The 116,572-nt window shown below is 41.4% G+C and overlaps 3 protein-coding genes across 3 annotated transcripts; 2 read left to right on the top strand and 1 right to left on the bottom strand.

Annotated features, from left to right (window-relative positions):
• Positions 1-17,838: 17,838 nt before the first annotated feature.
• rab4b (RAB4B, member RAS oncogene family) lies at positions 17,839-28,768 on the top strand. The gene is made up of 8 exons (XM_029516950.1): positions 17,839-17,994; positions 21,092-21,172; positions 21,909-22,023; positions 22,398-22,460; positions 23,711-23,865; positions 23,974-24,069; positions 24,169-24,345; positions 24,434-28,768. Exons 1-7 carry the CDS (start codon positions 17,979-17,981, stop codon positions 24,282-24,284), a joined length of 642 nt encoding a protein of 213 aa, XP_029372810.1. The 5' UTR covers positions 17,839-17,978; the 3' UTR covers positions 24,285-24,345; positions 24,434-28,768.
• On the bottom strand, positions 27,514-33,543 carry ap2s1 (adaptor related protein complex 2 subunit sigma 1). The gene is made up of 5 exons (XM_029516951.1): positions 33,402-33,543; positions 32,373-32,522; positions 31,777-31,890; positions 29,582-29,641; positions 27,514-29,016 (listed from the first exon to the last, which is right to left on the bottom strand). Exons 1-5 carry the CDS (start codon positions 33,402-33,404, stop codon positions 28,915-28,917), a joined length of 429 nt encoding a protein of 142 aa, XP_029372811.1. The 5' UTR covers positions 33,405-33,543; the 3' UTR covers positions 27,514-28,914.
• Positions 33,544-36,598: 3,055 nt separating this feature from the next.
• arhgap35a (Rho GTPase activating protein 35a) lies at positions 36,599-94,968 on the top strand. Its single transcript, XM_029516898.1, has 7 exons — positions 36,599-37,325; positions 72,536-76,382; positions 83,105-83,246; positions 88,889-88,966; positions 90,043-90,174; positions 91,625-91,730; positions 92,717-94,968. The coding sequence occupies exons 2-7, from the start codon at positions 72,648-72,650 to the stop codon at positions 93,210-93,212; spliced, it is 4,689 nt and encodes a 1,562-aa protein (XP_029372758.1). The 5' UTR covers positions 36,599-37,325; positions 72,536-72,647; the 3' UTR covers positions 93,213-94,968.
• The last annotated feature ends 21,604 nt before the right edge of the window (positions 94,969-116,572 follow it).

Consider the following 116,572-nt stretch of genomic DNA (forward strand, 5'->3'; position numbering starts at 1 on the left):
CAACCTTGTCAGCAGCTCTGACGTCAGACTGTGTCAGTGAGAGAGAGAACAGTAAATATCAGGGCGCTTTTGAAAGAGGTTTGTGAGGATTTCTCCTAACAAAGGACACCTGCTTGGATAGCTGCTGCTGTGAAAATTTGTATAAGACCATTTTACTGGAAGTCAGGCTCTCTCTAAGTGAAGGGTTATTATAATGATCCCAGTGGACTTTGGAACAGAGGAAGCCCCCCACCAGCAGTAAAAGATAAGACCAGAGGAGTCTGTCTCAGTGTGATCATGGGGCCGTGTAACAGGAACAGCCTGTAGATGCTGATGTGTTTATTTAAACCAAAACACTCTCACACACACAAACATATGCATAAACATACAGCACACCTGGGCAACCACAGAGGTGTGGTGACACATTTCAACTTGACCTGACCTGTGTCTAACTAACCTGCACCATAAATAGGTGCCTGACACTGTGTGTTGCAATGTGTGCGACTGAGGGGTGGGGGGGGGCATGCCAAACTAAAAAAGTGTGTTGAGACACTGTTAAGTATAACTGGAGTGACACCAGGGTGACTCAAGAAAGTGTAAAGTGACCAGTGTCTGCATTCACACTGAAGGCCTCAGCATGTTTCGAACAATGTTTGTCAGAAAGGGGGTTCGGCTGCGTTTCATGTTTGGTAACTCTGTATGTTCATATTTAGCCATCTGACTGTGGACATAGATTTACACTTTCACTCACTCTTTCAGATTTGCCTCATGACTCCCTTGAGCGGATGACTGAATGGGCACGGACGGCTGAAGAGAAGAGAGATTACATATCCCTGCTGGGGCAATGAGGACAAATAATGGGCATGTCACCCTCCTGAGAGCAGAGCCCCTTTAAGCCTAATTTCAAGGCTTTATCCCACAGCTCAGGGCTTTAAACCACATATCAGGGTTCATGCCAAATATCAGTTTTAAGGCTAAATAGGGCATCCTTTACATATTATTGAGCATAATTTATTTCTGTCTTTGGGTATGTGTTCTTATTTAATTGATGTCTAAATGTCACAGACGGAACAGGGAGAAGTCAAATCAGCACTGACTGCTCCTGTACATATTGCCTTTATACAAAGTGTTAAAAGCTCCGAGTGCTGTTCTGTTTGGTGTTTACTAAAAAAAAATATCAGTGTAATATCCCCAATGCTCTGCAAAGCGTTTAGTCATATGTTTGGCATAAACACTGACACATGCCTGGTATCAGCCGAAAATGGTATTGCTGACCAGAAAACGGTTTAATTCCTGGAAAAAATATTCAGCCCATAAGGTTTTTAGGGTGCTGGTTATGAAAAGCTCTCGTGCTTTTTGCCTCTCTGACTCTCCCCACAACAAATAAGATGACCTCAAACTGCAAACAATTTGTTAATCTAGTGCACTGTTTGGAAAAAAAAGTCTTCAACCTTCCTGTTTGCAACATGACCTGCTACAGGACACAAAAACTTTGCATTCGGGGAAACACACCAATGCAGGCACGTGATGACGGCTGCGTACACAAACAGATGTGGTGGTGTTGCTCCATGTTTACAGTCGAGCAGAGTGTCAGTCTGATTCAGCCCTGTTGTGACAGTGCTTACAGACCACCTACTATCAGCGTTTTTCAAGTTGTTGAAGTTTTTTGCCCTATGCTATCTTGATCCTCTGCATCTTTGATTTCCCCAGTTAATATCGTTAGCAGACACCATTCACCACAATTTGTATCACATTGTCTCATGAATAGATAAGTGCATTGATTGTCGATTTGGAAACTGAGATTTCTTCAGTGATGTGGACCTGATTCAAGGGAAGTGAGGGCTCAAACCAAATGCCAGTCGATCATTTATCCTGCTCAGTTTTAGCGTGGGAATCCTCTGACAACTGTTTATCTCTGTTTCAGGCATCTGCCCAGTACACTATCATGTGTCACACATGTATGCAACACATAGCATACACATATGTGAAAAACACACACATACCATGTCCCCCCAGCTGCTGTGGGTCACTTGTTTTTGTCGCTGTGACCCATGTCTTCTGTCGCTGGGGAGAGAACCGGTGCTTGTTTCAGGTTACACTTTAACATCTGCTGCATTTGATACCAATCTTTGCTTTTCTGTCCCCCAACAAAACATGGTAAACTCCCTTCTGTGATCGCTGAACATAACCCCACACAAGAAAATCTAAATCACATCTGCTATAAAAATTGCAAGTGAAAAAGATTAGAAACATTATATCATCGGCTGTCAGACAGTTCCCAAAATTCCCCCTTGTTTCTGGAAATGAAAAAAAAAAAACCCTGAAACAATCCCTGCTTTTCCATTTAGTTAGGTCTAACCAAACCAAATGCCCACAAGGACAAACATCATTACCTGTCAGCACCTGTGTGTAATGAAGGCATCCACAGCACATCCATACAGAAACGTCTCTCTGTAACTGTGCCAGAAGACGTGTTAATCCACTCTGAGATTTGCTGTCATTTAAGGAGTTCACATGAAAGCGTTGCTGCCCTGAGATAATGACATTTTCAGCTTATGTTTGTGGAAACACATGTAATTTAAACATCAGTGTTTTGTTTTGGCTTTTTTTTTTTTTCAGAATGGGACTAACGGCCTGAGCGATCTTCCCGCCTTATCTTTGAATCAATTAATCAGCAGCTAATGTGTGTTTCTCACACACACACACACACACACTGAGACGCACATGTACACTCACAGACGTGCATTCCTGTACTGATATGAATAGCAGCCATTGATGTGACTCCCTTTGAGGCCTGCTCCCAGAGTGAGTGTTGTGCTGAGCAGGTAAGTGGTGGCGGGTAAACTGATCTACCCCTGGGCTCTGCTACACCCACCTCCTAACCCAAACACACTCACACAAACACACACACACACGGCTTCTATTGTTCGTCTCTCCAAATTTTCCCGTTTCTCCTGGCTTCCTGGGCCCCTGCACTACCTGCCGGCACATTCCTGCTGTGGCCCTGTCAAATCTCTTTGTGTTCACACTCTTTGTTGCTCTGTTTCCACTGTCACTCCTTCTTTATTACCTTGTTTGTCTGTTCACCTCTCCATCCTGTGCTTGTGTTATCTCTTCTATCCACTGGTGAACTGCCACACTCCCCCAAACAGAACAGGACACACAACAATTGAGACAGCACAACAGTAGCTGTGTGATAAAATAGTAATGAACAAGCAATAATATCTGTTATTTCAGAGATCTCTGATATTTGCATGCAGTTGCTGATATTTCTGATATGTGAATACCGTTTGAGGTCTGAGATGGTATTTTTTTCTGTCATAGAGCTCCTCTCATGATATTTATATAGTCCATTGCACTGGCTGCCATGTTACCTCATTGTTATAAACATGGTCACCTGTTTATTTTTACCCACAGCTCTAACCCCCCCCCCCCCCCCCCCCCCGCCCCCAAAAAAAGCAACATGTGTATTAATCTAAAAAGTGAACAACCCAACAAATTAGCTTTTTATTCCTTTTTTAGAAACATTTGCAGAAAACTACAGCTCAAAGCTGTTTTAAGAAATTCTAGGCCTTGAAATAGTGAAACTTTATGGGCCATCGTCACCCATTTAAAATATTTACATAGGCAAGGAGAATCAATAAGCTTGGTCTCCCAGACAGTGTAGGGAAGTGGTGAAACCAATTGGATGGATTATGAGACAAATGTACAAAACATTTTTGTTTGTTTGTTTGAAAATAAGTTACATTGTTGTCACTTATGTTCTCACAAAGGGAAAATAAAAATCTAATGTGAACTATAGGATGTGAAAACATTAAACAAGGTGAATGTTTTGGTCAGATGGTGACAAAAAAAACAAAAACAAACAAACAAACAAACAAAAAAAAAAACGTATCATACAAGCGAAGCTTTACAACCTGATGATGTGTTGGTACAATCTGGCAGCTTTATTGGTCGCTTTCCTGCCTCTGTGAATAACCCGGGACCGTTATTTGGTAGGTGATAAAGAGAGATTTACAACCCATAGACAGAATCAGTCTGACTTCACCCCATCAGTCCTTCTCACCCCTGCACTAATGTTGTCACTTCACCCTCTGGCACCACCTCCAACTGACTTCAGTCAGTGAGATTCATTCAGACACAAACTAGCAAAGTCACATCAATTGTTGTGTTAGGGAGAAAAGCAAGGCAACGCAAGTTTATTTATATCATGCATTTCATACACAAAGTCAATTCAATGTGTTGACATACATACAGAGAGAAGTAAGAACAGTGACGTGCATAAAACAAAAGTCTTAAAATCATAAAATAATAACATTAAAATGATTAAAAGAATATGCAGCAGTTTGGATAAGTTAATATGAGTACAGTTCAGGTTTATGTGTAAGGGCATGAGAAAAGAAATGTTTTTAACCTGGATTTAAAAGTATCGGCATTTGGTGCTGATTTCATCTCCACAGGCAGTTTATCCCACTTGTTTGAAACAAAAAACATAAATGCTGCTTCTCCATGTTTAGTCAAGACTCTGGTGTGGACTAGCTGACCTCAGTCCATGGATCTAAGAGTCCTGCTAGGTTTAAATTCTCTATACTGCAGATATATTATGGTCCCAAACCGTTGTGTGATTATTAAACTAGCAGCAGGGTTTCATAATCTATTCTGTGACTAACTAGGAGCCAGAGCAAAGATTTTAAAACTGCTGTTATGTGTTCTGTCCCTTTGTTCAGGTTAAAACTACAGCAGCAGCATTCAAGATGAGCTGCAGCTGTTCAATGCTCCTTTTGGAGAGTCCAGTCAGAAGACCGTTACAGTAAATGAGTCAGCTGGAGATGAACGCGTGGGTGAGCTTCTCCCAGTCTTTTTGGGTGACAAAACCTTTAATTCAGTTGATGTTTTTGAGTTGATAAAAGTCTGTCTTGGCGATAGCTTCGATGTGGCTATTGAAAGTCAGAACTGACTCAATTAACACACCAAGCTTATGAACTTGGTCTGTGACTTTTAGAGATCGAGACTGGAGATATTTACTAATGCTGACACTCTTCTCTTTGTTGCCAAACAGAATAATCTCAGTTTTATCCAAATTTAAATGAAGAAAATTCTGTTGCATCCAGTTGTTTATTAGCTCGGCAGTGAGTATAGTGGGCTGCAGTCATCTGGTGACAGAGACACACAAAGTTGTGAGTCATCTGCATAACTCTGATAATTGATATTAAAGTTATGTAACGTATCAGCCAGAAGGAGCATATACAGATTGAACACAAGGGGTCCAAGAACTGAACCCTGGGGTATTCCACAAGTCATAGCCGTTACCAAATAACTCCAGCATTCTAAATAAGATCTGGCCTGTTACATGAGCAGAATCAGTACTCAGCCTTATATCACTCAACACTGACAGTGATGTTTCAGTGCTGTGGTGAGATCGGAAGCCTGATTGAAATTTATCAAGATTTGTGCTTTTGTTCAAAAAGTTGTTGTGCTGATCCAACTTTTTCAATAATCTTGGATATAAAAGAGAGGTTTGAGAGAGGTCTATATTTCATTACAGAGGCATCTAGAGTCCTGGCTTAATGGCAGTTAACTTTAGTGACGGGGAAACTGCTGTATACTATTTTTTGGAGATCAGTTTCTACTGAACAAAAAATTGTTTATAAAAATTGAGATGGAATTATGTCCAGAGTGCATGCTGTTGATTTCATATGCTGTACTGTTTCTCTTTGGGTCACTCCCAGGTTTTAGACAGATTAGTTTCTTTGTTTGACTGTGTGGCAATAATGTTTAGTCTAATGGCTTGCATTCTTTCATTGAAAAAGTTGGAAAATTCATTGCATTTCCCCGTGGAGAGAAGTTCTGTCCTTATCTGTTTTTGAGGGTTGTAAGTTTATCAGTCATCGCAAGCAGAGTGCAAGAATTGTTGACGTTCTTGTTCATCGTGTCAGATAAATGTAGCTGTCTGGCCTTGCAGAGTTCAGAGAGCTTCAGGATCAGCGTTATTCCAGATGTGAGTGCTAAGTGTTTGTATGGTTCCTGGTCATTTAGTAAAACACTTGGTGACCCCAACACCCATTCACAAACTTTAAAGGCCCTTTTCACCCCATCCTCACTGTGTTTTCCCCTTCTTCAGCTCAACTCAACCCCTCCACCAGCATCAAAAACATGTCTCTGATATTCCTCCCCTTCCTTAACCCACGGAAATGCTCTCCCCAGAACTCTTAGCGTCACAACCCTTAGTTGTCCCATCCCCAGGGGAGGCCCTTAAGAGCCTGAGCCTGGGTGGTCCCCCCAGTCACCTCAATCCACCCCCCTGCCCCCCAGTCGGGTCAGAAGTCAGAGGTGATCCCCGACAGTGTGTGGGAAATGTGTTACGCCGTGCGCTGTGCTGGGCGAGGCATGGAGGAAAGGAAGGTGTTCAGCCTCCCCCGTTTACTCCTTGGATCCTACTGGAGCTGGTTAATGGGGCTTGTGGGGTCGACAGGACAGAGAAACAAGCAGGCGTGGTGCTGCTGTGGCCAAACGTTTGATTTATTGAACCAATTTCTTCTCCAAACGTGAGCTTGTTTGGATTGAGAGGGAGGCTGAGCAGACTGGCTTAGGCTGAGGGGATCAAGAGAGACGCCATACAGGATGATGAGGGAAGATTGTGTGTGTACTTGTCTCTGGGCATGCGCTTATGTGTATAAATGTGTCTGATGTCTGTATATGTGTGTGGCAACCTAAATCCCTTGCTGAGTGTGCATTGACTTGAAGCGTTTATTAGGGACTGTCTAGTCAGTACTGTGTCAAAGGAGTTTAAAGTGATTTATTTGAATGGCCAGCAGGAGGCTGGTTATTTTACAGATAAATTGCTGTGTATTTTACAAATGGTGGCCTTGATTCTGTCCAGCAAAAAATAACAAGAGCAGCTGGCAGGCAACACCTGAGCAACACCAGATAATCTGTGATAATAAGAGTTTCAAAAAGATGACTAAGATGATATGATGCCAACTTTGAAATCATTCTTATCTCTTATTTAGTCTGGAGACACAAATGTTACATTTATATATCCCACCCACATTCACTAAGTCATGCCAGAACACAAATCTTGGCAAAGAGTGAGTGTCAGATGTGTCAAGCTTTGTCACATTTTTTTTTTTTTTTTTGTTTGTTTTGTTTTGTTTTGTTTTTTTTTTTTGTAATTGACAATATTGTAACATAAGATATGCAAAACTGCATAAATTGCACATGCATATCCTAACTGATTAAAGAAGGCTACAAGAAATCAATAAAAGTAGTTTACATAAATCCTCATTTAAAAAAAATGTATAAAAAACTTCACAGTCTTTTCCAAAATTTTTCTACATTGTAGGGATGAGTGGGGGTGGAGCTTCAGCCGCTGTTGGCTGTGCAATACAGGCAATCGCAATACAGCCTTTGAGCAGCACTAGAAGCTGCATGGAGTCATTATTGGAACATTACAGGATGTCCAGAGCTGGTTAGCATGCTAACTTATGAAGGGGAGCAAGAGTTGACACTGGTTTTACCTTCCACTGCTAGTTAGTTACTTAGTAGTCAGTTGCATCACACGCACAATTAATTAAGTGCAAATTAATAACTTAAAGGCATTATAGAAATGCTCACTGTGGTGTAATCAGTGTAACGTACAAGTAATGTCCCGATAAAATAGTGGAAATAGAAATGTACCGGCAGTAAACAAGACAGTGAGCCAGACAGTTTTGTCACCCTCCTTTGAGTCATACTATTAGATAATGATAGACTACAGTGTACATTTATGCTGAGACTTCTCTGTGTGCTTGCATCACAGAGCACAAACAGAGCAGATATCAAACTTGTTTGGTGAAATGAGGGCACCAATGGTATGTTGAAGATGAGCTGAGGAACAAGCAGCAGATTTTTTCCCCAACATATTGCCTATAAAAACTGGATAAGTAGCTGTTGTACAGCTCTCTTCAGTAATTGCAATGGAGTCTCCATTTTGCCCCAGAGCAGTTAATAAGCCTTCACAATGCTGTCTCTCAACACAGGTGTGTGCATATACACACTCTGTCAACCACACCCACATACTAAAAATACAAGTACCTATAAACATATTTACTATTGCAAAAGGCTGAATAACTCCAAGTTCATAACTGTTGATAGATATGCTTCTCTTTTTACACACAACGTCACTCCTCTACTTCCGTGGGTCTGTTTACAGGAGCACAGCCCTCCAGTCTAAACATTCATGTCTAGCGTTTCATCACTTCTTCCTGACATTTAAAGAATCTACATTGTGCTTCTATGTTGTGCCTATATGCCTCTATGATGATTTGATGTTTCCTTGATGTAGCCAAGTTGTTGATAGTGGAAAAAGGTTGTGACGAAGAAAAAGCATGTGTCCAGTGGGAGAGATGAACTAAAAGAGAAGAGGTTGGAAATTGAAAAATCTTCTTCAATGATGTGATTATAAGGAGAACTCATTTTAATTTGGAGTTTCCCAAAGGGAAAAATATCGTATCAATAACAAAATAGATGAAAGAATGTATCCAGGGTTTTAGATGTGGAACAACATAATTTGCTTTTGGATTTTCTGCCTGTGGAACATCTCATATTTAATGGGATATGTTCTGTATCTCCAGATGTCTTTGGAGAGAAGCACAGTCTAGGGGAGACCAAGGTAAACTTCCTGAGATTTTACTCCCATTCTCTGTTGAAGCCCAAAACAACAAACACTCAAAAATAACCGCATGTAATGTGAGACTTCATGCTGTCTTGGGCTGCTTTGTGTGACTGTAGTCACTTGGGCCAATTAAAATGATACATATTTTAATTCTCATTTTTCTACTTAAGTCAGACAACTTGTGACTTTTTCTATGTATCTGTGTGTGTGAGTGTGTGTGTGTGTGTGTGTGTGTGTGTGTGTGTGTGTTGGGGGGATTTAGAGAGGGGAAGTGACATCATGGAAAGTGATTGCTGTGCAAATAGAGGCTGTGGCCCCCAGGTGGGCTCTATGTTTAAGAGATTACAGAGGAAATGAAAAGGCCTCAAACACACGTACACACAAACACACACACGTACACAAATGCATACCTATGTGCACGTGCAATAATAAAACCAAGCCTATTGTGTATATGGATGTCTCCAAAGTAGGGAAAATCTTGCTGTATGTGTGTGTGTGTGTGTGTCTAGAAGGTAAAGGCAGTCAGGTCACTGGGGTTGCCGGCATTCACTCATAGCTCTGATCTGATTCTGCACAGCTGAGAGAACAAAACAAGTTAAAAATAAGTGTCCTCCTATTTACATTCATCCTCTGACTTGAATTTATCTTCCTCAATATTTGAATTTCGCCTGAGAGTTCCAGCCAGCCCTGACATTGTACAACTTTGTTTTGCTGTTTTCCTGAGCCGTGCACTCTGTTGCTATGGTTACAGCTCTGGTAATCAAAGAAAAGATCATACACGGTCTTGCATGGCAATTACAGCATTAGGGTAATGTTTGGCTTGGACTGCAATTAATACCAGATTTACTCAAGAGAAGAGTTCTTTCCTTGAAAACTTGCACACACAGGGCGAAGAAGAATCAAACATCTTGCCAGGTACACTCCACATGTCGCCCATGTGCGGTTATATTGTTTAGTGTGCAGTAAAGTCACACTTGTTGGACAAGAATACATGATCAGCAGGTCTGTACCACTGAAGCCTCCTGCTGAGAGATCACAGGGCAGGTTATTTGTTTCTGCCTGGAGGGGAAGAGTGATGGGATTGGGCATTGTGGTGGGGGTGGAGGTCCCATCAGACAATCTTAGCCTAAAGGTCTGCTTTTGTCTTAAATGATGAAGAGGTAAATCAGAAATCAAACATGTGAAGTAAAGCGGCTGAAGGCAATAACAGGGCTGAGTGGATTATAGAGTGATGTATGTTTACACTTTACCCGATTTACCACTTTCCCAGGTGAGCTCAGAAGGACTCCTGACGCCTCTGCTCAGCCTTAGAACTGTGCTTCATTGTTCCCTGCACCATTCAGGCCCCGGGGTGAACCACTCGAGCAGTGTGGCCAGCTAATCTAATCCAGGGCACACTGATGGGCCAGGGTATAACTTTATTACCCAAAAGTCTTTTGAGGTAATCAGATCAGCTCTGATTCTTCGAGGAACCTTTATGAAATCATTCAGGAAAATGGTGACAGAGAGGCAAAAGAGTGTGCAAGGTAGGGGTGGACACTTTTAACGATCTTTACCCCGTTAATTAAGACAAGATGACAAGTCTGTGGCTAATATTTGCAGAAGAGACACAAGGCAGAGGGAACAGCACCATGAAAAGGTGGTTAAAGAGAGGAGGTTCGGCAAACACACAGAGGCATACTCCTACTGGAAATGAGAGAGTGCTTTGTTTGTGCAGAGCCCATCATTTGAGGTGAAGAGCAATGACAAGTGAGAGGAAAAGGACAGAGCTGCAGCTGGTCTCTTTTAAACACAGAGAGCAAACTTATCATCATCACCTCACCGCAATCCTCAGCTGACCACAGAAAAGTGATCCATGTTATTGTAGACTTCAGGCCAAGTCAGAAATCTTATCAACAGACGTTAAGAAAAAGTACACCAAACTCTAATTAAACTCAAATCTTTGGAGGTCACATTTTAGCTTTTTCGCTCATCCTTTTAATGAGCTGATTTACATTTTATTTATTGATTCACAATTGAAACACATAATTCAAGTCTCTTGTTTACTAAACTGACCCTAAAGCAACAGACTTGCACTGTCATGCGCGATCACAGATTATTGAATTGCCTCAGGCCCAACGGGACAACATGTCTTCTTGGGAAGTCGATTACATGACCTGAAAGAGACACAAAACAACTGCAAAGAAACACAAAATGACCCTGAAAAGATAAAATCCAGCTTTATAGCTGTATAGCACAGTCAATCATTTAAATATTCCCAGTGATGAACCTACAGGGAATAATCACCCAACTCTGCAGCGCCACTGAAGCTGTGATTTGACATCTCATTGCTTTAATGTTAAAGTCTATTAATTGGACTGTTACACTTGCTGCTCTCTTAATGTAATTGTTGGCCACCAGCCCACTGATTTAGGATAGCCAGGGGGCTTCAGGCAATCCCAGCTGACACTAAGCAATGACTGAGTAAAATCTGGGCAGTCTATCAATCACAGAAAATAAATGACGAATAGCTCACAAAGTCCAGAAGACACTATTAGGTAGACACAGCCAAACAGACAAACCATTTAAGAGTCAAGCCATCCTCTCGTGGGTTGGTGGGGACCAAAAATGAAGCTAAAGGAAGAATAGATATTGGACTATTAGACATAAATATACTAAATATTTTTGGCTCTATATAACCTTTAAGCAGAGTAATTCATTTTGAAATCACAGGTTACCTCCAATTGGTGAGGAAATCTGCGTTGTGCAAGTAGTGAGTCTGTTCGTGTGAAGAAGCTGATGTCAGTTGGAACAGAAAATGTGTGATGTCAGGAGCCATACTTTGTACATTCAAAGCTTGTCATCTTGATTTATTTGATTAAGTAACTTAAGAAAATGAAAATGAACACCAGATACCGGCTACACACTGACACAGTATCCTCTCCTCCGCCTGAGGAGAAAGGAACAAAAGGGAACAGAGCTTAGTTTGTTGAGAGCTTTCTGAGGGGATAAGATGAGAACACAATTAGAGGAGTTTAAGGGAGTGCAGCCGTGGGGGGAGCAGAGTGGTTAGGGGGTGATGAAGGTGAGTCACACCCACCTGCAGGAGCGGTTTGACCAAAGCACAGGTGTTGCACACCTGGGCCTTTGGGTGTCCCCATTAGCTACAGATTAACCCGCCTTAGTGAAGTCAATGACCCTCTCTTGTGTTACAAATAGGGAGGAGATTTTGTAAGGCGCAATTAGGCCACATTAGCAGGTTTAGGTTTTTGACAGCACTTCTTGCCGATACATTTATTGCATATAGGGCTACAAATAGATATTATTTTTGCTATGATATGATATGGTTTTGTAATTAATTTATCTGTTGTATATTGTGTAAATTGTATATAAAGTTGTGAAAATATATTATGAAAATAACAATAAACCAAAAGTATTGTTTTCAAATTGTGTCTGTAAGTATTGAATGCACAATAATACAAACAGATGAACCAAAGCATCCGATCTTTTCTTTTAAAAAGCTGGAACCAGCATTCTATGTGTAATAACCTATATCTCACTTTGTATGCGTAGTTATATTTGTTATAAAAATGTATTTCAAAAACCAAATAGCTGATTTGAAAAAAAAAAAAAAAAAAAGTCAAAAGCATTTCTGTGGTAAGAAATACTTCCATTCCAATGTTTTGAGACATGGAGAGGATGTTCACAGACATTTCTTTGATTTGTGGACATACGGGTGCTGCGGTCAGTGATGTCATCCATCATGGCCACTGACATCATCCTCAGGGGGCAGCTGTTTTCTCTCACTGACACATTGCTGAAGGGCCAGCCAAGGGCATGCATAAACCTGCAAGAGCACAGAAATGAACTCCTTGTCTCAGACAGGGGCTCCTGTTCATTCACATATTTGCGATTTTCTTTTTGTACAAATTCTGCATCCACAGATTGAGCGTCAGATTGTCTTGATCTTTTTTTATGTGTCTTCATTATAACTTAAGTTTGAGTTACCTTTCCAGTATTCAGAACATAACTATTCCCCTAGACAGCTGTAATTACTACATATGTGATAGCAAACTATTGACTAAAATGATCCAAGGTTTAATATTACAAAGTGTGAGTGGTTATGGGAAAGTATCTTTACGGAGGAATACATTCCCAGGCTCTTTGACAGGTGTGTGAGGAAGGCACAAGATAGAGAAGGGTTTGGCATTTGTTTGAGCCAGGGGGAGTCATATGGGCCTCCCGTGACTCTGAGAAAGTCAGAGATAACCTCTCAGACAGAGGAGTTATTGGCAGAAACAGCACTTCAGAAAGAGAGAAGATAACATCAAAAGCACATACTGAGTAACTATTGATTAGGTTATGTTGTTGTTTTTGTTCTATATAAACATTACAAATGTATGCTAAAGTGACAGATAACAGGTCAAGTAGGTTTTTGGGGTAGCGGGGATTTCCTTCCTCCTTTGCACACACAAACACAGATACAATGTGAAGGACAAAGCCTTTCCTTCCAGGCAAGCCTCAGCCTTCGTATACGTGCAGCCTGGCACATTTCTGAGAGGCCTCAATGTTTTCTGGAGGGGTCTTCACAGTTAAGTATGTGATGAAATGAGAAACTCACATTCACATATTCTGAATACTTCTAAATAATAAAAAATAAAAAAAGGACTTTGTTTTATTTGCAGTGCAATCTTCATGGCAGATCTGTATAAATTCCACACATTGTGAATAACATCATGCAAAGATTCCTTAACAAGTCACATCCAGCACTCATGCAATGAGAAAAGACCTTCTTTAATAGGTCAATATATGTAATAATATCAGGCAAAGGACTGTCATTGATTAATTTAATTGAGACAAGTGGACCACATCACGACATGCTACTTATTAAAATCTTATGTGCTAATGTTTTCCCACCACATCTTAAGTTTTCTACAATATTCTTTCAAATTCTCATAACATTTTTTACCTGAAAAAAAAAAAGCAGGTGTAACATTTATTTTTCAAAAAACTGATCTCTTTAACATCAGATTGTTTTGGCTTGTCACAGTAGAAAAAACACAGGCATTGCTGCGCTACACTCAGCTGTCCCTGTAAGCCATGATCATAATTGATGGCATGGTTTATCTCAGCTTTTACACATTAGACGTCTGCAAGCTTAACAAATATGTCACTTCTGAAAAGTAGAAAATGGTGAAAAAAATGGAAACTTTCTTGCTGACCACAACCACCCTTAGGCTCCTCTCCTGTTCCCCCCAAAGCTGTGGTCTGACATAGTAAAAAGTGGAAGTTGAGCAGAATTGGTGGTGCGAAGGTGAAGAGAGGTGAGCTTCTGAATGGACAGAAGTAGATGTATGGAGGAAACTGTTTTAGATCCTAACCTGCTACTGAAGAGGTCAGATGGATTCTTTCCATTAACATAGCCTATCCTGTTCATGCTCTTAACCTTTTACCCCTCCTGACTACATTTATACTTTAACTAAGCTCACTAAAGCATTGGTGGCTGGAGAAGCTCTATGTTGAATCTGAATTAGGGTGGAGAAATATCTCTAATGGATATAAATCACTATTGACCAATTGTATTCCATAATTCCATAAAAAAAAACAGGATTTTTTTTTTTTTTTAATTTAATCAACACATGAACAGAAGGATGAGTCCTGGACGTATTTTAAAAATGTAATTATGATAAGGTTTCCAATGAATGATCTTTTAATATTTTTGCTTTGAGGGTCATGCTAAATGAAGCAGTGAATCAGACCCATTGCTGGAGAGAACTGGATTTGCAGGACTGCCCTTTGTCACCGATTCTGGTCACATTTTTTAAGCACAGAGACCTTGGTCCTCAGCTGGAAAAGGATGAAGTGCTCACTCTGGGTCAGGTAGGGGTTTCTGCTTCAAGGGGAGAAGTTGAAGTATTTAAGTTTTTTGTTCATGAGTGAATGGAAAATGGAGTGAGATGGCTAGGTTCAGCCTTGGAGAAAATGAGACAACCAGGTGAGGCTCAAATTAGAGCCGCTGCTTCTCCACATTGAGAGGTGGTTTGGACAATTGGTCACAGGTGCCTCCCAGGGACGGTGTCCGGGCATGCCCATCTGGGTGGAGACCTGGGGAAGACCAGCACCAGCTGGAGGGATTACATCTTTTGGTTGGCCCTGCAACCCAGAACCAGATAAAAGGCTGAAGACAGAACAGGACAGAAGGGGTGAACTCAAGACAAGATGAATGGTAGATGATCTTCACACTTCCTCAGATAGTTAGTTGCATCTGTGTCTGAAATATTTGTATTTTCTTGAATGCAGATCATTTTTATGAGTCAGCCTGCAAAGATACTCGAGTTAGTAAAGGGAGAATTATTGTCCCCTTTTGACGCTTAAGAGGAAGACCATCAGGTGTGTGGGTCCCTGGGTAGAGTCAAATATATCTCCATAGTATTTAGATCCTCTTTCCAGCACTCCCTTCTGCTGAGACCATAAATTAAGTGCCCTGGAAGTATGTAACCTTCACATGAAGATGACTTATCATGAAGGAAGTGAACAATTCAGAGGGGAACTTTGCTTACATTTAATCATTAAACAAAGTGCCCATACTCTTTATTAGTGCTGACAACTGTTTTTATCAACCTGTTCCTTGAGTTACAAGCTTTATACCACAGAGATGTTTGGGCTGTCAAAACAGGAGGATACAAAAAAATATTAAATTGAATTCTGAAATTATTATTGAAAAAATATCATAACATTTGGCTTTAAGAACATTATGGACATGATAAGATAAGACTCCAATCTTTAGATTTTCATAAATAGAAAAATGTTGCAGCAGGTTGTTGTTTATTTATAGCTGATTGTAGAGGACGCACTGTATCATGTCTCTCTTGATAATGGAAAGATGAAAGTGATGTGCTAAAAGGAACATGCCAGACCTTTCTCTTTTATTCATAACCTTCAGTATGACTTCAAGAGATGCTCTCGTATTCTTTTCAATTATTTCATTGACTGCTGTACCACTTTATTAACATGTTAGCATATTCTTTTTACTTTCAGATTTCCTTGGGTTTGCACTCTGCTCCTCAAGGGGTTTACTGACATGAGCAGTACAAAGTGAGAGTACAAGGAGTTGAGATAAAAAAAAAAAAAAAGTAGATCCCCTAATGTACAAACAAACAGATGATGTAGCACTACTGTGTAGAGTTTGTATGTGCTTAAATACACCACCTCAGACTGACTCAGAGCTGTCTGCCCATTAATTGTATTAAAGCATTCATAAAATTCTTGTACTTTTTAAACCCCTTTAATGCATTCACACCTTATGGATTTGTTTACAGCATCGTGTGTCTGAATAGTTGTTACTTCATAGTTACTTCATAACACCTTTGTGTTTGTATATAAAACAGCATGCTGTCAAGAATCCCTCTTTTGCTCTAATGGCAATGACTCACGCTTATATTTACAGTCATGCCAGCTAACCACAGAGCTCATCTGGTTCACGATGTAATTTACTCAAATGTTTCTCTGGAAAATTACTCTTTGTAATAAACATTGTGAATGGTGTTGGGTGTCTGTGGGGCTTCCCCAATGAACATATTTCACGAACATGTTTGTTTTGATATTTGGCTGAAATTGTATCAACAAGTCATAAAAGGGTATTTCTTTTTCTATAGCCCCCTTTCTTCATAGTTATTTTATATTTTATATGGATTTAAAAAAGTACATGTGGATCCAGCAGGTCTGTCTACTTCTGATCTATTAGAGAGGGGATAGTCCAAGGTCAAACTCTGCAAACAAACCACACACAGTCACACACAAGCATCTTGTTTGCCCTGCAGTCCAAACAAATGTCTGCTCTGATGATGACACCTGCAACGAACAAGAAGACAAGGTATAGAACAAAGCAACAATAAGACAGACACAAAGGTAAGTACCTAGCGGAAGAGCTTTTCTTTATGCCCACTGCACACCTTTGAGGCCAGCATTTCTTGTAGCCCACCTTAGGAAAACATCCGTGCCCCCACACGACGCTGAGCCTTGTGTTTCCTTCTGTCTTTAATCTTAGTGAAAAGAGCTTTTAACAAGGCAGGGGAGGATGAGTGGATCTGCCAAAGCAGAACAAAGGCAGGGAGGAACTCCAGGAGATAGTAACAGAGTGGAAAGCTCTGTAATTTATCACCTGTTGCCCTTGGGCGGTCCTGCACCCCACACCCTGGGCTCTATGGAAGTTTGTGTGTCAGTATGTGTATGCAAGTATAGAAAGGTGATGAATGAATAAGCAAAGAACTCGAATACAGACATTCCTTATTCCTCTAAAACCTCAAAGGATATTGCTTTGAGCAAATTTACCCAGGGGACGGTTTGTCTTTTGTTTGCCAGAGATTCCACATTTATGTACTCCCATTACCACAGATTTTGACATAACATGTTTATGTATAATTGAGGTTTTCACACACAGAATGCGAAGGGATACAGATTTCCATAGCATATATTTGAAATACAACACTGCAACATGACACAAAATAAGTACAATTTTGAGGTCATGTTATGTCACATTATGTTGAGGCATCAGTATTTAACTAGATTAAACCCGGCTCATGCTGGCTCTGGAGAATTCCGTCCTAAAGTTTCTTTGCCTTTGCCTGCCATCTATTGGTTTGATGTTGCAGTTACATAAATTAGAAAAACAAATAATATGTGTGTGATGTTTGATTTCAAAGAGTTTCATCAGACTAAACTGATTAAACAATCACATTTTCTGAATATAAACTGCTTTCTTTGCGATTGAGAAATATCTAATAACTGCAAATCGTTGAGGGCGTGGGCCGGTCAAACAATGCCCCCATTCTGTTTTTTAAAGGAGAATATTCTTTTCTTTAAGTATAAATTAACTGTTCACTAAATAAAGTTAAAACCACTGTATATCAATCTCTGACGTGTTTTATTTTATTTTGAAACCAACCAGAATACATTTCAACAAACTGAAGAAAAAGGTAAAAATTGATTAATAACTCGGCCAATTCGATTAGTATTTTCAGGGGTATAATTGATTTATCCGACATATACTCCAAATATAAGGTTTATAGAAACCACAACTCATCAAATTACCAAGAAAGACTTTATTTTCGTCTAATTGTCTTATTTGCTCCTGTGTAATTCCGACACGCCCCGCAGCACCTGAACGCCACGCTGGACCGCGGATGACGTAGTACGCAATCGCTTTATTTGGTAGTGATCAGAGGAAAAGGAAGCTAGGAAGGGATCAAGGAAACCATTAGCATCGTAGATAAACACCCAGCAGAGGTGTGAGCCCAGCGAGCCCACAGCTGTCGTCGACAGAGCGCCAAAAAGGCCCGAGTGAGTCCTCCATTAGCCGAGGGGCAACATGTCTGAGACATACGGTATGTGGTTTCATGCCTGCTCTGCTCCAGCCAACTGACACTTAGCAACGCTGCTAGTTAGCTGGCTAACACGGTTAGCCCCTGGCTAACCTGCCATCTCATCGTGTCTGTGGCTCTCTGGCTTTTATAACTTGGGTTTTTGATGGCATTTCATTCGGAGAAACATGAATGGGTCGAGCGCTTTTGTGCGTGTTGACTGACACCTCTGTCCCATGATGGCGGAGCGCATCGCTTCCTTGAACAGACGGTGATGCACTCCCAGGTAAAAGTTAGCCAAACTTCTGTCACAGATCTCCAGTAACACGTCGATGCATGAAGGGTGTGTTTGCAGACGCTGGGGGAACCTGAGCAGGTTGAAACCGACGCAGAGTTGGTGCTGTGTGTTTGTGGTTGGGAGGTAGCTGTAGGCACAGGGCCTGTTTGAGGAAGTCAGATAGTTGTGACTGATCATGCCTGACTTACCTACAGATCAGCAGGTGCTACGTGCATCCTGGCCACGTTTGCTCACATCCTGAATCGCAGGGCTTCACTTCTTTGTTTACTTCAACAGTGCAATGTCAGATTCAGGTGTATGATTACAGAAGACACGGTCACACCTACCTGTGCGCGCTGACAATGACGCTGGCCACCTGTAAAATGGTCCAAAATTACTATTCTGCAGAAAAACATTCGGCCTGACTCTGTTTTGCTGTATTTATATCACGTTTGACACCGCCAAACCAGTCATTTAGAAATGGCACACCCCCCTCCTTTGCTGTGGTGCCCTTACTAGCATTCTTGTTTCTTTTCTCTGTCATTCTTTGAATAAAACTTCATCCCAATGGGCAGTATTTATATTGAAGTGCCTGTGCTAATGGTAGTCATAATAGTCCTTTATTGATCTCTGTCTCAGTTGCCTGTGCTTTCACTTCACTGTTGACACAATAGTGGAAGTAGTGGAAAAAGATATGAATTTCAGAGCTGTAAAAATCAGATATGTATAGCTGCCAAAATGGCAGGGGGATTTCTTTCCTTTGTTTATATATGAAACTAAATTGTTCATTTCATCTACTGTCACATTTGACAGTGGAAAAATATATTGGTTATTTTTCCTGATTTGCTGAAGAAATTTCTGGAATACATTTGTCATTTATGTGATCTGTATTCCGAATGAGAATCCCATAAATTTTAACTTGCATAGTTTCACAGTGTTAGAACATTGCAAGCAAAATGACAATCATTTTCTGTCTGAAGTATTTCCAATGAGAATATGTTCTCAGAGACTTAAGTAAATTTCATCAGATTACTTGATCATTACATAGACAGTCCAAAACTCCAAAGGATTTACCCCACATACACAAAATATGTCAATTAACAATTTACTATTATATCAAACAGATAAAAACAATACATTTTCATCTTTTTTTAATCTTTGATCAAATTATATGTTTAAAAACAGGCAGTTGTGTTCATTTGCATTGATTTCTGGCCTTTGTTACATATGACGTGTTGTGCTGTATTCTATCAGATGAAATTCAATCTGGCATTCTCCCTCTGTCTCACGCTGTGTTCTCTCAGTAAACAGTTATACAATTAGTAACAAAACTGTAGTTTAAAGTGTAAGTGCCCTTTGCTGTTTTTAGTCGGTAGATTCCTGCCTGAAAGTGTTAAATGTTGAGACAGAGTAAGTGAATGCAGATAACAGTGTTAGTCGGTTCCCTCAGGGGTCATTCAATATTGATGTGAAAGAGTACAAAAGCCTTAAAGGTTGCTATTGAGAGGGCAGCACTGTATTCCTTGCTTCTCATTGCGCTGACATATTGACAGCTTGATTGCTGTATGCAGATCTCACATGGGAAAATGTGATGTCTGGGAAGACACTGAAAAGCTGAGGGAAGCTTTTAAAACAGAGCTGTTCGCCTATGCATCTGTCAGTTCTGCTGTCATGGCTATTGACAATGAGTGGAGACGTAACACTGACTTCCACTGCTGCTAAGGAAAGCTGAAATTGTTTGTTGGCACCTTTTGTTTTCCATAGTCCGTTGCCATGAATTTGACCTCTTGCTCGTGTTACTTGAGAAAAATGCCTGCCTCAACAAACAAAAGTGTACCATAAAGTGGTCTGTTGTGTGTGTGTGTGTGTGTGTGTGTGTTTGTTGCCTGATAAAGGTGGCTCCAGAAACACATGCATAATTAGGGTAAATGTCACAGGAACTAAAGAGCTATCTTACCCAGCCTGTTGACCTTGTGTGGAGCTGAATATTCACCTCGGTGGTAATCTCAACAGCAGTCACTAATCATTTGCCAGGTCAACACTTCTCTCTGCAGAGCCGGCGTTTAAACTTAAACCGAAAATTGCCCACTGCCTTCAAATTCCAACTGAAGCAGACCTCTTGGGAGGAGAGGTGTATTTTGCAATTATTACTTTCTCTCACGGTCTTAGTAACACAACATCACTTTAGGATTTCCTGTTATTCCTTTACTACCACTTTGTGCATCAGTCACTAACACTGACACACATACACACACTTAATGTCCTCAGACATCACTTTATTTCTGGTAGGAACTGTAGTCCAGCTGACATATTTGAATACCCACTGAATTATCTTTGGTCACAGCACACAGATGCTGACTGTACTGACTTTGCATGTCACTTCGTGTGTGTGTGTGTGTGTGGGTTGGTTGAACTCTACAGAATCAGGGCCCCCTCTCAACAATAACAACAACATCTGTGCGACCAGCTGGCCGTGATCATTCAATCCTTGCACAAGTCAGTTGCCTTAAGCCATGTTTAATAACTGTGATTCTCTGGCTGTGGTTTAATGACATGCGTTATTTGGTACTGTCAGTTCCTCGAGGATCCAAACTGTCTTTTTCTTTCTTTCTCTTTTTTTTTTTTCTCCCTTCAGACAAACAAATGTTGGCATGATCACATGCAAGGCTTTGTGATTAGTAGGCTAATTTAAGGTTGTTGAATACTGTGAAAGTGGTGGCTCAATGGGATTAAGAGGAAATCTCAGGATTGTCTCTGAGGATGGAAGTGCAAAGAGCAGCAGGTTTATATTCTCCCCTGACGTGGGTGTTGCATTGATCTCTACCTCCTCTCCTCTGCTTTCAGACTTCCTGTTTAAGTTCCTGGTGATTGGCAGCGCAGGGACGGGAAAATCCTGCCTCCTTCACCAGTTCATTGAGAACAAGTGTGAGTTTTCTGTCTTCTAAACCTCATTAGTCACATCAGAGAAATGTAAATTCAAAAGTGAATTCATTATTATACTGTTACATGCCAATGAGGAGATGGACACTGTCATGTTTGCATTATGGTTGATTTCCTGAGCTCTTCCATGTCGCACATGTTACATAAACACTCCTCCTGAGAAAGTTATTTACAAGGAAGTCTCATTGACTTTCTCGTGAAACAAACTAGATCTAGGTCTACATTTCTAACACACTCAGTAGACAACTATCAAGTTAAACTGGCTTTGTTGGTCCTCCTTTCACAGTATCTATGGAGAAAACACAAGCTAAATATTAGTGTTTTATTTTTGTGTATTTGAAGCCATGAAGAAACTGCCTTTTTACATCTTGTACTTGACAAACTTATACTTTTCTCCTTGGTGTAGGCCAGTCGAACACACCAAATGAACACTGACTTTACCAATCAGAAAGATTTATTGCAGTTTATGGTGGTGTTCTAATATTGGATTGCGTTAAATAGGAGAAATGTACCCAATAAATCTAAAAGTCAGTGTATCAGTTGTTCTCAACTGTGGGAGCAGAGTTTTTATGTTCTATCAGCACCTGTTGTGTAAATAGAACATCAACTGTTTGAGGAGCACATCTTAATTACTGCAAGAGGTGTTAATATGTTCTTGAGTCTGCTGTACTATTATCTCACCTTCTCTCTAGTGTTTTAACTCTCTGTGTTTCTGATGCAGTTAAACAGGACTCCAACCACACCATCGGTGTAGAGTTTGGTTCCAGAGTGGTCAACGTTGGCGGAAAGACGGTCAAACTGCAGATCTGGGACACTGCTGGGCAGGAGCGATTCCGGTAATGGCCTACATCATTTCCTGCTAAGGGGTTGGCGAAGTTTTATTTATTTATTTATTTATTTATTTTTTAAATACAAGGCTAACACGACTTACTGAGCATACACAGTTACCTGGCTGATAATGATAATAGAGTCTGGCTGATTATTACAGTTAAAAGCACTGGACAGGTTGAGAACCCCAAAGAGCTGCCCTGCTAGAGTCAACCCATGGCCACTGATTGTTATCTCCCCCTGCTCTCTGTCTCTCCAACTGTCACAGTAATAAAGACAAAAAAGGATACAAAGTAACTTAAAACATTGGATAGGTTTTTTTTTGTTCACCTTTCTAAGCCAAATGTATAATTCTGACCAGAATTCCTGCATTTTCTCACAGTTCAGTTACACGCAGCTACTACAGAGGAGCAGCTGGAGCACTCCTTGTCTATGATATCACCAGGTAACAGAATCTCTTGTCTGTGGATATACACACACGCACAAGCCCTTCACCTACATTTGATTGCAAGTGGCTAGTATCTCCTAAGCTTGAATTTTCTTTTCAAGAAATGTCAAAATAATCATTAAACAACTAGAAAAAAACATTGTAGTTAGAGGAGCATACCATTTGAGATTCACAGCAGTGATATTTTTAAGTGCTGAAATTGCATCTGGCTGAACTTGAAATCGAAATTTACTGACCCATGAAGCTTAACTGTAAATAGTATTTCACTGCTCCCTTAACTCACTCTATATCGTATACTGTATTGTTCTTAGTCTGTGTGGTTTGAAAAACTATAGAGTTTCTAAACGGTCTCTAGAAATTGTGCAGTTAAATGACTATGTGCTGGGACCAGTAGAGTGAGAATGAAACACCAGAACCCAGCCACAGGCCTGTATTTTACAAGCTTTTGGCTCCAATGGACGGATTGTGAAATAAAGACTGACTCAGTACACTAATGCAGAGAGACAGGAATGTAATAGAGTTTGTGTTTGCAGGGATGCATGCACTTTTGTGGACAGGGAGGTAGTGGGGTGTGGAATGGCAGGAGCTGTGATATAGAAGCATTCTCTGGCAGGCAACAGCAACTGAGAAAGCAAAAGTCCATCATCAAAAGTGTCACCTGAGGGGGAAAAACAGGGAGAGTGGAGGAGATGGGGAAAACAAGAGAGTGAGTGGGAGATGGAGACATTTATCACTTCTCACAGGTCAAAAGGTTAGCAGGGAGATGGACAGGAGCGTAGCTGAAAGGACAGAGTACCTGAGGCAGACTGCAGCTGAGCAGCAGCGTCTCATTAGCATGTGGACAAGGAGTTGTCATTCTTCGGCAGTTTGTTAGAGCAGCTGTTAAACATCTCAGTGTTCACCCTGCTGACTCACATCCTTCTGCCCACCTCACTGTCCTCGTATCACCACGGACCAGGGTCATGTCTCCATGGTGACTAGTGGCATCACAAACAAGTTTCCTAGATAGTTTGACTTTAACTTTATTGTCCAATGGGGCCTTGCAGAAACATTAACTGGAGAAGCAGTGAATTTGAAAAAAGGTTAATGTGTTTACTAAATGATTATTTATATGGTATATAAAACTGTTAAGATGAGAGAACATCAAAATAATTTCTTTTCATTCCATGAAACAGAATTAAGTGATCACTGGTAAGCTGTAATCATTTGTCCCACTATGTTTCCATCTATCGTGTCCTATCTTAAAGCCGGGAGACGTATAATGCCCTGACCAACTGGCTGACAGACGCACGGACACTAGCAAGCCCCAACATTGTTATTATCCTGTGTGGGAACAAGAAAGACTTGGATGCAGATAGAGAGGTGACCTTCCTAGAGGCATCACGCTTTGCTCAGGAGAACGGTAACTGATGTTAAATCTTTTTTTAAGACATGTTTGTCTCCATTATTTTGCCCCCTTACTTTTCTGTTCTCCTCAATCCTGTCATTTTCTCCGTCATTGTCTACTAAGAGCTGATGTTTCTAGAGACCAGCGCTCTGACAGGAGAGAATGTTGAGGAGGGTTTTCTGAAATGTGCTCGCACCATCCTCAACAAAATAGATTCAGGTACACATTTCTTCTGATCTTTTTGCTTCAGTGCATGAAGCTCTGTGTTTGTCCACATATGTCCACATGGCTGACTCTTGATTGTGTTTCATGTCAAAGGTGAGTTGGACCCAGAGAGGATGGGCTCAGGAATACAGTACGGAGATGCATCACTGAGGCAGCTGCGGCAGCCGAGAGGCACCGCCACACAGAATAAACAGCAGTGTAACTGCTAGGGATCAGGTCCCCACCCTCACATCAGCCCACAGGTCCACACAGTCAGGACGTCCCCTCCAGGTCAGTGCTGAACATTACCTGAACTCTTTCTGTTTTCATGACGGCATGTCACTGATGGCCGCCTTGTCTCATTTCTCCCATATCTCAGCTCCAGGTGCTTCTTGGTGTGTGGGACCGTACTTTCTGCAGTCTCACACACCTTGGATCACCTGGATGAGTGATCAGGGAGCTCACTGCAACCCCTGACCACTCATTACTTACCTGAGGGGATCAGCTTTACACCTACGTCTGGACAGGGAAGCCCCTCAGTGTGACCATACAGGGATCATAAAGAAGAGGAGCCTTCTTCTTAGTTTCTTACCAGACAAGCAAAGTGTTGTATGTATGGGCTGCCCTACTGTTGTTTTATATTTGTGCTTTTTCATTCTGGTTTTAGTAGTCTATATGCTTTCTGCATCTGCACGTCACTGTTTATAAATTATTATTGTCAAGCTATTTTTCTCATATTCCTTGTTCAGGCTCATGATTATTCTGGCTTTTGAGTTTTAACATCCATGAAGGCACCCTTCAGTATTTAGCTTTTTACTATTCTTCATTTGAGTTAACTGTACTTCCCATAAAATCAGCTGATCGACAATAGTGACTGAGTGACACTCTAAATGTGACCTCTTATGAGTTCTGTGAAGTCAACTTGCACAGATTTTGGTTTAGAATCATTATATAGGAATGCGCAGATTGAAGTAGCTGCTCAGCAGATTTACCTGTATTTATTTTTCAAATCGGCCGAGCCCAAACTGTAGAACCTAAGACTTAATGAAGTGTGTTTTACTCTGCGGGTCTTTTTGGTTTGCCTTAAAGTGCACTGGTATGATGTTGGGTATTGGCCTTAGTAATATACTTGATATTGTCAATCTACAGTATATAATTCCCAGTCATTATATCTCTGGGTATGATCCACTCACTCCTCTACATCCACATAGACCTGTTGGTCAGGTTAAAAGCACAAAAAAGAGAAACATTGCTCTTTATTTTGCTCCAGAAGCCTCAAAGTCTGTAGATTTGTATTATCATGTTCAAATCCTCACATCTCTGTCCCATCACAATGAGATATGAAAAAAGGTAAACAATCTTTGCAAAACTAATAATGTTTTTGACTCCTCCTGCTGGGCCTTTTCTCCATAACTTCCCTTTGATTCATGCTGCTCTACATGCACATACTGCATAAGGGACGTCACAGGAAACCACAGTTGGTTTTGCCTCAGTGCCATGTTTGGAAACTTTCATGCCGCCCACCCAGTTCCCTCATAGAGGCTTGACATTGTTTAATCAAGTAAGGCTGTGTCTTGATAAAAGTCAGGATTCTGTGTTTAACCTTCCAAGTAGTTTTAATTTTTGTTTCTTAAGAGCAGAAGTAGCTCTTCTCCGCCGCACAATGTTACTGAGTGCCGAGCTGATCCAGATGTTTTGTCCTTAGAGTTGGCCCTGTGTTGACCTAGAGAGAAGCAGGGAATTTCCACTCAAACATGGTTTCCTCTCTAACACTGACAGTATGGCCTGTGGTGCTGCTGGAGGAGAATGAGGTTGTAAGTTAATAACTTTATTCTTCACCCTATTGATGAGTCAAAGGTACTGCCTCTATCTGAACCACTGAGAGAACAGGTCAGAGTGACCCAGCTAAGAGGACATGAAAACAAGCCTGCAATTTATGTCTCCTCAAATGTTAGCATATGGCCTCCCAGAAAAACCATACGCGTTTAAGCTCAAGTGAGCCAGCACACCAAAGGGAGGGAGACATGGCAGGCAGTGCAAACAAAGGATGGTAAAGAATATCATGAGACAGATGGCCAAAAAAATGTTTTCATGATTTATTAGCATTGTGTGATAGTTTGTCTCCCTCTGCAAGTGCACTTTTACTTTTGAATTTTCTGTTTTGTTCTGTTTATATGCTGTAACTATAGAATTGTACATTTTATTTTACTTGAACTATACTGTAATAAAGATTTTAATTGTAGATGTTTTAATTTTTTACTGAATAACAACTGAGACCTTTAATTAGATTTCCGCGTGTCTGCTGTCACAAAGGAAGACTGTCTGAAATTTGGTGTGCGTGTTTGTTGCTCACTGCTGATGCAGAGGTAACGATGAAAGGATGCTGACTTCCTCCCATCTGCAGAGACTCTGATTACTCATAGTAACAAGTTCTGTTGTCATCTGTATTCAGTAATTGGCTGATCTCAGTGGCTGAATCCTGTTGAACCAGTGGCTTGCATTCATTTGTATTTATTGTACAGTTCATATGAGGCATTCTTTAAAATAGCCATGTGGCCAGCATTGTTTTCACACTTCTCGTACGTTCAATCTTATGAATGCAGTCCAACTCAGTTGTTGTTTAGTAACTGTTATGTAATCAACCTTAATACTACTGTACATCACAAGTAACCAATGCTGTAAATAAGATTTGTCTATTGAGGGTGAGTCATTGATTGTAATGATTATGCAATTCCCAGTAAACTGCTTCTTTTTTCAGTTAATCCCTTGGATGTTAATGTTTATACCTGTGTCATTTCTAAACTGTTGTGGGTCACTGTGTAAGGTACTACAAGAGCCTACATCCTGAATATTGGTAAATCTCATGTGTTTCCACGTTTCTTATGTGCATCATTTAATTACATGTCCAGTTTATAGCCTTGTTGAGTTAATTGAATAATTGAAGCTGCCTGTAGTTCATTTGTCACATCTTCTCTTTTTTTTTTAAAGTAAGATCCTTTCTCTCAGGCAGTTAGGGTGAGGTTAGGATATCAGGACTCCCATGATGAAGAGTAAATGCCCTCCTTGTCCAGTTGTCTGGATTTATGTTCCCTGGTTGATGGAGTAACATCTAAAGTGGTTTAATGTAGTTGAAGTGGATATATCGACAGATTTATTGATTGGAGACAGGCTGTCAGAATGACCTCATAACCAAATTGCCTAGTAAATTGTGGAAGAGCTGATGCTTTGCCACTAGATGGTGCTAAGATAGCGGACAGAAAAACCTACAGTAGTTTAAGGCTCTGGCACTTTGAGGTGGTGTTTAGTCTTTTTCTTTTGTCTTGTTAAAACTCAATCAGAATAGTTAACATAAAATATGCTTCAAAAAGCAAAAATGACCAATTTGGGGAAAAAGTAGTTTCAGAGCTTCTTTTTAAGAAAATTCCCTTTTTGTATAAGATTAATCAATAACAGTCGATGTTAACGTAACATTTCAAATGTTTATTTACATATAAGGGGACATTGATATAGTTAGTTGAACTGGAACAGTAACACATACACACATCTTCCACCTACAAACTCACTCAAGTGGACAAGAAGGGAACAGTAAATATTTCACTATTGCCTAATCGTAAAAAAACAAAAACAAAAACAAAAAACAGCGACATTTGAAACACCCTTCATGACTGTATATGGTTAGATTATGTCAAGTATTCTCAAAAATATTGAAGTCCAGTAGAGGGAAATTAAGTGTTTTGTTTTTCATGTTTATAGGATGAATTTAAAAATATTTGCTCAAGGGAATTTATGGATATTAAACATGTAAATGCTGCTCAGACCGTTATAGTGAGAAAACCATTTTTTCTGGAATGATTGTGTTAAATTCACAATATTCAACACACACAAGATGCGCTGGTCTTTGGTCTGAGTGCATTTGTGTCTTAAGTGTTTTGAGTGTGACCAACAAGCACCATATGAGCTGTTTGTAATAAAATTATCAGAGAAGCCATCTGAGCTGATATACCCTGTTTATCATCAATCAGCCATGAGGATGTCTGGCACAGCACAGGTTACCATAACACACATCAAAGTGGCTCTCATCCTAAGTACACTCCATTCAATTATGAACTTGCCGTGCTGGGTCAGTTGCTCTGAAGTGCTTCCTAGTTTTAGTTCTCTTTCTCCATGATTCAGATTGAGCAGTTGAGCCTTGGTGACTAATACCACAACACTGGTAAGGTCCTTCCTTACAGTGCATGGGTTTAAAGAAATGGTTGCAGGACTGTTTTAAGTTCCCAGCACACTTTGAATCATTATGGGAGGACTCTCTCTCTCTATATATATATATATATGGGTCTTGTTAGTCACAGTAGTGCCATTACATCAATGTTGAGGTTTAATTAATGAGAGGGAAGGAGAGAGGATTGAGACACTGATCGCACTACATCGGTGTTTCCATGCTCCATGGAAATAAATGCAATGACTACCTAGAAGAAATAACTCATTTCTGCAGCCTCTGGCTTTGGGGAAAGGGAACAGGATATAAATCCCACTGTAACTCATCTGGTATATGAAATGTTGACATGTTGAAGTGTTGGACTGGGTTGAATTAATTAGCAGTACAACAGGTACAGAATATGGCAACATGTCGACTGTTTTAACAAAGGGATTAATTGAGATTCTACATTTTTATATATATATGTAAACAATATTCTATCTAACACCCCATCCTGAAGTTCTGTGAGTGTTGGCTCTGTAGAGGCAACATAAAAAAACTAGGGGGAGGGGGGGGGGGAGTCTTTTCCAGAGTGACAGGATTGAGGAGCAGGTTGATTTAGGTGCCAGGGCAGCAGATTCTTGGGAATGCAGGACAGATGGTTTCTACTCAAGCGACTGGAGCATGAGGAGCTGCTTGAGGACCTTGGTCTGACTGGTCTCCCTGATCTCCCCTGCAAGGAACATCTCATCCACCACCGTGTACACCTTAAAGTGCAGAGAGAGGATGTGTATTAGACAGCAGACATGGTTCAACAATGTCATCAAAAGACAAACAGATTATGGGAATTAGGGACTGAAACAGTGGACACACACCACAAACCACATGTTGAAACTGAAACCAAAATGACATTATTGTCTTTCCCCGACATCAGAGGTTTGGGATTTTTGGAAAATTGTCTCATACAATGTCGAGTCATCTTTCAGCCTGTGGTCATTATTACTCAGTGCCATGTCTGTGTCATCAAAACACAGAAATAACTGCTGGATGACTGGAACGCTCAGGCACCTTAGCTAATTAGCAAGAACACTGGCAGCAGTTGGGTGGGGGTGCAGAGGTGTTTCTTACCTGGCATTTCTCTTCATGAAACATATATAACATCATTTCGATGAATGTCACTGAATGACACTTCCAGTTGTAAATATTACAGCAGTTGCCATGGCAGCATAATAAAAGAAACATATTCTCTTCTGCATTTTGTCCTCCTGTGCTCTTTCTGTTTGATCCAGGTGTTTATAAAGTAATCTTCAAGGCAAAAGTAATCTTGCCTACCTTGTAGAAATTGAACACAAGATCCAATTCACACACATTGTGAAAATACTCGTTCAGCACCTTGAATAAAGAGAGGAACAATTTAAAAACATTAACACACACATATATGCATATACACGTATATCCATATGTGTAGTTAGAGTCCATCTATGTGGCAATTCCTGACCCTTTGTGAAAAATTTGCATCAGTGAATGTTCAAATAAGCACCATGAATGTCTTGTTGAGAGCTGATTTGCAGCTCAGCTGGGTTTATCTCCACGAGTACAAGGACTCGAGTAAGAGAGGATAATATTTCTATTTCTGCTTACACATGTGAGGCAAGTTGGGGGGGCGAAGAATGCTGTGTATTTCAATATACATGTACATGCATTCCTTCACAGTCAAACATTACATGAAGTGACCTTCAAACCTGAGCGCTGTGGAGAGAGAATGATTTACTGTTTGTCTGAGCCCTACACAAACAGTAGGCCTTGTTTTAAGATCACAGTTAACGCTGGTACTGGTTGATTTTGAAATGTCAGAGTTAATAGAACAAGTTCTTCCACAGTAATTTACAAATTGAGTGTTGGGATAAGTACCATTGAGTTGTCTAATGCCTCAACATCATCATCAAGATACAGAATAAACAAATAATTATGCTGATTAATTAAACCAAAAAATAATTAATTTGTAAATAAAATAGGTAAGATTTAAAATATATATCCATCATTTTAAAAGATTACACCAAAGACAACATAATTTGTTCAATTATTACCAGTCAAAGTTAATATTTTCAAATTACTTATTTATTGTTTATTATTTATATTATTTATCCTGATGTTAATAACTCATCTGACCATATCACCAAACACATATGGCCCGCAGCTATTATCAGAATTTTTCCTGATAACTTGTATTTATTTGATTGACACGAAAAAAAGTAGCTTGACTGATTCATGCCATCTACAGCATTTTAAAGGTTACATTTAATTTTTCACATTTTTGTCAAGACATCTCATGAAAAGGGCAAATCCAACAATGTATTAGCCCATCTCGCAATACTGGCTGTCAGCCCTAAGCCCCTTTGGTCCCTACTGAAGACAGAAGTCTTTACAAACAAATTTCAAACACATAGTTTGATTTTTAAAGACTTGGTAATTTCCTTACCTGGGACTCTAATGTTAAATGTCAATCAATCATGATTGAATGTGTAAACTATTGTCTATAGTAAATTAAGGCATGTTTAGTATTCACACAAGGAAAACAGTGTGTGTAGAACTGCCATAAAATAAAAATGTTCACTGACATTTTACTAAAAACAGTCAAGCCAGTCCAAATAATTTAACTGGCTTTAATTATTTCAGGACAGCAAAAAAGTCAACGATGCAGAGAAATTATATATCAAACTGTGGCTACACAGAAAATTTGTTAAATGGCATCAATTCATTGGTAGAGCTGGGATGAGATTCATGGAATTTGATGACAACGAGAAAAAAGACTATCACCAGTTTTATCCTTCAAGTCACCTTCTAAAACTTTTTAGCCTAGGAACTGGAATGATTATGCTTCAGCTACTTAATACAAAGGGACAGTTGAACCAATTTTTGGAAAGTGGTATTTGTGCCAATGTCACAATAATATAAAAAATAAATTATGAGTATATCTGCAATTCAGAAAACACAGACGTGTTTTGTTCAGAAGTACATGAACAAGAACATGACACCATCGATTTTATGTACTGAAGCTGGTCATACAGTAACTCAAACATATAGCACAAGGAAACTGAAAAAGTTTTTATCTGACCAAAATCCTTGCACATAAAAAAAAACAGTAGCTCCCAATTACTCAATCACAGTAAATTTTATTTTATGGCATTTTAATGACATGCTTTAGCATTCTGACTTAAACGGACAGTTTAGTTACACTAAATGCTTAAACTGTGTCTCATCTCACTGTCAAATCATTCAGGTACTATAAAGCTCTGGTAATTTATGGTGCATCAATAGTAAACGTGAGCAATAAATAAAGCACAATTAACTGTAATCTATGCCTCTCATAAGGGCGCAGGTTTAACAATAAGAAGCTGTGAGAAATGAAAGGACTGAAAACTATGTATTCATCAACATACATTCCTGAAAACCATAAGACCAGGAGAATCTAATCATCATAGTTGACTTATTAAATCTACATGTCATGTGGTTTGTGTGTCAGTTACCTCTACAAAGTTGTGGATTCCTTCAAGGTATGCCAAGTTGTTATCAGTCACATCCACACAAATACAGAAGTATAGTCCAGCATAACGCCGGTAAATGATCTTGAAGTTTCTGAACTGTAAGAATAACAGAGATAAAGCATCTCAACATATTTGTTGCTCTCATGTTATGATGAAAACAGCAGATTTACTTGGGCTAAAGCTTCCCAGCCTTAAGACCACACACACACACACACACACACACACACACACACACACACACACACACACACAGTGGATTTAGAATAACTTTGGAACAATATACAAAAAACTAAAACAAACTAATCAACCAAGATTATGGTTGCCTTAAATTGTGATTTATTGTTTAAGAATGCCACCCAATTGTTAAATTGTAAAATTGTTCAAGTTCCTTACAAATACCTAGTTGAAAAGCTTATAATGTAAGACACTCGATTAATTTGCTGTAAAGTCACCATAACAGAGATCAGTTTGGTCTCAGCCATTATACTGTGCTCCTCGACAGAAATTATAAAAAATCTCCTTACTTAGAAAAAAACAGCAGACCAAACTCATGTGCAAGATACTAACTAATACCATACCTCCACAAAGTTGGTGTGCTTGGCATCCCTCACAGTAACCACAGCATGCACTTCCTCAATTAACTTCTGTTTTTCGTCATCATCAAACTGCATGTACCACTTGGCAAGCCGTGTCTTCCCTGCTCGGTTCTGAATGAGGATGAAGCGGATCTGCACAATAAGAATAAGGAAATGCCATTACAATATGAAACTCTGCCTTTACTTAAGTCTTCACAGATAATGATGAAGACAGACAACTATGGGGAAAGAAAAATTGAACACAAAACAAAGGTTTCAGGCAAAATCAATCATGGATGGTGGTTATGTAGCATGCACTGTAACATTACTTTTTTACCATTTATACTCAGGTACTTAAAACGACATTTCTACGATAACTCAGTATCAGTCCTTATGAATATTTTGAAGAAGTACAGTTAATCATCATTTACGTTAATAGCATGTCAGTCTGAAGGTATGATCTTATTTACAGTTTTACCTGGAATCTTGAAGACAGTATTTATAAGGGAAATAGAGCATGAAGCTGAAGGATTGGTAATTTTGTTTGACTTTGTTCACCATCGTAGCTAACTCCTGCACTAGGTTGCCGAGAATTAAATGATCGGACTTAAACTATCCAACTTTAATAGTTACTACTGATCATCGGCTTACAATATCACTTACGTTAAAAGTGCCAATCGCAAGCCTATTCACTCATATTTGCGGAGCCTCTTATTAAGCAGTACAGCTATTGATTGAAGTCAGCATTAGCTTTAGCTAAATTGGAAGCTAGCATTAGATTCACCACGCCCGTTTCTGATGACAGCATGACTAAGCAAGACAATTGACAAGGTAAAATGACTGACACGTGATATATTTCAGCAAAACCACACTTAGTAAAACATCGTGACTTCAGTCTGGGGCCTTAGCCTGTTAAGCTAAATTAGCTAACTAACTACCTTTAGCCCGTCGTTTACCGACTAACAGAATGAATCTAGAGCTAACGCACTGTTGTTGTGAAAACAGCACAGTGTCCGTCTGTAACATATTTACCATGTTCGTCTCCTGAATATGGACCTTAGACAATCCACAATAGCAAGTTACAGAGAAATTATGCTACAATTTTATATAAACACATCGGTAATTTTTCGACCGCTCGTCCGCTATCTTGTGAGAGCTAACAGGAAGAGCATAACGTCACTAAATTGCGCTGCATGGTGGGTCTTGAAGTTTTTGTTGGGACATTCAGAACAGATTGACTGTGATGGGGCACTACAAGAACCAGGATCCCTCTGACGTGTGTCTTACGCGAGATCACATGAGAAGCAAAGAGGACGTTACTATTTTTTTGCAAAACCAGTTTCATATGAGATTAGTACACACACATTTAATTGTGTGGATAGATAACGTCAACAAACCATTTTTCCCCATTGAATCTTATTTATCACATAAATTTTAAATGAACGACATTCAACGAATTTTCACTAAATCGAGTCCAGCTAAAGGAATAACAATATCAAATATAACACACTGAAGTCTGTAGTCTAAGTAAAATAACATTTTGTAATAAATAGTTATTTGTTGATGGAACACTTTAAAATTGTGTGTCAGTGTGTTGGGTTACATGTAACCTACCACGATTGTGACACACCTCAGGATTATTTTAATCCAGTCTACAGAATGTAAAAATAACAATGTATATTTTCAGCCTGTTGAGGTCAAATTATTTGCGGTTGTTTTCTGCAGAGCAAGGGATCAGAGTTTGTTTACGGGTCTGCTTGGACAGCCTAGTCACCGCAGAACATTGCCCAGACAGCTTGCCTCTCCGAGCGGTCAGGGCGTTTTGGGAGTCAGAGGGGGATGGGGGAACTGTGATTGTCAGGGATTGCACAACTGTGAGTGGAGGAATGTGCTTTCCCTTGGGACCCAAAAATACTTCAGCTGCAAAACAGAAAGGGTTGAGTTAAAATGGGAAAGGAAATAAAAATGAAAGGCAAAACCAACTTGTGAGTAAATGAAAGTGTGGCGAGCTACTCTTCTGTATGATGTTTGCAGCTGTGTTTTTGAACTGATGTATCCAACCTTAGTCTTAGCGGTCGTTATATGAGAAGCAAATTGCACACATAAGCAGTGAGTGTCATAAATGAACAGGTTTTGTGCTTGAACCTCAGTGATATGAGAACAGAATGTAAAACAGTGGCAAATTATTCAGCAGAAACTTTGACCCCTGCTAATCGAGCTCTGTGTGATTGGGGTCATACAAATATTGCTGAGAACACAGTGACTAAAGCGACTGGATAGAAGCTTGTGGACTTAATCAAATGGAGGACAGTAGACCTTGAACCCTACTTGTCTTTGTCTGTCTAACCCTCTGTGTATTTAATAGTTAGTCACATTTCAAACTCTCAGAGCACACGTAATACACTTTAATAAATTACAATTGTAGCTCATGCAGAAATAACAGAACTTAACAGTATTTTTTATGTTGATATGAAAGCTTTAATTTTGACGAGAATTTCACAGGCAAGCTTCTTAAATGATCCCTGCACTGTTAAGGGTGTTTCAGTTTTGAATTTGAATTTGCCCCGATATCAATTTCAATTTCCTAATCAACACATTTTAGTTGGGTTTCGACGATAAGATTAGAATTACATATACAAGGAAGTACCTGGATGGACAAACAACTAGAGGGAGGAGGATTCCAGGAGAAAGCCCCAGTGCAAGGCCCCAAATGTCTGTTAGAGCTGTTAGTCCTGGCAGTTGTCTTATAAAACATTGCAGTCATTTATCCAAGTATGTGGAAGTAAGTACACTGTCTTTCTGAAAAAACAAAAAGCATGACATTTTCTTTTACAGAATTCATTTGTCATCACAGCATGGCTGAAATCATCAGAGGACACTGGGACTCTTTCACCAGGTGGATGACTCAGCACACCATGAATACAGTATAGTTAGGACAAACCTTTGAGATGATTGATTTCCTCAGTAAATAAATATTTTCTGTGCTGCTCAATAAGGTTAAAGGCAGGCGTCTTCAGGCGAACACAAAACAAATTTATTACATGCATCGCAGCCATCAAACATTAGAATCTGTTAGTCATTGACTCATGTTTGAATTTGTCCAGGGAGCTGGAGATTACTCGTGAAAGGAAGTAATTTTTAAGACATGAGGCCATGAGGGTAAAAGGACCAAAGCAAAGTTAATCACAATCATGATGATATGAACAGCTCCCCTCCTCCCTTTTTTCTGCTGCTCTGAAACAGTATTGCAACAGACCAGACGAGAATAGTTAGACATTATGTTGTAAAGTATGCTGGCAGTAGTTTAGCTTTTTATTGGGTTGAGGTGATTTTTAGCTTTTTCTTTCTTTCTTTTTTTTTTTACTCTCGGATACTTTAATCTACAATAATGCATCATATTCTGAAATCATTTAGATGTAGACTGGCTGGACCTTTAAGACTGAAAATTATGATAAGAAGGAAAATACTGTAAAAATGTGAAGATTAAATTGGTTTGCCTCCTCCTTACTTAATCCCCTTTCCTTTCAGCTGTTGCTCCACTATACACAGACGCATCCTTAATTCATCATGATGGTAATGTGCTGTTATGTCCAGTAGTTATGTTTCTTGCTTTAACATATCAAACTTTTAAAGTCACACTTTCTATCATGAAAATTACAACATTAAACAAAACAAAACAAACAAACAAAAAAAACTAAATCAAATGTAGTGGAAACACAACTAGGGCATATGGTGTCAGAGAAGATGGAAACTGCTACAAGTAAGGCTCCCTTAAAACTGTCGCTGAAATACGATTTATTCAAGAACAGCTTTGAGCACAATCGAGCACGGTCATATTTTACTGTATAGTTAAAATGTATTAAAACAAATAAATCCTAGCACGACGATATACAAAATAGAAATCTCGATTTGCTTAAAAAAAAAAAAAAAAAAAAAAAAAAAATATATATATATATATATATATATATATATATATATATATATATAGTATGAAGGAGTATTTCCACTCACAATAAGCAAAAATAAATAAATAAATAAAGAAGATGAATTATGAATTTAAATGACTTGTATGGTCTTGGGCCTGAAATCCATAAGCTTTTTGTGATTTAATAGTAACAGAAGGGTGTCACAAACAGAGAGCATGTGTTGTAATTGTGTCGACGAACCGCTGGGCGAGACTCTCTCTCTCTCTCTCTCCCTCTGTGTGTGTGTGTGTGTGTGTGTTTAACAGAAGGGGAGATGCTGGATTCGGGAGAAGGTCCGCCATTATTGGGAAGCTGAAAAAAAAATAGACTTATACACACCGTCACACATTTAGGCTGGAAGCGGGCTCAACATTAGAAAAGGAAAGGACAACGCTGTCCGACGAGCTGCCGCGGGCCGAGAAACCAGCAGGTCGGTGCCTGAAGGCGGGACGCTGCGATGGCGTTTCTCTGCGGACTCTTTTATTTTTGACACAACAAAGGAAATAATAATTGGTCAAAACAACGTGGTGGTGAAGCAAGAAGGAGAAAAAAAAACACACCGAAACAGCGCTTTTCCGTCGCCCCCACCCCCCCTCCTCCTTTCCCCGTGTTTCCAGTTGAGGGGGGCGAAAAGACGAGTTTGAGGAGCATTTCTTTTTCTTTTCCTGACGAGAATGAGTTGTTTTTTTTTTTCCTCCTCTCTCCAGACGCGCGCACACACAGAGGAGAGATGTACATCTGAAAACTTCAGGCTGATCACAACGAGCACTTAGCGTGGACACCAATGGACGGACAGCTCGTTTGCTAAAAAAAAAAAAAAGAAAAAGAAAAGAAAGAAGCAGGAAAACAGTCGATGTGAGTGTTTGGAGGGAGTGTTTTTGTCTGCTTTTTGTTTTTATTAAAAGAAAAAGTCTGACCGGCTGCTGGTCGCAGAGAGACAGAGAGCGAAAGAAAAGGAGTGGACCAGAGGTGGACAGGGAGGAATGCTATGGTATGTAGGAAATACTCTGCCTTTACACCAAATAACGACAAAAGGCGTTTACTTGGCTTGAAAGCTGCGAATAACGACAAATCTGGGAGTCAACCCCAGTGATTCCTTCAGGGCTTGTGTGATTTGACGCCCTTCGTAATAACAATAACGAGTAGTTTGATGGTGACCCATCGGCGGATACAAATAGATAAATGAAGCGGTTCTGATGCGTGTTTTAGTCAGTGGTCGCAATTGTTGGGAAGTTTAAAGATGGTAAAATGGGCCGTATGAGTGGGCCTCGTCCAAATGTTAAAATGGTCTCTAAAACAACACCTAGGAAGCCTCTGGTCGTTTCAGGTCGAGAGAGGCTCCCTGGTATACCTTGAATATCAGGACTATGCAGTTAGACAGGGGAAGTAGGATGTTTGTGTTGGACTACAGGACTGTCAAGCAACTGTTTGATCCTGTGACTGCATGTTTTGCCTGTTCGTTAATGTACTGATCGTCTCCTGGTGGAAAATAACAATGAAATAGGTTCTAAACGAGTTTTTTGGTTGTTTGTTAGTTTTAAACTCCTGGCTCTGACAGCCTGGGCTTTTATTTTCATTTTAATAGCCACAAACCATGGCCCTCATTAGATTTAGGTCAGACCATAAATCGGATATTTTTATCTTTTAAATGTAATGATTTTCTACATTTAGGGTTATTCTCTTTCATGATAAACTTTGCAAACATCAAAGCTGCCTGGACAGGGCTTCTTGGTGGCACAGTACCTAATGTGTATACACCCTGTAACTATTCTGCTCCCTTTTCATTTAATGATAGCTGTCACACAAATAATGCAAATCGTCTGAGCTTAAATGCCTCTAGCAGTTTTTCCTCCAATTCAATATCTCAGGTATGGATCTTTGCCTTGAATCTCAAGATGCTTCCTGTCTCCTCCTCTGTGGTGCAAGTTATGCCACAGATAAGCTGATTAGGGTGACATGATTGTAACATGATTGTCACAACCAGTGATCTGTTTTCGTGCTAGAACTAGTCACCGCTGTGTCACAGCCCTATCTCACTGCCACTGCAAAGTGGTCATTGCCCTGTCAGCCACTCCCTTTCTGTAAGGGTCCTTCTACATTATACTACAGTACTTTTCTTCCAAAAACGATCTTCCCACCTGTCTATGAAATAGTGATTGAAGTTTGACTGTAGAAGATTTCAGAGGGGAAATTTAAGTGGGTGAATTACTGTGAAGGTTTGCGATACGGCCTTAACATAAAGTTGCGTAGCAAGAGGATACTGCTGTGTCACTGCCAAAAGGAAGGGAGAGCAACTTGTCTTTTCAAGCAAACTTTTATTTTGTCCAAACAAATAAAGCCAGTTCAAACCTGGCACAAGCGATTATCTTCACTGATCTGATCACAAGTGAACAACTCTAAGTATTGTCAGTTCACAGAATGCATTGTTGCACGTGCTTCCTTTGACCCATTGTGATCTGATCCCAATTCCCTGCTCTGCACACATCAATTTCATTTAGAAATATTACTGACAGGCTGCGCACTCCTCTGGGAATTAGAAGGGAACAAAAAAAAAAAAAAAAAAAAAAATATATATATATATATATATCACATTGCACATTTCTCAGGTATTTCTATGAATTTTTCCATTTTGTTTCACTTTAATATAACAACATTGGTATTCCATGTGTACTGAGGATTTCAGACCACATCCAATTATGATCTGAGTAGCTGTATCTCAATCGGTCCTAAATGGACCATTCATTGCATTCACATCTTTACTTAAAGTTGGGTTGCCGAGGTACATGTTAAATGTTGGATGCAAACAAGGCCTGAGTTGACTCATAGCCTTGCATTTGCTGGCAATGCTCTGGCTGAGTACTTTTTGATGGGTTTCTCTCCCAACTGTTTCCCTTTGATCTTAATCAGCCTTATTGGGAGGGCCATGCCAAGGAGGAAATAAACACACATATGCATTGACACACACTTTCCTGGTAAGATAGTCCCTTTGCTCTCAGGTAAATGCATTAGCAGCTGTCAGCACTTCTGTTCGCTGCTTGATTGGGCCCTTTGCAGTGCAGTCACAACTCTCCAGGAAGCCTCTTTTCCCCCTAATAGTCGTGCCATTTGCCCAGGCAGCCGCCAAGCTAGCAGGATACCCACTCACGCCAGTCTCTCTGCCTAGGCTGTGGATCGTGTAGTGAGTCCCTGGGCTAGAACATGTTCCTGGGGTCAAGGGAAGGCAGGCTTTGCTCATCAGGATGTGAATACATGCTTTGATGAGGACAGTGGAAGTGTGAATCTATCTCCCTTTATGTGGACAGAACTCTGGATTTGACTTGTTGTTGACCTCTTTAGTCTCAGATACACCATATATCAGTAAACTGTGAGCAATTTATTTTAATAAATCCATTGTGTCTTTCTGGATAGTGTAACACTCAATTTGAGAACTTGTCCCATACCATATTATTTCTTTGTCAACCCATAAACCACTGTGCCATTGAATCAAACAGTAGACTCTCACCTGCTCATTTGCAGATTTCACGGCCAGCATACCTGTCATGCATGCTGAATCCATATGCCAAGGATGGAAAATTTTGCTGCTCATCTGAAAATTGCAAAATCGCTTCTCTCTCTTGTATTACAGGAGAGGTTTACTTATGAGTCAGTGTAAGCCTGTGTTTGATGGAGAAAGGAGCTAATTATAGCGGGCAGCTTTGGAGTTTGGTGGACCAGATTACAGTCACTCTTCTCTCAATGGCTGCCTTGTTCTAGTGGCTGATTATTAGGCAGAAAGAAGTGCATTCTGGGATGATTGTATCTGAATTTCCATTAGAAAGTGTGCCTGCCTCAGTTGAACTGAGGTTCTCTTCTCTCCCAACTGTTTCAGCTCTCTTGCTCATTACAGATTTGCAGATGGAGACAGCTTGATATAAAGGCCTCTGTAGTGTGTCCCTATTCTGTTCTAGAGGCAGTTTTACTCTTTATCCTGAATGGCCGAATTATGTATGAGGGAGCTGACCCCACATCAGCAATACTAGATGTACATAATGTATGTTTTAGGTCATAAGCTCTTTATAACAAATGTGTCACCTCTGAAATCAATCGATAACAAAGGCTGTATTTGCTCTATATTCCAATCCAGCCTTATTATGGTATTGCTTTTCCAATGCAATGCATTATTAATGGATAGGGCTAGTGGAAAGTAATGGCTCTTGATATGAGTAATGTTTTGAATGGGTACTATAGGGGTCTGTTGAGATAGTTTTAAATTAGCTTTCACATTCATTTCTTTGTAAAAGGAAAAAAAGACACTGACACTGTTTGGAAGCATGGTGACCATGGAGATAAAGGACCAGGATGTAAGCCACAGAGGAATGGTGACCTCTGGATGTGAGCTGCCCTGCTTTGCTATTCCAGATACAATTACACAACAGAAGGACAAGGGTAATGGGCTATGGTAATTTTGGAAAGGCTGTCGAAAGGGAAACACAGGGGGAGAACCAGGAGTAGTCAGAACTAGGAACTGTGAGAGTGACACAACAAAGCAGGTAGTCAGCTGGAAAGAAAAAAAATTGTAAAACCAAGAGAGTAAACTATAAGTAAAACAGGAGCACACTGTTGCCAGTTTCTGCTTCAGGCTGTGTTCCTGGTATGTGCCCTTTCAGCTTTGTGCTCAGGGATCAACCAATCAATGACAGCCATAAGTAACCCTGCTGCTTGGCTATTGGCCACAGCTGAATTCCATGACTCAGCACGTCTGTAGATAAGATGTTATGATTGAGTCGCTGCCAGTGAAATGAGGCCACTGCCCAGAGTTCAATAGGTTGGACCTCTGCTTCTGTAATTGCACACACAAAGTTTGTACCACCTACACAGTGTGCCAACACAGTTTTTAACCTCAAAGTTCTCAAAGTTTTATGGGTTTTGTAGAGGACCAGTCTGAAATGAGAGGCTTGTTATGCATTGATACAAACATGGCTCCATTACATTATCAAGTAAAGGGTATAATGGCTTCTGAATGCTTTTGAGTGACTCAGTGTTTATGCAGACTGTACTTGGGATTTTGAAAGGCAGTAGACACTGGAAACCTCTCAACCTCAGAGACAAAGAGACTGCCCTGAAATCCACCTACGCAAGTATTAAAGGATAACTTTAAGCATATTTGTCCTCTGTGGACACATACACACTCTCACATATTTCCCACACTAACTTGCACTTAGTTTTTATTTTTGTCCCAACCTGTTGTTCTGACCTACCCTCATCTCATTTGCAAGTCTTCAGGCTTCAATGCTTGACTTAGGTTGGAGTCAAGAGGAGAAGTCCCAGTTTGTCATTGTTTGACTTTTTCTCTGGAGATTCTCCCTTGTGGCGCCCCAGAGTTTCCTGTAGGAAGTCCACCTACGATGCCTGGTTGTGTGGGGGGAAAATGGGAGGCCAAGAGAAGTGAATAGGGCGAGGAGAAGAGGAGAGTTGAGGGTCAAAGGTGAGGGGAAGAGTCAGAGTAAGGCAACAATGGAGTTGGTTTCATTCTACTTGTAGTATGAATAATAGCTCAAGCTGAACAAAAGCTCTATGCAACCACCTTGAAGAGAATAAACTAGGAAATGCCATGAGAAACATTTTAATAAATGATTTGTAGAGATTAGTTTCAGTGCACACTGAGCTCCGTTGCTGCTGTAGTCCAATGCCGGAGCAAATCTTGGCACTGTTGACTGCAGGGCATCTCAGCCTGCCCAAGCATACAAATAAAGGCATACTAAACCAGTTAAGGCCCCTTTCAGTGATGACCTCTTCTATCCGGCTGCTATTACACAATGTGCCTTTGATTTTGTGTTTCCTTGGTTCTTGGACTCCAGCGTACCCCAGCATTCTAATAATCAGTATTATAGCCAGTGTAACCAAACAGTCAGACTGTGTCATATTAGTATTCCACCTAGTGTCAGCCAGGAAAATTCACAAGCCATCCACATTAAAATGTTTTTCTGTTTCTGTTGTCTGACAACAGAAAGTTCATGAAATAGTGGCTGAAATGCAGCCAATTAAAACTATGTGTTAACGAACAGTCACTTCACAAGTTAATGAATCCCTTTATAATGTGATTTCAGCTACAGTATATTAACAAGGAACATTATCAGTCAGAGACAAAGTTAGAAGCTCATTCACATCAGCTGCTGACTGGTTAGCATAAAGATGGACAAGTCTGACCACCTGCTTGCAGGGAAATATTGTTGACCCTCTTCGACAGAGTGTTGCTAAGATTTACCCAAAAAGTTTTTAATCTGGATAAACAACCAATGGGGAAACTTCAACCCTAACACAGGCTTTGGCTTATGCTTCTAAATTTGTTCGCTGAGACAGTCAGTAACATTTACATCCACAGAGGGGACTGTTGTGGGGCAGCCAACACTTCAACCTCACTTCAACTTTTCTTCTCTGCTCAAACTGCTTTGTAAACGTTGTAATTGAAAAGCAATAGACTGTGTGACTAATTATAACTATTTGTCTTTTTGTTTCATTTTTAAACATTAGCTATAATAACATTTGTTGTGTAGTGAATCATAATTTTAGTATTTGGCAGCTTACAAACAGCAAACAGTGTGCAGAGGTTGGTAGTGATGCTTAAAATTCGTCTCTGGCACTCCACTGTAAGTTATCACTATCTCTCTTGGTTTTAATTTGTGCCTTGTCAAACTGTAACTGCTTTAGGTGCGTGTATGGGAATGCTCATGGTTAATACAACTTGACACAAATTAGAACATGATGTTAGTTTGTGTGTTACCCTGTTGTGTTGTCTAGTTATCTTCTCTTGTCTGAAGCATGCTGCTTCTGCTCGATGCTCTGACAACTTTATTGGAAGTGTCTTCATACACCTGCTGCACTCAGACAGAGAAAAGAAAGGTGGAGAGTGGGAGGCAGCGAGCTCTTCCACTTGCAATGTATTCTAATTAAAGTTGGCAGGTTTAATCACAGATTGATAAGCATCAGAGCAGAGGGAGAGGGACAGAAGTAGAGAACACAAGGCGAGGGCCTGTAGACCCAGACAACTGAAGACCTTGCACAGAACCCCACTTGACCTCTGTTTTTTCTCACTTTCCTCAAACTCCTCTTAAACGCTATTGATTGCACAAGCTTTCCCTCGGCCTCTTTTTCTGTCTTCTCTTTTTCACCAAAATATTCCTGTTTCTGTTTATTTCTCTTCCCAGAGCTCTTTCCATTTCTCAGATTTTCTCCTTGGAGCACAGTGCAGTGTTACTGTCAGCTGTGGTTCAGGACACAGGAAGGGCACCACCTTGTCACTAGTTGTTTGTCTCAGATGCCACTTCAGGGAGATCTGGCCACCACTGTGGTGGCCTCTGGCATCTCCCCAGTGAACATGTGCTGACACTGTCTCTCTTTCACACAAACAGGAACAAATAAAAGCCTTGTATTGAACAAGGGACTTTTTTTTTTTTTTTTAACAATGTTGTTATTAGCTATTCTTGACTTGCAGCTTGCCCCTGGCATTTTAACATTTGCAAATCATTTACCTGTTTTCTATTGTTTAGTATTCATGGCGTGTGTGACTGAATTTTGAATTATTGGAAATCCGTAGTGGAAATGGCATACCATTGCCATGAGGGCACTAAAGCCGCCTGAATTATGTACAATACTTTACACACAATGTGACCAACAGTAGCTGACCCTTCCTCACCCTCATAACATAACTGTCACAGTTCTGGCTGTTAGGCAGCTGTGTGACAGTGGACATCATATCCTCTTTAAGGTGAGAAGATAAGGTGGCTGTTCATGGCCATTTGTTATCATAGGCAGCGAGCCCTTGACACCTCCACATTGCTTATCTGCCCCAGTCCTACTTTCTGCCCCATGTGAAGGCTCATGCAAGCCCAGGGCTGATGACTAAGCATAGCTCAGCCTGCAGATGGCTGGGCCTGCCGTTATCGATTGCAGCGCCACTGCCTGTCATCCAGCCACCACTTAGCTAATGATGTCCATACTATTGTCTCATGGCTGGGAAAATGGCCATAAAACAGAGAGTGACGACTAACGGCGCCATTCGAGGGAAAGATGGATTTCACCAATAGAGGCGGCACACCCAAAGCAGCCTGAGCCAAGTGGTACTGTGTTATCTCAGGATGGTAACACTGTCATTCTTATTACTGCTCACACTCTTTGTCTCTGCCCCCTCCCTTTTCTTTTTCTTTTTGGCTGCCTTTGTTGTGGTGCTTGTGGTCTTTCTTTAATGCCATCTGCATGAAGCAGAGGCCACAATTTTGGACATTCTGCCAGTCCCTGTGTCAACCTGGTTTTGACCTTGTTACTCTGATTGTTACTATTGGGCCAGCAGCACATTTGTTTGTACTAAATAAAAACTTAGTGATGAATTAACTTAAATGTTTGAATCTAGTTTCAGTTCGAAAACTGCTGTGAATGCTATTAAGATACATGTCCGCTGTGCCATTTTTGAGGATTGTAAACAGATTGGCTTTTCATGGGGGTGATATGGGTCATTTCTCTTCTCAGTGCCATAATTTCCCAGGATGCAGTATGGGCCCCAAGGTCCATAGCTCTCATGTCAGAGTTCATTTCCTGTTGCAATGCTGCAGCAGCTCCTCCTCCAAGATCCACCATTTTGTAGCATTCCTGATGAGGGCTGGTGCAATGTGGCTCAATTCACTTGAAACTTCTAAAATATTCTTCATAGCTTGTGGTAATATAGGATCAGCAGTGCTGGACAGTGTAAACACAGTCAAAGAAAAATTTTCACAGTCGAACTGATGTCAATAGGTGCAAACAATATGAGATCAAGCAATTGAAGTTACTGTTCATTAGTCACAAAAGTGAAATGTTTTAGAAGGGCAGTCTCACAATAGGTTTTGCTCATATTTCTATTTCTAATAATACTTCAACAGTAGCACAACATCCTTGGTTGTGAATGGCCACAAACTGCAAACTTGAGTTTGCTTAAGTCCTGCTTTGCTGCTATGCCGACTTCCATGTATGCCATAAGTTAAGGAGATAAAAATAAGGGAAATATGGGTGAAGAATGTAAACATTGCCAAGAATTGTTTTTGGTTTGAGGGTTTTTCAGAGACAAGACAGCCTTCGCCACACCACAGCTTGTGTTAGTCACAGTTGTTGGAGAGAACAAACTGCAGACCTTTTCGCCCAATGAGGGAAAAGGTCGTTAGGAATGCAGTTTGTCAGGTCAGGACGAGCCGGGCCTGTTGTGGCTTACATTCATGTGACTGCCAGAAAGAGTATAAGCTGGTGAAAGGAAAACTTTTAACTGGGCAAATTTACTTTGGCAGACCATTTGTGTGTGCAGTCTATGTATTTATCTCTTGTCATCGCTGTAGATTACTTATTGGATATTGATTTGTTATTTCAGCTCTAGTGTCAATGTATTCTTAGATTTCCACAGACACCTTATTCTCAGTGCAATGCCAGAGTAGGGAGTTTATTGCAAAGATGAGACAGCAATTCCCTCTTTACAGTAGGATTTTGTTATTTGTACAGCTGGAAGTGAGCTCTTCAAATGAAATATCTAATGCACCATTTCAAGTAATGAGAAAATGATTTACTTCATTTAAAAGGCTACTCCCAATATTAGTTCATTTCCATCATGTTTTAGGAGTTGTTTTTAAGGGAATGGTCAGAAGTAGAAGTGATCTATAGGTCAAACTCCAAATTCTTAAGAAATGCATCCTATGATACTCATAATGTAAGTCAATACCGTCCAAACATGAGTACTTTTATCAGGCAAAGCTCCAACAGAACCCCAAAAAAGCCTTATAAAGCTATTATGCTATTATTTACGGGCTCTGTATTTCTCCGTGTGACTTTACATTGACTTTAACATGCCAATTTAATATTGTCCCTTCAAGAACAAAGCAGGGCCAAAAACTTTTCAAAATATATTTCAAGGACAATAAAATGAATGAGGGGTGGTGGTTTCCTCCCACCGTCCAAAGACATCAATGTTTGGGTTAATTGGTGACTTTAAATTGTCTGTAGGTCTGAGTGTGAGTGGTTGTTTGTCTTTGTCTGTCTGTGTGTGTTGGCTGTGTGATGGACAGGTGACCTGTCCAGGGTTTACCCCACCCTTGGTCAATGTGAGCTGTGATTGGCTCTAGCACCCCCTGTGACCTAGAAATGAATAAGTGGTAGAAGATGAATGAATGAATTAAATGGAACTTGAGAATTGGGTAATTATAGACTAACATTGTATTTTATGTTGTCCAAAAGCATAGATTGAATTTGGTTTCTTGTTTTTTCATAATTGAATTAATAATTGTGTTTTAGTGCTGTGTTATTCCAAAGGGCTAAGCATTTTGGTGAATGTTGATCATATCTGTTCAATTAGAATTTATCACGTATCCTTTTTGATAATAGTCAAAGCAGTCTTGTTAACCATAATGACAGATTCTCTCAGCTGGACACAAATGGAACATGAATCATTTCAGAGCACATAACCTCTGCTAGATAGCTTGTCTGCAGTTAAGGCAACATATTCACTCCAGAGCTTCTTTTGTATACTTTTGAAACACCCCTACTGCTTCTAATAAGCACAACTGAAATTTAGTAATGAAAGTTTCTTGAGAAGAGTGAGCTGTTTGAGCTGATAAGTGGAAATCCATCCCAATTCTCTACTGGAGAATTGTGAGCACTAATGTTTTTTGTTTTTTGTTTTTTTTACAGTTACAATAGATTGAAAACCGCCTTTAACATTAGGTTTACATCAATTGTGAGACATTTTAAAGCAAACAAGACCATCACAGAAAACAAAAACAGTCTGCAACAGACATATTGTTTACTTTGTTTATCATTTTTACATGTCAGGCATGAATGTTGACATGAAGTTATTGTCTAATAGCATAAAATGTGAACCCTTTTTGTTTTTAACCACCAATACACTATAAATATACTTGGCAATTGTGAACCGTGATCATGTCAAGCCAAACGGCAGAATGATCCTGATTTTTGTGAAATGCACAACGTAACAAATGGTACCTTTTTTAAAATACTGATTTTAAACAAAGCCATGCAGGATTCTAATCTTGTGTGGTGCCCATGATTAGAATTGGGCTTTCCACTGTTAATGCAATCTTGGAAATGAACATCCAGTATCCCTCTGATAGCAGTAATTGTCAATTACCTTGCTGTGATTAGTTTCCTCGAATGTCTGCCAGAAATGACAAAAATATATATATATCATTATATGAATGTTGATGCTTCCATTTTTTCTGCCACCTGCTGGGTGTATATTGTAATATTGTGTGTGTGGGTGTCAGAGGGATTAACAGTCTGAAGGAAATGGGGACGAATAGCAAGAGATAATAAATATGACTTAATGAGTGAGTGAGTGGGAAGAAAAAAAGATCTGAGAGTATATCAGAGCCACTAGCTTAGGTGTTGACCTAAACTTGTCAGATCTTTTGAGTCATGATCTTTTGATTGCAGGGTATTTTTTGTTTGTGTACTCTTCAGTAGAAGGAACCAAACAAGTGCCTGAGACTAGTTCAACCTGTCCGTGAACCACAATTCAAGGTATTATGGATGAACACGCTGTCAGAACTTAAGCAAGGTCTGTTTCAACATACTTTGCAGTCTATACTGCATATATAGTCTTCTTTATACTACTTAATTTTGTACAGATTTTATCAACTTTTTTACTCGATTACGCACTGTACTGTGGAAGCTGCTGCAATTTCTTCATGCACCATGCATGATGACAATACAGCAAATTCTATTGTATTCTTCTATTCATAATATTTAAATTTTTGTCTCACAGCCTTGTAAATATGTAAATTTACCTTCTGTGTGCCCCTTGTCTGTCAGTGTTTGGCCACAGTGGATCAGGTTCTAGGAAACTGTGACGTTGGAGATTAAGACATAGCTTTTGGACCACAGAGCACAGTTTACATCTCGGGTCTTGTCTTTTCCTTTTCTTCTTTTCCCTCCTCCTGCTCCTCCAGGAGTCAGAGCTGACAGGAGACATGGCTGGGTGATGTCAGCCACCCTTAGGGGACCCAGTGGTCTGTAGGGATCCTGTGAGGTTGGGCAGTAACTCCAGGGATGGGAAGTGGCTATGGCAGAGAGAGGGAAGAAAAAGCTAGCCGTTGTTCTAGTTTGTTTGTTTTTCACATGTCAGTGCTAAAGAAAGAACCACAGGATGTCAATGGTTATGGCTTCATTGCCAAGAAGTGTTAATTCATGACTCTGTGTGAGTTTCTGTCTATAAGTAGCAGGAATCACATGATATGCCACAAGGTCACAGATACTTTTTTGTATTTCCCTTCAGCAGAATTTGCTTGTTTTTACTGCATAATGTAGCCATCAAAAATGGATAAATTGCGATTTGTGCTTCATGCTGTCAGGGTTTGTGACTATTCAAACATCGGTTGTTCTAGCACACGCTGGGTCGTCGACTCATTTAGAGGGTCTATAATGTTCAGCATCATGTGCTAAACACTTGTGCAACATTTTGAGAGCCCTGTGAGAATGTGGGACGGTGCTCCTGGGGCTCCCTGATGATGTACCATGGTAAACAGTTCCCACTGCTTGCGCAGCTGGGGTGCACTTGATGGGCCTCTGCAATGCATGAAGAGAGGGAGCTGGAGAGGGGCTTGGTGAGGAGGCAGGCTCAGACGGACAGAGAGGGAGACGAAGGAGAGAGTGAGTGGACTGACACAACAGAGGAATTTTGTGAGGGCCTTTGGGGCAGGATAGAAACTGCAGAATGGACAAGTGAATGCGATGAAAACGAGCAGAAAACTGATTATAAATGACAAATCCCCAACTCTTGGAACCAAACAGAGTTAGCTGCTGTGTCCTTAGGGTGGGAAAATGCACCAGTAATAGCTCTGACTCCAATCCAATGTCCTGTATGTTTTCTGTGTGCATGTGTGTGACTATGGTTGTGTATGTGGCCTCCCTATATTCGACAGACAGGACAGGAAATTTTGCCCCTCCTCTCTTCTGTCCTCCTTGCATCGTCTGCCCTTTGCTTGCTGCCTGGCGCTGATTGGCTGGAGGGGAAAGTAAGGGATGAGGTTTTGTTGCCTAATCTGCCAGCAGATCGCCACTGATGGGCGTCTGTAGAATGGCTTTAGTAAATTACTGTTCCAGGGAAGGGCAAATCCCTTCTATCAGCAAGCAGCTCTCTCTTCATCTCTCCATCCATTCAAAGTCCCACACTCTCCTCTTCACTACATCAGTCAGGCTTTGACTTATCTCTTTATCACTACCTTGCTCTCCTCTCCTCTATCTCTTGTTGTCTACTTCTCTCCTTTTGTTGTCATGTACAGACATTGCTCTGTGCTTCTCTCTGCATGTCTGCAGTAGACCTGATGTAGAGTGAGTGTCAGAAAGAGAAGTTCTGTGGCTTTTGCTGTGGGGCTACACATCCACATCAGTGCGTTACAGTGGGTGTGTGAACATTTTCCACTACCCTTGCTGTGTTTGCGAATGTTAACAAGATGGACCTGTTTTGAGGGCAGCCATTTTGCCTTGCCCATTCTGAAATCACACAAGATATCATGCTGCACATCCTGCCTCAGTACCTGGAAGATGGTCTTTATGGGTTAGGGGGAATTCATTCTTTGCACGTTGTTATAGTTTTGCATCCCTGTGACACAAAAGATGTAGCCATAACTGAGGAATAAAGATGATTAATGAATAAGATAGAGACTGAAATAGAAAGGAGTATTTTTCAGTCTATTTCTAAATCACAGTCTGAGTACACGCTCCCTGAGGTGGGGAACGCTGCCTGGCATTGAAATCTGACCCCCAGGGTTTCATTACTGCTACAACTAACTCCGCCTCAGTTGTGTAAAACTGCCAATGCAGTGCCTCGGTGCTGACATATGACAGCCAGGCCCTTCTGATGTCACACACCCACCACCAAACACGATTGATTGTAACCCGATGCAGCAGAAATATCAGTTTTGTAAAGGTTGGAACCTTGTAATGAGTATGCTTACATACACAGCAGTGACCCAGTTTTGGCTTTTATTCTGGTTTTGATCATATTTGGAGAAAGACAAGGAACATGGAAAACTTGATTACTCACATCTCTGTATTCCAATTGTAACAAGGTGGATCAATTTTCCTTCTGATCTTTCAAACATGTTCTGATCGTCCGATCCGCTCTGCCCTAGTTACCATGATCTCTCATCGCATTTTTGTTCTAATTACTAAGAACTACATGACTGGTGTTGGATGTCTGCTCACAGTGATAAGAAATCCCCATAAAGTGTTATAATCTAACCTGCCGTTTGTGAGCTGGTCAATGGATCCAGGTTTCCCAAACCCAAGATGAGGGTTTTTTCTGGATATTGGAATCCAGAGTGTACGATTGCACTTATGTCAATCATAACTGGATGATGAATTCTGGCCCGTAGATATCAACCGACCCGGTGTTTTCATGGTTTACAGCTTATAGACAATGAAACATTTGCGATTGTGTGTTACCTGGACCATCCTGGTCCTGATGTACTTGGTAATGTTGGGTCCTGTTTTTTTTTTTTTTTGGTGGGGGGGTGGGGGGGTCTTGTTACACTCTCTAATAATGAGTCTGAGTAAATAGTCAAATTTTGACTTGTATCACTAATGATTAAAATGACAGGGCGACTCATGTTTGAGCCCCACCCTTCTTTATTGACTCTCTCCCCTGCAGTCTGAAAGGAAGCATCTGTCTCCCCCTCTGCCTCCCCACTGCTTGCCACACATACTCTCTCACTCTCTCCACAGCTCACACTGCTATCACTGCGGCTGCTAGCTATCCAGCTCACGCCAATGTCAGAGCTTCTAATCTCTCCTGTATAAAGGCCATGCAAAGGGAATTTATGTTAGTCTGCCACGGGAAGAAAAGCTGAAGCATGGAATCGTTTGAGCAGGTTGATAGATAAGGCTCTTGTGCTTTCTGTGTGGTGCTTTTTAAGCCATGTTAAGCTGCTTAATTAGACATAATCTACAGACCCCAGACTGAGGCGGAACTAATGAAGTTAAAAGACTCAAATCCCATCCTACCATCACACTCTCCTCTACTCCACACCATCTCTCAGGCCTCGCTGTCTCATCACTTCTTCCTCCTCTCTGCTACCTGCCATCACAATCATTCCTCCCTGCTGCAGTCTGGACTGTCTTCCTATTTACCATTTTACTCTTTCCTTTGAACTACACTAATGTAGACCAAAATCTAATTTAAAAACGGCTATTTATTTATCAAGGGGTTCAATTGTTATGGCATCTTCCAGTCTACATTAGCTGTTCAGCAAACTTGGCAAAAGGGAAAAAGTAAATTGTGAAACAACCCCTTTATTGCTGTGCTGTATAATCTGCACTGTGCTGGCTGGTTTTCTGAAGCTGGGAAAATATTACAGTGGTTACTATACAGGTCATTCTCATAAAGTAGCACAGTTTGATTCTGGTGATAAATACTATTTGTAAAAGGCAGAAAAGGGTAAATGCCTGTTAATCAGGGTAACTCATTTTGGCTCAGTGTGGTCAGGACAGAAACCCATATATATCAATAAAGGTTTCTGAGGTTTGGTCCTCATGAGTCACCACGATCAGAACTCAGAAGGCTGAAATCAGACTGATGACCTGGGGAGGAGTTGGTGAGTGTTATCACAAGTTAGTTTCTATAGGTTTGTACATTTTCATTGCTGTAGCTGGCAGTTCTTTTCCCTTTAGGGTAAGTGGTGGATGTGCTTCTCATGTCAACAACGCACTTGTCATCCCTAATCCAACTGCTGGAAAAAAAACAATGCAGATCTGTATCTGATATCCAACTTTTGCCATCTTACAGTAGTACACTTTGTTCCTACACCAGCTCTTGATGTGACACCCTGTTGTTGCTGTGGCATGTTTACATATCTCTCCTATCACTGCATCTTGCAGGACCAGCTTCTTTGTCATGTTTTGAGTTTTCCCTGAAGCTGCACAGCAGTTATTTTGCTTCGCAAAGAGAGCGGCTGCCATACTAGTTTGTAAATGCTCATCCTCTGTCCACGAGGAGATTGCAGTTGACCACTGTTGGGTTTCATCATTGTCATGAATTCACTGCCTCACTGGTGATGGCCTGTCAAAGATTTTTCTTAACTCCATTATCTTTCTTCCTCTCCTTTATGCCCTTCTTCTGCCTTCTGTCCCGCTTTGCCTTTACCTGTTGTACTAATGGCCTTTTGTACTCTCAAACTCATTCCCCTCCCCATGTTGCGCGTGAGTGTGTTTAAATTTGTTTGGGGAAAAAAGGAAAGAATGTTTGGATGCGTTGCATACAAACATGGAATGACAAGCGCTTCTCTCTTATTAGCTGCACTTAACAGGCAAAATTGTCCCGTTCATGTTTATTAAAATCTACTCCTTTGTGTCCCACCATCACCCCTAATGTGACCACCTTCCTTTCTCCTGCTGGGATATTGGTGCAGCTCAGTACCATGATGCTGTTTAGTGGATCTGAGGGTTGCGGCATTCTGGTCTCGCTTGATTAGCCAGTGTGCGATGCTTTGGGCAGCTTTGTTTTGCTGCTGAATGAGCTGTTCCACTGAGAGCACGGACGATGGTGAAGAGCAGAGGAGGAAGGTGGAGTGGAAAAGGAAAACCAGGAGAGTGCTGAAAAAAGCATAGGAGGAAGGATATGAAATAAGAGGTGGAGAGTTGATAAATGAGACAGGAGAAGTCAGGCGGGGGAATCGAGGAGAGGATGGCGATGCAGGGGAGAAAAGAAAAAAGAAATGACCTCTCCTCCAGTGGAGAGGGAAGATAACTGTGAGTGTTTAGAAATGCTGAGATGGACAGAAGCCATATCTTCTACCAACACAGCACCTGCTAGCCTGCCTGCCCCCTCCCATTCATTGACCGACTTTCCATTGTGGGTATTTTCTCTGTATGTGTCTTTCTGTTTGTGTGTGTGTGTGTGTGTGTGTGATTGTGCGATTGTGCGCATACATTATTATGCATATAGTTACTACACCATTTTTTTGTTTCAGCAGTAAGATTTCATCCTGAGATTTCTGTGCTGGAAACATGCTGCTTAATACTCTGATACAACAAATCCCTGAATCCCGGCACTGCACTGCTTTAATACATGCATGATGGGCTTTAATAGCTTTTGCTTACAAAATAAAGAAGGAATGCTGTGCAGTTATTTCTCCTTCGATATCTGCGCGTACATAAATGAAATGTAGCCCTACTGTAAACCTGAAGTCAAATCCAGTGCTCCATTAGTCACGTTGCAGGTCCCTTAGGTGGTGGGTGTGGTTGCTGAGGTGCCATATTGCTGTTTTCTATAGATTAAGCTACATGCCTGGACTTATGGCCTTCAAAATATCAAACAATGATAATTATAGCTTGCAGAAGTGCAGAGATTTCGTGTTTGGTTTGTTTTGAGAATTGAGTGAACAATGGAAGTGGTATACTTGACATTGCTTAGCATTATTCAGATTTAACAGCTGCATTACTGACCAGTTGTGGTAATAACAGACTACACTCAATGCTATAATTAACAGCTCGACGCTGTCGCTAAAGTTGCCTTCATGAACTTGACAGGCTGAGCTTTTGTCTCACAGCTTTGGATTCTGGAGAGCTTTTAAATTGATAGGCTTAAAGACATTTACACTCTCCAACTGTCCAGCTAGCTGTTAGCTACATCTCTGAAATCAGCGAAATGTTGAAAACAGCCTTGATGCTTAAATTACACACCATGGTGATTATTCTTCAACAAAAAGCTAAAAAGCTAAGCAGCAGCCGTGCAGGGAGACTTTTATAATTACAATGAGACAACAGCAGATCGCAGGGTAACTCGATTAACATTAATTAGCTGCAGCTGAGTAAATTTATCATTGCAGGAGCTGTTTGCTCAAACTTTACAATTTTTAAATCACAAGAGCCAAATTTTTAATTAAAACTTACATAATTAACAAGAAATTAAGTCTCTCACAATTGCAGAATGAAATCGGTTTATTTTTCAGCCCTGCCATATTGTTCCTACTGGTCCCTAGATTAAACTTTAAACCTTCTCATCACATGGACACACATGGCTAGAACAATGGGCCCTGAATGCTCCTCAGTATCTTCAATACAGCTTTGAACACAAATCCAAAATTAGCTCATCCAATCCACTGTCCCTTGCCCATCTGATGAGTCCAGTCAGTTATTATTTTTATTTATTTATTTATTTTTCGCAAAAGCGAGCTGGAGGCTGATTAGAGGACCCAGAAAATTTGGAGTTGTGGTTATGATTTTTTTTTTTCATCAGAAAAAAATAATGATTTTTGTGCTTGCTTAGCCTAATTTTCTGACATGTTTTTATGTTAAGATATATGTGCCAGTCTGCATGACTGTGCCAGCCAGTGAGGTTGATTTTGGTGGAAGTAGACTGCATTATAAATGGAATGGAGTCCTCTGTGAGTGTTGACAGCATTGGCTTGTTAGCGCCTATTGGGAGGATGAATGCGGAGTACTGTGGGCTAGAATGGGAAGACAGCGTTTTCCTGTACTCGCTGTGTCTAAATTGGTGTAAATCTGTTTTGATGACTTCAAGATTGTACATGATGATGAAAATATGATAGTGATAAGTCCTCTTGAGCTTCTTTCCTATCTCAAACCCTGACTACCTCTTTCTTTGCTTCTCTCTTGTCACTTTCTCTTATTCCTGTCTGATAATTGAGCCCTCTTTTCTGCCTTCTCTTATTTTTCCATGTCCTAGAAGTCCTTTTGCTTCCTTTCATGGTATTTCTATACGTTTCCACTGCTCGCTTTTAAAAATGGTCTATTTAATAGATGATTCTAGGAGCACACACATGCACACATTCATTCACACACACACACACACACACACACACACACACACACACAAGCAAAAGGCTGAAATAAAGAAGCCCCTTATCTCTCCTCCCAGAGACATTTTGTTCATGTGCTCACATACAGATGAATAATATATGTGGATACAAGCATGCACATGCACACACGTGCGTGCGCACATGCACACACACGGAATCACACAAGTTACCCTGTTCGATTGGTGGCGATGCTGACATGGGTCGTTGTGCTGTGCTCCTGGTAATACTGTCTGTATGTGTGCATGTGTGTGTGTGCCTGTGTGTTTGTGCAAGTGCTCTGCTGAGCGCTGTCACTGTGAAGCGATGTAGAGTCTCCAGGGGTATGGTGATGAATGGGAGTGTTGTCACTAGTCAGGTCCAGCTCTTTATGCTGTCTTTATGCTGCATGTTCTCCTATTATACCACAAGCACTGCATCTTTGGTGTCTGCGCAGGGAGTGAAGGGGTGTTGTGTTCATGTTGCTTAAATTGTTTAAGATGTGTGAGAGTGGTGTGAGAGTCTTAAGATGGTCAAGTGCCCAGTGAATGTATAAATTGTAGGCTGTTTGAGTGATGTTTATAAGCCATGTGTTGACATACGCTTGTATGGATGCATGATTGCAATGAAAACATATTGCATTGTTTTTTTTTTTATGTTAGGATGTGTGTCTTTGGCTTGAAAATGATTGGAGAGGGTGGTTCCTGTGCCAGCATGTTGGTATGCAAGTATTTGAAGAGTGGGCTCTGAGAAATTGCTGTCAAAGCAGAAGCTAAGAAATTTACTTGCAGACACATTCATGATATGTTGAGGTGTGTGCATAAATTTGCCTTCCAATACACTGGATGTATGGCATACGGATTGCGTGTCGTGAGAAAACCCATAGCTCAGTAGAGGCTGTTTTTCCCCTTTGGTGACCTGCACTACACACAGTACATTATACGGACCTTCACACAAAGAGTATACAATTTAAGACCTGTCCAGTACTTTCTACTGATCAATAAGTCTGGGATTTCTCCTCAGTGGGTGTGGAAACGGGCTAATCTGGGATGCAAAAGGTTAAGAGTGTCATCTGAGAGTGACATGCTCCCATTTTTAATATTTATCATGAAAAGTATGACAGCCTCATAATTCCAAGTTCCACACCAAACATGTCATCACATTTTGCTCCATCGTGGCCCATCATATTTTGCCTTTTACCTAGCATTATGGTCAGAATTGTTGGCTATGGCTGTTTTTTGTAATGCCATTGGCAAAATTTTCTCTAGATGCTGAACCATACTCGTAAATTGCTTTTGAAAACTGTGTACCTGTAATGAGTTCTAATTTCTGGGAGAGTCAATTACAGTATAACATTTCTATGCATAAATGCTTTGGTTAACTGACTGGAAGGCATCACTCTGGGTGTCCAGAGGCACTGATGGGTTGTTCTGTGCAGGTGCAATGCTGTAATTAAACAGAGCAGAAAAGCTTGACAGACACATCAAACATGGCACTTAGTTTGGTGTCTTAGTTTGCTGCTTTTCATGGCTATAAAAAGTGCTTTTGGCCATAATGGGGACATGAAGGGAGAGAGCTAGAAAGTGAACTACAAGCCCCAAACTATACTCGTATACCACCATAGATTTTAAAAGAGTGATTATTGTGCTTGCTCTTATTGTTGAATACAACAATAAACAACTGTTTTGTTTAGATTTAACAATAATTTAAAATTTATTTGTCACCCCCCCCTTGGGCAATCATATAGGATTTTGGCAGTTTCAACAGCGTGTCAACAGCACAATTATATTATGGAAGACTTTTACTGACCACAACATAGGCCAAAGGTTTGATCTTCAATGCTTTTCAGTCATATTGTACAAACTGCTTTGAGCTCTATGTTACAGCCTACAGTTCAAACTGCTTCTGGAAATTACCGAGACCCAGCATTGCAAGTTTATGTAGTGGAAATATTGATCTCACTGTGCTCCGGATCTTTCACTAGCCTGTTCATGTCCTTGAATTTGAATATACTAGTGTCACTCGAATAGGCTCAGCATTGTCAGTAGTAGTCATATTGATAATAGGTCATTTTAGCTATCTAATTCATGGTTAGGGTTAGGGTGTTTTCCTTACTTATTTCATTAGCTTATTTTATTCAGTGATATTATTCGGTTGCAAGACAGAAGCTCACCCCACTGTTTATTTTCAAAGGCATTTAAAAACACCAAAGGTTTTATGTTATTGTTGGACAAACCAACACACTCTCACCTCCCCCTGCTTCAACAGGAATCTAAATGGGAATCTGACTGGTGGTAAACATGTCATTGTGTAGAGCAGCCCAGCAAACAGACAGCCTGACAGTCTAGTTAATGGGGAGATGAAGGGATAGGGTTTAATAAGCAGGCAATAAGGAATAGCAGATTTTTTTTTAACAGGACAATATTTACCAATCTGGACAATGCCAGATTGTGTTTAAATTGACCTTGACGTTCCTTAGCATGTCATTTCTTTTTGAACTCTTCTCATTTCATTCTGCTCATTCATTATCATTCTCCTCTGATTGTGCCAAGAGTTTGATTTAGCTTCCATCATAGGTTGTTTCTACTGAGGCAAGAGCCTCACTTGGAAAGCTAAACATCAGAGTGGATTGTGGGATGGCAGCCAGGATAAGTTTGCTGCCACCGCTATGCGCCACAGCCCTGAAGGATTTTAAAGGTTATTGTTTTAAATCAATGCAGCTCATAAATTGAAAGGTTGGAGAAATATTTGTGGCTGCTGGATTGGTCAATCCAAAAGAAAATTTTCCTTTTCTTGTGATGTAATACTGATTAGCTATAGTGAATGATTTCGTCTTATAACTTTCCCAACTTTCACGTCCAAGTGGCCTCTGAAGGTTTCTCTTCCTCCTTTTCTACCACCATGGCAGTAAGTCTCCAGAGTGCTATAGGAACAAGGCTTTATCTGTCTTAATTTGTTTATTCCTTCTTTCCACCATCCTATACCTCCGCCCTCTCAAAAAGATTGTATCACTTTTAAATGTTCAGGTGTGTATGTAGGTTTTCTTTATAAAAAGCAACTCAAGGTCATTTGGTTACTGCACCTGTTAGGCATTTGCACACACAGCTCACATATTCTCCCTCTATCTCTTGATGTATAAAAAATATTCTAAAACTTGTTGACTGGGTAATACCGTTGCCCCTCCCCCCTTTGCTCAAATCTCCATGGAGACCAGGGAGGAAGAAAAAGAAGAGAAGTGAGCTGGAGAGATTTGTAAGAGAAAGTGAGAGATAAATACAAAAGAGAATATTAAATCCCCCCACGTGTGTTGAGTGGACAGTGGCAAAATAATCCCTCTCTACCTTCACAATAATGGCTGCTGCCTGAATTCATCAATAGGCAGACTTGCATCTGCAGGGCGAGACAGGTAACGTGTGTGAGACTAAAAATTCGGCCCCATCCGTTGTCTGAGATCAAGGATTAGAAAGGCTTAAAGATGGTACGCCTAGCCGGCTGCGGGCATTTGTGTGTCTTTGTGAGGTGAGTGTTATCTGAGATGACGTCGACAGTGAAAGAGAATGGTGTTGCATCTGAAACACACACTTAACTGCAGCAGCACTGGCAATGTAGTATGAATTGGACCTTTTTACTAATGATATTCTCATGTTGTATCTTCATAACTTTCTCCTGTTTCTGACCAAAATTGCAATTCCTATTTTCCTGAAGAACGTATAAACACAAAATAAATTGTTTACACAGTAACATAATTTTCCAATGTGATTGAACGTAGTTATCAATTAAGTTAAATTTTTATTTTAATTGTATCACTGGGAAATTCAGGTTCATTGACTCTATGCATTTTTTAGAAGAGTGAAGATATTAGATCAAAACACATCATGAATGATTGCATATTTTTTCATCCTGGTATCCTCGTTCTCGCTTCCTGGAGAACTTGGAACAGTATCAGGTAGCATTAGGGGTGTGCCAAAAGTTGATTCATATAAGAATCGTGATTCTCGTTAACTATGATTCAGAATCGATTTAAATGTCCCAAAATTGATTAAAAAAAAAAAAACATAAATTAAAACAAATCCACTGGCTGTCTGCCTCCATTTTGTATGCGGGACGTCCTGACGTCGCCACAGAGCCAGTTCTGGAACATACACATGCAATAAGCACCAAAACAAGGAGGAAACTATAGAAATGGAGGAAAGAGAGAGTCAACCGGCCCCATCCTCATTGAAGACAAAGATTTAGACTCATTTTGGTTTTTACTTCGAGCCCGATAAAATCTGTTTTATTTTTTTCACAAATTCCATAAAAATTTTTCCCATATTATTCCCCCCCCCCCCCCCCAGTTTTTCTATGGAGGGGTCCAGTCTCTCGTATTGTCTATTCTCTACTCTCTGCAGGGGTCTAGTCTGGTCTGGTCTGGTCTGTGGAGGGGTGCCGTCACCGGTCTAGTCTGACTTGGTCCATTCTAGGTGTTGGGGGAGGGGGGGGTCGCCGTTCCTTGCTATAGCCCAGTCCATTATTCGTCACCAATTAACCATTTAACCTAGATATGTTCAGGTGCCCACACCGGGAATCAAATTGCACCATTTTTCAGACAGATCCGTTCCGTTTTTATTCCAGGAAAAAAAAGACAAAACAAAACGTTTATGTAAAATGTCCGCCAGTTCTGTGTTATTCTGTGTTTGTAATGAAATCAGTTTTTTCATGATTGCGGATTTTATAGGGCCCTATTTACCGAATGCCCAGGTAGACCAAGCTTGACATGAGCTTCAGTGTGCAAGGTTTGTAACATGAGGATTAAGCACTCTGGGAACCCATGTTTAACCGCACCATTTATTTATTTTTTTTTTATATATAAAGAGACACTTTTATTTTTGTAACTTAAGCAATATGTGATATTGCTTTTCTGCAGCAATTCCATCTAAGCCTGGCTAAATGTTTAAAACGCAATCAATGTGAAAACGACACTTTAATGTCTCCATTTGTCATTCTGTCTTGCAAAGCAGAGTGGAGTAAATCATGAAGATCCTTTGCACACCTATAGATTCAAGCAGAAATCATTATGAATCAAATCGTTTTGAATTGAATCGTAGCCCCCAAAATCAGAATCAGATCGAATCATGAGATAGTAAAAGATTCCCACCCCTAGGTAACATGATTGGCCGGTGGGCGCATACGAGAACCCTGGGATATGAGGTAGTCTGGAGCAACAGTGCCAATCTGATGGAAAAGAACGGCTGGGTGGAGAAAGGAGGGGAATAGTGGAAAGGAGTCTTGGCATCATCACTAAATATGGGAATTTGATAGTGTGTGTGTTCACAGGGTGGGAGGTAGGGGGTTAACACTTGGACTACAGCCAGGAGAACTGCTGTAAAATACAACCTGGTGCCTTTCCTGTTTAAGCAGAGAGAATGGTGTAATTCTCACCCCCTGCCTTTTCCTGAGACATTTTCTTCCTGTGGGCCTGGAGAAGGAGGAGTGCATCGAAACTACTTTGAAGAATATATAAATAAAAAGATAATAAAAAATATAGTGTATCTGTAACTTTTAAAATGAGGAGGAGGAAGAGGTCAAAAGAGGTCAAGATATATTTTTTTCTTTTTTATACTGCTGCATTTGTGCTGTAAAGAATTGCAGATTGTAGCTTCAGACTCATCCCCCGGTCTGCAAAGCTCCTATGTAACCTGTCCTAACAGATTCAGACTTGTAGACCACTGGTGGCCTCCACCTGCCATTTTAAACTCAAGCGAAGGTTTTTGGCAGGGGGACAGCCTGTTTTAACCCAGAAAGAATAATTAAAAATATATAGTATTAACTGAATAGCTTGAAATCTTTTAATTACCCTTATGCGCTTTCTAGCAGAGACTTGGTACTCCTGTCTGTGCACCAGCCACAGAGCCAGAGGGCGATTTGCTCAAGTTAGCATAAAGAGTTGGTAGCACAGGGAAGCAGCTGGCTGACACTGCCTAAAGTTCAAAAATATTCCCACTGACACCTCTAAAGTTCATAATTAGCATATTGCATCTTGTTTGCTTAACATGTACACACACAAAAAATTTATTATTTGTGGTGAGCTGTTTTTCCTCACTTCCACTTTTTCTGATAAACTTTGCTAAACATCAGATAGCCATAATGAAGGCACAAATACAAGAGTAAAATATATACATTTTGAATGAGTTTCTGCACCTTGCATGTATGTGCTGTATGTACAATAAGTTCTGTAGTAGGTCTTATAACACTGTCCCACTTCATGCTACTGCTTACTGCTACAGTGCTACTTGTTCTTTTTTGGTTTTCGTGTTTAACAAAAACTGTACCTGGTGTACCTGGTGACTGGGCTTCTTTCTTCGTCACCTCTTTCAAGGGAGCTGAGGTTTTACCAGAAGGTGACGTTTGTGCAAACCAATTATTAAACATGAAACCCATTGTATACCATTCACAGTGTCTTGTTAATTTTGTATTGCACTATACTTTCGGTTTGGCAACCTACAAAATCTACAAAGTACAGAAGCTGTAGCGCTTTCTCAGTGTTTTCCTTTCAATGTCTTTCATTGTTCATATGCATCAGATTGAAGATGTCCAGACACCTTTGCTCGTCATTGTTATGGTAATGAGAGTAATTTATGTGCTACAATATCAAGATAAGACAGAAAACACAAAAACACAACTACAGAAGATCCTTCTCTGTTGCAAAGTGTTTATCTCGCTATAGTAACAGCTGACCCTCACCCTGAAAGGCTGCACTCCTCACTCCTCTGTGCTGTATACAGCACCAACTGCACAGTGGACACAACTAAGTGACTCTCGGCAGGCATATCTCGGCCTTGGGCGTGAATAATGCTGCAGCTGCAGGCAGATCGGTGCAGAGCAGCAAAGTCTTGAGCTGTAATGGCGCTCTTGTGTCTGTCTGGAGACTGATTTAAAATGGATGACCAAGCATAACCCCTGTAACCCCTGGACTAGCTGCCCTAGAGCCTGTCAGCTTCTTCCACTCAGACTGCACAGGGAGCTCACAGATGACACCCCCACATGTTCAAACACAAGTGCTGTGAGAGGAGTAAAACAAGATATGTTAATATATGAATATTTAGACTGCAGGAATTTTACTGTAGTTAGTCCTGCTCACCACTTTTCCACCTCAGTTATTCTTCTCTACGTCTGGTCCATGACTTGTTACTGATTTTTAATATCAGTTATCATTAAAGACTATTAATCAGGAGAGGGAAAGAGGTTAATCATTTCCGTTATCACTACTTCTGCTTAAAACTTTATTTTCACTGCTAATATTTGCAAATGTACATTTATTGGTACCAGACACTAATCCTGCACTACATTTATATATTTTTGCCATTTTTATTGTACTTTCGCCTCCTGCTCTCGTTCTTTCACTTTCCCTCCAACCCCCTTTCCCTTTCCTCTCTTTCGCTCTTTCTCAACCCATAGGTCGAGGCAGATGGCTGCCCTCCCTGACTCTGGCTCTGTCTGAGCATTCTGCCTCCTAAAAGAAATTTTTCTTTGCTTCTGTCCCCAGATGTTTGCTCCTGGAAGGATTTGTTGTGTGTCTTCAACTCTGTTGTGATTTGGCACTATAAATAAATTAGATTTCATTAGATTTTTGATTTGACTGACTTTTCTGATTGTTCTAGTTGGGAGCTAAAAATGCATGGAAATGGTTTATTTGTGTTGCTCTCTATTGCCCCTGCATGAATTGCTCTTTGGTGGACTTTGCGGGAGAGTGAGGCTCTTTGAAAGAGTCAAAGTGGTAGAGAGTGGGGAGGAAGGTTTTGGGGAAAAGGCCTTTACAGCCATCTGCCTTTGTGCCAACAGTTTGTTTCTGTGGCAACCGGTAAAAAGTCATTATCTTTAATTGATGCTGTGGCAGGTTCAGGTGTTTTCAATTCTATCATTAGCCGTTTTGTCTCTCTGTGGTGACTCACCTGTCCTTGGCACTCATCCTTCACTTTACTCTGGGGCTCTTAATTTTTCTCCCCAGTGTGTCATCCTTTCTTTTAGCATGCTGTCTACCTTTCTTGTAGCTTCCTCACTGGCTTATTTAAGGTTCATGTTTATCACAAGCACTTGTCTCTCTCTGTAAGGTGCGTAACATGCGTGGCAATTCTACTGTACTGTCACATCAAGAAGAGAGTGAATGGATAACACAGTGACAGAGCAAAAAGCAATGAGAGGACAAATTAAAGAAGAAAATGTCAAGAACATTAACCTTGAATGGCAGCAATTACAACTGTGGGCAAGGTGGGGGCGCAAAGACGAAGAGAAAGTGGTTGTCGATTCTTGTTATTTATTTATTTATTTTTTTAACAGTGGCTTCTTCCTACCGTGTTGAAACTTGTCACTGGAAGAGCAAGAAGTGCAGATGAGTGATCATAAAGTAGCCCTGTCTGTGAACCATTAGCCAACCACAAGTGCAAGGCACTTACCAGAAGCTACTTGTGTTAACCTCCCCCTCTCTACCCGCAACGCTAACTCTCCTTCTCCCTCCCTCCCTGATCTCACCTCACTTGGCTCCATCCACGGCCTACAAAATTTTCATTCTTTTGTTTTGTTCTATTTCATCGGTCTCATATAGTGTGGAACTCCAAAGGTTGTGAAAGGTCACGTTCACTGATGAAAAATAATTTATTTTTCTTTGAGCCGCTCAAAATAAAAAACACAGTTTTGCCCCAGTGTCAAGTCTTCAAACACCATTTTTAGTTCTCAAATCTATTTCATAATAACAAGGTGTTTTTCACACTGCCACTCGCTCGGTCGATCAGATTGTGTGTGCAAAAACTGTCCAATTCAACAACAACAACAAAAAAAAAATTACACAAACAAAGGCAGTATTTTGATGTTATGTCTGCAGCCGTTGTTTGAATCTGGGCTGTGCCTTCAACTATGGGCGAGCTTGTCTAAACTAGTTGGCGGTGGAGAGTCCAGGCTTACCTTTTATTACTGCTGCTTGCGTTATTAGCCTTCTACAGGGCAGGGGAGGACTGTGAGGAATGACTTGCGATCTAAGTAGAAGTGGCATCTATTCAATAGTTAGTCTTATGCTACTGACAGGGTGTTATGATTTTATTAAGGATGCTGCTGCCCGGGACAGCCCATTAGCACGTAGGTCCCAAACATGACAACACGACAAGAGCCGACCACCCCAGTGATGTACTGTAGCTGCTGATATACAGCATTTTCACAGCTAACGCAGCTGAGACTAGTTTATATCATCTTCCATTTCCCTCTTGGTCCATCGTTGTTCCTTCAATTCTGTCATTTTCAGATTTAATTGGTCTCCAGATTCAGCAGCGCGTGAACATTTCTCTTGGCAGGGACGAGAGAAAAAAAATGTTTTATAAACTGTTTATTTAAACTTAAACAGAAAGCAGGCTCAGTTAGAGGGCATGTGTATGTGTGAGATGTGAACAGTCTGCATCTATGTTTGACCATATGGTGTAGGTGTAAGGTCACTGTTTTTATGTGTGCGAAAACCATCTGTCACCTACTAACAGTTTAGGCGATCTCTGGTTGATGTAAGATCTCCCTGTAGGGATCATAGCACCTGATTATATTCAGGCGGCAGGTTACACATCCAGATGGTAAGAGTTCAGTTCAGTAGTATCATCCTCATTGTCTGAGAATTGTTTATGGACTGACAAAATTCTATTTGTCTATTTGATATGTTATATTTGATATTCATTATTTTGGGGATGTGAATGAAATGCAAATATGCCTTTTGAAACCAAAGTCTCATGTTGCCCTGGCCTCCCCCTTCTGTCCTCCCATTACTCCTCCAAACCATAAAGCAGGATGTGCAAATGGCATGGGTGAATGCAGCCATATGCTTCACAATGGAAACTTTGTCAAAACAATGAAGGCGATGTGGCTGCAATCAAGTAATTGTTGCAATCAAGACTGTGCTGTGAGTTTAGTCTGGCCGTCACAATCTTCGCAGCAGTAGATAGAGTGATAAAAATTAAACTCCAGTGGCAGCAGCATCGCTCTGCGAGTGTGCACAGCTTTCCCGTTTCATTCACCATCTGGAAAACACACCCAGCACATCTATTACAAAACCGTTGTAGCTAAGGGTGAGCGCGCCTATGAAAATGGGATAATACTGACATTTACATGGAAGGTAGTGTCAGCCGTTAATCTGTCACTCACAAATCATCTCACTAATGTATTGAGGCATGAACATATACAACAGCTTTTTTTTCTTTGCTTGAGAACATTTTCCTCAAATTACATGTAGTAAGTATTGAAGGGGTCAGTATATCACATTTCTGAAATGAGACAAGAAGATGCATGCACACAGTTTGTCAAAACAGTTACACCACCACTCAGAATAGCAGGCCTTTTCTGGTGTATAACTGAGATCTGGGTTTAGAGACCCTCTTCATATTTTTTTGCCCATTTGCCTTTAGTGTTTGAGAGGACATTATATGGAGACAGGAACTGGGACAAACAGAAGGGGGGTGAGTATTTGTGGCCACATGCTATGCAACCTAACCAGGTGGCTACTGGGCCACCCATATTGCTGTTATATTTAATGAAAAAACTGCTATTCAGTGTGTGTGCGCCTAATTCTATGTCTGGACTAAATATCCTCTGCTGTTAATTGTATTGAATGGATTTGCAAATAGTCTACATCTGCTCATGTTGCGGTTGTTTGTTTATCCTGCTGTACCAAATTTGACTGGGAGGGCAGGACTACTGTATTAGATGTCTGAATGTGTGTATACAGTTGTGCTGATGCTGACAAGCCCTGTGGCAGGGGAGCAGGGATCAGATGCATGCTAATATCACTCTGATAGGGGCTGGGCTGTGAGGTGAGGTGCTGCTGCAGATGGCAGTGGAAGGAGCAAGTGCAAAGTAGCCTGTTCAAATAGCAAGAAGGGGAAATATTGGGAGAATTAGACAAGAGCCAAGGGCATTGAAAGAAATGAGGAGTAAGTCAGTTCATATTTGGCAAAAGGAATTAAGAGAGAGGGAGAAGACGGCCCCACAGATGAGCCTCTGTGCCAAAGAAAAACACTGGCTGTCTGTCTGCCTGGCCTTGCATGCAAAGCAACAGTTGTTGTTGTTGTTGTTGTTGTTAATGTCATGTAGCCTGGTGAAGAGAGAATTTCTGGAGCAAATGTTACCATGTTGCACAGAATGTCCTGAGATTGTGTTTGGGTGATAGTTTTTAGGTCCTGAAAAGGGTGTCAATTCAGAAGGTAAAATTGAATTAAAAGATAGAGAGAGACAGCATGTTTGGAGTGTCTGGTTTACAAATTAATTAAAATGACTGAAATTTAAAGAAAATTCACAGCAAACAGATTTTGAAGGTCACAAAGATGATGTTGAAGAAACACTGTTGCTTCTCACTTTTCACTTGCTTGCTGTCAGCATGGGAAGAAATGACCTTATCACTGAAAAAGGTATCATGCAGTGAATATGTGTGCTTGAGTGTGTGTGTGTGCAGGTTTGTGCACGTGGCAATGGATTTATGTGCTAGTAGTTCAAATTTATAGCTGTCATTGTCCATCTTTCTCGCACATTATATTTAGCTGTGCTATCAGTGAGGCCTTCTGGCACAGTTGAAAAGGTTAAACCACAGTTACACACTCCTCTTCTGCCCTCCCTGCTCTCTCCCTTCATTCTTCAGCCTGTCCATTCTTTCAAAATCCTTCCTCTATCTGACTTAAACCTTGCTCTTTTCTGTCCGCTCCTTGAACTGTTCAGTTATAGTCTCAAATTTCAAATTACTGTCTTCTCTGCCTCTTTCCTTCTGTCTTATTCTTGCGCTGATTGCTTTCATTCTCAATTGTCAAGTGTTTGTTTATGGTCTTTGTCTCTCTTATGGCTTATTTCTGCTCTTATCCTACATCCTTCCTTCCTCTGTCTGTCCGTTTGCCCCTCTCCTCAGGGGGTCTATCAGTAGCAAGCGCTCTATCTCTGCAGTGCCAGGCAGTGGGAGGAAGTGGAAGTGATCTTATAGCTGACGGTGTACATGGTAGTAGTTACTAAAGGCTATAAAGCTGTAACATTTACAACATAGGTGCAGCAAATATAGTAATAATAATAAGTAATATACATTGTGTGTGAAATTGTGCAATATTAGACAGTGTGGAATGAAGTTCTTCATAGCCACACTAAATGTGTGTTTCTGTGTCATCATGACTGTGTTCAGTGTGCAGTATAATAGAGCAGCCGCGTGGGGATTTGTTGTTTCATGTAGTTATATCACCATGCCATCAGATCATGCAAATGCCCAGGCTACACCACTTGTGATCTTGCAAATGGGAAGATGCAAATAGCCGTAGCTAATCCACAGAGTGTCCATAATCCTGGTCCAGGACCTGGATATGTGATGGTTTTTTCGGTTGTTACATTAATGTTTCTGTGTTGTTGCACTGGTTTTCTCTTGCATGTGAAAAATATAATGCTAAAAGTCTCTTTACTTGGAAAATATAGGTGGATTAATTCAGACTGTGCTTAGTTTTTGTGGTCTATGTATTTTCATATTGCAGGAATAATTCATCACTGTTGGATTTCTTGTGTTTTTTTTTATTTGTGTATTGTGTATTATGCCTTGCCACATGCGAAATGCATTCGCAATGGTGTCAATGCAGTGTTTGTGTTTGCTGTTGGTGTGTGAACATAAACTGGGAATGATAATGGCAAGGGAGTTTGCATATCCAATCCGATGAGTGATAGATATGTTGTGTTTGTGAAAGAGACAAATTGCTTCTGTTTTTAGTGGATCCATTCAATCCGAGGAACCACAGAGCATTTAATGTAAAGTGCTTTGAATGTGGTGGTTGGGGGCATTTATGTAAAGATCCATTTATTTGAATAATTGCATATGTCTGCTTCTCTGGTTTCACATTATGTATTTCCATTATGTTGTTTTGGAGTCCCCAGTCACCCCCCCTCTGTATTTGGTATGTTCATCCATACTCCAGTGTCCGGTGAGAGAGCTTAGCAGGAAGTGGTATCAGTGCACTGCCTCCACCCACCCACAGCTCAGCCCTCTGCCCGTGACCCCAGTTTCTTACTAACGGACAACAAGACTTCAGAGAGGTTGAAAAGAAGGGACGAAAGAGAAGTGTGAAAGAGGCTGAGGGAGATGGTGTTAAAAAAAATCTTGGCAGATGGGAATGGGAAATCTATGAAAATTATGTTGTGGGTGAGAGCATGAGAGAGAAGACCTGGTTGCAGACTTGCATCTGGCAGGAGTGAAAAGCAGAGGGAAAACATTTTTTGTTGTACTAAAATGAAGGGAGGCCCAGTCCATCTTGTATCTTAGAGAATAAGGGAGAGTGAGTTTCTCCCTGCTGCCTTTCTGTCATCATCATCAGCATTACACAGCTTCATGACTATTTCATGACCTTTGTTTCTGTCAACTCCCAGCCTTCCTGAGTGTGTAATACAGTACAACAGAGAGCCTTACTGGTGAATGGTGCAATTGGGCTTCCTTGTTTTTCCTCATTTAGGAGTTTTCACTATGAGCTGTGTGGCGGATACCTTTGGCACTGTGTTAAGGAAAACCATAGAGATCATCCCAAAACTGTCCTTTCTATATCGAATATATATATTCACGCTCTCATTTTGATTATCTTCGAAATACTTTATGTTCGTTGTCTCCAAATAATATTCATGTAATCTGCATCACATGGTATACTCCTGAGTCCTTGTTACACTTATAGTTAGAACTCAGGCCAATGTATCAAAACTGTTTTTTTTTTTTGTTTTTTGTTTTTTTTTTTTGGTATATGCACTTACAGTTACTTCCAGCTCCCTGGCCGTGCTCCATTGCTAACTTCTCTTAACTTTGTAATGAAAGGAATGCATGCAGTGCATTAAAGATACAGGGTCTCTCTTCATGGGCAGTGAACACAGCCTCTTCCCTGCTGCCCTTTGTAGCACGTGTTATGCTGAACTTCACGCGCTGCAGCCCCAGCGTTAGCTTCAGCCTGCACTTCAGTACCCTACAGATGCATCCTATCCCCTCGTCAGCCTTACCACACCCTACCCCTGTTGGCTGCGGGGATTCCAATATGCAGCTCACATGATGCAGGTCACTGACCCCTCTCCCCTTCCTCTCTATACCATCATCCTCTCTGCGTGCACTAACTTCCCAACCCATATCTCCTCCCCCAATCTTTTCCACTCCTTCCTGCATTTTTTTTTTACCTCCTCCTATTTTCTACTCCTCTCCTTTTCTGCTTATCCTCATGTTTCAGGGTCAGAGGCAGATGCAACGCAGCCCCTAACCTATCACTGCCTTAGCCCTAAACAGCCCTGGGCCTTGAGACAATGGTATGTAGCTGGACATGCGCACCAGACACCAGGCCTCAGGGTGAACTGGGAGACTGGCTGCCTGACTGCTCTGCAAGTTGATTGCTGCACTGAGGCTTTTCCAGCACAGGCTGTTGCAACAAGCTTAGTGTGTGTGTGGTTTTATATTCTTGTTTCTGGCAGTTTGGGTTGGGCACAGCAGTCTCTGCTACTGTTTTTTTTTTTTTTTTTTTTAAGCCACTGAATTCACTGAATTCAGAGCTATTTTGTTTGCAATTCCCTTTGAGGTTATTGGAAACTGCCTCTTTGTCATATATGCACACATCGAACCTGCACTCTAGTGCAGTAATATGTTTGTTGACTGTCTCGAAATGTGTATGGACATGTAAATTCCCACACGCTGTGCACACAACGGAAAAGATAGGTGGGGTCAGCGAGGCAGATGTTAGCAAAGCATCTATGAGTGCACTGAGTCTGGCTTGCCTCCAGCTCTATATGGACTTGTGTGGAGTGCTTGACTTTATTTAATCCAGGCACTGTCACAACTGGTTGCTAATGACCTATTTCACACATGACACAGTGATCACCATGACGTTACATAGGATGAAATCTGAGTAGTTTTTGCATGTCTGTATATGCGCATGCATGTGTGCATTTTTATGTTTTCATGTTGGTCATTTGTGCTAATGTGGATCAACACCATGACTTCCATAGTTAATGTAACACCCTCTGTCAGCTCAGTAGGCAGCTGCTTCATACATGTCACAACAGTTCACTCTGTGCAGAGATGCTGTTCACAGCAACCTTTGAAAGATCAGCGCTCACAAACCGATCCGAATTCTCTCTTAGGTTAATATGTGTTTCCATACATAATATGTGTGGTGAAAAAAATATATGTCACAATACAGTACAATACAGTAAATGACATCTGCCAAACGTATTTGTGAGCGTACCACACTGAAAAGACAGCAGTTATTTAGGAACAACGTGTGGTTATCAGTGGCAATCTTATCAAATACATGTAAAATGTAATCTTTAATTTTTATGCCCGTGAACTCATCTCTTTGTAGAACAGAAGGGGATCATGTAGATACAATATAAAGAAACATATAAATATAAAGAAAGATGATTAGCAGGCTGGATACATGTTCCGTTCAGTGGACCATATCCAGGAGCAGCACGTCATGTTTTTTTATGGCTGATTGTAGTGGAAGCAGTCTGCACTGTAATGTGAACATTGCAAGACAAAGACACAGGTGTGTTTTTAACCTGCTGACTATCGTCTATCGACTCCACACCTGCAGTTCTTCTCATCTAGTCAAGGCTGTATAAACCCAGCGGTGCTTTAACTATTTACATACAAGCTAATACACACATGAGCAATAAGAGCGTTTATGAAAAAAAGTACAGAAAGAAAAAGGCATGAGTTAACCAGCTCATGAACCAATCTGACTGTATACACCAGAAAGTCAGGTTGTGCAGAACACACCCCACGCTATATTATTGAAGGGAGATTGGGTCTTTGTCTGCACCTTGATACATCTTTAATGCATACTTCCGCTACAAATATCAAAACACAAGGCATTCTTTTTGATATTCATTCCTTTTTCTGCTGGCACTTGGTGTTATACCTGCTGAAACGCAGGGGAGGTCTTGGCTCTGTAGTGTTAATTCATTACCAGATTTAGAATTTTTTATTTTATTTTCTTTGACAAACTCATTGTTCTAAAGCTTTTGGTATAAGTCCCAGTTTTGAACTTTGATTAGTTGCACTCGACTTTTCAAATGAAAGTCAGAAATATACACTATATGGATTAGTTGAGAAGTGGTGATTGTGGGGTTGACTTATCTACAGTGTTTTTCAGTGTAGTGAGTTTCTTCTCCTCCCCTTTCCAGTTCATTGTCTCACCCTTTGGTGGAGCAGTGTAAGACTTTGAAGTTCATCTTTGCGCATCCACAGTTCTGTGTTGTCTGACAAACTCAATTCAGCAGCAACGGAAGCTTTGTCTGCTTTTGTGCTCTCTGTCAAAGAGCTATTCATGATTAATAGTGGGTTTAATGTCTGTTTTACTACATTAACGCCTCAGTTATGACATGGAGGCAGTGGTCTCATATTGCATATCTCTGTACTGGCTGTCTTGCGGTATTTTCTAAGATTTTCATTCCTTACAAATTGTGCTATCTAACATGGCGATTCTATTAAAAGGTGTCCCTACACCCATTACCTTGTTTTTAGGTCTGATCTACTACTACTACCTATATAAATTATACTGGTCAACTGAGCCTCCATGTTTGGTATATGACTGTCTGAAGCCAAATTGTAGCATCTAATGTAGGTAAATATGTGCAGACATTTGTAATGGTACATCAGCCAACTCTGATCTGTTTGCAGGGTACTACTGGGTGAGGAACATAGGAAAACATGTTTTTGGTGGAGATGAGTCAGCCAACAGGCAGTGCAGCCTTTTAAATGCAGATGGATTTCCCTAGTTGGCCAATTAGTAACTTCAGCTCTGGAACATTTATCTGCTTTCATCTTCTTGTGTTTGTCTTTAATTTAGGGTGCATGGCACTTAGTTTGCCGGTTTTTCAAAAGTACTTGGTAGTGCATGTGTGAAAGTGTTTGCACACATGCAGTGGTTGCATTGAGTCTCTTTTCTACAATCTAGTGAAGACGCCACACAAGTTTATTCTACTGCTGCTGGCAACAAGACGATCAACCATATTGTTAGATGTGAGATGATAAGCCAAAACATACAGAGTCTAAAATAACATTGGAATGAAATGTGGAAGGGACCAGTTTAAGCAGTGCAGCACTGGCAGGGTTAAAATTAAATTAGTTAAATGTGGGAAAATGGCTTTTATTCTGCTACAGGTGGATTAAGTAACGTGCAGAATTCCAGCAGCTTTGACTCTGACCTCAATCTTTTCAGGAAACATTCAGTGGAGAAATAGGATCACAGATTAAACCTTATTAACAGCACATAGGCACACAGTAAGAATTCAGATGGGGAACACAATAGCTCTCTAATAATAAAACTTGTCACTGGAATTAATTTTTTCTTCTTTTTATGTATTTTGTCCAGATTCATATCTTATTGTTCTTTCGCTCTCTGTCTTGCAGGCCCAGACCCCAGCCCAGTGAGCTTCCCTTGCATGGAAACTCTCCTTCTTTGGCAGCCTTCTCCTCTCCCTAGAGTTAGTGGCCAGCATGGCAGGATGAGCCTCTGCCAGCGATGATGATGGCCAAAAAGCAAGATGTCCGGGCACCCACCTACAACCTGGTTGTGGTTGGGCTGTCCGGGACGGAGAAGGAGAAAGGCCAGTGTGGCGTGGGCAAGTCCTGCCTGTGTAACCGCTTTGTCCGGCCAAGTGCAGATGACTTCTACCTAGACCATACCTCGGTTCTCAGCACCAGTGACTTCGGAGGCCGTGTGGTCAATAATGACCACTTTCTGTTCTGGGGAGAGGCTGGCAGGACAATGGAGGAGGGACCAGAATGCCGTATGAATGTGGTCGAGCAGACAGAGTTCATTGATGATCAGACCTTCCAGCCACACCGTAGCACGGCACTCCAGCCTTACATTAAAAGAGCAGCTTCCACCAAGCTGGCTTCGGCTGAGAAGCTCATGTACTTTTGCACAGATCAGCTGGGGCTGGAGCAGGACTTTGAGCAGAAACAGATGCCGGAAGGCAAGCTTATGGTGGATGGCTTCTTACTTTGCGTGGATGTCAGCAGGGGTATGAATCGTAGCTTTGAAGACCAGATGAAGTTTGTCACCAACCTGTACAACCAGTTAGCCAAAACGAAGAAACCTGTGGTACTGGTTCTTACCAAATGTGATGAAGGAGTTGAGCGCTATATAAAGGACTCACACACCTTTGCCCTAACCAAGAAGAACCTGCAGGTTGTGGAAACATCAGCACGCTCTAATGTCAATGTTGACCTAGCTTTTCTTACACTGGTTCAGTTAATAGACAAGGGTAGGGGGAAGCCCAAAATTATCCCTTACTTTGAGGCACTGAAACAGCAGAGTCAACAAATTGCCTCAGCCAAAGACCGCTATGAGTGGCTGGTGAACCGAATTGTGAAGAACCACAATGAGACATGGCCCGCAGTCAGTCGCCGCATGCAGTCTGCCCCTGAATACAAGGACTATGTTTTTCTTGAGGGGACAGCTAAAGCCAAGAAGCTCTTTCAGCAGCATGTGCATAGACTTAAACAAGAGCATATAGAAAAACGCAGGAAGGCCTATCTATCTACTCTACCACAGGCCCTATCTGTGCTGTTACCAGAGTTGGATGAGATTGACCATCTGAGCTGGTCTGGAGTTCAGAAAGTCCTTGAGACAAAGAGAGATTTCTCTCAATGGTTTGTAGTGTTAGATGACACCCCTTGGGAAACTACGCCACACATTGATAACATGGAGGATGATCGAATCCCTCAGGACCTTCTGGAGACTCCTGCTGCTGAAACCATCTATGAAACTCACCTGGAGCAACTGAGAAATGAGCGTAAACGGGCAGAGATGAGATGGGAGTTCAAGGAGAAGTTAAGTGTCTCTCCTTTCATCACACCAGGGAAACCCTGGGAGGAGGCTCGAAGCTTTATCATGAATGAAGATTTCTACCAGTGGCTGGATGAGGCTGAATATCTGGACATCTACAACAAACACCAGAAGGAAATAATTGACCGAGCCAAAGAGGACTTTCAGGAATTGCTTCTTGAATACTCTGAGCTCTTTTATGAGCTAGAAGTGGATGCAAAGCCAAGTAAAGAGAAGATGGGAGCCATTCAAGAGGTGTTAGGGGAGGAACAAAGGTTTAAAGCCCTGCAGAAGCTGCAGGCAGAAAGGGATGCCCTGGTATTGAAACATATCCACTTTGTGTACCACCCCACCAAAGACACTTGTCCCAATAACCCCCACTGCGTAGACAGTAAGATAGAGCAGATACTGGCCTCCACATTCCCCACCCGCTACCCATCATCAGATAGTTCCAGACTGGAGGGGGGAAGGGCTGAACGGATTAATCTTGTCATCTTAGGTAAAGATGGGCTAGCCAGAGAGATGGCAAACGAGATAAGGGCCTTGTGCACCTGTGATGACCGGTACATGTTAGATGGCAGGATGTATGAGTTAACTCTTCGTCCCATTGAGGGCAACGTACGCCTGCCAGTTAATTCCTTCCACACGCCAACCTTTACACCCCACGGGTGTCTGTGCTTGTATAACTCAAAGGAATCCCTCTCGTATGTAGTTGAGAGTATAGAAAAGCTTAGGGAGTCAACCATAAGCAGAAGGGAAAGGGAAAACAGCTTAGCGCAACTCCCGCTGTCCCTCCTTTTGGTCACTAAGCGGGGGGTGGGATCCATAGGAGATATTGGTGGGGAAACAGCACAGACTCTTATCCAACAAGGACAGCAGGTTGCTGGAAAGCTTCAGTGTTCATACCTTGACCCTGCCTCTCCAGGTATGGGTTATACTCGCAGTGTCAGTGAGAAACAGATCAACCAGATGCTGAAGGGACTCTTAGAATCACGCAGAAGCATAGGGAGCAGCTCCCCGCCTTTGCCCCCTTCATCCTCTGCCTTCAGAGACTCTCAGTCCCAGTCAGTACTAGAGGCAGACCTGAGGATAGTCATGTGTCTGATGTGTGGAGACACATATGACTTAGACCAGCTTCTGGCACCCTTCCTGTTGCCCCAGCATTGTCGCCCGGCCTCTACCCTTAGCAGTGGCACCTCTGTTCTGCTGGATCTTAGCATAGGAGGTCATAGGCAGAATATTGAGCTGTCAATACTGTCTTTCCATTCTTCATTCTCCCTCCGCAAGACCAAACTAGTCCACGGTTACATTGCAGTTTACTCTGCCCGCCGCAAGGCCTCCATGGAGACATTGTGTGCTTTCCTGTGTGAAGTCCAAGACATCATCCCAGTCCAGCTGCTAGCGGTAGGGGAGAGCCAGATGGAGCTAACAGACTCAGAGTCAGCTAAGGAGCAGGTCAGTCAGGGAGAGGAACTAGCCCATGAAATCGAGGCCAGGTTTAATACAGTAATATGTGGACATGGTGGGGTAGTAGGAGGGCTTCATAAGATAGACCTTTTCCAACCATTCCTCAAAGAGGTGGTAGAAAAGCGAACTATTGTTGAAGCCACACACATGTATGATCATGTGGCTGAGGCATGTACCAACGAGAGCACCAGCCCTCGCTGTGGCTCCCCTAGTCCAGTTAACATTCTTATGGACTCAGAGGATGATATCGACCCATCCCCACCTTATCCTACCCTCAGGGAGGACAGCCTGAGTTCTCACCTTGGAAGCTTCAAACTACCAGATTTAGATTCAAGTGACACATTCTCTGTTATTTCTGAGCTTAGCACCTTTGAGAGCAAGCTTAACAACAAGGTTCCTCCTCAAGTGAAGCCCAAACCTGTCCGTAAAGTCAATCTCAGCCCCTACATGGACCAGCAAGGTGGCAGCAATCGCCGCTCCTTGCCACAGGCTGTCACCTGGGCTCCAGGTAGCGATGGTGGCTACGACCCCTCAGACTATGCAGAGCCTATGGATGCTGTGAGCAAACCCCGACCCACAGAAGAGGAGAATATTTACTCTGTCCCTCATGACAGCACACAGGGAAAGATTATCACCATTCGCAATGCCAACAAAGGTCACTCAAATGGGAGTGCTGGGGGAAATGGATCGGACAGTGAGGCTGACAGTAGCTCACTGGAGCGCAAAAGAAAATTGTCCGCCATTGGTGTAAAACCTAAGCTTTACAGAGACAGATCCAAACGTCTTGGAAAGTTCAGCAGTTTTAGGACCAGCTTCTCCATAGGCAGTGATGATGAGATGGTGGGTCCACCCAAGGCAAGCCAGGATGATTTAGGAGCTCAGAAGGACAACTTGATTGAGGAGAGTGAGGACCCCAAACGGAGGAATATCCTGAAAAGCCTGCGCAGAAATACAAAGGTTTGTGCTTATTTTTCTACATTTAAATTAAATATGAATGAAATATGGGGTAAATTGGTTAATATGTCTGAGTTATGGTACAGTGTGTATATATATATATATATATATATATGTGTGTGTGTGTGTGTGTGTGTGTGTGTGTGTGTGTGTGTGTGTGTGTATATGTATGTATGTGTTAAAAAATAGACACCTGAGCACTTGAGGTTTCTGGCACTGTCACCATTCTTCTGGACATCAGGTGGTGTTAGTAGTATGTGCTGGAGCCACTCCCTCAGCTTGGGTATCACAACCAGTGTCCTGATTACCAAAGAGACTACTGTTATTCACCCACTTTATTTTTTTCTTGCTCTCATTCAACCTTTGCTATTTCTCTAGCTCCTCATGTTCCTTCTTCCCAATGTTGCTGTTGGGATTGCTACATCCATCATTACACTTGGTTAACCATCATGTCTTTTTCTGATTCTTATACGTGCTTGGTCATATTGTGACCATAGGACTTCCAGCCCACAGTCAGTACAGATGTTTCTGTAAAATTGCCAGCCACTTGGTAATGGAATTTAATGCTTACTAGGATCTTACACCCTACTGTTATCTGCTGGAGTGTCTCAGGTGCATATTTGTGCTCAGGGCTTGTTCTTGTGCTGCCATTATTAGATGCCTTTCAGTCCTGCCTCTTATACTGATCTTATACAGATACTGATCAAATTTTTGTATCTGTCACTTATTATATCTTCCATTGGTACATGCTGTGGGGGGGTTTGTCCTCCTATGGAGGCTCCTCCTGCTGTTTCTTCGCCTGCCCATCAGGTTTCTGTTGCCAGAAGTATTCGCTAAGCAGTTCATCACTTGGGGGAATCTTCCTGAACTACTCATGAATCTTTGTTGCTTTATCCTAGTAGTGGGATAGTGGCTTTGATAGTGTATGCTAAACAGAAGGAAGGAGGTCAAGGATTGCTGAGTGCCAGAGTGCTGGAGTTGAGGTGAAACCCTTAATGCATTGGGAGGAGCTTCATTGTGTTAATTATTATTATAATGACAGAGTGTAGGTGTTGAGTTTCGACTCTGCTGTTCCCATTCAGCAGCAATTTCTCTACGTCACTTACTTTGTGTAGATACTTGGCTGTGGCTACCTTCCTTATTCATAGTTCCCATTTGTTTTCGGGATCCCAAGGTACCATCTATCTGTCCACAATATCTGCTATGTTGGATCCTGGCAATTCAATCCCTTTAGTTTAGTCAATCACCTGATTCCCAACCAAAGCTTAAAAAACATAATTTTGTGAATTGTATTTGAAATTTTGTCTATGCAATCATGCAATATGTATGAACATGTATTTGTTTGTGGACAGAATGGCTACAATGTCCAAATCCCCAGAATAATTGGTGCTTGGCTGAGATTCAATACCTATTTGCTTTGGTGGATAACTCTGTTAATCGCTAACTATGAGGAATACCAAATGAGGTCAGTATAATGGCTCCACTTTCAGGTTCTGAACTCACTGAAAACATTCTTCCTCTGAAAGCATGTCTGCCACATTTTTTCTCTGTCTGCTCTTCAAACTTGCCAAATTATGAGAGGAAAGAGAGAAAAAATCCAGTCACTAAACTTCAGAAAGTCTTAATGAATAGGGAGCGAGGTCCAGTATACAATGTGCTGTTTTATCTGCTCATGCACATGCCTACTTTGATGCATCAGGTTTCCCTCTTTACAAGAGCTAACATAATAAAGCTTGACATTTATTTCACAAAAATTTTGAAAGCATTAACGTCCATCCTGTAACTCTTATTATAAGCAGCACATGAAGTGAAATTAAGACCAATGTAATCTCAGCACCATAACTGCCAACACCCCTGCTGTTCAGGAAATTATAGCAATAAAATGGAGAAACTCTCAACACAGTCTTGTGTCAGGAAATAAAAATTAACTCTTTGTGAAGGTTTTTTTTAGTTGTGATTTGCAAAATCTGAGTTTGGAATCACCATCTCATGCATTGCATCCACTGACAACATAACCATTAAAGAATACAAAGCAGTAGTGATCTAATAATCCGCATCAGTAGCATCAAGTTAAAGCAACATAGTTAGCTGTTCAATGTAATGCTAGTGCAGTAAAGTATGTGCCTCCCCATTCCTCTGTCAGCTTGGCTTTCTTTACTTCCTTCCTTTCATTCTCTCAAATTCACAGTGTTTGTCTTCCCTTCTTGCTGATTCATACTTTCTGCTTCTCATATTCCTGTCACACTTTTTCTCTCTCTTCCCATTAAGCTCTACTCACATCTCTCTTTCCCTACTATTTTTCTGTTTGAGGATTAAAAAAAAAAAAAAATCCAATTCTATCTCCCACTTGACTTGTTCCCAGTCTCTCTCTTACCCTCTCCTGTTAATTTCTAGGCCTCTCACGTGTGTTGTGGTGATAGTTTTGACCTTACACAGTTAGGCTTATCAGCCTGGCATGCTGCTCATTCAAACACATGGCGTGGCAAATAAGTGCCAGCTGCATAGGAGGTACAACAGTGTGTGTCGTGCCCATACGTCTTTGATAATTACCACGCTTGTCAGTAGGGTGGAACTGGAGTGGGGTGATTAATGTTTTCATACACAAAGCTGTGATGTCAAGGTACCTGTGTGAAGGCTGCCATTTTATGTGCCTCCTTACTTGACTATGCTTTACTTTTGTGCACTAACTATTGTCCCTTGCTCAGTGCCATGTGTGTCAAATGTCAGGCAGGTGAAGCTTATTAGTCAAACTAACTACAAATGAGGTGGATAGATCAGTCCAAGCTCCTTGTTAGGGAGCCTACAAGGTCCATTAGCACTGGCCTTGCCCCCCCCCCCCCCCCCCGGATTCAAAGGAATCACTAAGAAGTATTAGATGCATTGAAGATCTATGTTTTACATCAGATTCTCAAGTAAATTTAAGTCAGCTACATTTAGATCATTGGTCTAATTAGGATGGGCGCCATAGTGGTTAGCGCTATTGGTCGGGTTTGGTTCCCGGGCCTGGGGCCTTTCTGTATGGAGTTTGCATGTTCTCGCCATGCTTGAGTGGGTTTCCCCCAGGTACTGTGATTGTTCGTCTCTGTCTGTCTCTGTATGTTGGCCTGGCGGCCTGTCCAGGGTGTACCCCACCCTTGCCTGATGTGAGCTGGGATTGGCTCCAGCAAGCCCCGCGACCCGGGAACAGATAAGCAGTTGAAGATGAATGAATGAATGGTGTAATTAGTGCCCCTGGTTTGTGCCCCACAGCAGGTCTGGGATCTGGATATCCACATTACAGGTCATTACAGCTTAATTGTGGTGGTAACCAAGTGATCAAGTTCCATCACTTGTTTTCTAAGCAGCTGGCTCAAAGCTCTGTCCAGAATTCCATTAAGAAGACATATTATTGAGTTATTTAGGCACATCAGGGAGATGTACTGTAGCAGTGTTCATGGGTTCACATAAAAGTAGTTATTTATGTTAGTGCAAAGTCAGATTTTCAATTGGTTGTCAATTGAAGGTTTGGGCTTATGCAGTGTGAACACTTTACCATTTGGAACCTCAGGGTACTGTCAGCCATTGTGAACCATGCCAGGTGGAAACACATAAATGAAAATAGACTGAAACCACCTTAAAATCCCCTTTACCTGAGGCACTGATCAACTGTGTGTCTGTCCCGCCCGGCCTCCCTCAGTGAGAGGCCGGACATGTTTCCTTTCTCTCCTGCTGCTTTTTTCAAACCTCCTCAGCCAGCAAGAAGAATGCTTCAAATTCCTCAGTCACCTAGTTCCAGTCTAGTGTCCTCATGCAAGAAATAAGAGGGATTGCAGGAGGGATAAAAATCAAAAAGAGGAGCAAACACAACCTCAGGCAGAATATAAAATGGAGCTGGAGAGAAAGTTATTTTGTTAGAAATGATGGAACTCCTTCTTTTATGCGTTGCAGCTTCGTGTTTCAGCATCCTACAGTGTGTAGTGTATGTTGAGGCACACCATGGTGTCTGTATATTATTATTAAGTATATGTTTTGTTTGTCTTTTGTGGTCGAAGTCAGTTTTGTCTTCTCAGCGCTGGCAGCATATCCTGTCTCAGTCAGCAACTAAAAGGAGTGGCCAGAAGGCAAAACTGCAGGGGGAGAAGACAGTAAGACAGAAAAAAGGGTGGAAGGGTGGGGGGGCTGTGTGGAGACAGTCTGCTAGGCTGAGATAGGGCACAGATACATGGCGCAGTCAATGTGATAGGACACAAATAGATTATTAGCTGGTACTTAGGAACTGAAAACCAAATTGCCAGTGAGTTTCGTAGCATTGTGTTTATTATTACTATTCCTTGTCATTCAGTTAATTAGTCATGTTTTAATCAAATAGTCATGGATTTTTTTTTTATGGATGTGTGAAGAGATTAATGCACGCTTCATATGTACAGTAGGCGGGATTGCATGCATCTTGACGCAGGAGGGCGGGGGGAGGTGTTCTTGAGTGAAGGAAATTCCAGTTAGGAGTTTGCTCATGTGGGGTTTTAATGGAAAGATAACTGACAGGCTGGGAAAGCATTCAATTATTTATCCTGCACATTTCAACACATGGTCTTTGTCAGTGTTACTGAAGTATCGCTTGACATTTTTTCATGTCACTGGAGCCAGAATTTGACATGTGAGATGTGAGTATTATAGAAAATTTATTTACAGGCCAACTCTTATATTAATGCTTAAAAATGCTAATAATAAATTATCAATGGGTATTTTTTAATAACATGCTTGTGCAATATGTCTTTATAAACATATAACTGAGTCAATGAATGAATGAATAAACAAATTAATGAATTATTTAATGGAAAACAGAATTCAAAAACTGTGAATTGTGAATCTACGCTGGAAAAATTTGAATAAATGCTAACTAAATAATCCATTTTGCCTGTTTTTCCCAGCATCCAAGGAAAGTTGGCACATTTTTCAGCATTAAACACATTTTTCATCCTCTGCTAGAATATTTAAGAGGTTTGCTGTACTATTTCATGGAGAATTAGCTATTTTTAAAAGATCATAATTTGTACATGATTTCCCTTTCTTACTCATCCAAATCATAAAGCTCACATAATCCTCCTAGGCTCTTAGATTTTTTTAATTGACAGATGTATATCAGCTCCGAACACTACATTTTTTGCTTCTAGTTAAAGAACACAGAAGTTGCATTTGAAAAATAAACAGCATTTTTATTTTATATGTGCTCAATTCACTTTTCCTAAAACTATTACAAAAAATTTGCACAACATAAATGATAAAATATACAGAATTGCCATTGTGAGCTCTTCTACCTGTTATATAAACACCTTTTCATGTCTCTCCAGAGAGCACTGTACTACTTTACTCTGAATACTGTGTATAATTCTAGTTAATTTATCTAAGCCCCACATCCCAAATGCATAGGCTATCACAGCAGAAAGACTAGCATTATGAAGTTAGGTATATGGAATAGCCAGAATAGTGACATGCTTTCAGATTGTTCCCCCTGTAGAGTCACAGTAAACGCACTAAACATCATAAAATGCAAGTGTTTTTGAATTTCTACAGTGTGGATTGAATAGAGAAAAAGAATAGAATAGAAAATAATAAAAAACGCTGCCAATAAAAGATTTATTTGTCAGTGGATGTTTTCTCCTAAACCATTTCTTTGTGGTATTTTCCAACATTTGCAGTGATAGTGTCTAAATCTGTTTACCTCTGCAATATACAGCTGCAGATGTATCAGTCAGGGTCTATTAGGTAGTTGCTTAATATACTTGGCATTATACTTCAGGTAGCAATATTGATAAAAGTATAAAATAAGAGAATAGTCTTCAGACAGCGTAGAAAAAGCCCAGGCGAGCCCTTACCAATCTGCTAAATCTTAATTAGTGTTTCCATGCTTGTTTCCATGAGTAGCACGGTTAGTGAGTGTGTGTATATGTGTTATCGAACATGCTTGGTGGAGTGTGGTGAGGCCAGTATCTGGAGCAGAGGGAACGCCACGCTCTCTATCTCTCTAATGAGCACTTCTGCTCTTTTCCTCTGTTTGTCTGTCAGCCCTGCGCTGCACTCAGTCTATGTGCCCAGCCAACCATACCTCTTTCCCTCACCACCCAACCCACCAGGACAGAGCCTCAGGGGTGGCTGACAGACTTACTAGAGATCCAGGCCTCAAGGGCCTTCAACACAATCCCACTAAACACCATTAAAGTGCAGTACAATTACTGCAGATGCTACAGCCATATGGAAGCAGGCAGAGAATATTGCGGGAGTGTATTGGAGGTCTCTTAACAAGAGAATAACAGGAATTAGAGAGTAATTAAACAATGAATAAGAGTTTGATTATCTGAGAGCTGCAGTGCAGTAGAGAGGGGGGGGGTAGTGAAATACTGAATGCTGAAGGAAGCAGGGCTTGTATTTCATTGATGCATGCGACAGGAATGTATGATTACATATCAATTTAAGATTTGAGAGAATGTGTGGGATGGTTGTGGTTATGCATATATGTAGGCCGTTTTGCTCAAGTAGATTAAGTAGAAAATGAAAATAGTCATCTTAAAATAAGGTTGCGCCCTCTGCCATCTAAATAAAGTCAATGCAATCGCAATCTCTCAAGAATCGGTGTCATTTCAGAAATATGCTCCTGTGTCAACATTGTCGATGTCAATCAGGCTTTTCTCTTTTTCTTTGTGATGCTCCCACCAATCCGATCTGCCTTTCTTTTGTTTCCTTTCTTACAGAAACCACGTCCAAAGCCCAGGCATTCCATTTCAAAACCCAATGAAAGCAACTACTTCGGGATGCCCCTGGCCTCCGTGGTCTCTCTTGAGAGACCAATCCCTGTCTTCATTGAGAAGTGCATCCGTTTCATTGAAACAACAGGTAAGAATCTGTTCTACTTCACATATTACAGCTTGCAGAAGGTTCCTGGCACCCAGCCATACAAAACACAGGCTGTTGTCTTCAGCCATTTGAGAATTACCTGTTTTAAAATGATTTAAATGGATCCTTTCTACCCTACCTACCTCCCTTAATTACTCTTTTTTTTCCCCAGTCATTTTTCCTTATCTTAATCCTCCTGTCTGGTTGGATTGTTACCTGCCATATGCCAAGAGTATATTTCTGTCATCTTCCCTTACTCACATGCAGACTGTGCTTTCTTTTGTGTCCCCCTTATTCTTTGTTCAGGTTTGATAAATGGTAGTGTGTTGCTGAGCTGTAGGCTTTACAGGTGAGCCCCTCCAGGGACATGAACCAGGTTTTGCTGTCTCCATAACCTCAATAGTCAATAAAAACCAAATGAAATATGACAAAGCAAATTCCATATTTGCATATGCACATTACTCAAATATCATTATCAAGGGTTTTATTTGGAAACTACTAAACTGGCCCAGGGAATAGCCATGGCGACTGCTGTCTCTGGTGGTTACAGTGAAAGTGTTTTCACGAGCTTCACAGTGAGTCATCAGGGATGTGGAGGAATGGGAGGATGAGAAAAGCCAAGGAGGATTTGAAGCAACAAACATGTTCGTCATGGAAATGTAATGTTAGAGTGATTGTACGCATTTAACTAAAAGTCTGCAATCCAACCTTAACCAGGATGTGCATTAGCTGGTGGTTTAATGCGATTAGCCAGCACAGGTCCAACAATCATCCTCTCCACAGATGTGGTTGAATAACCTTGGCACTCTGTTGACCAGATGCTAAACCCCCAGCCAGGCTGATCTGGTGCTCCATTGGCCTGTGATAGCCAACCTGCCCCTCACACTGCCACCAGCTGTTCTCACTGTGTTCACTGTGTGCATGCTGTAGACATTAGCATGTCCTGGTTGCAGAGATTGTGTTATTATGGCTCCTACCCCTCAATTTATTATAAGTATAAAATAATCAATAACAATTTATAAACTTAACACAACTAACTAATACCTATCTAAAAGGCCTGTCCCAGAAGAGCATCTTTGTTTTATGTTACTAGCTTACTGTCTTACGCTAACCCTTCCATACTGAGGTAATACAGATTTTTTTATTTATTTATACCTGGAGACTGGTTTCAAGCAGATCAATATTCTTAGCCAGGTGAATAGTAAAAGACAATGATGCCTTCTGACTGCAAAAAAAATTTAATAAATTCTCTGTAACATGCATCACTAAAACATCATTGGCAGATCTTAAAGTCTGAGCACAAACTTTTAAAAATCCTCTGCTTGTTATAGAAAGTGGAAAAATGTCAGGAATCACTGTGTCTGTGTCAGTTTGGAACATAAGAAAAGAAGCTGTCTTCTTCCTCAGGATATACCGCAAAGTGCAACAACTCCATCAAAATAAATAATTTCTCCTCACGCAGGTAAAACATTTCCCACCAAAAGTACCCTTATGTGTGCATCCACACACGATCTATCAATGACACCCTGCCTAAAAGTAAAGCTTTAATATTCCCATATAATACCTGTATCGGTGCAGTTGTTTCTGTATGCCATCTTAGACTGACCAAAAATGTAGCCTTATAAATGTATGATTTTTAATGACTTTCTTTTATAAGGATCTGCTTGCAGACACAATGCAGCAATAATCCCTATAGGTTCATCAGCAATTATTTGGGAATGGATCTTTACATTAACATGTTTTTTGCATGTAAATAATGAAACTTCGGCATTAATTCATCTTCAGTGCAGAAACATAGGGATAGACTCATTTGTCTTTACATAGTCTTTAACCTTTGACCTATTAGTATGATATCAGAAGGTTAGATAGTGAATGGGTGCTTGATGATTGTTATTCATATTGCATGCAGGTAACTCCTACTTATGGATTTATTGTGTTCATATATTTATTTTTTGGTTGAGTACTGAAACATTGCAAACAAAGACTGTGCTGGATTTCTAATTATTATTTAGGGGAAAATATTGGAAAAATTGAATTCAGCCTATTCATATTTTTGACTGCAGGGTTAGACTGTAAAAAAAAAATGCCTTTTTCCCCAGACAAGGGAGGACACGGTGTCAGTATTAGTTTGGTATTTTTGTTTAAATGTTTGACTTGAAGCGCATTTAAAACTTAACAAGACTTTATTATACTAAGTAATGACTTGTGTTATATAAAAATTTCTGTGATGTGTTAGATCTAAATGAGGTATTTTGTCAAAGCACTGGTCTTGTTTACTGACATGCCTTTGCATTCCACTGTAATCTCTCTCCTGATTAAAGACTGTATTTGTGGGTTGCTGCAGCCTCACAGAACTGCCTTCCTCTGTGTAGGAGTGTGCGGGTAAAGCTCTAGATAACAAGGCATCACGTTTGATTTCACCTCACCCTGTTCAGATGTTAACTGGAGCAGTCACAGCAGTTTTTTCTGGATGGAGGAGATGAACTGGTTGACTATGACTTTTTATCTGTACACACTTTCTGTGCGTGTCTACTCATGAAGACGAATATAAAGCTCCTTTAGAGGTGTTTTTCCAATTTTTGCCCTCACTCACCCCTCCAGTAGTCCTCGTAATCTATGGTTTCCTTTCTGTTTCTTTCTAGATGTCCTTGTTTCTCCTGCTCCACTCATCCACCCGCCCTCTATCCCACTACCTTCACTTGTCAGATGTGATTTCTTTCATCATCCTCCTAACCCATATTTCTATTTTCTTTCGCCGTCCTATCGTCCTCTCACTTCTCTCAATTAGGCCCCCACCCCCTTCATTGCATTCTCACCATCCTGTCAGTGTGCTGTGTGAATGTTGCCAGGTAATGTTATAGCCCATAGCTCCCTCATCTGATCAATATCACAAGGTAGGAAATTGGATGAACATTTGGGCTCAGCTCTTTTTTACGTGTTCAGCCTCTGCTTATCTTCTTTGTGTATTGCGAGCAGTGCTGCCTCTCACTCCTCACAGCCAAATTCAAGTGTGTGCATAGAACTACTTTAGTTTACATATTGGCACATGCACTACATAATGGCAGACCCAGACAGGGAAATGAGTTACAATGTATGATTGGAATTTGATTGTAGTTGCTGTAAGTCAGCCTTTTTTATCCTGTATCAGCATCTACAATCTGTGTTACACTGACACACACAGGAAATTACCACATACCACTGACACTGTGTTTGTCACTGTAGTGTGAGTAGATAGCGAGTGATGTGGTGAGGCTGACCTCAGACCTTCAGCTTTGCAGCTCTATACTTCCCTTTACCCTCTACCTCAGACCGAAATACTCACAGCTGAGACCCAAACCCAGCATCCTGCCTTCATTCTTATCAGTCAAAACATTGTGGCTAATCCTCTTACAGTGTTGTGTTCATGTCAAAAACTTGACTTTTTTATCTCTGTGCTCAGGTCAGCCTGCTACAATACCATTTGAGAGCAGACATTTTGGCAGAACATGTGCTAATGTACTGAAGAAACATTCAATTTTCTGCTTTTATATTATCTATTCAAAAGTCTTCATTTTATGGTTCCACTCTCTTTGTCCTTGAGAATAATGGGAGTGTATGTGGTGTTTTGTTATTTTCCTGCATTCTGAGTTTGTAGAAAAGCAGCAATATAAAATCAATCCACAGTGACTGCTGTTATCTCTCCTGAGCTTTGGCTTTTTCTCAGTGTGGTAGCTGCAGTGCGCTCTTCTCTTGGGTGCCAAGGTGATGAATGTGTGTTAGTATGTGCGGGCATATCTGCTGGCTGTAGGAGCCTCCATAGCGACGTAAAGGGCAGCACCCGGTGACTGCCTGTTTCCATGGTGAACTATGAAATCATTCTCTGGGCTGCTGAACCCAGGGAAACTCTGGGTCTTGCCTGATGTGGGATCAGCTGGAGGGTAGTCAGACAGGAGGACAGCTGCTAACATGAACATTTATAACACTTTTAGCATGTGTGATTGCAGGTTTCTGGCACTTTCAGTGTTACTGGAAATTCTGAAGTCACCATAGATTCGGTGTGTTTTCTCGTTCCTGTCTGTGTAAAGTGGATGAGGATAAAGGCACCAAAAGCTGAGCGTGTTAATGATTTATCTGCCTTGTAGTGTGAATTGATGATAGCCCATAAGAATGGAAAGTGATCAGTAGAAGTTATCCTTTCCATCAGGGCTTAAGAAGAGGAAAACATTGGTTTGCTCAGGAAGTGCTCATATTTACATTAACCCCAGGAAGGGCTAGTGCTTTGTTTAACCTTAGAGGAAGAGGATGCTGCTGTCTGTTTTGGAGAGCTCCCCTTTCTATACTATCATCTAGAAACTCCATCCATTGAATATTCATCCACTCCAACTGTTTTGAAGCGCCTTCATTCCTGTCACTGCCATCTTATCAATGTTATGTTGTTTCAAACTAAAATACCGTCCTTCTATCAGTCCCCTTATCTCAGCCCCTTAATTTTTTCTTATTCTCTCCCATCAGTCTGACCCTTGCTCATTTGTGCCTTCACACTCTAGCACTATCTTTTCTCATCTTGGGTTGTTTTTCCAGTTTGCTACCTTCTCTCTGCACCCTCTCTTCCTCGCTCTCCCCACCTCTGCTACACTGCTCTCCGCCTCCCTATCTTTCTCCCATCGTTGTTTTCCTTGTGTCTGGCTAGAAAAGCTTTTGTGGATAATTGATTGGTAGAAGTAGTAGATCGATGCTTTATGCCTTGACTGTGAGCTCTCTCATTTTCTCCCTGTCTGTCTCTATCTCTTCCTCTTTCTCTGCCACTGCCCATCTCCCTCGTCCCTCTGGATTGTTTTTTGTCTCGCTGAAGTGCTAGCAAAATGTGAGTGAAGAAGGAATCAAGGTTGACAATCTTTTTCTAAACTGGAAAAAAGTATAAATGAACTCAAATGAAGTAAGCTTTCTTCTATGCCACCTAGCCATGTGCCCTTCTTTTCTGGCACTGTCGGTCTTTGACTTGGTCGCTTGTGTTGTTCATGTCTGAATATATGTGCACTGTTAAAATTCTACACTGGAGGGGATATTTACTAAGTTGACTGCAAATTATTGGCAAGGGTGCACTATTCAGCATTACCGCAGTTAAATGTATCATATTTTTTGAGATTTTCCTGACTACACTTGTCTGACATGATAAACTTGTAATACTTGCAGACTTTGATTCCTGCTCTTTTGTCATGTACTGTAAAAGGGATGAATGGGTTGCTCATGTTGTGACCTCATATGACTTTCTGAAGTTTTATTTTTTGCTGCCCTTATGCTGTCAGTGGGCATATTTTGCACCTTAAAAAAAGAAATGTGTTAAATGCGTGTCACAAGAACTCAAAACACAATTTTTACAACTCTGACAGTGTAGTAAATATAAATGCAGTTTGGCTTTCTAAAGGAAAGCTACACATCTTAAATAAATAACCCCCCAAAATTGAAGTTTGTGTGAGTGGACAACCAGACAGTTTTAGAGCAGGTTTAGTAACTTTGGATGGAACCTATACACCTTATAATAATTAATCAATGGGTTTTATCCTGGAGGGGATTGACCAGCAGCTATGAATAGTACTTTTGGCAAATTAAATGCACTAATAACATGAATGAATAATAACATTCCCCTTTTTTCTCTCCACAAGGCTTGAGCACAGAGGGCATCTACAGGGTCAGCGGGAACAAGGCAGAGATGGAGAGCATGCAGCGCCAATTTGACCAAGGTCTGTTACTCTTACAGCAAGCACACATACATGTGTATATTTGCTCATTATTTTCTTAGCTATGTACTTGCACGTTGGATGTGAAAAGTCCACATGTGTATGTGTGCTTCAATCTATAACAAACCTGGATCCCCTTAATTAACCAGGGAGCATTTATTCTGGCCAGGGAATTGGCTTTTGCGTCCTCTTAGACAGCAGAGCTGCCGCCTCAATCATCTACCTTCTCCTGTATGCGGGTGCACATTCACATGTGTGCATGCTCATACATGCTCTCAATGTGTGTCAGTCTGGTGGAGGCAGTTAATTACCTCCAGATTGGTTTGGCTAATGAAGCATGTCGTTCCTGAGATAGATAGCAGAAAATGGCCTGTGTGAGAGTGTGTCCACGTCTGGTTGAGGTTAAATCCAGCTCAGGTAATCAGAGCTGAAGCTCCAGGTTGAATTATTCTGGGCCTCAGGTTGTTGGGACAAGACAATTACAGGTAAAAGTACAGCACAGGTGTCTCATCGCTGTAAGAGTTAGCACTTCATAAGTTCCCTATAGATTTAGGTAACTCATTGCAGGAGAAAGTAGCAGCAGAGGAAATGCACTGTAGATGGGAATGTGTGTAGCAAATGCATCTTACATTTTTCTTTTTGCCAATACCACCTTTCTAAAATGTAACCCTTTTTCAGATAAGTCTCTGCTTTTATTTGAGAAAGTTCAACAGATTTGACTGATAGGAACACCATTCTAACATTTATATTTGTACTATGTTATACTAGACTTCTGCCCATCGAGAATACCGGCATGGACAAATTAAAAATTTAAATTTAAAAAACAGTGAATTGTTGACTGCCAACAGTACAATACAATTTCTAACAGTTGACCAAGTTATATTCTCTCATGTTCATCATCAGTTTGTAGCCCAGTTTATGTGTGACTCAACATTTTCAAAGTGAGCTGCACTTATAAATTGCACTTGACTAAAGTTGTGATGTGTGATTCAAATATCTATTCTAATGCTTTTTTTTATTATTATTATGAATTAATTAATTAATTAATTAATTTATTTATTTATTTATTTTTTTTTCAGACCACAACCTGGATCTGGTGGAAAAGGACTTCACCATTAATACAGTAGCAGGGGCCATGAAGGCCTTCTTCTCAGAGCTGCCAGAACCTCTGGTGCCCTACAGCATGCAGGGAGAGCTGGTGGAGGCCTTCAGTAAGTCCTGCAGCCGTGGTGTGAGGGGGCGAGGGTGCAGAGGGATGTGGGAGAAAGTTGTTCACTTAAACACCAGGTGTATTGGATTTTGCCTGAAATCTTTTTCCCTTCATTGTAACTTTACTTTAAGCCAACAAGCAAAACTCCAAATCCATCCATGGGGAGAATTGGATTTGCTACTTGGTGAGGGACTGGGAAAATGGGAAGAAAGGGAAGGAGGAGAGAATATTTAAGGCTTTATGGACGCAAAGGAGGATGTTGGGATGATGCACATGATGGAGAGTAGCAGGAGCCCTTTGGATAACAGAAGACAGTCATATTTTAGATAAATGATGGTGCTCCTGTGCTCTCCGTTTCCTCTCTTTTTCTTTTTGTGTCCTGTAATCTATTGGAATAGAGATTTAAGGCATAGCTTAGTCTTGCATCTTGCCAAAGAGATTTACCCCTGCGCTGCATGGCTGTTGCTCACTGAGCTCGGTGTGTGTGTGTGTGTGTGTGTGTGTTGTTAACGGCCCCAGCGAGACCCTTCAGCCGTGACAGAGACCTGATAAAGCTTCAGGCTGCGCCGCAACAGAGTAAAAGAAGAGACGGTGGAAAAGAAAAGTGAGGTGCAGTTACAGACAAGAAAGCTTTCATTTGGTAGGGAATAATAAATTGGGCTTGGTAGTTCAGAATTTGATTTATTTATTTATTTTACTGCTACCACGCTGGTATGGGGAGAAACATGATGGTTTAGAGGGAGCCGTGTTGGTAGATTTTGGTGGCTGTTGTCATGGTGACACTACTTTGAATAAGCTGTAGGAAGTTTTGATAATTAATGATGGAGATACAGCAGGGGGACTTGGATCTGTATGATGTAACTCAGCCTCAAATCTGTTTTTGATCCACAGTGACCTCATTGTGGGAAAACAAACTCAAATTCTCTGATTGTAAGTCATGTTTGTGATGTGGAGGAGAACATCTGCTGTTCTCACTGCTGCTCTCTGCCTCACTCACTTGCACACAGGATGGACTGTGTAAGTGGGTGACGTCAGCATTTCTGACTCACTCCTCACTGCCATCAGCCTTAACACACCCAGTGGACGTGTGCGTTTGTGTGTGAGTTGCTGAAATAATCGCAGAACACTGTGATGGGTGGATGCTTGGTATGATGTGTGTGGTCTTTGTCTTGATTTTGTGTGTGCACGTGCGCGGCTGTTACTGCAATGTGTGAATATCACCCTATTGTAGGATCAAATAACTGTGTCCTGCACTGATTTTTGTGAAAGCTGAATCCAATTGCTTTAACTATGGTCTTCAAACTCTCCTCTTCCCTGCTGCACTCTCTCCACATCCCTCTCTGGGTACATTCTCTCCCCTGACACCTTTTCTTCAGATTCTGCGAATCTTTTATTTCAAGGGCTTTTCTCTCTCCCTAACCCATCTGCTTTCTCTCTCTTCTACCATTCAGAGATCAACGATAGGGAGCAACGCTTCCAGACGATGAAGGACATTCTGCGCCGTTTCCCCAAGGAGAATTACGAGGTCTTCAAATATGTCATCAGCCACTTGAACAAGTGAGTGAGTGATGTGGTCAGGGACGGCCTCGGACAGCCGCGCTCACTACACCGTGGGTCAAGTTACCTTGCAGTGACATCAACAAAAGCAGCACATTGACAAAATAGATTGAGTCATGATCTGGAGTAATGCAGTGGCTATTTAATCTCTGATATTGTATGTGGATTTTTATCTGTTATTAAATCTGTCATCTTAAATATGATGCACTGACATTGTAGTGTAAAATCAAAAGTTAAATCTGCGGGACACAATGAAGATAAAAAAAAAAAAAAAAAAGCATGTTACACAGTTACTCTTCTTCACGGTTCTCGCAGTCCAAGATCCAAATGTCTGCACTTCAGTCTTAAAATGTTGTGTCATTTTAAGATTTGTTAACCCAGAAAGATGGAGAACAGATTAAATGTTGGATAATTTATCATCTCCTTTTCAGGATCAAAGTGAGAACTGGACATGTGGGGCCACAATGTTTATAAAAGCACTCTATATTTCAAGCAGTGGGCATTTTTACCCTTGTAAGCGAATGGTTCTGGGAAATGGCAGAGTCGACCAGTTGGTTCAGGGGTTTGGTCCAGACTGAAACGTCTGGATGGATTGACATTATATTTCAGACAGACATTCATGGGCAGGCATGGAGGATTAAACCTTTCATCCAAACCTGCAAAATCTAAATATTTGTCCAACTTGAACGTACTTTGAGTTTTGCGCTAATCAGCAAATGTACTAGATAGATAGATAATACTACTAGTGTTACTACTAGTGTTATCACTACTAGTTTAATAACACTAGCAGTGTTATCTTAATACTAACATTGCACTTGCTAACTATCACAAAACCAGTATGAGCACATTCGCACACTCGCATTAGAGCGATTGCCATTGTTGTTTATAATTTGGATTACATGGAGGTGGACTTGGTAGCAGATCCTTTGATCTGAAGAGGTGAGTTATGGCCTCTCTTTACACTTTTTGATCACTTTTTTTCCCAGGGTGAGTCAAAACAACAAGGTGAACCTGATGACCAGTGAGAACCTCTCGATCTGTTTCTGGCCCACACTGATGAGACCAGACTTCACCACCATGGATGCCCTAACGGCCACCCGCACGTACCAGACAATCATTGAGAGCTTCATCCACCAGTGTGCATACTTCTTCTACAATCAGCCTCTGGCAGATGGCCTCCCCGGCTCCCCCACCTCTACACTTTCGTCAGGGGGAGGAACCTCGGCCTACTCCTGCATGGCTGGAGGCTACTCATCCTCGCCAACTCCGTCCCCAACTCCCTACGTCCTCCCCGCCACACCTCCTGTCATTCCTCACTACGGGCCTCCTATCCACCACCATCACCACCACCACCATCACCACCACCATCAACATCAGTCCCCGTCCCACTCCCCACCTCCTACACCCCAGTCCCCAATCCCAGCCTTGCTGCCGCCCTCCCTGCATCCTCATCACCCCCCTACAGAACAACACACGCTGTGAACCAGGGATCAAGGGAAAGAGAGGAAGAAGAAAAAAAGAAGAAGAAAACAAAATTCAGAAAGGTTGAAGGGTTCAGGATAAAAGATCAGGGACTGAAAAAGATAAATTTAAAAGAGAACAGCAGGGTTAAGAGGGGAAGCTGGGAGAGATTGACTGAGCTGCAGTGTGTACAGGGAGAAATCTACATGTTTGGGAGAAAAAAAAGGGGCATTTGAGCCTCTGCTGCTTTGAAAAAAATGAACACACTCACAGGACAGAAATGGGGACCACTGAGGAGCCTCTGAACTGGCAGTCTGAGCTTTCTCCCTCCTCACCACCTCATCCCTTTGTCTCTCAGTCTCACTTCATCTAGACCTGCCCTCCTTGCCTTATAGAGAACCTATACACAAATACACTAACGAAGATTGAGATGTTGCCAGTAACTGTTAAAGGGACTCAGGGAGGGACTCCAAAGTAAGGTTCAAGGGGAATGTGAACTCTGTTGGGATTGTTTCACCACACACGTATACACAAACAGTCAGAAACCTGAAACAAACATCCAGTGGCTATTGTGCCTCTGACAACCATTCTCCTCAATCCCTTAGCCTCTAGCTGTGCTGAGAATTTTGTTGGCCTGCACTCTTTTTTTTTTTTTTTTAAATTTTGGTTTTTTGGATTGTTTGTTTTGCAAACGGACTTACCTGCTGTATCAGTCTAGAGGCCGTAGCTGGGACAAAGTGTAAGGAAGCGAGTGAGTCCTGAACACAATTGTTTGTCACCACTGTACAGAGAGGACTAAAGCAAGAAATGCGTTGCTACTCGCCCAACAGGATATTTGGTCCTCCATGACAAACATTCCCATCTGTCAATCCCACACGTGTGTGCGCACACACACTCAGACAAAATCAATTTCAGTCTGCGTAGTAGGCCAAGCACAGAAAACAAAAATCTCAACCGACGGGATCTGCTGGACAGCAAATTAGAGCAAAGGATTATGGGTGCTCTATCACCCACGGCTCCTCCCATCTATCTCAGTGTGAACTCCGACCTCATGCTGTGTCCTTGTAAACAAACAAATCCTGTGTCTACATTTGCATTCCCACTGTGTTTTCCTGTTACGCTACCTATATCATTTGCAAAAACACAGAAAGAGCCTATCTGTCAGTGAATGGACTTGTATGTAAGTGTCTTGCTGGCTGGCCGTCTGACTGCGCCTGTATCCATGCTTCGTTGTTTTACATGAATTTATCTGCATTAGGCAGATAGTGGGAATAATTCCAGTGTTGGACCTTCACCTGTCATGTTGCTTCACTCACACTGTGGTGGTTTAACAAGCGAGTCAGTGCTGCAGTTTTCATAGTAAGGACCTTGTTCAAAAAGCACTTTTCTGAGCACTTTGAAGGCACATTTTAAATTGGAGCTGCCATGACATGACAGCCACAGTTCACTTTATTCTCAACTCTACTCTCTTTCTCGTCCTCGCTCTCTCTCTTGCTCTCTCTGGGAGCACACCACTGACATCTAGAGGAAGAAATTAATATTGCAGCCATAACCTTACTTCCACTACTGCATGGGTGTACCTCCACTTTCCTTCTTTGGTTTTTGTAGTGTCAGATTCTCATATAGGGGCGACTATCAAAATTAATCTTATGATAAAATTGATTTTAAAGCCCATGAACTTTACTAGTGTGAATAAAATGTAAAAAAAAAAAAAATCTGTTTTAAAATTTGGTGCTCATCAATTGAGATTATACAAATTCATGCTCTGATATGCAGTGAATGAAAATTCCTCTTGGTCTTTTGTTGTTTGCTTCCACTCTCTCTGCGTGCACCAAAGCACCCAGCCATTGGTAAAGTGATAACACCAAGGAAATTATGACTTACCAGATTGTGTGGCACAATGTAGCATAAAAGGATGGAAAGTAAGAGCTTTTTAATTGTTGAACATAATAGTCAACCACCACCACAGGACTCAGCATGCTGTCCTTTTAGGACACAGTGTCTGGCCTCAGGAAAGGAGACTCAAACCTGTTCTCTGGAGAAATATAATTTGCAAGACTGTAACCACTACACCAGTTTCCCCCCCTAGTCATTCCCTGTCCAAGGGGAGACAGTTGGGTCTGGGAGAGACAGCAGACAGAACAGACAGTCCATTCATCCGTCTGCATGACTGGAACGGAGCATCACAGAATTCCTCGGCCCGGCCTGCTGTTACCATAGAAACCAGCTAGATGGGACTCGAGAAGAATTGCTGAGCCCTGATTGAAGCATTTGGAGTGTGTGCACGCATTTGTGTGTCTGTGTTTGTGTGCACACAGAGAGTGGGTGCATGAGAACCTATGTGTGTTAATGTTAAGCAGGTGCTCACCAAGGTCACTTAGTCTGTTTGACACTAAATTGCATCTCTGCGTGACTCCCCAGGTTGCCCTCTCAGCCTCAAAGGAAAATTGTATCCAATCACTGATGAGCTCAGTCTACACTACCTATTTACTTTATGTCTGGGTGTGCGTATGTGTGTGTGTTAGAGGAATTAAGAGTGAATTTTTGGGTAGGTTTGAGCTAACACGCAAGCAAGCAGTGCTTGGCAGACGGCCAGACATCAGCGTGATCCAAACAAACGTGAAGGAGAGGAATGCAGTTCTCCTTGCGGTCATTACCCCACTGTGTAACCCTGTTAGCTCGTCCAGATTACACACTGATCCACAGAAAGTGTGGGAGAGACGGGGGAGAGTGAGAGGGAGGGAAGACGGACAGGCAACAAATGGGTGAATGGGATCATTATTTGGGAGACGGAGGAAGGAAGGAGGAGTACCACTGGTACATGTTTGTGAGCGTCGACCAGTGGCGTTCCCTGTGTATATCAATGTGTTAATACTGAACTGACTGTGAGGCAGCCAAAGACTGGAAAAAAGGTCGAGGCAAAGATGGGAAGCAAAGTGACAGTTTAGAAGAACAATTGAATTTAAAAATGTGACTTTGGTTTGGCGATAATATGTGGCTGCAATGCTTTTTTTTTTTTTTTTTTTTGCTTTTTTTTTTTCCTTTTTGCAACAATGGTGACAGATGTCTGTTAAGTTAAGATGAGAAACAAGCAAAACTATATTCAAATGGTTGTTTATTGGTATGTTAGGGGGTCTAACACTTTGCCCTTTAGTCAGTGGTGATAGAAAAAAAAGTTTCTTTTTGTTTTATTTTAAAAATTCATAAAAAAAAAGGTTTTTTTTTGTTGTTTTTTGTTTTGTTTTTTTTTTTTACGTTTTTTTTGTGAACGACTGAGAGACCAGCCCAGTATAGTGCATGATTTCTTCCTGACAAAGGAAGAGGGCTACACCACTCTCATTATTTAAAGAGATGATTAAAAAAAATATTAAGAAATGATGGGGGAGGTGGGTGGGTGGGAGGTAGAAAAAAATAATGAATGAAGTACTGTAAAATGAAAACATAACAAACAAACAAACAAAAAAAAAAAACATTATTTGCCGAGTATGGTAATTTGTCTAAATGGGAATGGTGTATTCAGCAAGGCCTTATGTGATCTGTATCATAGTTAATAAATCAAATCTTGTAAAACCCCTGCGTTTCTTGCCTTTTTGTTACATATGAGGAACAGCTGGCGCATGGAAGAAATTCTGATCAGGTTGGTGGAGTAAAGAGAATTTATGAAGACAGTTTAATGGAGACAATTCTTTGTCAACATTTTTTTTTTTTTTAAAAAACAAACTTGACTTGAATGGTTTGGACTGATTGACTTTTTGTTGGACTTGTGACACATTTAAGAGATGTCAAGATGCATCTCCTCCACAACTGCATTAAACCTGTGACTGGTTTCATTAAAAGTAAGTGTTTATAAAATTGCAGGAAATTCCAACATTGTTTAAGTCTCTTTCATACCATGTCAATTATCTTGCAGCCCCTGTATTCTATATTGACTGTATTCTATATTGATTCTATAGTGACCTGACCTCACGGTAAGTATGTAATACTCAATAGTTAAATTACACAATGTCATAGATGTGTGTATATAAGCTGTATACTAAAATAGTGTGAAAACATGAAATAATCACCTAAAATCTTTGGTACATCTTCAGGTAAGACGCATTACACTGATGCAATGGATTTTGTTATTTTAGGGCCTTCAGAATGTATCCAGATCCCCTCTCTTTTTGAATAATTCATTGTTTGGTAGATTGGTAAAAATGGCTATTTTAGCAAACTAGATATGTAAAAGGGGGAAAAAAAGAAACTCAGAAAATATTTTAGAGCTGTAATCAGTTTATGTAACTGACCCCTACAGATAAGCATTAGAAAATGAGAGATACTGATAATGTTCAGCCACATTGTGCTCTAAAAGGTTTGTCACAGGTGATAATCTTTGTGCCATGTTCTATCTTCACACTATAGACGGACCCTGAAGCCACAGGAGGTACCCGCCGAGGTCACAGCGCCCCCCGAGACCCTCCCGGGCTCAGCCTGTGCCATTTCAGGGTGATGTAAGGACTCTGGTCCCTGAGAGGCCGACGTGAAGGCCTCAGTGCCATTTCATGGTGCCCTAATCTGACCTTTTCATTGAGTCAAACCAGAGGAAATCCATGTCCATGACCTTTGTGGTGCATCTTTCCATTCTGGCACAAGAAGAAGAAGCAGAAGGGGAAAAAAAAGAGGAGCAGCTGATTGGGAATGAAAAGGGCAGGCATGTGTGCACACAGGACACACGACCCTTGAACTCTGACCTTTAAGGAGTGTCATCAGGGAGAGAGAACTGTGTGGTTTGATTGGAAGTCAAATATGCGGATAGTTAACATCGCTTCACTGGGCAATGTGGGGATGAAGCCAATCAGGAAGGCCAGGAAGTGCTTTCACAGCTCCATCGTCCCTCTTAAACTATTTAACCAAATCACAAATCTCTTTTGTTTCTAAACGTGTCTCCGATCTTCCTTGTGCGTGCACGGAGCTGACACTAGGGGGCCAGCTTGTCCCACATTACCCATCAAGCATCGCTCCGCTGTATCCGGGTGAAGCAGAGCACGGACCTGATTCATCGGGTCGAGATTTGGATGAGAGCGGAGAGATGGAGCTTTAATCCCGCTCACAGAGAGATGAGCGTCTGAGGACTCTTCTCCTCTCACAGTTTGAAACTGGAGAAAGCAGTAAGTTTGACTAAACTCCAGAAAGCCTTATGTGGTGGGGGGGGGGGGGGGACTGCTGCAAACTGAATAAAGACAAAGAAGTTAATTTGAAGTCACTGTTGCTCAGTATTAGAGGCGTGATGAGCTTCTTTAGTGTCAGGCATGACCCCCCCCCCCAAAAAAAAAGTTGGGAGGTAGACTGAGAGAAGGGGAGGGGGGGGGGGGGGGGCATATGTGGGGGAAGAGGGACTGGTCTTATGATGAGTCGAGGCACGTATCTCCGCTCAGCCGTGTCTTTCTGGGCTCCCAGCTCGCAGCTGCGGCGGCGGGTATTGAATTCAGATGCGGCTCCGTCTCTGCGCTCCGGCCTCCACAGGTGGAAATGCTCTTATCAATACAGACTGTCCGGGCCAGAGTGAGAGATGATCCGTCTCATTGATGATTTTAGGGGCCCCCTGCCCTCTTTCTGCTCCCGGAGGGGCCCATTGATTAATGTCTGGGTCACACTGGTATTTCCATATTGATACCTCGATTGATGACGGCGCTGCAGGAACAAGCCGTATTGAGCAGGGAGAGCTCTCTCCTCCGTCCGGGGTTAGGGGGGGGGGTGGGGGGGTAAACATTCATTCATCTTCTATCTATTATCCACTTCCGGCTGACTCCAGTCCGTCACAGGGCCAACACACAGTCACCAGTTAACCCAAACGAGATGTCTGCGGTGGGAGGAGAACATGCAAACCCCTCACAGAAAGGCCTCAGGCCGGGAACCGAACCCGTGACCTTCTTATTGTGGGGGGCAACAGCGCTAACCACTGTGCCAGTGAGCACAATATTCTTACAAAAACAACAACCTGTTACTGTCGCCATTACTGAGTCAGACACAGCCTCAATTAAAAGTGAGGTTGTAACTCAAGACAGACATTTTCCTATATTATAAATGATTATAAAACAATATCAAACTTCACTCTTTACCAGAAGGAAAATTACAGCTTACAGCGGTCAGTCATTGGCCAAAAACGTAGTTTTCATATCCTGACTCAAAGTTGGAAGACTTTAGACTAAATGTGTGCAATTGTGATTTAATTAAAGCCTCACAAAGAAAAACAAACAAAAAACTATTAAACAAATTAAACAGGATTAAAACAAAACTAGACACATCAACTTTTAATCTTTGCTTCCTATCTTAGAGTCCAGAATGTTCCATGAAGTAAGTGTGAAGGAGTAGCCATCTTTTCATCTGATCTTCTCAGAGACGTAACTGCAGTTAACGGGGTAACTGAGGGTTAAAGTTTGTAAGGTTTATACATCACAGCAGAAACGGACATGAAGACATTTAAGAGTCACTCAAACACCACGCACAAAAGGGATTTCCAGTTTTCAATAAGCAAATCAATATATATTTAAATCATCATATGACAGACAGCAGCATTTCCTAACTACTGAACTAAACTAGAATAATGACCTGCTGTATGCTCACACTTTTAAAAACAATCAGGGCCTGTAAAAATGTGTTTTCAAAGGCGAGGAAACCAACAGAGCTTTTAACAAGCTCAATCATTTATGCCCACTTGCATGTTTTTAAAACAAAATAGTTTTGATTGAACCGCTAACAGACTCAGCTGTCACGCTGATGCAGGATGATGGACACTGCAGGTTTGTGTAAAGGGGTTTAGCAGATGCTGCTAATTGATGTGCAGCCTAATGTGACCTTTGTTTCCCTGTTTGCACTAGTGATTCAGTTCTTACCAAGGTTTTCCTGGTGTGTCTTTGTGTTTTAGTCAGCTCTCACGTCTGTGATCACATTTGTAAGATATATTGGTTGTATCTTTCGAAAAGTGGCCTTTTTTTTTTTTTTTTTTTTTTTTTTTTTTCAAAAAGTCAAGTGCACACACTGCATAATGCAGAACAACTCCAGAGAGAGCCGAGAGTTGTGAACCCAATTTTGCAGACACCCTAATTTAAAGGACAGAGAGACAACAACATGATTCTGTGGGACTTGTTCTGCTTGTTGTGGAGATTACTTTGGCGGCAGAGGGCATTGTGTGGAGATAATAGTCCGTCAGAAAAAAATAAAGCTTTGAGCTGAACTGATCCCACTTTACGCTTTTAGGGTCAGTGGTCGAAATGGGTGCTTGGCCTCCAGGTCCCTGTGACATGGATCAGGGGCCCCAATGTATATCTGCTGATTACATCTCCTGAAGTGTAAAAAATGCAAATAATAAATGTATGAGCAACGTGCTTGTTTTTTTGCTTGATTAATTATGCCGTTTAATTCCAGATCCACCACGCCGCTCCACCGTATAATTTCCCAGTGGTCTTGGCTGTTTCTTCTCTCACATGCGCTCTCTCCTTCTTTTTTTTTTTTCCTCATTGCAAAATGAATCATGGATCCAACCATCTGCACCCGGGGGAGAGCGGCGAGTTGGCGAATGGGCTGACCAATCATGAGCATCAGAGGCAGACACAGAGAGAGCCTTTTGTTGTGCACGGCACTCATAAAGTTAGAAGACAACTACCGATTTGACGCAAAGAAAATTAAAAGATGGCGTGTAAGGAGACAAAATAACCAATTTCATCCAGGTTTGTCAATCTATTTTTTCTCTTTTACATTAAACCTGCCCTTTCTCTCCCCTGTGCTCTGCAGCTTATCCAATCTGACAGGCCAGTATGTGTTTATCTGAGTGGGTGGCAGGATTTCTATGCCATTCATAATGTCAACTGGGACCCTGGCTGCTCTTCTATTCCCAGCCTGGCCAACCCTCTCTCAGCCTCCTGACAGTTCCAGGTTAGCCTCTTTCCTCTCTCTTGGCCCTCCTTTTCTCTCCCCTCCAGCTCTCCTCTCCAGCTCTCCCAGGGGCCCCACTGAGAATACTGCTGAGATCCAGGCCTATGAGCCCCAAAGCCGGCCCTAATCCTCCTCATCGATCGCCCTGAGAATTTCTCCCCAGCACAGCAGGCCCCGCTCCTCTGCGCTCACGCTCCTCGACCCTGAGCAGCTAACACTTCTCAGTTAGAGAGACAGGAAAAAACAGGGCTGGGCGCATTACCTGTGTCTTCTCAACAAATGGGCCCTGTCCATGGGATGTGTGTTATTAGGTGGTTATTGCGGGATGCATATTGCTTCTCAGAGTGCTGTTGTTGTCGCCCCTCCAAATTCAGATTGACTTGGCTGTGATTGGCTCAGTGAACATCTTTCAACGTTTGAAACGGAGCTCTCTAAAGACTCTTTCCTGACACAAGTTGCAGTCGAAACTATCCTTGATCACTGTGCAGTTGTGTTCTTCCACTAGGACCATGATTCCTAACCAAGAGGTGCCTCTGCATTTACCAGGGGGGTGAGCGGCAAGATGAAAATGGTTCACGCCATTTCAAAAAGTAAAGAATACACCTGCACACAATGTGCTGAGATTAAGGGTGTGTGAAAACTGCTGCAGTGAGCAAGCATACTGCGAACTCTACTCAGTTAGAAAAGCCATAATTTTAGAGAAATGGTTGAAACATTTGTCTTTCATGATAATCATGGGCAAAATAAACCTTCACAAATAAATTGCTTGCAAGATATTGTTGCATTATCCAATTTGTGCAACCAATAGAGCAAAGTTATCAATTGAAGTTAAAAATGAGCATATTTACAACATGACTGGTAGTGTGAGGGCTCGTGAGCTGAACTGAGAGACATCAGAGAAAAAAGCTGCCATACTTTGGAGATAAATCTGCAATACAGTATACCATTCATTGTTAGAAATAACTCTGACCAATCTAAAACACAAATCTGGCATTTAAGGAGAGGCCATATATCCATCCATCATGGAGATGGAGATGGAGCAAGAGAAAGCAGTGCATGCTACATATCTCTGCTGGAAGATGAGAAAGCATCATTACTAGAGTCCTCCTGGGAAAGCTCCCAACCAACAGTCTATCCTGCGTAACATACTTGTTCATAATTTATTTACACTGCAAGCTTCCCCTGGACTCTGCTATGTGTGTGTTTTACAGCAAGTGTGGAGGAATTCAAGAGGTATTTTCCTCCATCTCCATCTGTTTGTGAACCAGACCTGCAAGGGCATGCATCCATCACAACAATGTGATTAAAAGTCATACAAGATTAATACATTTGCAGTGTGGTTGGCATGGAAAATATAAACCGCAATCTTGAATATTTGCCCCGTCAAAATGCTGTTCCGTGGACCAGTTAGCGTGTTTCTGTCTATCCAGGCGTTTAAGAGCCAGTACAGATGGTAATGTATCAGTACTGTGTTTAATCAGGGCTCCGAGCCACATTTCAAAATTAGCCCCAGAGATATTTTTTAGCAATATGGGGTTTCAGTCCTGCTTATGTAAATTTACAAATGTGGTTGACTTGTGGTACAGTGCATCATCGCAATATAGAGCACAGGCGATTATTTCCATTCAGATTTCAGGTTGAAGGGTTGAATTTAATGCTTATATGCTCTTTAGGCTCTGGCCATCTTCTCCAGTCTCTCTATACTTCTCCATCATTAGGTTTTTTTTCCACCTGAGCTGAGTACACACACACACACACACACACAAACACACAATTTTTGCAGCTTTTCTCCCCATGTCCTCGTCCCAGCCCTCTATACTTGAGTGCATCTCTCTCTCCTCTCGTATCGCTCTTTCCTTGCCCTTTCCTCATGCCTGCTTCCCTCCTTCCCGCACTCTCTTCCCATTTTACCCTTTCCCTCCCAGCTCTCCTCTTGCCTGCTCCCTCCCTTCCTGCCTCCTTCCCCTCCATGCCCCCCCACCCCTCTTTCTCTTTATTAATTTATTGGGTTGTTATGCTCCTTGCCTGGCTCTGCTAATGAAGGCAGGATGCAGATGAGGGCGAAGGTCGTCTCTGTAGCGATCGACCCCACCGCCCCACAGCATGGCACTCTGGCTGGCACAGGTCAGTGGCAGCTGTCAATCAAAACACACAACACACACATGCACGTGCGTGCTCATATGCACACACCCTCACCCCACACACTAACACTAAAATAAATTCGTACATCAAAGTAATAGCTCTGCTGTGTGACAATTAACAATTTAGAATTAGCAACAAATTCAGAGGTCTTGGAGCTGATCATTTTACAGCAGTGGCTTCCAACCTTTAGCCATTACAATGAAACAGTGTGCACTTGGGACCCCTGTGAGCACTTTCACCACAGTTTTAAAGTTCGATCACTCTTAGAGGCCTTGGGATGTAAAGCAAACACCAAAGATTATACATAATTTTGAGTAGTTTATTAACCGAGTAACTGAATGCAATTCAGTAACATTTCCATGATGATTATAAAGTCAAAACATCTAGGCTGTCAACTATTGTGTTTTTAACTAATAATGGAACCTCATCTATTATGAAACTGCCTCTGATCCTGAGGCATCTCAACAGCTATTTGGCAGGTTGCTTTGCATAAACACTCATTTTGCCTGTAGGACAAAGATTGAAGACTGTGGTCAGCGCTTCCATTTGAGTGACAAGGTTTATGATTAAACACCTGAAAGACTGAAATTCCCATCAGGCTCATCTGAACTTTGCATTTAGTTGTAACCTGCAAATGTGTGAAAGCTAAAGCAAAAATAAGATAGTGAGCCTTGTAAACACATCGTACTTGCTAAACATCAGCATTAAACATTGTGACTCTAAGGATCGAAACCACTTAAAGAATATCAAAAGGCATCAGCCTAACACATATATACACAAATACATTTTTAATAACACATTAGCATGTACAGTTAGGTTGAAGAGTTATTGTACATTGTGCAACCCCTGCCCGGTCAATCTCTGGCCTCAACATGCTGAAGACCTCTGAATCCTGCATCCAGTATCTCAACACTTGTAGCTTTTACAACCTCTGCTCTTCATCACAGCATGTCAGAGAGAGTGTGTGTGTGTTTGTTGATGCACAATTCATTCAGACATCCTGTATGCATGTTGATTTTGCTCATGGTTATTACTGGTGGTTTATTTGTGTGCTCAGCCATGTTCTTGAGCGTGCTCACCTGCAACAGCACACACACACACACACACACACACACACATCTCTATTAGCAGTATAGTAGTGTTAACAGTGTTATGCCTTGCGTCAACCTCCCCACCTTTCCCTCATATCTATGCAAAGCTGAGGTCCTGTCAATCAGTCACCTTGGTGACATAGAGCCCCACCTCCCCAATTAGAGCTGACAGGGCAGGATTAGGAGGGGGGCGGGCCCCCGCCGACCTGCCTATGTGTCAATCACGCGCTGGGCATCCACACGCCTGTTTACTGTCAGATCCCATCTCTGTCTGTCAGACTGCACGGCAACCGTCGCCCAGGGAGGAGAGGAGGAGGGCTGGGGGAGGCGGAGAGAGGGGAGGAGGAGATCTGATCGGAATTAACTATGCTTCTCCCCACAGACCGGCCGTGCTTTTAATTCATGAAAGGGATGAGAGGAAAGTGGGAAGAGAGAGAGAGTGATAGAGGGAGGAGAGCATTTAAAACCCAGAGCAGGGTCTTCTTTAGAAGTTTTAAGAGTGATGTTTCTTCTCTCCCTGACAATCACTTTTCTTCTCTTGATAACTCTCCCTCCTGTCTTTCTCTCTCACTTAAACTTCTTTCGAAGGTGTGCTTGATGCTGACTTAGAGCTACTACGATTTATCAGCAACCTCCCTCTCTCTCTGAAGTTGTTATTTGACCCTGGTTTTTTTAAAGTCGCACAAATATGTATTTGTATTTTTTTATTTATTTTTTTGAGTTAGAGAAGTTAAGGTCGATTTATTTAGTTCTGCACATGGTCATGCAAATTTGTGTCTCTGTTTCAGTCCGTGTCTGGGTTCTGCCTACACACCTACAGTATGTGAATACATAATGTGGATCGGCTCCTCAAACGGTGTGTACTAAAACAGTGTTGTGTGCAGTGTTCACATGATGCTAATGTGTGTGGGTTTCCCTGTGTGTGCCTGGCTCTGTTGTCCCTGGTGTGTGCATTTCTTCTTTTTGAGGGTCTCTGGTGTTGACCTTACTTTGACCTTGGTGCCCTCACTCTAATCCTTTGGCAAATTAGGGCTGTGTGGGGCTGAAGAGGGTATATGGGGGTCTCTGCAAAGCCATAGTTTTAGGATTAGAGAACCAGAGCGAAGGTTTTAGGGTTATGGGGGATAAAGAGGAGGAAACAATAGGTTGTACGGAAGAAAAAAGGAGGGATATTGTCAGCACGGTGTTGGCCACCAGTGTTCATCATATGGGATTTCTTACTGCATTTACAAAAGGTGTTATCGGTTTAGTCCCTTCATCTTTGTATTTTTAACATTACATCATTTCAGTCACATCTCAAGAAGCACATTCTGAATAAGGAAAAATCATATTTTCATTCTATCTCCGTACAGACTTTGACTGGTTTGATCTGAACATAACACAATTTTCACAAGTCTGATCTAAATATATATATATATATATATTTGGATGATGCCTAAATGACATTATTTTTGATTTGCTCTATATGTGGCATTTCCTGACTCTTTATCTATATATGGATAAAATGTGATGCAATCTTGATGACGTGCCATCTGTAGGTAGTGCCGAAAGAAAATGAATCAATTATTCATCAGTCTGACTGGGAATTGTCCACCATTGTAGAAAGCCCAAATAAAGCACAGAATATATGTTACCTTCAAAAACGAACATAATTTAATGCCTTTTTCAGCCACCTTGTGCCCAGGATATGACGTCAGCGTTGCAATATTATCACTTTTTCAACTGTAATGGTGGAGTTGTCAACAGTTTCTTATTTAGACTAACAGCAGTTTTCGGAGCAGCGATATTAATTTGTATCACATCCAATATTTATTCTTTTAGCTCCATTTGCTCTCTACCAACTTCAAATGTAGATATAGTCACCGTCTCTGAGTAGGACTCTCCCAGCAGGAGCGTGATGAGCAGATTCAGCTGTCAGGGAGATTCTCTCTCCTGGTGTCTCTGCACTTTATAGGCTTATGAAAGTCAGCCGTTTCACATTCTTATGTGATGCATTTGATGCATTAGTTCATGATGAACATATCGATCATTTTAACAGATGATCCATTGTGCAGCCCTGGCAGTGGCATGACGTCACAAAGTTAGCAGTTATCGCTAAGTTTGTCTTCTATACTGAATCTGCATGGCTGTCAATGTGAATTAATCATTTTCTGTTGATTTTGAATAAACTGCTTGTCAGCTATCATGCAATTTGCTACTGTACCATGTCATTTCTGCTGATTGCTGTATGTTCACACCATTAGCTGGTGCCAGGCATGTGTGCGTTGAATGTGTGCGTGTGTCTGCATTAGAGATGCACTCCAGGGTTGTGTCAAAGACGCAGCTCAGGTGTCTGTTGGTGTCTGTTGAACGACCTCGCTGCAGGGAACAGGCTATCAGGCTGAGAGGGAGGCTATCATGTTAATTACTTTACACACACCCCACCAACCAAGCGTGCAACACAACTGCTGAGCTCACATGCACACACACAAATACACGCACATACACCTGGGCACATACCCTGTTAAGCACATGCACGTAGACACACAAAATCAGCCATCTTTCTTTCATTTAGACGTTTTTCTGTCTTCCCACTCTGGTTGTTTGAAGGCCTTGGACATCAATTCCCTTTTGCTTTCAAGAAAGATTGTTTTATATTCTAATCAATTCAACTCCATCCTGTGAAATTAATTGACATTCATTCAATGATTTTAAATTCCTCCGAGGCGGTTCTTTTGTTTCAGCCTGTCAGTGAGCTGCAAGTGAGATCGGGCAAAATGTTTTGTCATCTCACACTCCAGGGTAAGCCCGCTCCAAAGCACAAGCCTGAGGTCAGCTTAACCTCCTCACAGCCACGTCGCTTGTTGTCTTCTCCGCTCATGAAAGAGTGCTGGTGGGGATTTGAGGGGGTGGGTGGCAATACAGAGTTACAATCAGGAATTTGGGTGAAGCTCATTCTTCAGTGGCAGCCCTCATATGTCTCCTCAAAAGGATTTTTGTTTTTCCAGAAGCATGTTGAGGGTTTGAAAAGCAGTGTCCGGCGCTCTTGGGTCTGGGGAAGCAGAGGAGTGCTGCTGGCTGGGGCAGGCTGATGCCTTTAGTTAAATGATGCTGGCACACAGAGGGATTGCTTTGGGAAGTTGTCATCCATCATGATTTCAGAATGACTCAAAGCCAGCTCTGCTTTTGGGGTTATGGTCTGGGATCCATGATTGATGTGAAGTGAATATGTGTGTTGGAAGGAAGAGCAGAAAATTTTTTTTATGTATTTGTGAACTAAAAATGTGCAAAGATAAGCCTTTAGTTAAACTGCCCCTGTTCTGTTAAAGAAGCTAATGGGATCTCTGCTGGTTAAACTTGCTCTGAATCAGGCTGTAATGATCAGTGCAGGATTTTGTGAGTCCTGCTGAGTGGCAAAATGTCTATAACTATTAATCTCTGAAGGAGCTCAGCTGCCGTGCATGTCTTTTCCTCATTTTGTACGTGACCGCCTGTGCATGTGCCTGGATACACCCCTGTGTACACCCTATTGTATTTCTTTAAGCTGAAGCACTTTGTCTGTCTTTGACTTTCTCCCTCTTCCTTTTTCCAGGCCTGAGTCTAACCTAAGTTAATTCTTCAATTAGTGTGATCCCAATATTCAGGAGAGATCATGGAGAGGGCCACGCCAATCGATGTCCAATTAGCAAGGCTGTGTAGCCCAGAGAAAAGGGGGGCAACCACTGTGGTCATTTTAGAGAACAGGAGGTCAGGGTGGGGTCTGAAGTTGAAGGTAAAGGTTTAAAGGAGAATGTGGAAAAAAAAGGAAAGGAAGGAGGGACGAGAGAGATGAAAAGAGTGGGAGAAGAGACGATTCAAAGTCTGAAAGTGGTTGTAGGTGAGGAGGGAGCATCGCAGTCTGCGGCGGTGGGGTGTAGATCTTAGATGCTCAATCAAGCTGTGTGAGGACAGTGTAATTAATCCATTGAAGATGTCTGATTGCAGATGACTTTGGGAATACCGGAGTGGTGGCTGGGCCTGAGGGAAGGGGGAGGGCAGGAACAAGATGGATGCAGGGATGCAGGGGGAAGAAAAGCAGAAGGGCAAACAGAGGGAGAGAGCGAGATTAATTGAGACAAGGGAAATACAGTACCTTTTAAATGAGAAGGATGATGTTTCTGTGACAACGTTAGGAAAAGGAAAGAAGGAGGGAAAAAGGGGGGAATTGATCGTGTCAGGGTTAGGTCAAAACATCATTCACAGCATTGTTGAGCCAAAGACCTCAGCCAGATGTCACATATATGTAAAGAAAAGAATCATGAGGCTGCTAACTCATCCCTGCCTTTCGCACTGCTAAAATGTTCTCCTATGAGACGAATGAGTGCCTATTCTGTTCTAATGCTAATATGCTTTTAAGGCACTATTAGCTTCCAGAGCTTTGCTTTTATTTAATGGACTATTAATTTGTTTGAATGCATTTTGTTTCGGTGGCTACAGTACAAAGTTGGCTTTGCTTTAGCTCAGCTCCTGAGCGGCATGTGATTTACTTACCCACAGCTATTTGGAGGCTAAGCCTTTATAATCCAATTAAATTTGATAAAGCAGAGTAATCATCAGAGTATTAGAGCAAGTACTCATCATACTGATATGGTGATTTTGTTCTGTTGCAATTGAATGTTTTCATTAAGGGCTGTATTTGCATCATGTCTGAATGTGGTTTCAGCTTTGCTGCAGTACGGGGTTAATAAAAAAACAAGGAAGGAGACTGGCAGGAAACACCTGGATTTTTAAAGTGCTAACAAAATTTGGGTTCTCAAAGTGTTTGACTTCTTTCATGGCAGAGAAGACAGACTGGATCCTGACAAGACGACGAGCACTTCACCTCATCAAACGGTGCACACACCTGTACAAACAGACTCCGAGCTATTTTTGTAAGGGTTTATATTTAATTATTTGCTGTGTCATTTTGACTTTTTCTTCTTTTTTTAACTGTAAAACATCTGATAGCCCCTGTTCTAGAAATAAGAAAGCTGTTTAAATTCACCTACTAATACTAATCTGATTTTAACTTTAACTGTCCAAGTGCCCTGTGTAACAGCTCTGTCCCTTCTAGTACATACTCTAGTTTCTTAGTTGGAGACAGAAGTAGAAGTTAAGACTCTTTTCTGACCTGTTCTAACACACAGATTTAGTTTATCAACAAAAAAACCCGAAAAACTTCATTTAAAAAGTCTTAAATTTTCCTTCTCCAGAATATGTTTTTTTTTTTTTATTTTATTTTTGTCAGTGCAATGGAGGGTTCAGGTTTTCACATTGCATTTAAGTAAATTGTATGTTGGACCACTTACAAAATAGTTTTGATGCTACAAAATTATCTTGTGCAGAACTTACCTTAAGCATAAAAAAACAAAACAAACAAACCCCAAAAAATGTCAGCAAATATATCATTCTGCACCATGAAGGTTAAATATTGAAATGAAATAAGCAAAACACATTTATACTTTATAATAAATGCCATCAAAATCATCTTATTTAAGAGTTTTGGATTGGACCTGGATTGGCTTTTTCAGACTTTTACTATGTCTCACATTGTTTCAGTTCTGTATTATGACGCTGAATTTGAGGATAGTGAGGGAACCACAGCTCTAATCTGGGATTTCCAAGGTTAAGACACAAGGTCACTTCTTACTGGGGTACATGCTTACTTATCGTGCATGCCTAACCTCCTCTGGAGTAGGTTATATTTGTTAGAACGGATCAACTCATATAAAATTGCAGCCCACTGACCGCTGCTATTCACAGTGGATCCTGTGAAGTCCAATGTGTGGACAATGAGACATTCTCTTATGAGGGCAAGAGTGTTCATTGACAGGTGAACCCCTTTGGCTTTCCCTGACCATTTTTGGTACAAGTGACCCTCGTTATTGCAGAGGACCATTTCCTCAGCAGGAGTGCACTCTTACAGTTGAAGACCTCCCTCTGTTTTCTCCATTTCAATTGTTTTTTCGGCTGCAAGCAATGTCAATGACATTTCTGAGTTCTTTTTTCCACTGATATCATCTTGGATCTTGGACTTTATCAAGGCACTAAAAACTTGTAATTGATGTACTTACAACATCATGTCATAACGTCACATCACAGGCCACCGGTTTTCAGGGAGGGACTAGCATTGACCAGTTGGAACATGCTGTCGTGACTCATTGGGTCAGACCCATCAAGAGTCTCCGCTGTCTTTGTCTTACAGACTTTGTATTGTCTGATTATAATTGCCACAGTAGTATTATCCCAGGGATAAAAAATTATTACAGATGCCAGACTGTTCACCTAATATGATTATAAACCCCCTAAAACAAACTTTAAAGCGAAAAGCTGAAGGTCAACAGCTGAACCTAATTTCAGATCCAATTTGAAGTTCAGGACTATAATCACAGTCCTGCTGCTTATGGACAGCACAGTGCATTTATCTACGCACTGTCATTGTCCAATAAAGATAGGTTCTGTTTTTCCTCTGTCACAAACAAGATGATATTTAAAGTTTTGCTTCACTGTCTTCCTCTGTGTTTTTCCATTTTGTATTCATTTACAGCAGGAGTTTAATAATGAATGCAAAAATACAACCTTTAATGCATTCAATGAATAATTGAAAACGAACATGATACTATTTAATGGCTTGCTTTTGATGTATCTGCATGAGAAGAATGGTCAAGGTTTGTATTTATTGAAGCAATGGCAACAAAGGAGGGGGCGGGGCCAACTTTGCACTTCATTGACATCTTCCCAAATTTCATTGCATTTATTCTTGACTTCATGACACTTTCATACAATTATATTTTAAATTCAAATTGACGTGTTTTTTTTTTTTTTTTTGGTTTGTTTATTTGTTTGTTTTTTTACATGCCAGCTAGTATTTTATTGGAACAATCTAATCTAAGCTGATCATCACAGAAACCAAATGTGAAACAGTGTCTGTTGAAGTGTGTGTTTGATATCAGCACATTATGCGCACCATGCTTATCCGTGTGTGATTAATACGTACTTATTTATCCCACGAGTCTGCCTTACATACATCTGGTTTGGTACTCATTGTGGAAAACTTCCAAGTTTAAGGTGTAAACAGTAGAAAGACTTACTCAAGCTGCTGGTTGATCTCAGTAGTGAAAAGCACAATATCACAGGGAGACTGTTGGGGCCACTTGGGGTCATGAATTAAAAAGAAAGGATCAGGAGAAAGGGGCCGCAGCAGAAATTATTAGCGAGAAAGATAAACAGTAAGATGACAGTGTGAGATAGAGTGATAGGAAGATACAAGACGACTGCAGAGAAAAATCCCAGAGTGGAGAAAAACAGTGACAGGTAGTGGCAGAGTGGAGGGAGAAACACACCAGACAGTCAGGAAGAGCGAGGGAGAGAGACAGGCAGAGACAGACAGAGCGAGAGATAGACAGTGACAGAGGGAGAGATAGACGGACTGTGTGAGGATGCAGAGAGTGTCCCCCTCTCTCGGCTGCTGCCAGAGGCAAACAGACAGCCTCTCTGCTGGTGGAATGCTAATGCAACAAGCTGCTCCTCTTGTCTTTCCTCCCTTCTTTACCTTTCTTCTTTAACTCTCCTTTTTGCAAAAAGTTTAGAGACTATAGACACAAACACAGACTTTGATAATGGGCACCCCTGTGCTTTTATATTATTTGCACTTTGCAGATCTCTCTGTGCATGTAGGTTTTGCAAATCAGGCGTCTTAAGTATCCTTGATGTGAGATAATGATTTTAATGTGGGAAGTGAGTTGTGCGAATGTCTATGTATGCCTCCCCACCTCCACCCCCAAAAAAGGTCTGACACTGACTTCATGTTTTTCCGCAGCCCTGTAGCTATGGTTACCACCGTGCCAGTGGGGGTCGCCAAGTGAGGGGCCAAGCGCAGGTCAGCTGGTTGACCTTTCTCCGTCTGTGTCACAGTAAGCTGACCTCTGACCTTGAGCACTGAGCGACAGACAAACCAAGGGACACAAAGCAGTTGTTCAGAGATGATAAATGTCCCCAGGCCTTATCGTCAGGGCTGGTTGTTCTTCCATCATTGAAGACATTCACACCACATTACACGCAGAAATGCCCCCCAGTAAAGACAACGGTTATTTTTCCTCCTGAACTCCGGCACATTTTCTTACTGTAGAGACAGTCATCGCTTCTCAACTTCAGGCAGGACATAACCTTGAATGGAGTGAGCCAGCTGAGGCTGCTCCCCTCCTCCTCCCCAAAACCGTCACCCTCTCCTCCCCCCTTCCCAAGTCTGTCTGTCTGTCTGCACAAGAGATGGCAGCTTCTGAGAAATGGTGGCACACTCAGAAGTGTGATCCATTTAGATAGCAGCTAGCTGCTCTCCCTGTGCACACGCACACATGAACACTTCCTCTCAGCTCACACCGTGCAGCAAACAGACGCTGGTGTGTGCCACTTGTGCGTTGGGAAACACAGACATAAGCTAGTGCGCACATGGACACGAAGAAACAGAAACAGATCTCTCTTCTCTCTGAACAGACAGACAGACACACACACACACACACACACACACACACACACACACACACACACACACCGCAGTCTCTTGGCATGCGCTTACTTGGTTGACAAGTCATCTCAGATAAGCTTGAGTGACAGGTAGGGAGTGTTGACTACTAGTGTGTGTAGAACACTTTCTTAGATATCGTCACCTTATGATTATTGTGTATTATTTAATCGGATGTGTATTATTTACCTCTAAAATAACAAGGACATATATATAACAAATATGATGCAGATTGATTTTCTCCATTTCGCGTTTTCTGAGTTCATCTTGTATCCCGTCTTTTTTGGGGGGGTGTGGGTGAGGGGGGCACTGCCTCTGTCTTTCTGTTTGGTTGTTAATTTCCCTGCCACCTTTTTCTATCTCTGTTCAAACATATTGCACTGCCTCTGACATCTAGAGAGAATCTAGTCAGTTTTTTTGGCAGTAGATGTTTGTTCAAGCTATATTTTGAGGATTCAAGGCTTGTATACCCGCTTGCTTACACCCACCACTACCACCCCACACTACTGCTGTCCCCAGGCCTCCCCGTGCTCCATTCCTCTATTTTCTTATCTACTTTCTTCTCCTACTTGCTCCTCTATGTCATTGGCAAATCTCTTCTGTCTGCTCTTCCCTGTCTTCTGCTCTCCCTCACTCCAACCTCTTTCTGTTTCTTTTACACACCCTCTTCTCTCTCTATCAGTCTCTCTATTCTGTGACTGCTCTGGCTGGTCCCCCTGTGGCACACCGTGTCGTGTCCCTAATTTATTTATAATTAGTACTCTTTGTCGGGATGCGCTGGGAATGTTAAAGTACACGCCACCTCGCTCTGAGTACAAATGGGCTGGTGTTCCTCCATCCTCTCCGCCTGCCCTGACTGCCCAACTGACACGGGCATTGGGATGGACAGAACGTCCATCCCACACCCAGACACACACTCTCAAAAAACATAATTACTCCATCGAGAGGACGCTGGATGCTGCAATAAATAAATAAATAAGTAAATAAATAAATCTTAGCAAGTAAATTTAGAGTGCTAAAATATGTAACCAGCATATGCTGGAGCAGGTTAGTGCAATTTCTGCACAATCAATCAATAAATCAATAAATAAATGCAACTCAATGAAAGTAATTTTAAAGAGAAAAGGCCACTCCACATACAGGTTCATTCACTCGTTTTGGGAAAGTCAAATTTAAAGATAAAATTGACTTAATAGAAAAGAGAGTTTGCGCTCTGAGTGACACCTGCTGAGATACAGATACACATTGTCAGTGCGCTGGCTTGTGCAACGCTTGAATGCAAAACAGAATAACAAGATGGGACAACATGTAATCTGAAAGTGTAATTTATTAAACATCCTGTTGAATTTTAATAGCCATCACTTATAAAGTTGAGCTGTTTTGGGGGTTCGAGCTGCAGAAAGAAAAAAAAAAAAAGATGTTTTCTTTTTGTTATAACACCACATTAATGTCAACAACGTCGTCACACATAACGTACATGACCAGAAATGACGGCGCTGACAGGAACCGCTGTGTGTGTGTGTGTGTGTGTGTGTGTGTGTGTGTTTGTGATCAGCCAGGAAGAGCTTTTGTCCTTGGGCTGAGAGGGCACCTGGCTCCTCTTCCCGTCCTTGTGATCTCTCAGTTCCCTCTCTCGTGCTGCTCTATCCCTCCTCTATCTGTCTCTTCCTCTCTTCTCTCGGCTCGGATCCCTTCATCCTCCCATCTCGCGCTCTCCCTCTCCTCTGCCCAAGGCAATGCCGTCCTGCAGGCTTTGATCAGGGGGCGAGGGAGGGGAGAGGAAGTGGGTCAGAAAGTTGTGCTGGAGACTGCAGGAGAACAAGGCTGGAATATCGAGTAGGTGAGGCAGGGAGAGAGGGAGAGATGGGGTAATCTAGTGAGAAAGTGATAGAGTGAGAGAAGGTGAGATTGTAAGGGGGGGTGGGGGGGGAAGAGGGGGGGTAAAGAAGAAGAAAGGGGGAGTGAAATGAGGCAACCGTGAGAGGTAGGGGGAAGGAGGGTGGGGGGTGGGGGGGTACGCCTGAACTAAACAAGTAGAAGGAGATAAAAAGAAAATGAAGAGCGCAACAGGAGGAGATAGAGGAGAAGGACGTGGGAAAGGAGAGGTGTCTTCATTTACTGAGAGGAAAAAAAAAGACAACGCATTTGTCTTGAACGTGATGCTCAGCATTAAAACAGCAGGTTGGAGGATAAGGCCCTGTTTTAACTAATCTGCACAGTGCAGGACAGATAGTTCAGCTCAGTGTGTGTATTTGTCTGTGCAGGTTTGCTATTCTGTGTGTGTGTGTAGCCCGGCAATATAGCGATTGATGGTTGCTCTTTGTGTGTGTGTGTGTGTGTGTGTGTGTGTGTGTGTGTTTTTAAGATCATTAAGATGCACGGTTTATTAATATTCAGATCAAACTATTAATATTCGCCAAGTGTTTCTGCTCTCCTTGTGTCGTCAGCTCACCTGGGACTGGGGAGGGCAGAGTGGGAAGGGTAGAGGGGGGAGAAATGGGAGAAGGGGGGCAAAAGGAGGAATTTAAGGGGTAAATGAAGGAGGAGAGAGACAAGATGATAGAAGAAGAGCGACAAAGTAGGAGCCACGGTGATGCTTTACAGGGACTTGTGGAGATGAGAGGCCCGAGAGGTAGAGCGGAGGCGGTGGAGGTCCCTTCGAGGGGGCAGGTGTATTGTGATGGGCAGTCTGGTTATGCAGGGATGTAGGGCAGGTGGTTGGGGGTGTAGAGAGCTGGGGTGTTTTGGGGCTTCACCACTGGGACTGAGAGGTGAGAGGGGTAAAGGATTTTAGGTGGAACAGGGAAGCAGAGGGGGGTTTGGTTCTGGATTAATTGGACCAATGGGAGGATAACCGTAAAAAAAAAAAAAAAAACATACACGCGCATTAAACTGCAAAAACACACAACCATTTCTGTATCTAGATATGCACAATTATTCGCACAGATTTATGAAACATGGATAAACAAATTACACAAAAACATTTACATCTATCTACATTTGTACCTGAGAGAGGAGAGACGGAGCGAAGCAGTTAATCCTGAGATGCTAAAATCAGTGACTATAGTTAATGAATCACTTTAATGACTGGTTATTATGTGTTGTCAGTTGTTTTTCTCTATGTAAACTAATCAATTATTAAATAGCTGTTTCAGTTTCACTCACACTTATATGAGTATACGCACATCATTACCCCCTGTGTGCATACATGTACCCACCCACACACACACACACACACACACAATCACACAGACCACCAGCACTCCAGTCAGTTAAAGATACATTCAGGCATGCACAAAAGCAGACAGAAAATTAAAGTGGTAATTACTTTTAAGCCCAGAAAGGTGAGGGATTGTATGGCAGGGAGCAATGGGTCACTGTTGAATAGAGAATAGCAGAGCAGGCAGACAGTGTGAAAGGCAGATATGCATCTCAATGAAATATGGAGGAGCATACTCAACAAAAGGCGAAATGGCTCCTTAATGGCCACATGCCCTCAAAGAATTATTGTCTGATAGATTTGGAATATTATCTACTCTGTGGCAGTTATCTTTAAACAGCCTGCCATACTTATCATCCATGTGAGCTGCTGTAGGGGCACGAGAGGAAAACGTTGTGCTCTACGCTGCTAAATTTGAATAGTCTTAAATATTACGCTGGCACTTATGGATTCTGAATAATTATCTTTTGACCGACAAGGATGTCAGAAGATAATGGTA

The sequence above is a fragment of the Echeneis naucrates genome, chromosome 13 (assembly GCF_900963305.1).
Source record: "Echeneis naucrates chromosome 13, fEcheNa1.1, whole genome shotgun sequence".
In the NCBI taxonomy this organism is placed as follows: Eukaryota; Metazoa; Chordata; class Actinopteri; order Carangiformes; family Echeneidae; genus Echeneis; species Echeneis naucrates.

What these genes read in the sequence shown, in the direction of transcription:
- rab4b (XM_029516950.1), top strand. An exon ending in CCAGTTCATTGAGAACAAGT is followed by an intron (nt 21,173 to 21,908) that starts GTGAGTTTTCTG and finishes TTTCTGATGCAG; the next exon opens with TTAAACAGGACTCCAACCAC. An exon ending in ACGCTTTGCTCAGGAGAACG is followed by an intron (nt 23,866 to 23,973) that starts GTAACTGATGTT and finishes TTGTCTACTAAG; the next exon opens with AGCTGATGTTTCTAGAGACC.
- arhgap35a (XM_029516898.1), top strand. Translation starts at nt 72,648, where the DNA reads ATGATGATGGCCAAAAAGCAAGATGTCCGGGCACCCACCTACAACCTG. An exon ending in CCGTTTCATTGAAACAACAG is followed by an intron (nt 83,247 to 88,888) that starts GTAAGAATCTGT and finishes TCTCTCCACAAG; the next exon opens with GCTTGAGCACAGAGGGCATC. An exon ending in AGAGCTGGTGGAGGCCTTCA is followed by an intron (nt 90,175 to 91,624) that starts GTAAGTCCTGCA and finishes TCTACCATTCAG; the next exon opens with AGATCAACGATAGGGAGCAA.
- ap2s1 (XM_029516951.1), bottom strand. An exon ending in AGCACACCAACTTTGTGGAG is followed by an intron (nt 31,891 to 32,372) that starts GTATGGTATTAG and finishes TTATTCTTACAG; the next exon opens with TTCAGAAACTTCAAGATCAT. An exon ending in TTGTGTTCAATTTCTACAAG is followed by an intron (nt 29,017 to 29,581) that starts GTAGGCAAGATT and finishes CTGCACTTTAAG; the next exon opens with GTGTACACGGTGGTGGATGA.